The sequence below is a fragment of the Elaeis guineensis genome, chromosome 8 (genome assembly GCF_000442705.2).
Source record: "Elaeis guineensis isolate ETL-2024a chromosome 8, EG11, whole genome shotgun sequence".
Taxonomy (NCBI): domain Eukaryota; kingdom Viridiplantae; phylum Streptophyta; class Magnoliopsida; order Arecales; family Arecaceae; genus Elaeis; species Elaeis guineensis.
The window spans coordinates 8628472-8772650 of NC_026000.2; the positions used below are offsets into that span (position 1 = coordinate 8628472).

Below are 144179 nucleotides of genomic sequence, written 5' to 3' on the forward strand. Positions count from 1 at the left end.
ATGCATAAATAATAGAGATTTATCTAACAATCAAGACTAGAGCCATCCATATGTGGTATTACATGTATTTTATATGCTAAAAATTTGTTTGGACATAGGATTGCAAACAATTTACCATCTTTATTAAAATCTTACATTTAGAGTTGATAAAAAGTTAAAACTTATGGAGAAAATATGACAAATTTTTTTCATAATATTCATTGTAATAACAAATTCTCACTAGGTATTTGTCAAACATCCACAGATCACACCAAGATAATTTCTTTTTTTTTTGTAAGATGGAGAGTTCATACAATACGAGTATGATACAACCTAAAAAATTAGAAAAAATGATATCTCGAATGGACACTGGCAAAATTGACATATCCATCCAAGTATCACATTTAGAATGGTCAGCGACATAACTCGCAACCCAGTCAACAATACTGTTCGTCTCATAATAGATGTGTCTGACATCTACAGAGCGCTAACAAGAAGTCAGTTTCGAATAAGTGGGTTGGAGACTATAGCTCTTCCTGCCTTTGAATCCACTAACCACCATGATCGAATCCCCCTCTACCACTAGCCCCTCAACCCCAAGGTGGAGCCTTACAAAGGAAATATCCTCCCAGGCAGCTTTCAACTATACAACGAGTATGGTAATCCTAAAGAGGTGGACTCTATCAATTGTAATGTGACAAAATTAGTACTATCACAACCACTAGTCTTATTGTCATTGAAGTTGACCTGAAGAAATGTTAAGGGTGGAACTCCCAGATGATAAAAATCCTGTGGGGTGCTACAGAAGTGTAAGGGGAGTCTTAGATGCCTATCCTCATCAAAGCCGGCTTGGACAGCGAAGCCTTCAAATAAATTATAATTTTTTTTTAAAAAAAATCTCCTAACTCTTGTAATTATCCTTGATCCTTAATAAATATACCTTTTCTTCTTACTCTTAATTTTTTTTTTAAAAAAAGCACAATTTCAAAAGTTTAAATGTATCTATAATTATAGAAAATAATGAATATTGGTTTTTGATTAAAAAGGGGAACCCTGGCCCTCCATAATTCCTCTCACTTAAAAAAAATTAGTATTGATGGATCTAAAGTTAAACATGTAATTGGATTGGAGCAAGGGTTTACAAATAAATTCACCTTTTGTACTTTATATGGTGATCCTAGAATTATTCCGTGGCACTATAATCTACAGGGTATAGCGAAGAAAAAAAAAAAAAAACTCATCTTTTTAGTAGGTTATTAGTGTTGTATTCCAGTTTTATAAATCGGGGAAAATAGTTGATGGACGATATATAAATCGTCGGCGGCCAAAAAATAGTAACGCTATGTAACAAAAATAAACGGTACGCAAAGTCCTGGTATCTGATTTGAAACAGGGACATGCAAAGAGCCCACATAGCGGATCCGCTCACTCAACGCTCAAGATTAAAAGCTTGCGTACATTTAACGCTCCAGATCAAATTAGATATGGCGTAACACGAAAGCTCCGGGGTTTTATATTTTGTGACAGCTACGTCGCACCCTTTTAAAGGGCCGCAGCTCACCGTTCCCAAGGGAAGCCAAAGACGGTCATGGTCGTGGAGGTCGGTCGGTAAAGAAGGGCCTCGAGCTCTCCTGTCCTTTCCTCCTTCTCCTTTGTCTTCTCCTATTCCTATTCCATGTTTTCTTTCCCTCGATTCAAGAAGTCTCCAAACCCTAGGCCTCCGGTTGGTAATCTTTGTCAAGATAATGATACCCTTCTTCTCTTCTTCGTCTTCTCGTCATGATTCTAGGTTATGTTATGCTTTTCTCTCCCCTCGATGCAAGAAGTCTACGTTATGTTATGCTTCTCTCTCTCCCGTCCCCCTTCCTTCTTTTCTAGGGTGTTTCGTGCTTCTTTTCTTTTCTTTTTGCCGTGAGGTGTGAGGTGTCCAAAGAGAGGTTGTGATGATTCCTGGACGAGGGTTTGGTGCGTTCTGAAGCAGAAGACTTGCTGCCGTCTTGATTTCTCGAGACTAAGAACACAGTGCTGGAATAAATGGTGAATTTGCGCTTCCTTTTCCTTTTCCCTCTAAGTTGTGTTCTTTTTCGAGGTTTTGTTTTTTAGGTTTCTTTAATTTCGTTTGCTGTTATTTCTTTTATCTGTTGAGTTGCTTCAGTGGTTCCTCAAGAATTCGTAAGATACGGTATGGAGGTCAGTGGAAGATCAGGGGTAGGGATTTCGTCAACAGCATCCGGGGTTTTGAGAACCCAGCTTTTCAATTTTTCTTATTTTGCTCACGGAAAATTAGGGATTGTTTCCTTGGGATCAGGGTTTATAAGATTTTCAAAGGTTTTGAATATGCTCCCGTCCAACAACAAGTTCTCAATGTTCTCGACTCATCTTTTTTACTTTAACTTCTTTCTTTGTTTTTAGTCCTCTTGATCACGTAATGAAGGTGTTGGTCTTGCATGGATTCCCTTTTCCTTTATCACTCTTGATTCTTTTCCTTCTTTTTTCTTTGAGCAATAATATGACAAAAGAGAACTTGGAAAAGCTCCCACAATATCCTCCGGACCAAATTCTATGTTGTTGAACCATACTGACGCTGTTTTTCTGATGTGGCTGACTGGTGTTCTATTCCTGTTATCATTGAATTTTAGGACTCCTTACTGCAGGAGTCTGCATAGAAATTTCTCTTGAGCTGTTATTAAAGAAGGCCATCCACTTCAACTTTCCCTAGATGATGTTCTTAATCTGACCAGTTGTTAATGCGACCCTTCAATTATTTATACAGCTACTTTATCTGCTTTTATTTTTCTCGATCTTCGTACTCATTTCTGCAGAGATAGTACTAATTTGCTTTGCTTATATGCTTTTTTTTTTTTTATACTCCAGACTCCTGGATCGTATTCTCTGTTGCTATCAAGTGGTGTACCAAGGGATACTGCATTACTATCTATATTGTTAAATCTGGTACATATTCTGCCCACTACGGCCATCCGTGAAATACTTCTTTTATTTAAACATGTTAGTATTGCTTGTCTGTAGGAGTTGTTCACTTGACTGATTCTTTGCCACATATTCTTCATGCTGTTTCAAACAAAATGAACTTTCTTTTACTCTTGAATTTGAGAATTCATAGTTATCCTATATTTCATAGCACCACTTACTGCTTAATAGCATGTGAAAAATTGTACCCTTTGCAATTTGGAAGGTCTGTTGTTCTGCAGGCTATTGCTGCAGCCTATTGGAAACTGCACAAGATTTCCAGCAAATGGGACCAAATTTGCCTTTTCTCCTAGTGAACTCCACATGCCATTCTCTCTCAATGCCTCTATTGCTTTCTTTATTTGTTAAATATCAATTTTTTTCTATCAACAACTTATGAAGTTGTAAATGTCGACCATTTCCTCCAGCAACTTATATAAATATATATTCTGTGATGGTCATGATGCTAGTCCTGTGAAATCTGCACCATTTCCTAAAATAGTGATTCTGTTAGTAATTACAAATGACTGCTTCTTCGTGTTGCAGGCAGAGGGTGGTATATACATCCTTTTCCCCCCTATTTTTTCTTTCTTTCATATGAAAAACTGCTGATGATTTGCTCAGGAGTTGTGAGGCTTGCTGGTTTTCTCATGATTAATGATCATTGACCAACTTCCGTTATCTTTCCCTCAGACTGCTGGGGTGATAATGAAACCTTGTAAGGGTGATTTGACCATAGAAGCATAATTTGTTTGTAATACTCCTCACCAAACCAAAATTCAAGCAATAACTTTTACGAGTTGTACTTTAAGGAACCTAGATCCGTTTATCTATTATAACTTATGGCTAACGGAAGTCATAGATGGCAACATCCATGATGTAGTACTAATTCTACCATGTCATGGTAACTTAGATTACCTATACTTATACTTCCAAAAGATGTCATCTCTTATTGAGGCAATGCAACGTCATGCATGATAAAGCTGAAGAGAACACTTATCTTTTAGGGAGTGTTTGATTGGGGGGAGTAGAGGTCTGGAATCGGAATCGGAATGGATGACTCTCATTCCAACCATTTGGTTGGGAGGAGTCCCATTCCGATTCCGGAATGGAATGGAAATGGCTCAATTTATATAGAACTCAATCCCTACTCTCCTCTATGGATTCAAATTTCTATTCCAATTTCGATTCCAATTCCGATTTCGGTCACGAACCAAATGCTTCGAAGGATTTGGTCATTCCGATTCCGATTCCAAGCCATCCCGATTTTCATTCCTATTTCGATTTCGGTTACGAACCAAACACCCCGTTAGGTTAGGTTATGATCCTTAACGATTAAGACTATATTTACTATTTAGATATGCTATTAAAAAAGCTGTCAAATTCTTATACTATTTAGATATGCTACCCAACTTCTTTACAAGGCACAAAGGTTTTGGCCTTGTTTGGGTTCCTTTTTGCCCACCTCATTTTATTCCATGGCAAAAGACAACTTTAGAAAATCTAAAATGCTACCCTCAAAGCTTCCAATGAAAATTCTGTGCATGGGGCATATAGCAGCGATCCAATTAGCTGCTTTTCTTGGCAGTGCCTTTATAATATATAGATGACATAGTGGCTGGTGGGGTATTGGAGGTCTTCAAGGGTTATTTTATCTTATTATATTTTATTTTTCGGCTATCTTTTTAAGCCATCTTTATGTACGTATTTTGGGAGTTCATACAGAATTTTCTGTGACATCACTGAAAAGGTTCCCACTTCGATTCTCCATTAATGATTTTCGTCCCCTCTCTGATACCAACTCTTCATTTAGTTTCTAGGGATGCTTTAACTCTAGGTAGTAAGGATTTTCTTTTGTGGCTGCTGCGCAGATTTCTATACAACCTGTCTGGAGTTGGTACGTACTTTGTCCACTGCAGCAATCCTTGTAATATTCCTTTTTCTTGAATATATCGGCATTGCTCATCTACCGGTATTATCTATTCAAATAATTATTTGTCACATATTTTTCATGGTTATTGTGCACAAAACATGGGCGTTCTTATTCTTTTAAATTTAAATTCTATTTACTGGAAAAGAAAAGTAGAGTGTTCATTGCAATTTTATAGTTGGCCTTTCTGAAACCAAGCATTGCAGTCCAGTAGAGACCCCACAGGATGTCCCGTAAGTGGGCAAATGAGTCTTCCTTCCTACTCTCCCAGCTCAACGGACAGACCTTTGTTTTTTTTTTTTTTCATTTTTTCTCAACATTACACTTTATTTTATCTTAACCAATTAGGAATTTGTATATGCTAAGGTCATTTCCTCCAGCAACTTTTAGAATCATCTTTTTGCTGTAGGCACAGTAGTGGAGTACAGGGTTGCCCCCTATGCTGGACTGATGGTTCCCTTATAATTACGTGAGAAGCTTTTCTCATCCTTAGTTTGGTACGAAGGATGCGTTGAAGGAAGAAGGATGCGTTGAAGGAAGGATAGATAGAAGAAAAGATGTCCATCCATTCTCTCATATAATTGATAAAATATGAAAGGATGGATGGAAATGATTCTCTCTTATGTTTGGTACAAGAGGATTAAGAGAAATAATGGATGATATTTGTATAACATTTTTACTAAACTATCTTTTAATAAAAATATTATTATTATCAATTTATAACACTTATTTATACTAAAAAAAATAAGTAACGTATAAACTTATAGTCTTTATAATCTATTAATTATATAAAATTATATAAATATTTAATTGAATACATAATTTTATAAATTAATTATTAATAAATTAATTATATAAATAATTAATTAATTTATAATTTAGTTTAAATAATTAATTAATATTATACAAATAATTAATTAGAAAATAGTAAATATAAATAGAGAAATGGAAGATAATCTAATTATTTAATTGTAATTATGAAAATTATATACTAAAATTAAAATAATGACTAATAAAATTTACTAGTGTATGATTAATAGTGTGTGTATATAAATATATATATATATATAATATGAATGAAAACATGAAGAAGTATTATAGTTTTTTCAAAAAAATTAATGAAGGATAATTTTGTTAATACAAAGGTCCATCCTTCAATGCTCCATCCATCCTTTCTATAATTTTTTAAATCAAATGGTAGATGGAAGCCATCCATCCTTCCAATCCTATTCATTCACCCACTCTCCCATGACCCCAACCAAACACAGGGTTAGTGGTGGAGGTGGTATGTATTGCATTGCTTTCTTTTATTCCTTTTTTACTAGAAAGATGAATGATTTTTTACTTGGGGATAAGGTTTGTTGTTTATTTATGTTTTCTGATGCTTGATCAAGTGCTATTATTTTTTCCCTTGATGAGGTAATTTTATGGTTTGCAAGGGTGACCTCCATAGTTGTGCCATTTCCATGTTCGGCAGATACTCTACACACTTATCAACTATATCTGTTGTGGAAGGTTTGACTCTTTGGCCACACGCCTTAAGCGATGATGGGTGTTCTTTCATTGTTTATCCAGTTGACCAGTTAATATACCACTTTTTTCTTTTGAATATATTGTAAAAAGATAGAAATACTTGGGAAAATGTTGGATGGTTATGGTCATGGCCATGGTTAAAAAGGTTGAGGTTTTTCTCATGAAAATGATCAATTTAATACATATCTGTATGCATGTTTTGTACCCCTTACATATGTATGCATGCATACACACGAACGAAAAGGATGCATGTATATATGTGCACATATTTTCTTAGCAGTATACAAGCACTATACCTGGACAAGCATAGAATTGATGGTTGAAATCTCACCAATCACAAATTCTTGGATTTTTTTAAATACGTACTCTCCATTTTAGTCTATATTACTGGTATTTGAGTGCCTCGTTCTCTGAAATTCATTTGAGAGTGAATGTGGAGGGTTGCATCTACTAAAAGAAAATCATCATTATACTAAAGGTGAGATGCGTGTTTTATGGACGCGCTTCCAACTATGCTGCGCTATTGGTTATAGATGGACATGGATACATGCAAATTTTTTCTTATATATTACCACCTATACAGACACATACATGCATATCTGAAGCTTTTTAATCCCAAATGTTTTTATTCAAAATCATATTATAACTAACTGATTTGAGTCTTAATTTTAATTTTCAGTCTTTTCTTTTAATGGTTGTATTTTTTTATTTCTTAATCCTGGTTTCATTTATATTTAAAATTATTAAGTAGTCCATTTTTGCTGTATACAAAATGACTAAATGTGGATCTGCCCATTTATGTGCTGCAAGGAGCAAATCCCATGGGGTGGAATGGGACGCGCTGGAACCCGTCCCACGGGACATACTGTACTTTTTTTGGGACACTCTTTTTTAAAGTTTTATTATTATTATTATTATTATTATTAGAAGTAGTTTTGTGTTGTTTATTTTTGAATGTATTTGAACTTCAAAATAAAGATTTTGAAGCAGCAGCTGCAAGCTCCGAATGGGTCGGGGCATGCATATTCATCGGCACCACCAATTTTTTTTTACCTTATCGGCTATAGTTTCTTTTACCTCTATCAATCTGATGGCCCCACCAACCCCAGCAGCTATACAGTACAGTAGTCGCCCTACGAATGTGCCAGGTTTGTCATCTCAGAACCAAGTTTGTCCGCTCTGAGTTCTAATTTCTATCCTCATAATCATGTTAATTGTATGTCTTCAGAGATTGTACGTGATGATTAACTACTCTAAGTCCTAGGATCAATATGCCATCTGTCACACCTTCGATTCGAGATTGTGAATCGAGGATCATGGCAACCGCCGCATACTCATAGAAAACTCTTCCCATAAGTATGCAAGGCATCTTATCATGTTATCTTAAAACAACAGCGGAATAATTAGTCAATAATTTAAATCCAAAACATAATGATCTAAATTTTTTTTTTTTATGTCTCAATAAATTCAACAATGATTCATAGGTCTTACATCAAATTCAATAAGATTTTCAATCTAAAATAAAAGTATAGGGATTCTACTTCTGATCATTCTTCCATTCATATCTTGTATCATCTTAATTTCTCAACATCTGTAAAAATAATAAAAATAGGAGGTAAATAAAAATAGGAGGTAATGAGCTAGACAGCCCAGTAAGCAATGATTACTTCTCAACAGATTTCATCAGGTATTTAAGTAAATAATTATTTATAGAAAAATAAACATATAGAGTTCATCAATTCGAAATCAATTTCAATTATGCAACATAATTCATGCCAAATTCATTTCTTTTTCGAAAATTCAAATTTTTTTTCAAATTTTAATTTCTTTTGTTCTTCAATTTTTTTTCGTCAACCATGAGTTATGACCACATTTTTTCTATGGCAGGATCATAATACCGCGTATCTGCTTGCGGTAGGCTGCGAATCATCTGGCAGCCATGTCCTTTGGAACCGCTGGTCTCTCTGGCGGTTTGTCGCGGGTCTCTCTGGCGACATGTCGCTGGTCTCGCTGGCGACATAAACCCTCAGGACAATCAATTGCCAACGTATATGCCCCCATTGGCAGGGTCTTTTACATAGTCAGGTTGTCAATTTTTATTGTTTCTTATATCATAATTCTTCATAAATCATGTTTCATATTCTAATTTCGATAATAAAACATATAATCATGTAGTATCGAAATCAATCAATATAATGCATCATGAAATCAATATGTTCAATCATGCTTCATCATAACACTTCAAATAAGATATTTTCATAACAAAATACCATTCATCCAATTCATGCATCGTTTCACAAATCATGTCAGAATAATACATTATAATTTGTCGATAAATCTAGAAAAAGTGAAACATTACTTACCTTGAACGCATTCCAATAAATCCACATAATTCTATAAATTTTCTTCCAAAAATTCTATTCGTAGATCATATCGCGATATCCCATGATCAAATATCCACAATCCTATACAAAATCAATTTCAATAATTAGAAAGAATACGAATACCATATTTCAACGGTTTAGATTGGGTCCGATCATCTAATTTCATCTAATCAAAATCTAATTAGGATCTAAACGATCCAAAGTTTGACTATCAGATTAAATCGGATTCGAAGTGATAGGACCGAGGTTTCTTCATCGATTTCATAAAATCAAGTAGAGAGAGAAAATCAGAGGAGAGAGAATTCATGAGGTACAATTCGAATTGATCAGGTGACACAATTCAACATTACGATTGATCCAATATCTCGATTGGTGAAATCAACATGATCAAATCAAGTCATGGCTAGATCGGAATCATGGATGATCAAATCTAAAGATTCATGGTCTGATCAAGATGGGTGCTAGTACGCTGTCTGACAACCATGGATCAGGGTTCTTCATTAGAAACAGATCAAGACTATTAAAAGAAATTTCTTCATTCACTAACCCTTTTTTTAGAGAGAGAATCAATCAAGAGAGAGAATATTTTAGAGAGAGAAAATTTTAGAGAGAGAAAATTCATCTTGAATTCTTCAGACAATATGATTCAACAAATTCTGATCGATCAGATCAAATCATGCTAAAATTATCATGTGAATAATTCAATAAGATCATGAGAAATAAAATCTAAAAATACCTGATCTGATCAAAGTGGATGTCGGTGTATCGTCCGACGATCACAGATCAAAAATTCATTACGATAATCATTTAAATTCATCATCATTCTTCTCAAAATTTTAAAAATCTTAGGAGAGAGAAATAATCTAGAGAGAGGATTCTAGAGAGAGAAAGTAGAGAGAGAAAGTTCAATTCTAGAGAGAGAATACTAGTTTAGGCTGAAGAGAGAGAAGGAAGAGAGAGAAACTCTCTTTCTCATATTTTATTATTTATATTATTATTTATTAATTAATTTTATTTTTCTTTCTTCTTTTCTTTCTTCTTTTTTCTTTTTTTTTTCTTTTTCTTCACGAAAGAGAGAGGAGAGAAAATCTTATTTATTATTATTATATTATTATTATTTTATTTTTCTTTTTTTTCTTTTCCTTTTTCTTTTTCTTTTCTTTTTCTTCTTTTTCTTTTCTTTTTCTTTTCTTTTCCTTCTTCTTTTCTTTTTCTTTTCCTTCTTCTTCTTTTCTTTTTCTTTTTCTTTTCCTCCTCCTTCTTCTTCTTCTTCTTCTTTTTTTTTCTCCCGCTGGGTTCCTTTTGGGCTGAAACAGGGGATCTTAAGGTCCCCTCGTTGGGTGGCCGGCCGGCGGCGCAGCCAGCGTGGGGCAGCCGTCGGCAGGAGGGGGTGACTCACCGATAAGAAGAGGGCCAAACCGGTGGTCGGCGGTGACCACCGGCGACGGCAAAACGACAAAAAAAGAAAATTCTTCCGCAACAAAATCCGGTGACTTCGGTCGCCGGCGAGCATGCACATCGGTACGGGAAGGAAGGGGAGAAGAGAGGAAGAGGAGGAGGCTTACCTCCGTCGCCGGCGAAGCTTTTCCGGTGAGAAATTGGACGGCACAGCGACGGGTCTCCGTGAGAAATTTTCGACGATTGCCGCCGTTTTGCCCCGGGATTTCTTGATGAGAGGAGAGAGGAGGGTTCTCCTCCTTAAATAGAGCCGGAGGAAACTTGTTTCCGACTCCGATTAGGAGCCGGTGAACGGAGGAAGAAGACTCCCTTCGGGAGTTCTTCTCCTCTGTTTTCCTTCCCTTTTTTTTTTTGTTTTGGGCTTTGGATTCCTTGCTTGGGCTGGGCCTCACATTCTTCCCCTCTAAAAGAAATTTCGTCCTCGAAATTTTTCTTGCTTGAGTCTTCATAGTTTCTTACTTGAATCTCATTCACAAATATTCTAATTCTTGATATAATTTCATTCTTAAATCATTTCATAAAAAAAAATCGGTACATCAAATATCTATCTGAAATGGAACCATTCATTTTCTTATTTATCAAGATCCACGTCTCAAAGATTTTCAATATTTTAAAATTTCAAAATTATGATCTTATTTCCTGTAAAAATTAATATTCAATATCTCATGACTCAAATTAAAATCAAATCTATCTCTTGTGAATAGAAAAAGATCAATGTCTCTATTCTTGCATAAGAGCTTCATTCATCATCATTCATTTATTTATTTATTTCAAAATATTAACCACCCTTAATTTCAACCCATCATAAGATAGGAAAACATACTTCAATGAATCATTTGACGATATCCCAATCAATCAAAATTTAAAAATATTTTCTCTTATTCGTACTTTCAAAGGTTAAAGATTTATCATTTCAATCTCATTCTCGAACTTTTGATATTTTATTTCTCGATGCAACTTCATCATTAAGTTATTTCATAAAGATCAATATCACCATTGTTGATTGAATCAATATCACTATTTCTCGTCATCGAAATTTTCTTACTCAAACCCTCAAACTCTTAAATATTTTAATTCTTGAAGTAAATTTTATCATTAAGTCATTCCATAATAAAAATCAATAACTCAAAAATTGATCTAAATCAAAACTATATTTTTCTTATAATCAAAATCAATGTCTCTATTCTAAGTAAGTATATTAATTTTCTTTATCTAAATATTAACAACATCTTAATTAATCAATTTATTATCAAATTAAATTATAAATAACTTCAATCCATCTTTTGTAGAACAATAGTCAATATCAATAGATAACCTCAATCTTTTTCATTCAATCTGAGAAATAATAATGATCAAAAGAGTTCTAACTTCAAATTTCATTATACTTTGGAGATAAATATTTGAGTATAATAATCTAAGATCGAAATCATCATTCGATTAACAATCTCAAATTCTTTCTAATAAATAGAGAATTATAAAATTTAATTCTAGGATAGAAAAATATTTACCTCTAAATATTCTAAATCTAAAATCAAAAATCAAAGGTCCACTCATCCTAGAATTAGGATGCTAATTATTTTTGTAGCATAGTAGGTGGAAGCTCTACTTTTAAAAATTACATTAGGATATCTAAAATAATTCAAAATTTTAAAATATTATTCTTTCTAATATCCATGAATTTTTTTTTTATCTTATCAATAGAAAAGATCTAAAATTTTAAATTTCAATTGAAGTCAAAGATTAACTTTCGATTCTCATTCATACTTTTACTGGTGTACAATAATCTTGATTAACCCTTGAGTCCAATATCATATTTAAACCATCATATAGATTTACTATAATCAATATGAATCAAATCTTAATTCTCATATTAATTCAATTTGATAATTTTCAAATCAAAATCTTTATAAGTCAAGTCAATGAAAAAAAAATTCTTCGATGCTCCACCAAATTTGGACATAATCAGAATATATATAGATTTCAAATTATTATTTTTTTTTTAAATTTCTATCATCAGGATCTTCAATATCTATTAAATATCCTTTCATAACAATCATACAAGCTTCAAAAAAATCAAATCTTCATTTAATAATAGATTCAATTAGGGACCTCGTTAACAAAAGCAAAGGAACTCCATATCAATTTCTAAATCCCAACTTTCTAAATTGTAAATTCACATGGATCCCTTAATCTGAAATAAATATAAATCAGATCTTTTATCTTAATCTGAAGATATCAATTTTTCATTAACAACCTCAACAATAATATTAGAAAATCTCTTGATCAACTTAGATACGAAATCTTTAAATTGAAATTTCATGCACATTATGTAATCTCTAAGAGACATAATAAGATCTATTATCTAGATCTAAGGATGATGATTAAAGATTCCGGTACGATGAATATTCTACAACCTCATAATCGATTTCATCAATAAGAAATAGGCTTCTTTGCAATATCTCCAAATATACATTCATCATAATATGCCACTTTATATATATGATCCACATACCAAAAGTTCAATTTCGATAAATATTCCAATCAAGCATCATAAAAAAAAATTTTCTTAACCCATTCTGGAATAATATTTTATTATCAAATCTTTATCTTGCCAATAATAGTCAATCTCTCAACTAGAAGTAATATCATAATATTATTCTCACATCGAATTTGAACTTACGATTTACTTGAATAATCAATGATCAAATTAATAACCATAATGTACAATACAATTTTATATCAATCCTTTTGTGATTACTTTCGATCAAGATCTAACTAATCATATCATGATCAATAGATCATCCATCATATTTCAAATTCTATATGTTATAATCTATTGTGATCCTTTCATACATAATCTCAATGTTTAATCAAAATTTATAAATATTTCTCCCACTACAATCATCAAAGATCTACACTATAATGTCCCTGGTGTCTATCCACTTACACCCATTCTGTATCTGATTCTATGTTTCATAATTCATCCAACCTGGCTCTGATACCACTATAATTGTCACGTCCCCGACCCGAGATTGTGAATCGAGGGTCATGGCAACCGCCGCATACTCATAGAAAACTCTTCCCATAAGCATGCAAGGCATCTTATCATGTTATCTTAAAACAACAGCGGAATAATTAGTCAATAATTTAAATCCAAAACATAATGACTTAAATTTTTTTTTTTATGTCTCAATAAATTCAACAATGATTCATAGGCCTTACATCAAATTTAATAAGACTTTCAATCTAAAATAAAAGTATAGGGATTCTACTTCTGATCACTCTTCCATTCATATCTTGTATCATCTTAATTTCTCAACATCTGTAAAAACAATAAAAATAGGAGGTAATGAGCTAGACAGCCCAGTAAGCAATGATCATTTCTCAACAGATTTCATCAGGCATTTAAGTAAATAATTATTTATAAAAAAATAAACATATAGAGTTCATCAATTCGAAATCAATTTCAATTATGCAGCATAATTCATGCCAAATTCATTTCTTTTTCGAAAATTCAAGTTTCTTTCCAAATTTCAATTTATTTTGTTCTTCAATTTCTTTTCGTCAACCATGAGCTATGACCACATTTTCTCTGTGGCAGGGTCATAATACCGCATATCTGCTTGCGGTAGGCTGCGAATCATCTGGCAGCCATGTCCTTTGGAACCGCTGGTCTCTCTGACGATTTGTCGCTGGTCTCTCTGGCGACATGTCGCTGGTCTCGCTGGCGACATAAACTCTCAGGACAATCAATTGCCAACGTATATGCCCCCATTGGCAGGGTCTTTTACATAGTCAGGTTGTCAATTTTTATTGTTTCTTATATCATAATTCTTCATAAATCATGTTTCATATTCTAATTTCGATAATAAAACATATAATCATGTAGTATCGAAATCAATCAATATAATACATCATGAAATCAATATGTTCAATCATGCTTCATCATAACACTTCAAATAAGATATTTTCATAATAAAATACCATTCATCCAATTCATGCATCGTTTCACAAATCATGTCAGAAGAATACATTATAATTTGCCGATAAATCTAGAAAAAGTGAAACATTACTTACCTTGAACGCATTCCAATAAATCCACATAATTCTATAAATTTTCTTTTAAAAATTTTATTCGTAGATCATATCGCGATATCCCATGATCAAATATCCACAATCCTATACAGAATCAATTTCAATAATTAGAAAGAATACGAATACCATATTTCAACGGTTTAGATTGGGTCCGATCATCTAATTTCATCTAATCAAAATCTAATTAGGATCTAAACGATCCAAAGTTTGACTATCAGATCAAATCTGATTCGAAGTGATAGGACCGAGGTTTCTTCATCGATTTCATAAAATCAAGTAGAGAGAGAAAATCAGAGGAGAGAGAATTCATGAGGTACAATTCGAATTGATCAGGTGACACAATCCAACATTACGATTGATCCAATATCTCGATTGGTGAAATCAACATGATCAAATCAAGTCATGGCTAGATCGGAATCATGGATGATCAAATCTAAAGATTCATGGTCTGATCAAGATGGATGCTAGTACGCTGTCTGACAACAATGGATCAGGGTTCTTCATTAGAATCAGATCAAGACTATTAAAAGAAATTTCTTCATTCACTAATTTTTTTTTTTTTACAGAGAGAATCAATCAAGAGAGAGAACATTTTAGAGAGAGAAAATTCTAGAGAGAGAAAACTCATCTTGAATTCTTCAGACAATATGATTCAACAAATTCTGATCGATCAGATCAAATCATGCTAAAATTATCATGTGAATAATTCAATAAGATCATGAGAAATAAAATTTAAAAATACCTGATCTGATCAAAGTGGATGTCGGTGTATCGTCTGACGATCACAGATCAAAAATCCATTACGAGAATCATTTAAATTCATCATCATTCTTCTCAAAATTCTAAAAATCTTAGGAGAGAAAAATAATCTAGAGAGAGGATTCTAGAGAGAGAAAGTTCAATTCTAGAGAGAGAGAATACTAGTTCAGGCTGAAGAGAGAGAGAAGAGAGAGAAACTATCTTTCTCATATTTTATTATTTATATCATTATTTATTAATTAATTTTATTTTTCTTTCTTCTTTTCTTTCTTCTTTTTTCTTTTTTTTTTTTTCACGAAAGAGAGAGGAGAGAAAATCTCATTTATTATTATTATATTATTATTTTTTTTTCTTTTCTTTTTTCTTTTTCTTTTTTTTTTCTTTTTCTTTTCTTTTCCTTCTTCTTTTCTTTTTCTTTTTCTTTTCCTTCTTCTTCTTTTCTTTTTCTTTTTCTTTTCCTCCTTCTTCTTCTTCTTCTTCTTTTTTTTTCTCCCACTGGGTTCCTTTTGGGCTGAAACAGGAGACCTTGAGGTCCCCTCGTTGGGTGGCCGGCCGGCGGCGCAGCCGGCGTGGGACGGCCGTCGGCAGGAGGGGGTGACTCGCCGATAAGAAGAGGACCAAACCGGTGGTCGGCGGTGACCACCGGCGACGGCAAAACGGTAAAAAAAGAAAATTCTTCCGCAACAAAATCCGGCGACTCCGGTCGCCGGCGAGCGTGCACATCGGCACGGGAAGGAAGGGGGAGAAGAGAGGAAGAGGAGGAGGCTTACCTCCGTCGCCGGCGAAGCTTTTTCGGCGAGAAATTGGACGGCACAGCGACGGGTCTCCGTGAGAAATTTCCGACGATTGCCGCCGTTTTGCTCCGGGATTTCTCGATGAGAGGAGAGAGGAGGGTTCTCCTCCTTAAATAGAGCCGGAGGAAACTTGTTTCCGACTCCGATTAGGAGCCGGTGAACGGAGGAAGAAGACTCCCTTCGGGAGTTCTTCTCCTCTGTTTTCCTTCCCTTTTTTTTTTTTTTTTTTTGGGCTTTGGATTCCTTGCTTGGGCTGGGCCTCACACCATCATTTTCACCAAACAAGATGTAATGACATTTTTGCCAAGTCCAATCACGTTTTAATATATGTTGGATGCGGTCTAGCTCCATTAATCATGATCTAGATCTGTAGTCTCCATATAGCGGCGGAAACCTGGTCACGAACATGGTAGACGAAATATCTGTAGACGGTTCCAAGGTGGAACTACACTTGCTTCAGCTTGTCTCTTTCTCAGGGGTCGAGAACCATTGTCTAGCTGATGATGATACATGAGCTTTGTTTAATTATGAATAGCCTTGGCCACCTACTGCTTGGTCCAGGATGAAGTTTTTTATCTTGTGGCAGTGCTAATATGTGCATTGTGGTCAGAGTTGTGGACGTCAGGAACAATGGTGATATGATCTTTTATTGATGATAGCATGAACAACTAGACTGGTGTCAGCCACAGCGTGAGCATCCCTGGGAACACTGGGTTATGTAGGATGTGGCACATGCAATTTGGAGAGTCGTGCAAACGTCTCGGAAACACTGGGAACAGTTCACGTATGCAGTCCCTCTGTATAGTGATATTTTATGCAATATTTTATAATAGTATCGAAGAAAAAGGGAAAAACTTTTATTGTTAAAGCTTATTGGCGCGTAATTATGGCTTGGGGTGAAGACCATGTGTCTTGTGGGTGCGGCTAGGGTCTGGCTCATTCTGGAAGCGATCATCCAAACCTGCTCATCATTCAGCAGAATTTGGTCATGGCTTTTTTACTACGGTTTGGGCTTAAGTTCAAAAATCTCAACCTGCCGTTGAGTAGGTTTATGTTAGTGTTGAGTTTAAATCCAACATGAATACCACCCTAATCTAATCGCTAAATATGTATTTTAATAAATAAGTAACTTAACATTTATGAATCCAATTCATATTTATGTTTTGTATGTGCCATCTGTGGCACATGTTTGTGGTCTTGTTGTGCATCTATAGTGATAAATGGTCGAGGTCTCAAACCAATAAATATTAATCTAATACAAAAATGTTTTCAATATCTAAATATTCCTATTTAACATGATCTAATCCAACAACGTGGTCCAACCAAACTTGATTTAACATAATTTAATCCAAATTTTATTCGTGTTTGGGTTGGATTTGGTTAAAGAAATCCTATTCCGAGGCCTGAGCTGGGTTAGGATTTGTCCTCGATCCAACTCAAAGAACCTGGTTGCTGCCTGCTTTAATGTGCTTAGGTCTTTGTGGTTGTTCTGGTGGAGGGGCTGTGCGGGACCGTATTTCCCACCATTCGTTTTAGAAGCTAAAAGAATTTCTTCTCACCTTTTCTTTTGAACATGACTTTCCGGCGAAAGAATTTCTTCTCACCTTTTCTTATATATATATATATATATATATATATATATATATATATATATATATATATAGAGGACATAAAATAAAAAATAAAAAAAAATAAAAAAATTAACCGTATTGGATATATTCAATATTGAAAGGATACGATCATCAGAGTTTAAAGTGGCCTAATATTGTACCTTCAAGGTCATATGTTACACAGCCATCAACATTTCTTTCTTTTTTCTTTTTTTTTTTTGGGTAAATATCAACATTTCTTTCTACTACTACAATTTTGTACTGAATCTGCCCTCATAATTTTAAGTTGTGTACACAAAACAATGCACTTTGGGCCTTCATAGCTTGGCCCATGGGCCTTGTTATACATCAAACAGTTAGTTTCCTATTTTCAGATCCAACAGTTCTCATGATTTCATAAAGAGCAATTCTTTGTACCACGTGGTGCGGTGATTGGATCATGCGTGGAGTGGTGGGGTGAAAAAAAAAAAAAAAAAGAAAAAAAAAAAAAAAAAGAAGAGGGGGGAGGGGGTGTGTGTGGTGGGGCGGAATTAAAAAAAAAAAGAAAAAGAAAAAAAAGTAAGTGGGGAGGGGGGTACCGTGCAATAAGAATTTCGCTTTCAGTAAATCCAGTTGCTTTATTTTTTCTTCCTTTTTGGAAGTGGACAATGGCTTCTGATTTTCACATTGCCATAAACTTCCATTTCTATAATCGCAAGTTCTCAATCAATAACCTTCTAAGCACACCTTTTATGTCCATTGTCCAATCAAAACATCCAACAAAAGGTTACATCTACTGATCCCGGAACAAGAAGATTTTATGTGGTTGGAATGATGGCAGACTTTCAATTTGGTTGCCTTAGGGCTTCAGTTGGGTAGGAAAGCCAGAAGGGAAATATGGGAGAAGAGGTTAGGCAATGGAGGAAGAAATGGTAAACCTTGATGAAGTCTGCTGATAATGATGGTAGCGTGTTGGTAGATGTTGAAAAAAGTTGTTCATGAGAAGATAGACATCGGTGGATTGGGGTATTTTCTCAGCGTTATCCATAGGATCAGGTTAGTGGGTCCAAAGCACAACCGAGTCCAAAAGTATACCCTCATGCTGCTATGCTAGGGGCAATTGTTCTACCACAGGTGGACCCCAATTGATGAAAGATCACTTATTGTATGTCGTGGTCGCCCACAACTTGGACTTTCTATGGTAAAGAAGAATAAAGATCCATTGGATTTGGTTGATTGGGTGCTAAGGAAAGAGTGAAGCAAGTATCGCTTTGAAGTTGAACCTGCTTTGGGCCTCCCTTTACGCTATTCCGTTTAACTGTATAGAGAAAAAAAGTACTAACCACCATCCAAGCTTCCAAACAGATCCTGTCATTTAGGGAACGCCCAATTCTTTAGAGAACGAACCTAGGCCACGCCTGATGCTAATGGCACTTCATCCTCGTGAACTGGAGGACAAGGCTGAGCGGGACAAGTTTCACTTCTCTGTAAACGCTAAGACCGCGTATAGCTATTGCGGATTATACAACTCCGCCACAAGTGAACGGTTTTGAGTGATCCAGGGTTCGGTATCTAGGTATATTTTGTGAATTTTATATTTATGCATTTAAGGTGACGTCAAGATGCCTTGTAGCATCGTCACGCTTCTACCCCCATGAACTGCAACCGTTCTCATTTTGAGAATAATGCATGTCTGTAAGTTATAGGGCACCTTCTATCAATTTTAGTTTTTAAAATTTTATTTAATTGATGTCAAAAGTAACACATGCCTAGTTAGTAGCATTGTACACAAATAATATCATTTGATTTACTTAAATAAAATGTTTAAACAGCTTCTACTAGGTTGGTTAAAATTAAAATCCCTGATAGCAATGAAGTGGAGCCCTTAATGCCTGTCGTTAAGACATGCCGTGATAAAGGCATTGATTAAAATGTTTTGTTTTATTTAAGTTGGCTTGAAAGATCATTTACTCTAGGCAGAAGCTTAACAATGATTCTAGTTATTTCTCATTCTGCTTGTCACTGAGTAAATTGGATGCATGCGGAGACAGTCCATAAACTCATATCATCCTGCCAGCTTACAAATGAAGAATGTAAAACTGGCACGGTAGAATGAGTCAATTATTTTGGTAATTGAATCATATGTTCAAAGTGTTGTAAGTGGAGAAGTGCATTTGGTAGTTGGGCATACTCATGGCTTTGCAAAGTTTCAGATCCATATGCTAGAACAATATGTTGATATTGGTAAATTCACGTGATTATGAACTATGATTAGACCATGTCGAGGATGGAAGGTTTGATGAGCTTTTTGGTGTCAAATTAAATTGATTCAATTACTTCAAGTCTTCAACTCTATAATTGAGAGGCCTCCGATATATTGGTTAAATTAGCATTATCACAGAAGATTATAAGGCATCAGCGCTCCAGTTTTGAGTCTCACCTTCACTATATCTTCTTTATATATATGCGTAATGAAAAACCTTCACTATACTTCGTGAACTCCATGAATAATAAGCCTTGTCCATGTTTCTCCCCGTAGAAGGAAAAGACGTGCTTTCCCTTCTTTTGCTCTTTTTTTAAAAAAAGAAGATAGTAATGGGGTCATCTTTCCAGCTTGAACTTGGAACCTTTCTTGAGTATAAGAGTGAAGGAGATAGATGCTGACTGGTGGACCAAAGTCCAGCGTGCTACATATTACCATCAGCTATAACATTTCCACCTAATTGCCTCCGTCTCCTCCATCTCTTTAGTGGTTATATTTGGACGTTCCACCACCGTCAACCCTTATAGTGGTATTTTATTGTATATATGTATCTTTACAAGTTCTACCTGTTTTGGCTTATAGTTTTCTTTTCCTTGTTTTTTAGAGTAGAAGCAGCAAGATGGGCATTTCACCTGGAATCAAGAGTGAATTTGTTATCTAGCATGAAGATATGTGCAAGGACATTGATCTTGAGAGCAAAACCATCCATATTGCTTTCTTTCTGCATTCATCATGCTTAGTGTTAGTATGTTATTATGAAAAGTTTTAACGGGTTACCGGACATCCTAACTGTTAGTCACTGTCCTAGGAGACATCTTGTAGTTTTACTCGATGACCTTTTTACGATCTTTCATCAAATAATCCTACCGTTAATTATATTAACTTTATACGTGTGCTGAATTTTTATCTATTTATCACACAAACCTTCATCATAGTTAGACATTTGGTCATGCGCTGAACATTTCACCTCACTTGTAATTGTAGTAGATAAACCCTTTATACAATTCTGTAAAAAAAAAAAAAAAAAAAAAAAAAGGTCTTTATACAATAGATGACTAAGAAACAAAGTGAAATACATAACGGATGGAGAGTATCTTAAGCTTCACTTGAAACAGATGTATCCATCAAATAGTCGTTTCTCTTGAATAAATCATGTGCATATGCTTGTATAATAGTATCTGGAAGAGGTTAACCAACAAATTGTATTTATGTTTGTGCTTAATTTTAGGTTGCAAGGAGAGGTTGGTCTAGTAAAACTTATATACCATTCCAACATCTCCCACACTTCACCCTGCAAACCCATCTATCACGCTACGTGATTTCTCCGACTCCTCAAGCTGTCATAAATTACCATAGAAGCAAGATGCATCATGGCGAGGATGGCGACAATTCCTCTCCTTTTTCTCCTCCTCAGACGACTTCTGGAGTATTTTTAAAGGACTTCTAGCATTAGCGTAGGGAGAGGGGAATAAGGACCGATGCTATGTGCCTTCCTTGGGTCGCAAGGGACTAAACGTTACCATCAACTGAAGGTTAATGGTGGTGGGATGATATCTAGGTCTTTTGATGAATTTCGTAGAAGTTTCTTCACTCTTTCGGAGGAGTATCAGATGGAATGAGATTGGTGGCCCAGCCTTTTGGCAATATCTATCTAGCTAGCATCTACTATGTCATAAATATAATACAAATTCTGTTTATCTTGAGAATCTCAACAAAGTTAGATTATACTTTTTACAATATTAAAATCCTAACTGCGTTCCAAATGGGGTTCTCGTTGTATGGTTAGTATGAGTACGTTGATGTGAAGGACACGGATGTTGAATTGCAATGGGAAATGCATACTGATAAGCTCTGAGAGGAGTTCATGCTACGATAGGATTCTAGTTGTTCAAATTGGGACAACATTCTGTATATAAAGAGATAAAGCTGGAAAAAGTAAGAACGGTTGAGTGCTTGGAGAACATAGAGATGCTGATAATGTGAAGGCGCCAATAACGTGATGCACCTCATGCAAATGAACTTCAGACTATATATGAGAATAAATGATGTCATTTGGAATAAAAAAAAAAAATAATCTATGTGCTTGTTATGTGTATACCAAAAAAGAAAGTTTCTAAAAAATAACGTGTGAGAATCGGTGTTGTGCATGTAACGGGAGCCTGCAGCGTTACTCGGGAACGCATGCATGGAGCCGAAACACATGTTTACCCTGACCATCGTGACGAAAACACGCGGCATCCAAGTCGGTCGTGAAGACCACGTCGTGTTTCATGGGCCGTATACGCGGCCGGTACACGAGAACCACGCTTCCATCGGCGACAATTGCCTTGTTATACAAAGCTTCCGTACTACTCTGGGCGCCAACAGTTAATAAGCTCCCAATCAGAAGTAAATTTTTGTTGCAACGGTGAAACCATATTCTCATCATAACAAATCAATCAACGGTCAAAAATAAATAAAATATAAAAAAATAATATGGAGTATTATCTATAAAAATTGATGAAATACATATGAATCGATGAAATATAAAAATTTTCATTGATTTGTTATAGATTTGATGTGGTATCACCATTGCAACGAATATTTGAATCACAAGGCAGTTAGGGCACCCCTTTCTCGTTCTCTCTCGAAGTCTCGGTCCATGCATGTAGAGTAACCAGCCTTACCATTATAGGCTAGCTCTAACCTTCCTTGCCGTCTGTCATGGGGTTATACCATCTCGATCTTAATTTTCAGATGTATTCTTCGGTTAGCAGCCAAGATATCGAGATAGATCTCGATGACGAGCATCATCTTGATGTCCTTCTCGTTTTGCGAGAGAGCTCTCATTGCCGTAGCTCCAACTCGGATGGCTTAGGAGATCGAGAGGTTAGGATTTCAGATTGAGGAGTCGAGAGAAAGTGTACGATCTTATCGGACTTTATCTCCGAACATTGTCCTCAACCAGCTATCGACGACCTCATCGGACTACTGTTAATCTCTTGGTCAGATCTAAACCAACGACTTTTGAAGTCTCAAGGATACTAAGTCGTTACAAAAAGAACGTGGATCAGCAGCACGTCTCTTAAATATTGGATGGTTACGATAGAGCTCTCGCAATTACAACAAGATGTGGTACGTAAGTTAATGCCACTAATTGATCACTATCTACGATGATATTGTGGATCATGATTCTCCATGATGATTACTAATAATCAAGGTAACGTACTCTTCTCTCTTTATAAAAAAAAAAAATATAGGATCTTTTGATAGATTTTTTTTGAAGAACAAAAAAATATCTACTCGCTGGTTCTCTTTTTTATAATTCCAAAAGCTCCGACTGTCTTAAATATCGAAAACTCTTCCATAGAAAATTTTTGATAAGCAGATTTTTCTTATAGAGCCTAGGAGCATTTAGCCATCTTCAGATCCTAGCCGACTATCGAGCTCCATCTTCATCGGCTGTCGATTTCAGCTACTCCTCTTCGGCACGGAGGCCTGTGCAACACAATCAAATTAAAGAAAATTTAGTAGTGGGATCTCATGGTCGAGTAACTTAAACCATACGAGCTTCACTTCCTTGTAGCGTTGCCATACTCCTAGGTAACATGCACATGACTGGGATTGCTCAAAATCCAGACAACACTCACATAACAAGGAGAATATATACAAGCGTTGCTACGTGTCCTAAGCGATCAACGGAGCAGTTTCCACTTCGATTTGGCGCCAGGGGATTGCTGCGATCTGGGAGGGCCACTGTAATTTTTTTTTTCTTTTATTATTATTTTAGCTAAATTACTAGCTATTGAGAGGCGCACAGGATAGTCACTGGCAGCTTTAATATCCGTGCAAATTACCCTGAGAATGCATAAGCATCTCAGAAACCACTTGAGTATGAGTCGCGTATGCCAACAGCAGCTTGGGTTCCGGATCAACCACTCAACGTCTCAGCCCCCGTGCCACCGCGTTATTTCCTATGTGTGCCGACAAAGAAAAAAGGGTGGCGCGTGGTCTTTCCTTCTCTCCTTTTCGCATTAAAACCCTTGTTCTTTTATTTATGCTCTCATAGCTAAAGCGGTGACCCAACCTTTAATATTTTGACCAAGCGAGAGAACATGTTCTCGCAATGGGGTAGCTGTGGCTCTCCAACCTCTGCCTCTCCGTTATAAAGAGCGACCAGACACATGGAAGCGAAGCAGATCCCCCCGAGCACGCGAAGCTGGTCCCCGGGTCACCGCCCTCGCCGCATCGATCCCATCTTCCAGCTTTCTCCACGGCCAAGGTACGGTCTACTACCTTGTTCTGCTTCTGGTACGAGAATCCGGCTTCGATCACCGGCAGGTGAAAAAAAAATGCTCCGGGACCACTGTAGCCATTATTCCCTTCGCCCAAGGGAATGGTCTAGATCTAGCTCGTGGGATCGTATCCGATCCAAGGAGTGGAGGAGAGTAGGTCGGATGCAAGTATATCCTGATCTTGCAATGCTTTCGGACATGATTTTGAGGAAATGCTGCATGATCAAATGGTTTGATATCTTACGCTCTAATACTGCAAGAAAGCTGTTTTATTGGACGGATTAGTCGCAACGACCTGCATTCTTATTATGAAAAACGTCCAATCCCTGACGGTAATTAACTATTGTCATAAATTTCAAGTTTTGGATGATCTTGTGTGACAATTAAAAAAAAAAAAATCTCATCACAAAACAATTTTCACTTTAGGTAACGACATCTTAACAGCCATCACAAATAAAATTATGGAAGGAAGATAAAATCCACTGACACAATATATTCATTAATCACGAAGAAACTGCAAAGCAATAGGAATTTAGATGTTGTCACTTAAAGTGTTTTTGTGACAAAAATTATCTGTCACAGGAGCCTCTAAGATTTTTATGCTGTAATTTGATCATCACCTGTAAGTGAGTTATGCGGCAATTTTTTTGTTGCCACAAAAACCTCAAAAATTTTTGTGATGATTATCTTGCCATCACCCATAAATAATTTCTATGATATTTGGTTTTTGTTGTCAGGAGATCATTTTATTAATGCCCATCAAATAAGATATTAGAGTCAATGTTTTAGTAATAAAATATTATTTATTGTCATTAAAGATTTTTTTATTTTTTGTGATGAGAAAAGTCACTTCAAAAGCTATATTTTCGTGTGGCAAGTAATCTTCTCGTCAACATAAATAATATCTAGTGATTGTTTTTCTAATTATATATATATATATATACATATAAAAGAATCAGAATTTAGACTCAAATTAATTTATTAAGTCGATGCAACTTGCTATTTGAAGAAGCTCTCCTCCTCAAATACGAACAAATGAAAGGGTTGTAAAGCTCTATATTTACATATACTTTTAGAATGTCTTGAGTTCTATTATATTATTAGGGTTATTTATCATATCATGGTAGATATTCAATTTTTTATGGAATAAATATTAATCATTTTAAAATAGAACAGCAATAGTTATGGAACTAGATTGACCTGGCCAAAGGATCGGGTCAATGGGTTGGACTGGGTTTATATCAACCTATATTTAAAAAAATAAAACAATATAAGTAAAATTGATGCTTTCCTTGGTAAAAATAAATAGGTTGAAGTGAATCATCTATAGAAAATGATGCTTTTATATAAGTTATGTATCATGTAGTGACCATGCAATCACATATTGTGCAAGATATAGATTGGTATAATTGCAAAAATAGACTTCTACAACTCAACCTTGAATTTAGGAGGATTTGAACTTGCTCATTTTTCTATTACTTATATTTTGCAAATTTTAACTATCAAAATTACACAATTTATGCCTATCTAAAATTTGCTAATACAAAAAGATGTCATCTGTGCATTTCACACTAAGTAAAGCTGCACGAAACTTGAGTTGTAATTTATGCCAATTCACTTAGTTGGATACCCATGACTTAAGATGCAATATAGGTTAAGCACTTGCTTATCTGCAGCTTAAGCATGATTTATGATAGCACAATCTATGGCTAAATGAGCTATCAGATGAGCTATAAATTTGAGTTGTCGAGCCTTAATGCTCCTAACTCCACCCATCCTTTCTTGTTGCTTCATATAACCCATCTCCTTCATGCACCCTCTTCATGATGTGGTCTCTTACTCCTTCCCTGCCCACCAGCATTAGAGGCCAAGCCTCCACTATTTTCTTCTTCTCTCATCTACTTTCTTGCCCCCATCTCTTCTCCTTCCCCTCCCCTCTTCCACCTTCCCATCCAAACTCTTATAACGTGTTTTAATTCATGATTGGAATTCAAACGGATTGAAATGAAATTTGGAATACCTATTTTTCCTAATACATTTGATTTGTAATTAGAACTAGAGTGTAATTTGCTGCTACGAGAGTAATGATTAGATTATAGTGAATTGAGACATTTATATTCTCCTTTGGAATTGAAATGACAGTAGGATTCACTTCAACCAAATGGTTGGAATAGTAATCACTTAATATTTTCATTTCTATTCTAGAGTCCCAACTCCTTTCAATCAAATATGCCCCTATATTGGTGCTCTTTCTTTTGCCAATGTCAAGGCCACTTGTTTGATCGGCTGGGTCTCCCCCCTCATGAGCGATGCCCTTCATGGGGGGTGATCATGATGCTTTGGCAGTTGGACTATCTGAATAGAGCAGAGGATAAAGAGGCTTGTCTCCATCTCCTCTTCGTTCCGCTGTCATTCTGACCTTTACATGACTTCCTCTCGTTCTCCTTTTCCTCCTCTCTCCATACTCTATCTCTCATCTTTCCTCCAAAGAGGAGAAATCGAATAACTCAAGGTGGATTGCAGCTTGAGTTGCAAAGCAGCTGCAGCTACAAAGCTCCTAACAGTTCTTTAATTTCCATGACGTCTCATGCTTAGCATAGGTGATTGATTCGTGCAGGGCAATTTTGGCACATTGCAGAAATGGCGGTCATTCTGAATGTCTCCATCGTATGGAGTTACCTTGAATCTTCCCTAGATATGCTAACATTAGGTCAAGCCTAATTTTTTTTATGATGTGCTTTCCACGTACCCTCACTGATTTCACCAAATGAAACATCTGGTTCCCAATGACCATGACACGTACTCAAACCTACTTGGTTCCTGCAAGATAGCTGCCATCCTCTAAAACGTATCAAGCTTTTTGCTGCAACGAGAATATATAATGTGCTCGGCAAGACCTTCCACATTCTATATTATCTAAAAGCCTCGACCGCTAAAGAATGTGGGAGAATCTGGTTCTATCCGTCGGTCCTGTCCACTGAAATCGATGGAGATTGTTACATCCATAGAAATTTGACTAGTGGAACCGCTTTCACTTTTTTGATGCTGATATTGTTTGAAAAAATTTATATTGGACAATAAATTATAGTTTTTATTGGTAAACGACAATAAATTGTAGTTGTAATCCACTATTCATCTCGACGTATTGCTGTGTTGATAATAATTAATGATAGAGAAACAACTTGAGATGATTCAATATCATTCCTTTAGTGCTATCTCCGTATAAAATGTTGAACATAGAAGGGGTGACAGACCAACGAAAGATATTTATTTGTAATTACAATCAAATTTACCTAAGTTGATTTACAAATAGAGATGAGAAAAAGTATGAAACAAAACTCTAGATGCGATACAAGGATAAGGATAAGATTTTTATAAATAATATTTTTAAAAATAATATATTAATTTATATTTTTAATTTGCAAAAAATTAATTTCAATAAATAATTAGATAAAATAAATTTATAATTTAATAAAATGAAATTAAAAATTTATTTCGATAGAATTCTCGGGAAGGTACTTCTCATTTAACCATGTCAAGACTGAGGGTCATTGTTCATTTCATGAAAAACGTCATATGTTTCCTTATTTTTGATTTTCCTCTCTCCCTCCCTATTTGATCATTATATATATTATTATTATATTAATATTTGCCACGAAGTGAGTGAGCGACCTGTACACATCTGTACTTGTTGGTCGATGGTAACGGCCACATAAACAAGTCCAAGCTTTTCATAGCGAGACTTGCTCGGTGGGCTTAGATGGACGCTTGTTAGACAGCCATGTTCCCCATATATATATATATGTATAGAGACGACGGACGCACTTTATGTTCTTTCGAGGAAGCTTCCTCCCCATCCTCACGGTCTTCCTTGTAGCATGGGCAGAAGGAGCCGGATGCAGACAGGAGCGACGCGGGAAGAGGAAAGAAAGGAAGGAGGAAGGTAACAACGACCAAGGAGAAGGCCCCCTGGCTTCCGATTCCCACCGACTCTCAGGTCTCCTCCAACTCGCCACATAGAGGTAAGCCGCCCCATACAAAAAAGAATAATAACAAAGAGGGTAGTGTACCTCCTCCTGGTCTTTTCGAACCCTCCTTTCTCTTGCCCTCGATTGATTCTTTGGAGATCGAGAGGGCATTGTGCGGACCGCAGTTTGATGCTCAATGGTGCCAGATTCACCGGCACGGTGTCATCTCTCCTGCGACAGCGATGGAGTTGGCGTCTCCCAACAGGTACGTGCGGCAGCGCGACGAGGAGTGCGGCAGCACCAGCGAGATATGCTCCCTCAGCACCTTCGAGATCCCTCCCAAGAACGCGCCCATAGAGCGGCTCCGAAGATGGAGAGTATGTTCTGGATTTTTTTTTTTTTTTAAAATTTGTGGCGTTGATTTCTTTTTACTGTTTCATATGTGCTCTGGTACCAATGCAATAGTCCTAGTTGTAATTCTTGATCGGTTTTTCTTGCACGCAATCTGATGCGCCCTGAGTTATGCGATGATTTAATTGGAATATGATTTTTTTCTTTTATTCTTTTGAAGTTATTATAAGTATCTTGGTGAGTATTTATTTGATTCTTGGGCTGGAAACACCGGAGGGGAAATGCAGTTCAAGTTTGTTGGAAGAAGAGTCATGGTAATTGTAAAATGATAATGGGATTAGGGGATGGATGCATCTCAAATTGTTAGTTGATTTTTCAATAGTCTTTTTGTTAAAAAGCATATATGTATTTTGACGGGGACAGCTACATTTATTTATCTTGGATGTTTTAGTTGATGGAGGAGATCAGCAGTCCCTGACGGTGTTCTACTAGTGTGGGTTGGTAGTTCCAGGACCCTTAAGAAGGTTATGAAGGTAATAGCAGCAGAGTTATTGCAATGAAACAGTACGATGGATGAATTGGTGATGGAGGATGGACTAGTTTTAAGACATTGAATGTGTTGATAGACCACAGAATTGGCATGAGAGATATATTGCAGTGATCTGATTGATGCCTGAATGTTTTATGTCTGATCAAGAGAAATCATCTGAAATTAGATCGATGCTTTCTAGGAATTCCGTAAGATAGAACCTTGATAATATGTAATAATCTTATTCGAACTTCAAGCCATGGCTTCTTTTAAAGTGTTCTTCATGGACGTGCGTATGAACTGTAGGATTGATTCATTTTGAGCCTAGGGGTACCAATGAATTGTTACATGCTTGGTTTAATGTCAAGATAGAGATACTTGACCATAATGATCACGCTGAACATGACCATTTTAATGAATTAGTATCTCAAGACTAATTCGAAATGTTCATCCAATAGTGATTTGCATGAGCCTGATATGGAAATCAAACTCCATATATAGAACCCTAAAAGAGAGTGAAGAAAAACCAGGCAACCTCTCTTTCCACCACCATGATCACTTTGATCACCATCGTTGCCATGATTTCTGCAACATGTAACAGCACTGCCATTGTACTTCCTACCAAAACGTAACTTGAAATCTTCAATCCCAATCAATATCTCATGTTAGACGAGGAAAGTAACATGGTGGTTTGTAGTGGTTGCATGCATATTGGAAGAATAAAAAAGCATCAATGGTCTATTTCTTGCTTCTGATGGTGGAGAGGACTGGGGAATGGTGGTACCAATGCTAGAGATGGGGGCAGCAACTTGGAAGAGATGCTGTTGAAGAGGGAGCAGTGGCAAAGTGTGCTAGGATGGTGGCAATCAGAGGTGCTGAGGAGTGGAAAAGTAAAGGCTTGGGACTAGGCCATTTCTAGAGTGTGGAAGTGGATAATGGGTTATGATCTTTAGCCTCTTAGGTGGTAATTTTAACCTGTTGATGTTACTCCATTTACAAGAATGGCCCTTGTTTTTCTAAATATATCAACAATTTAATTGGTTATATTTTCACTGGGGTTATGCTCATGTCAACTGGACCAGATTAGTGAATGGATGGTTTCAAGTCACTTAGGCCAACTGCCCAAGTTTACCAGTTGGGAGCTGATCTACTTAATTAGCAGCCGACCTTGTTTTGACTTGGACTGAATTCTGCCTACTTTAAACCCTCTAATTTCACATTATGTTGCAGTTTGGTTGAAAATTTGTGTCAAAGATTAGCAAAAACTTTTCAAGATAACTAAGAAAATCATGAATTTATCTTGTGTTTTTTTAGACAAGTTAGGGTTCAATTAGGCTGAACTTAAAACCAGATATATATATATATATTTTTCTGAAGTAGGGTCTCATGTAAATCTACACATAATAGCTATTGAATATTTCATCATGGTTCTCCAATTTCAACTTTTATTCAACTGATTTGGATTGTGATGGAAGCTAATTCACTGCTCTATAATGCATTGGAACCTGAAATTCATGGACTGACCGCACCATTTAAAATTTTGACTATTGGCCTAGGTGCCTAATTTTTATTTATTTCCATTAGTTGAGGTAATGCTTATCTTTTTAAGATTTTAGAATTTGGTTGTTGGTTGGAAATGTGAAATCATGGTGGCCTAGGACTGCTAATGTTTTGGGACTATTGATGCTTCTTAGCATTCTTGGAGTGGTTCTTTTTTGTAGGATTGTCAGATGTATTATACCTCAAAGCCTTTAGTTTTTGTATCGAGCAGCCTGACATGTTGGACTAAACAATGTGAGAGAATTTAACTTATGTCATATACCTTAGAGTCATCAGTATTGTCATATACTTTAGTCAAAGAAGGAATCTGTTGGTGGTATCATACTCATATTCAACCTCACCTAATTCAAGGAATCAATTACTAGATTGACATATTTCTTTTTTTCCATAACTACATTAGAGAAGTAAGATGTGAAGAGAGGGAGCATGTGAGAAGTTGGCAACAGAGTTGTTATCCAGTGGGAAGAAAAGATCTTGCAGGAAGGTATTAGTTTCAGTGTGAAATATGTACAAAGAATTGACTTTCAAATCATGCGAGGAAAGAAAATGAGAAGCATTGGAAGTTAAAGTTATTTAATTTGTTATATGGGAGGACAAAATTAGAAATAAATGTGACTAATAAAATTCATGGATATACTAATCATTAATCTAGTGCTAAAGAACTGATTGACATAGTTTGCTCATTCAAGTCTCCTTGTTGATTTTTTGTTGCTTGTCTTACCTGAATTTGTAACAGGAGTGTTGCTATATCTTGCTTTGTCGAGTACTTGCATTTTTTGAAATTGAAACATGTACATCCCTACAAAAGATATACTTCCTTTACAATCAGTGAGTGCTAGCTTTTGGATGTTAAAGTGAAAAGTTCATTGCATTCAAACAACTCATGCTTGTTGGATCATTTCAGACACCATTACTGATGTTGTCGTCCCATGTTACAAGTATGAAAACATGTCATTGTTGATAACATTACTGGTATGTTTATGCGCGCCCCCTCCTAACACACACAAAAAAAAAAAATAACATTTTAGTGTAGTGCATAATTTAGCTCCTTCTTTGGATCCATCATCTCATCTCCATACCCAGCAACTCATCTGAAGTAGTTAGTGGAATGATGTTGTTACAGATTTGAAATGCATAACAATCCTTTGGTCCTCAACATAAATTATGTTGTTCATACTTTGTTCTTGCTCATTTCCCTAAAATGGCTTCATGCTCTTTTGTGTTATTTTGCTTGGAGTTGTGGTTGTCATGCTCATGATGATGGATATTAGATGTACTTTTCATTCATTTTTCGGTAGGTGGAATATTATCAATTGCATCTCTATGCATCGTGGTTGTGAGAAGGCATGTGTGATGACCTTCCAAATTTTCCCTTGTGCCTGCTGGGCATGGAAATCAAGCTTTCATGTGAAGGAGACTGCAAAATATTTAATCATCATAAGTTTGCACATAATAAATTGAAAGATTTTTTTTAAAAAAAATCGACTAATTTGATCAAATGAATGTGGACTGACAAAGAATGCAAGGTGAATATTTGTAGACCAATCTGATGATGATTGGTTTAAGTTCTATCGATCCATTTATGGCCTGTTTGGCTAAGCTTTTGGAGAGGAAGAAGCTGCTTATTTTTCAAAAAATTACTTATTTTGAAAAAACAGGGTGTTTGGTCTAGCTTATTTTAAAAAATAATCTGCTTCTGAGTGGTAGCAGAAGTAGTTCTTCTGCTACGGAGAGGAAGCAAAAAATTGGAGCTTCTCCTTGGAAGCAGAAGCAGAAAATTAATTTTTTCAAGACAAAAATATTCTTACTCAAAATCATTATTTACCAATAACTACCCTTATTTATTTTCACGTAACCCTGCCATTAGTCTCACGCTACCTTGCTGCCTCATCGCCCTTTCTTCTCTCTCTGCCTCTTTACCATTTGATTAAAATTTTTAATGTATTTTTTGTTATTTTATTTTTTATATTTTAATTAAATAAAAATAAAAAAACTTAATTAAAATCAACCATAATGAATATTTAAAATCATTTATCTATTTAAATAATATTAATTGTAAAGTAAATCTATACATGTCCTTTTTCGTAATTTGACAATTAAAAGTATTTTTTTTGAAAGATTTGCCAAACACAAACTGCTTCTCAAATACTGATGAAAGTGCTTATCAAATGATTTTGCCAAATACAAACTGCTTCTCTCTCACAGTACTTCTTTTGAAACTCCATTTGAAAAAAAGTCATTTCAAAATAAGCTGATTTTTATAGCTTGGCCAAACAGGCACTAAAGCTCCAGCTGCACAATACTTTCGTTGCTAGCTCACCACATCTTCATTCTGAAAATAAATCATAGGATCTTTACTGATTGCATATATGGTGTTGGGCGAAAAGATATAGAAATATGATGAGTATTTTTTAAATCTATTTATATGGTTTGAAATATGAGGGGTCGAGAGACATTGGTGGCTGCTGTTTTTAAAGGATATATCAAGCTTCAATTGTGCATCTGTTGATTTAACACTAGAGTTAATGATGAACTAGGATTTTTGTTATAAAAGGTGGAATAATGGGCTTCATTGAGAAAAGGGGTTTTAAGATGTTGCATTTTATTATGTATTGCATTTGTCTTTCCATCTGTCTAGCTGTATGCATGTGTGCATGCAACTAGGATAGAATTATATTGCTCTGCGCAAAGTTTTCAAGTTGATTCCATGTCTCTTCTACCCTTGGTGAATTGCACTTAGCAACTTTAGTTACCTAGGGTTCTTTCTATCATTTGGTCCATGCCACTATAATAAGATTTCTGCATGATGATAGCTTCGACTTCTGCTGTGATGGTTGCATGGGTTTGAAATGCATGGAATTCTTCCATGTAAATAAAGTTGGGCTGTGTAATTCCTTAGGGTCTATTTGACAATTTCCTATGAGGTTGTTGAAAGCAATGGCAACATGCTTTGCCAAAAGCAATATAACTTGACTCGTGTAAGTATTTGTATATGTTTATGTATTTATATATGCACATCTTTGATAATGGTGGCACTATAACGACATCTGCCTTCGTTGAAGTTTATTTTGATGATGATCTTAAATCTTTTGAGCTCAAAGCAAATCATGGTAATATAATACATCTTGCTGATGCAAATGAAAATAGTGGACCATTAAAACTTTGTTTAGTACGAAAGATGGATTGGAGGAAGGATGGGTAGAGGAGGAACGATCTAGGGATAGAAACAAAATCCAAACCCACGGGTACCTGGCCCGACTTGACTTGATTGGGTCGGGTAGTCAATGCGTTGACTGGATTTGGGTCGGGTTTGGGTAAAATCCGAATGCTTAACTTTGGGTTCAAGCTGAGACTGGATAGTTATGCATCCGACTCGATATCCGATCCGAATCCAGCCCGAACTATTTTAGTATTTTAATATATATATATTACATTAAATATATTTTATCAATTACCACCTAGTTATTAAACCCTAACTTATTCATTGCCCCCCCTTTCTCCCTTCCCTTATTCTCTTATTCCCTTTAGAGTTGACAGAAATGGGAAAAAAAGCTTAATTTGACTCAATTGGGTTTGGGCTAAGTAAATCCGAATTACCCGATACTCAATTGAGACATGTTTGGGCAAAAAAATTCCAATCCCAATACTATTTGGGCTAAGTTTGGATAATTTATTGGGTATTTGGATTTGGATTTGGGTAGTTAGAAATCCATCCCAAATCCGGTCTGATGCCATCCCTAGAACGATCGATAGGAATGATTCTCTCTTCTGTTTGGTATAGGAGGCACAAAAGGAAAGATGAATGAGATTTATATAATATTTTTATTAAATTACTCTTTGATAAAAAATATTATTATTATCAATTTATGACACTTATATGTACTAAAGAAGTAAATAGTGTATAAACTTATAATCTTTATAATTTATAATTATATAAAAATGATAAAATTTTTAATTTTAATTTTAATTTAATTTAATAAATGATTTTTATAAATTGATTATATATATTAATTATGTAAAGAAATAATTAATTTATAATTTAATTTAAATAGTTCATTAATATTATACAAATAGTTAATTAAAAAAATAGTAAATATAAATAAAAAAATAGAAGATAATTTTAATTGTTTAATTATAGTTCTGAAAATTATGTACTAAAATTAAAATAATTAGTAATAAAATTTAATAATATAGGATTAATAGTGTATATATATATATAATATGAATGAAAAAGTGAAGAATTGCTATATTTCGATCAAAAAAATTAATTTTGTCAATGCAGAAATCCATTCCTTAATGCTCTATCCATCCTTCCTTGCATGCTCTTGATTTGGGAGGATCCAAATTGGTGGGTCGGGATGGATAGACAATCCCTCCTTTTCATCCATCCTCTTTATAACTTTCTGAACCCAATGGTGGATAGAGACTATCCATCTTTCCAACTTTATCGATCCACCCTCTCATGGCCCCAACTAAATATGGGATAAAATTGATAACCTGCACCACTATAATGATTGACAACCTCTAAAAATGCTTAGAAACAAATAATCATTGTTTTTGAGGTTACTGACCTTATATCGAAAAAAAGGGTGTCCTAGTGCATAAGGCTCCCGCCACTGCAATTTTTGGGGAGGGTGAGGCAGTGCTAACCTATGCATCGAATGGTTGAAAAATGTTCCTGATAGGGTGATGAGGCAGTGGTTCTGCAAGTTGATAGGGGGAGTGGGGCATAGGGATGCATTCTAACCCATGGAATGATAATACAAAAGAAAAAGTAAGTATTTCCTCCCAGATGTTTTTCTAACTAATTGCAACCTGGAATCTATACATAGCCTATTACATAGGCATGAGATGGGCAAGATATGAGCTGCTTCCTATCCATGATAAAACTCTTTCATAGATGCTGGATTACTATTTGTTCATGAAGGTCGTGCACTTTCTGGACTTAGTTTTATACTTGTTATCTCGATATCTGTAGTAGGGCTGAGTATGGGTCAGATTCGGTCGGGTTGAGAGAAAAAATTCACTGGACCAAATCCAATCGGGTTGAAGAAAATTCAATCCGCTGCCGACCATTTATTATATATAAACCGTTTGAAACCGAAGTGAACGATTTTTAGCGGATTCGGATGGATGTATCGGTTTGGACTTCAATGTTGATCCAATGTTGATTTTAAGTCCAATGTTGGCTCACTTAAGCTTATTTACTTTTTTTTTGTCAATTTAATTGAAAAAAGATTTAAACCTTATAAGTTACAAATTTTGGATTTATTTTTGAACCTGTACAAAACAAAACAGAAAAAAGAAAGATTTACTCATCTAAAAGCAACTACATCTGAAAGCTTTCACTTTAGAATTGGCCCAAATTGATGTGTTTCCATCAACAATTCAACGTTAATATTTCTATGAATTCAAATGGGTGACACGGTGTTTTTTAGAATAAAATATTGAAGCCTAAATGACACTGTCTCAAAATGAAAGTGAGTTTGTGAAATACTACATCACATCGGTTGGGTTCGGTTTGATATGATATAAAAGTGTACGAACCGAATCCGATCGTAAATAACCAATTTTTTACAAATCCCAACCTGATTACACCCGATTTATGTCTTTCAATTGACCAAAACCGATGTTTATTGGGTCAGATTGGGTGAGTTTCTTCGGGTTTCAATTATTTACTCAGCCTTAATCTGTAGCTTCTATGTTTCTTCGTAATGTGTTAGACAAGGGTGCTGTTATTGAGCATTATTGTCTAGTCATTTAATAAAATGTATATTCCTATTTTTCTATTTCCCTTTATTCACCAACATCATTAAGTCTGTTTGTGTGTTAAATATTTCCTTTGCTTGTCCGTTAAACAGAAATATCTTATTGCTGAATCTTTTTTATTTTGATATGTTTAAACTGGTTAATGTTTTGATTATCTCCATTTAAATAAATGATTTTTGGCTTCTTACAGCACAAAATCAATAGTATGGGTGCTGATTGATTAATATCACAATTATACAAATGTTTTTGTACAGCAAGCGGCACTTGTGTTGAATGCTTCTCGTAGGTTTAGATATACTCTGGATTTGAAGAAAGATGAAGAAAAGGAACAAATAAGGAGTAAGATTCGTGCACATGCTCAAGTCATAAGGGTACCAATTTCAGCTGAATCTGGACATAGCCTTTTTATAGTCGAAACATTTCTATTTGCTCATCCTATTTATGACTTCCTCAGGCAGCACTTCTTTTCAAAGAGGCTGGGGAAAGGGATCACCCAGGTACTAAATATTCTCAATGTTGATTTAATGTATATTTGACTGATGCTTATGTATGTTATGTTTCTTTTTTTCACTTTTGTTATTTTTTGATCTTTTCTTCATGATGTGTAGAATAATAATATAGTTTATAACTTTGTGTTGTCTAATCTGACCATGAGTATTTGTCACATGCTTTGGTTTTTCTCTTTTTGTTTTTTTTTCCCCTGGTTGAATTTAATTAAAATCTTTTCTTGCATTTGTTTTCTAATGCTCCTTGCTATGCGATACAAGATGCAATTTGCAACTTAGGTAGGTTAGTTCATATTATGAGCTCATGGAAAAAGCCAACTTAACTAGTGCATTACCCAACGGGGCCAACTTTAATCCATTGTAGCTTGTTTTAAAGACTGATTCATCTAATAAAGACCTGATGCAACCCCTTATCTTCCAAGCCCATCATAGTTCTGGTTGAGTTGGGATAAGCTGGTTAATACTTTATAGTGTCTTTTATTTGAGTAAATATAGAAAATGTAATTATGGAGTGTTATTCTGCATAGTTAAATACGTAGAAGTACTACTGATACTTTTGCAGATTATTGTTGAACGTCAAGTTGGTTTGGAAGTAGTTAAGGGTTCTAGGGGGATCAAGATTGGGTGAGCCACCTTGTTGTTCTCCTATTTCTAACAAAACTGAATTAATGTTGGTGCTTTTGCTAGACCATCTGACTTTTGAAATTTAAATTGAACCCAGTGTTACCTAGTGGCTGGATTCGGTTTTGTTTAACCTAGTGCAAGCCATACCCCTACATAAATATCTGCTGAACTTTGATTACTAAATGTGATTCTTTTTTCCAGATTTACATTTCGTAATAAAATGCATTTTATTGATTTAATGAATTTCTTCATGGCTATCTATTTTTACTTTGAGTTTGTGACTATCCTAGGCTTGCCTCCAAGAATACCAATACTTCAAAATGGTAGTTTTGGAATTTTTGAGGAGCAGCTTACTTCAATGACCAGGGATCATAATATTTCTACTCTAGAAGAATATGGCGGGGCAAGTATCCTTTAAAATCCTGTGCTAATGCTAAAAAATTGTTATCCTCTTACCAATTACTGTAAGTACATTATCCTGTCATTGCTTAGGTTAAAGGGCTGGCAAATTTGTTAAAAACCAATTTAGAGAGGGGAATTAGTGGAGATGATGCTGAACTAGCACGTAGGAGGACTGTGTTTGGGGCCAACACATACCCTCAAAAGAAAGGAAGAAGTTTTTGGGTATGTTTCAAGCATTACTTATGGTCTTCTACCATTTTCCCTCATTTCTACTTGTAAGCAAAATTGTCTGTGATGTTCTATGTTCTGATTTGCTATCACTTTTAGGTTTTCCTATGGGAAGCTTGCCAAGACTTAACCCTTGTCATCCTTATGGTAGCTGCAGTTTTATCATTGGTATTGGGCATAAAGACAGAGGTTAGATTTACCTTGCATTGTCATTTATTTTCTTGTCCAGATAGTCTATTTTCATGTATTCTACAATAACTTAACAGATATGCTTTTTTTGTACAAATCTGTACATAATAATGTTATGTGAAATTATCTATGTTGCTCCTGCTGCTGTTATTATTTTTATTTTTATTTTTCTGGGTTTCTCAGTTTTCCTCACATCTAAATGCCATGTTCAGTCAAGAAAATCTAGTTGGTGTACAATACTACAAACTTTGAGGGACTTGTACCCTTTAAACAATCGTGTATATGTATTGAAGTATGGGGAATTTGTAACTTATATAGACTCTTGCATTGTGATTTAATCATCACACACTTAAAAATTCATTCAGGAAACCTTTCTAAGTGCAAAATCAACATTGCTACTTGCATAAGATCTTGCTGTTTGGGCGAGCAACTGCTGCATGTCCCTTTAAGAAAAACATGGTTGTACAACTATGATATTGACATAAAATATTTGCATACATAAAGGGGCTGTTTGTAGATCCTAGTTGCAGGAATTGTAAACAAAACATATCTAGGTGTTTAGTTGCCTGCAACTAGGCCAAATGCAGCAACTGACTTGCATCCTAAGGTTCTTTTGCAGCCAAAAATGGCCGATCTCAACATGCAGGCTGTAGTTTTATAATTTTATTATATATTACCTTCTCCTATATTATGTTATATTAGTATATAATATATTACATTATATTATTTTAAATTATATTATGCTACTTACATTATGTTATATTATATTATATTATATTGTGTTGTATTATCGTATCTTACATTATGTATTATATTGTATCACAGGATAATATTATATTATTATAATTATAAAATTTATATTATATATTATTTATAGTTTTCATAGAACATTTATATTATAGTATTATATATTACTTAATATTGCATTGTTGTGTTATGTTATTTATATTATATATTATTCAATAATATATCACGCTATATTTAATATTGTGTAATATAATTTTTATCTTATAATTAATATAAGATTTAATAGTATCATGATTGTATTGCAAAATAATATCATAATAAATATAATATGATGATAATATTAGTGGACATAATCTTACATTAAACAATCAAACATGAACTACAGTTGTAATTTTCAATGCAAGCAAACCCAGTAGACCCTTGTGAATGCAAATGCAGCATTTCTAGATGCAGCTATCTTGCATCTAGAAATGCAGGGAACCAAATATCCTCAAAGTCTTACTAGAGCAATGCATTATTATATGTTTTTAGTTGTACTTAAAATATAGATGACCGAGACATTTTGTTTATATAGGGTATATTGTAGGGAGTTGTGAAAGTAAGGCCAAGGAGCTTCTTGTTTAGTATATTATCTAGCAATAGGCATGCTCTTGTTTGTGAGAAGTGGGCATGAAATTGCTTTGATTGTGTCAAGGTGAAGTTATTTAGCTTTAGAAGGGAAAGAGGAAGTTGTGATGCCAGCGATATGACTAATAACTAATAAGTTTGACTTCACTGTAAATTTAAGGGATGTTGGCAAAAGTTAGTGTGTTCGAAAGTGAACTTAAGGTGTGTAGACAAAAAAAAAAAAAAAGTAAAAACCGAGTGTCTATGGAACCTTTTGTGCTATTTTTTTTATATGGATGGGTAATATGCCGGTTGGTTGAAGGGCCAACCATGCAAACCCTCTTCCTGGCTTTGTTTTAGCTCATGAAATGTTGACTGTAAAGGGGATCTTGGAGGGGCAACTCAGTGGGGTGGTTTGTTTCAGGACTAATCCAAACCCAACCCAGCCTTTTATCTATTCCAACCTTTAACAAACCCAACCCACCCTTATATTGGGATTTCTTGAGCCAATTCAACATCCTTAGGCTAAATTCTTGTGGTATCGGGTTAGACTGCATTGGTTTAATCAAGTAAGCTTAGTTGTATTTGGATAGGTAATATAAGGCTAGAGAAAGGTTTTAGACAGTTTTTTGAGCTTACTATGTAGCTTCTTGGGATCTCATTCAAGTTTTTTTTTTTTTTGTGATTATGTAACTTAATAGGGATAAAGATATAATTGTACTAAACATATATGTATATTCTGAGAAAAAAATATATTAAGTTATTTATTAATCGGGTTTGGTTGGTGGGCTGGTGGGGTGGTAGGGTTAGGTTTGACTGAGGATCAGGTTTAGGTCAACCCTAACCGAACATAACTTGGGTCAGATTAGCATTTTTGAGTTTAACCCAACCTAGCGAACAGGTTGGGCTACTCATGTTTGGATTGAGCTCATTCCAAGTTACCGTACAACCTAAGTTCCACTCTAGCTTATGTGACTTTTCCTTGTTTTTTTAGTGACTGGATGCTAGCAGACGAAGTTCAAGATTAGGAACTATGGTATAGTCAATAGTGACACAGACCACTTTTGAGTGAAACTACATTGAAGAATGCAATATGGGATAGTTAGATATCCTACACTGGCAACAGGATGAGTGCAGTCCTTTTAATTATTTATGTATATACGAATTTACTATGATTTACAAATATACTTTCGATAAAACTTGGATCTGCCAAGGAGGTACTCTCTACATATATAATGGGAAAGCCCTGGATTTCCAGCACACGTGTTGGACTCCAGGGGCTCTCATGCCATGCCAATAATGCAGGTTGGTAGTCCGTATGCTGGGTTCTGGAATCTCCAATGCTCTGCGGTGCTCTAGAAGATTTTTTCCTGTTTGTTGTCATGTTAGAAACTAGAAGAGCTTATCCTTCTATGTGTGATCCAACTCTTTCCTGAAAGAGAATCCTTGCATGTGCTGGACTCCAGTGACCAATAGCATGAAAGCATTTGGGAAACAAAAGGCAAAAGACTAGAAGATCAAGAATGTTCACGAACTAATATAAATAAAAAAACCTTCATATAGAATTTCTAATTTGCTCATCTTTTCATATCAGAGTGGACCACACAATGAGCTGGATTTATTATACTACTTTGCAATTTATGTATGATTTAAACATAAATTTAACTATTATTGTCATCCTTGTGAATTAGAATCTGCAACCAACCTTGGTGTTTTGTCTCAGCTACTCTATTTCTTTGTGGCTGTTGTATAAGTACGATCAATCCTTGCATATTTGTTAAGGCAAGTTTGTTGTAGTCATGGATTCCTATTTTACATTATATGTTTTGCTTCCATAATCGGACCATTATGGAGAGCATGATTGGAATCCTGCTTTACTATGAATGCAATGCCACTACATCTCCTTAAATTGTATGATTTTGTGATTTGAGGATTGCTGAAATTGTGCAGAGTTGAGCTCCTAGTGATTGCGTTGTCCTTTTGGGTGGTTGGTATGGAGGAGCCGAGCACCTAAGGGTATCTAGAAAATGTGCTTTAACATAGTAAAAGATTTTGTGGTCATAATCAGCCATTTTTACATAGGTTAACTGAAGGCAATTGTGAGCAGAAATGCTGAAAAAGGCTTAAACATAATCACCCCATCCCACATGACTCTTTGACTAATGCCACTTTCTAAGTGTGGATATGAATTTTGAGTTATGCAAGTTACTTGACTTGCTTAGGCTTGATTGCCTTGGTAGGTCCTTAATGAAGTTTGGAGCAGTGCATGCTAAACCAAAACAAAATCTGGTGGACCTCTGATGAATAATGTAAATTGTCTTGGGTTTGTGGTATTTACATTGGAATTCTTTTTGGCAAAAATTTCAGGAACATTTTTCAGATATCTGAGTTGTTCTATATTTTTTGTTTCATCATGTGCTAGTCACCTGTTATGTTGCTTAAAACATTGCGCCATCATTCTTGCTTATAGAAGGGGGCATTTATATAAAGATACTTTGTAGTCTATGTTGTCTTTTGGCTTTTATGCTAATTATTTTGCCTGTTCTGTCTAATTCATTTTAGGGCATCAAAGAAGGCTGGTATGATGGTGCAAGCATTGCCTTTGCTGTTATTCTTGTTATAGTTGTTACAGGTATCTGATTTTTCATTCCTCAACATATTGTAAAACTACTGTTTTCTTTGGTTGTGTATAAACTATCTTGCCAATTTGTAGCTAGGTTATCACCATGCTTGACATATGTAATCCTAGTAGGATGAGGTAGAGCTTTTAGTTGGAAATTATAATGTGAAATTAAATGCAGATTGAAAAGTAATGGCAACCATGGCTGTGATTATAGATTTTTAATCGAGGCTCCCAAAATGCCTACAAAGGCAATTTGCTTTTAGATCTTATCTTCAGTTAACATAGTTAAACCTCTTTTCTTTGAAATTTCTTTTTTATTTTTTAACCATTTGTGGTTCTTTGGTGCTACATGGGAATCTTAACTATACTAGCGAATTCATTCATTGTTTTTAATTCTCGGAATCATGGGACTTTCTTGTTAAGGAAATTATATGTAATCTATCAATGACACAGAGCAAGACTTTTATCAATCAGGATCACCTTTATTTAACAAAAGATTTTTGTGTGTATTCATATATATTCTCCAAACAAAAGAATTTTAATGTCCTTCTTGAAGGACTTAGTTCTTTCCAGTAGGAGGTCTGCTGTGTTGTGGTTTTGTGGACCATTGCCATTGATCTTTACCACTTAATGTTTGTACCTGCTCTTTCTCTTTGCCAACTAAATGGTCGACCTCTATTGTCAAACTCTTTCAGCCTTCAACATCTCACTGCTCTTTACTTTGATAACCGTCTTCTGCAGCTTGATGTTATTCTTTAATCTTCTTCCTTGCGAAGCACCAGTATCTAATTTGTTCGTGGTTCTATGCATGAGAATTCTAAATACCAGTATGCATCTGGAAAGCTTACATTTTTAAGGCACAGGTGCTGAAATAATCAAAGAACATTTTGGAAATGTTGACAATGAGAAATGATATTTGATTTTTTTTTTTTTTGAGTTTTTTGGGAGAAAAACAGATAATTGCATTTTTTTTCAATGAAACCACCTTATGATTAGTGGAGGCTGATGCTGATTAGGCAACAGGTCACTGCATTTATATGAGGCCTTTTGCATGTTTTTATTTATTGTATACAAAGTATGATTGGGAAAAGCAGGGGCTTGGCTACTTTATGGACTTGGGTCAGTCAACATCTATTTGTGCAGCATATCCACTTTTAGCATCAAATCATGTATATTTGACATCTTTGGTCAGTGAGGAAAAAAACAATTTGATGTGTGTTCACAAGGATCTTATTGCTTTTTTTTTTTTTTTTTTCAAGTTCCAGTCATTCAATTTGATCCATCCTTGTGGAGATCATGCATACAAATTTGATGCTGTTGTTGGAAGTACTAAATCAAACATTAAGAGAAACAGTACTTGCTGACTAGTGAATATCATCGTCAACTTCTTGATAGGATGCATGCTTTCTAGGGATTTGCTTTGGATGTAGTGTTGCTGTCATTGCATAGTAATAGTATCACGTGGTCTTCGCTTTTTTGCTTTTTCTCAAAGTTGGTAATTCTGAATTTTCAGTGGTTTTATATTATTACTCTTAGCAAGATTTTCGGAGCTGGAACCGGAACCCATGTTGGCCAGCCGACAGTATGAGTTGGTATGGATCCATACCGTACCGGACTGGACCGGTGCGAACCAAGACGGCAAAGAAGGGGAGAGGGAGAAGAAAGAGAGGAAGAGAGAGGGGGGGGACGAAGTAGTCGGAGGCCATCAGAGCTCTTTCTGAGCTTCGTGAGGTCGGAGGGAGGGAAGAAGAGAGAGGCAGAGAACTCACAGGATCATTGGAAGCCCTCAGAGGCCTTCGGATGGGCGGCGATGCCGCCGTGAGCTCTCTAATGGCCGGCGAGCTAGCTTCGAGGGAGCGGAGGCCGGTCCAGGCTAGATTCGAAACAGAGGTTTGACCCTGTTTCGATTTTTTTTGTGTGGTTATGATGGATGAAGTCGGCATTGCCGACTTCACCTTATTTTTTTTAAAAAAATTGGCTTTGATTTTTTTTAAAAAATAAGGTGAAGTCGGCAACCAAGTTGCCGACTTCGCCTGTTAAAAATCAAAAAAAAAACATGGAACAGGGGCGAACCCCTGTTCCGCACGGGAGGAGGGCGGAGGCCGTCAGGCCATCCTCGGCTCATCCGGCCTCGGCCGCCCTTGATGCTTGCTCACTGGCCATTGGAGAAGTCGCATCGGCATCGGTGTCCCTCTAGTGATCCGATAACCCCGATCTCCCTCTCTCTCTCCTTCCCTCCCTTCGCCATTACTGAGCTCGGTAGAGCTCGAATAGCTTCCGACGGTCTTCAGCGGCCCTCTCTTGCTCTCCCTCTCCTTCTCCCCCTTCTCTCTTTTATTTCTTCTCCCTTCCTCCGAGACTCTGCCGTGCTATTTTGTATGTCAGAACTGGACCAATTTTCCATCAGTATGGTTCGGCACGGCCCGAACTGTTCGGTTCGGGACGGTTCAGAAAATCCTGATTCTTAGCTTGTTATCTCTTGATTTTTAAACAATTTTCTTGTAAGATAATTTCTTTAAAATTCTGCAACACCCCCTCTTAGTTGTTGTGTGTCTTTCTTTTAAAGTGTAAACGGAGGTCTCTGTGCAAAATGTTGAAATTCTTCTTGTTAGGCAAGCAACATTTATTTGCATTTGCTTGAATTGTTTCTTTTTTCCTCCTAGCAATCAGCGATTATAAGCAATCACTCCAATTCCAAAGTCTGAATGAAGAGAAGCGAAACATACGTCTAGAGGTGTGTTTACCACTACAGGAAAATATTTTCACCTTTATTTAATCTTCTATTTATTTTCCATCTTATTGTATCTGTACTTTATGATATTCAGGTAATTAGAGGTGGTAGGAGAATTGAGATCTCAATATATGATATTGTAGTTGGTGATGTCGTTCCTCTCAAAATTGGTGATCAGGTAGGCGTGCAATGAGTGATTCTTGTTTAAATGGCCTTTTGGTGTGTGTTTATTGTGAGTTGGTTATTTGCAAACTGTTGTTTAGGTCCCTGCAGATGGCATTTTAATCATTGGTCATTCTCTTGCAATTGATGAATCTAGCATGACTGGGGAGAGCAAAATTGTGAGTTTCCATCATTTTATTTTCTATCATAGTTATGTTAGCTTTCTTTAATAATGATACAAGTAATTTTCAATAAAACCAAAACCCCTTTCTTCATATGTTGCATTTTAGGTGTTGTTTCAACTTTTTTTTTTTTCCACATTGAATCCATAAGTTAATATTTTATGATATAATCTTGTGCATTTTTTTTAAAAAGCATGTGAAGGGATTTTCACTTGCACCTGCAAACTTAAAATTGTAAAAACCCAAAGTCCCCTGGATTTTGACATTCTATGGAGAGTTGCATTAAAATCATTAGTATGTAATAGATTGTTGATGAAACCCCCACCATTTTAGTTTTTCAGATTAACAGATATAAAATATTTACATATATAACCTCTTAACTTCATTATTTATTTAAAATCTTTAATTTAATATCTGTGAACAGCTACTGGGAGTTTTGCACACAATACCTCAATGAAATTTAAATTTATAAAGAAACCTTTCTATTTTTATGATTATGCTAGGGCCCCAAGAACCTTTTTGTTGCTTCTAAGTTGCACTGAACTCCTGTGATGCTTTGTATTGCAGGTCCATAAGGATCAGAAGGCACCATTTTTGATGTCTGGATGCAAAGTTGCTGATGGTTATGGTAACATGTTGGTGAGTGCTTTATATTGATTGATGACCTAAACAAGTTTCCACAAGCTGTGTATGAACTAAAGTTTCACATGTGTTGAAAACTTGACACTTCAGTGTTGCTATCAACATGTTGATTTATTAATTATGCCCATTAGATTATTAACAAATTTTTGCATTAATTGTTTAATTAATTTTAAGATGAAGGAGATTTATAGACAACAGGCGATGCATGAATTGTCAAATTGCATGTTAAAATTATGGGAGATTCTTAAATAGACCACAATATTTTGGGGTTTCTTGCGAACACACTATATTATGCTTTTTATGAATTAATCCAACAGCAAGGTGAGCAATTATTGCTTACTATCCTAATCTCTCCCATCACCATGATTTAACCAGGCTCACATTTGCTATTTTATCCATCCTATGACTAATAGAGAGGACCCACTACTCATGTTTCAAGTTTGTAGAGATTTTTGTAGGAACTAAAAGAAGTCAAATGGGCAAAGTTCATAAAAGATGTACTCTCTGATGTCTGATTTCAAAACAGTAAGGAACACATCTTATAAATGATCAAAACCTAAGATTAGGAAAGGAGTGCTACCATCGAATCAAAAATATTTCCATTGTCAGTGAAAGGAGAAGGCATAAAGAGAGAGCTTGTCTGATGTATATTGCATGGGTGAGTGAGGAGGAAAAGAATAATAGAGTAATAGTGGGTTCCTGCTCATGTGACTCCGCAAACATTCTTCCCACTTCTCTGATGTCTCATCACCTAAGCATAATTCATGTTGGTGTTCGATCAATACAAGTCGCCCTGAGGCATTGTCACTAGGTTGCACTCTCTCTAATTGAATCTCCAGGTTGGATGGATGCGGCTTAACTGGACGGACCCTAGGTTCATGGGCAAAATGCTTGACCATGAACCCTCCTTTAGCTTCTCTATTTGACCACCCTTGCATAGCACCAAGGGAAGTGGTCAACTGATTTGCCACATCCAGCAATTGTGGTCCACAAATGAGAGCAATGGCAGTGGAGGGCATGGTGGCAGACCTTGATGCAATGGCCGGGCTCAAGTGCGAGGGGGAGCTCTATGGAGGCTGCAGAGTGAGTGAGCAAGGTGATTGTTGAAGTAGAGAAACGAGAAAGAAAGATATATGGGAATGAGAAAAGGAAGAGGTAAAATTGGTAGGAATTAAGTGGGGATATTTGTCAATTTGGTTAAAGTAGCCGTTAACTGGCTTTTGATTATCTCATTTGGCATAGTGACGGGAAAAGGGAGAAAATAATTGAACAATAACATTAGGCTGATTTGTAAGAATGTAAAGATAGGGCATTTCTTTAAGGAAAAATCATTAGAACAGTGGGTTTGGGGTTCAATTTGGTACTTTAAAAAAAAAAAAATCTTTCTCCATACTTGTTTTGAATGAATATGCATATTAATATAATATCATTGCTACCCCCATTTGTTTCCAACTATATGTGTATATGTGCTATGGCCTATGAGTTTAACATTAATGAAAGAAAAAGAAGAAAAAAATGAGAAAAAGAGAAGGGAAAAAGTGCTTTGAGAACTGGATGGGAACCACAAAAATAGATATTGATCTATATGTTGAAGGGGAGAGAAGGTTGAATCCAGAGGGACAGTGAAAAATGACTGTCGCTGGTTTTTGAATGAGCAGGAATGTATATAAGCAAATTGCTCATTAAATTCAACAAAGTCTAGAGAGAGTCTTGATGAAGAAATATCTAGTTTGAAGGGTAAAACATGACTAGAAAAGAGTTACAAGAAAGGATCTAAGTACTAATTTTCGGAGGACTTGGCTATGATAAGGAACCATCATAGTTCTTTGTGACAATCAACAAATAAGATTTCTATATTCGTAGGTTATTGTTGGTACTTGAAAAATTATATAGGAAGCTTTTAAGGAGTTTGTTTTGTATTAGGTTGGTAGTTGCTAGCTAGTGTGGCTTATTTAAATTATATTCAGGTAACTGCTGTTGGAATCCATACTGAATGGGGTTTATTGATGGCGAGTATTTCAGAGGATACTGGTGAAGAAACTCCTTTGCAGGTCAGTTTCTTATTTTGGATGATATATCCTCTGAATCGTATTGCATTGAGCAACATACTTTGTTTGACTTTTCATGGGTGGTTTGTTCTGCGAAAGGTACGCTTGAATGGTGTTGCTACTTCCATTGGCTTTGTAGGGCTTGGTGTAGCTGTTGTTGTTCTTGCTGTCCTTTTGGTTAGGTAAACGACAACTTACTCATGTAAAATATTGCAGCATTTTATATTTTCCAAGAGTTACAATATTGTCTTTTATTACATATTTTCAGATATTTTACTGGAAATACCAAGAATCCTGATGGCTCTGTGCAATTCATAAAGGGACAGACGAGTGTAAAGGCTGCAGTGGATGGAGCCATTAAGATGTTGACAATTGCAGTATGTTTTCATGCTTCAGATATTGCTAATTTTGTTTTTTTAAATAGGGTCTTACACCTCAAAACAAAATATAACTAGGTGACTATTGTGGTTGTTGCGGTACCTGAAGGGCTTCCATTGGCTGTTACCTTGACGTAAGTATGCATAGTTTCTTTCATCTTTTTATTCATCTAAAATGGATTATTAAGTTTCCTGTTATCTTCTGTTCTCACATTTATTTTGTTTCAGCCTGGCATACTCGATGAGAAAGATGATGGCCGACAAGGCTTTGGTACATGTCTTTGTTAAATACCCATACAAATGTTTTCTGACATGTATGATCTGATGGTGTTAAAATGATTGTTCTACAGGTGCGTAGGCTTTCAGCATGTGAGACCATGGGATCAGCTACAACTATTTGCAGTGATAAGACTGGAACTTTGACCCTGAATCAGGTGCTATTTTGCAGTTTGATGGTTACGGTTTGCTATTTTTTTTATTTTTATTTTTTATTGTTTCCAAGTTCAGTTGCAAGTAGATGTGAAAATTGGTAGACGTTATAATTTGGCTTTTAATAGGGGTAACTGACACCCAGACCTTTGTCTGACTGCCATTTTATAACTAGTTGTTGACCAATAATTTCATTCCCCTTGATTTCATTTTCATTTAATATACACATTTCTGTGTCACTGTGTGCAGAGCAGATAACTGTGTAATAAACAGGCGTATATGCATGCAAAACAGGTTTAAATGTGAAAAAAATACCTGCCTTACTATGTGCAAGGCTCAACATAAAACAAAGTGCTATGGGCTAAACATAAAATGTTGGTCGACCAATGGACCAGGTGTTCGGTTTTCCTTTTGATATGCTGGGCTCATTTTGCAGAAGCAGAAATTTCCCATTTTCTTTCCAAAGTATTTGAAATTTTTATTTTTCAATCTTTAAATGTTCTCCATTCATGTTTTAGATGACTATTGTGGAGGCATATGTTGGTGGAGAGAAGATAGATCCTCCGGAAGATGTTAGTTTGATGTCTTCTACTGCAAGCTCTCTCTTAATTGAAGGAATTGCACAAAATACGACAGGCAGTGTGTTTGAGCCAGAGGTAAACGAGTCTTTTTATTTGAACTTCTCTAACCACAACTTAGTTTATTATATTTGGGACCAAGGTGAAGACGAAGTGTTGTTGGATCAGTATGCTTTCTTTGTTTTTTCTCTCTTTTGATTTTTTGTGTAACCTAAAATTGTTTGTCATGATGAGCATGTTTGGATGCTAAACCAGTTTCTTTGTGTGATGGTAAGTAGAGGAGGTGAGTAAAGAGTCAGTGAGATCTAGGAAAGCTATTGATGCCCCATACTTGAGTTTCTCGGTGCAGTGGAATCCATCATGTAAAAATCTTAGAATGTTGTTTCAATGGCCTTCATTGATTCTTTGAATTTACTCAGCTTTCTTTTTTCTTTCTTCAGCCCTTTAAAATCGAATCCATATAGCATTGGTCCTCAAAAAATGCCTTGAACGTGCAGTAGAAGGTAACCTTGAATTTAGTTATACATGTTAAGCTATGATAATTCAAAAATTTCTAAATAACAATAAATTCTAAACAACCCTAACCTCCTTACCACATGCGGGGAACTACCACATTTACTTAGTAACTTTTTGGAAGCGGCTACTTGTTTATAGCCTAACCAAAGGGACAAACGATTGCTTTTTCCCATTTTGCAAATTTATGGGCTTAAATTGCTGATAATTTGATGCTTTTCACTTCTTTAGAAGAGATCATTATCTCAATTATTATTGAGGTGTTTGAGGAATTTTAAATTATTTCTGGTGGAGTGCTGTGATGCAATGTTTGCAATGTGGAGTGGAGCTATTTTAGTTAGCTAGTGGATAAGAATTGTAGGGCCTCCCTTCTTGAAGTTTTTTAAACTTGACTATACATGTGTGTGTGTATGTATAATGCGTTGAATGTGTAGAAGGTTACCCTGAACTTAGCTATACTTGTTAGGCTAAGCTAATACAAAGATTTCTAAATAAATCTTAAATTCCAAACAAGGGTTTTGCATGCCCTAACCCCCTACCTCTGCAAAAGCCCTCTCCCCCCTCCCTGCTGGGGGCACAAAACTTCTGATTTTCTGGAAGCAGTTACTTGTTTATTAGCCTAACCAAAGGGGCAAATGATTGTTTTTCCCTCTTTGCAGATCTATGGGCTGAAGTTGTTGATAACTTGCTACATTCACTTGTCTAGAAGCGTGATGTGGTGTTCAAGGAATTTTAAATTATCTGTGTGCTATGATGCAATGCTTGCTGCAGCAAAAATCATGTGATTTGGAGATCCATAGCCTATGCTTATCGGGTTTCCAAATTGGAGTATATGGGCCTAATCTTCATGAAACACATGATGGTTCTAGTCTTTTAGCACAAAAACAAGTGATCTCAGGTGCAATTAGAAATTTTTTTGCCTAGGAACACTTCAAGCATATTTTACCCAATTCGTTGTTTGCAGCCTTGATTGTTGGCTGTGACATGCACCTGGCTGAAAGTCAACAAATCCTACCCTCCCTTGGATGTGCATACCGCTCTTTGTTCTCTCTAAATTTGCTACCACACCAACTTCCATAGTTCATTCTATTTCCACAGTTATAACCATCAAGTTTTGTGCCAGCTTCTTGGGGTTGGCTTAGTGGATCCTCATTGCAAAGCTTTCCTATTAATGGCAGTTTTAATGTTATTTCTAGTCCTCTTCTGTTTCAAATCATTAAATGAAACCACTTAGTCTTGTTCTGTATGTCCTGTAGAACTTATTTACAGTTCAGCGCCATTCACATGAGCACAACCTAATCACAGGCACTATGTTAGTGCACCAAAATAATCAACCATCTTCAGTATTTGACGATTGTCTTATTCACCTATATTACATTTGTGTGTGTGAAGCCAGTGGCCGAACATCACAACTGAACCACCCCATATATCAAGCATGTGCCTGTGGCATGGCATTGATCATCAGGTGCCAAACAACTGACTGACTGATCATTTCAAGGCATCCCAAGCATCGAATTATTCGGTATTGAAGATGGGAATCCAATAGTCATACCAATTCATTTGACTTAAATAGATTGTTGATATTGTAGTTATGGTGTATAGCACATCGACACCTATGATAACAATTGGTTCATTGCTCAAAGGTGTTGATGGCGTCCTCAACTTCCTAAATGTAGTGAGTCCTAGCTTGTTCATGCATCAGTCTGAAACTTGATCAGGTGTGCTTTAAAGGTCACCTCTTAATTGCTGGTTAAGAAGAAACTGAGGATCCTACAGTGTTGTGAAACTGAGAACTAGTTTGGGCAGGGGCAGATTTAGAATTTTTGCATGGGAGCTTAACATAAGACTTTTGCTAAAACTAGTTATATGAAAAATATCTCCTTGAAAGCAAGAAAAGCTACATGCAACAATACTGTATGTATGATCTATGCATATTTTTACGGTTGAACGGAAATTTATACTTTGCATTTTAAATGGCTACTTCAATGCCACAAGTTGAAAGACAAATAAATCCACTACTTAACTGATAAGAAGGATAAAATTATTAGAAGCATCATTCAATACTTCAAACTTGTATTCATCATAATACAAAAAAGAAAAAGAAGAATATAACCATAGTCAAACAACTAAAGAATTATATAGTTGTGTATTTTCTATGAGAGATAGGGTTATAAATCTATATATACACGGATGTAAATTTTTGTATAAGGCGAAGAATGGTAACTTAGAGACAAAGTTGTTAACTTTCCTTGAATGTCTTTTTGGACAATCATGGTTGTACCAGCGCATCATGGATGAGGTTGAGAGAGCTTATAGATCAAAAGTAAATAGAAATAACCGAGTTGATTTTGGAAATGATGAAGGTTCATGGATTTTTAAAAAATGAGAGTGAGAGGAGTTGTATGTATTTGTAGCGGTTGTAATTTTTTGGAGACATGATGGTCTAGGCCTTTTATTATTACTTTATTATTATTGAAAGTAATGTTTTACGTCCCAGCGGGATGGGGGGTGTGCCGACCGTCCCGTCTCATTTCTATGAGAAAACAGGACTGGGATGGGCTCGGGACTCCGAAACCCATCCTTTGCAATGAGAGAGGAAGAAAAAGGAAAGAAGGAAATAAGGAAAGATGAAGAAAAGGCAAAAATGAAAGGAAAGAAGAAGAAAAATGAAAAAAGAAAGGAAGGGAGAAGAGAAAGAAAGAAAAAGAAAAGGAAAGAAGGGAAAGTAGAGAAAAAGAAAGAAAAGAAGGAAGAAAGAAAAAGAAAAGAAAGAAGGAAAGGAAAGAAAAAAAGGAGAAAGATGGAGGATATCCACTGGAATGCATGATTGGAATTGCTGTTGAGACAGAATGGGATAGTAAGGCGTCCTGTTCCATGGAAAAATTGGGACACCTTTGTCCTGCGGGACTTAAAAACTTTGATTGGAAGCAATCATATATGGCCAAATCCATGCATACCTTGAATATTAGAATCGCCAATTAAAACATAGAGAAGACCATTAGCTGGTTTGGTTCCCTTTAGAATCTAGTTTGGTATGTTCTGCTATAAACGATTCCAAATATGTTTTAAAACGTCTGCGATGCAGAAATTTAGGAAAATGAAGGGAGCTCCAGTTTTTATTTTGGGGAAGAAAGAGTATGACGAAGCTGGTTCTCTTTTAAAGAATGAGGAGGGGGAAGGGTCTGGATATATAGGCATTTTTCCAGAATATACACATGTTGGAATTACTAAGGGATTTTTCTGCTTTTGGTTCTTGGCAACCATGTAGCAAGTTACTAATAAGGAGATCTTCAACACATGTTGTCTGTGGGTTAACATGGTGGAAGGATGCTCTCAAGATCTCAGTTGGGGTTCAACCAATAAACTTATGAATATAATGATGACTGTGGAGAGAATACTCATTCAAAAATGTAAGAGAGATGCTTGTTTTCTTAGCAAGGGGAAAAATCATTCTGGAATTATTTTTCATTTGAAAGTAACAGATGTTGGTTTACTCAAGTGCAGAAGGTGAGACATAGATACAACACATGCGGGGGATTATGGTTGTTTGCAGGAGTTCACACGTAAAACAATTCTCCTAATTAAGGCATATTAGAATCTAGACCAAGCAATGCTTGCCTCCTGTGCATGGAGTTAAAAGGAAAGAAAAACGCGAACAAAACAGAAATTTTAGGAAAAAGAGGGAAAAGAAAAAAGGATGACGATCTGATCTTGAAGTGGACTTATTTAATTTTTTTTTTTTAACAGGGGGATCGGTAGTTGTTTCTGGCTGGGCCCTCTCATATGTGGTACTTTTGTCAATATATCATAAGTTAGTCAAATAGGAGTAAAGTCCTATCCTAAGAGTTGCCGTTATAATAGCAGAGATGATTTTCGGATACATTTAGGGCTGGTTTGGATGATTGGGCTGAAAATTCTATGGGATTCGTGGGTTGATCCAACACAACCGGCAATATCATGGGATTACAATCTGTGTTAGGCCTTATATTCATAGATACCTGGAGGACCTTTGGAGTGGGCCAGGCCGAATCCCATAGGGAGGAAAAAAAAAAGGACCTGAGCCCAGCCCAAAAGTATTCCTAGGTAGTTATGAATATAAATCTAGCCAAGTCTGTAATTCCAGGATCTTGCTGGTTGTGCTGGCACAACCCATGAATCTCATAGCAAGGTTTGCCATGCCGTGCCGAACCGGCCGGTACACCCCATCTCGTACCGGACCGACGGAGAACCGGCACGATTCGGCCGGTAAAATCGGTACACCGGCGGTATCGAAGAATAAAGAATGGAAAGTGAGAAATAGAGAGAGAGGGGAGGGAAGGGAGGGAGGTGGGAGCCGTCGGAGGCCGGCTGCGGCCGTCGGAGGGCTTCTGAGCCCTGTATTGCCCGATAGGACTTTCAAAAGAGCAAAAAAGAGAGAGAGCACTCGGAGGGAGGGCGGGGAACCTATCGGACAGATGGTGCCTCCGTTGCGAGGCTCCCGGTGGCCGACGAGCCGACGCTGACGGTCCGAGGGTGGTCGAGCGGGCGGAGCCCCTCCGCGGCTCCGCCCCCTTTTTCTTTTTCGAAACAGATGACGTCTGTTTCGATTTTTTCTTCTTTTTTTTTAAACTTATGAAGTCGGCAACTGGGTTGCCGACTTAAGAATTTTTTTCAAAAAAAAACAAAAATCGTGAAGTCGGCAAACGAGTTGCCGACTTAAGATTTTTTTTTTAAAAAAACCAAAATCGTGAAGCCGGCAAATCGTTTGCCGACTTCACTTAAAACCATGTTTTTAAAAAAATTTGCGAAACAGGGGCGATGCCCCTGTTTCACGCCTGCGGCGCCGCGTGCATGGACGGCGTCCTTCGACGGCCACGGCGGCTAGTCGGAGGCCGTCCGGCGGCCCCGCCGGTTTCTTCCCCCCCCTCTTTTTTTTTTCTTCCTCTTTCTCTCTCTCTATTTCTCTCAATTTCTCTCTTTTTTCTTCTGGTTCGGATCGTCGGTTCGGTACGGTATGAAACCATACCGAACCGTACTGCCGGCGGTACTGGTTCAGCAAACCTTGTCTCATAGGATTTTCAGCCCAATCATTTAAACAGACCCTTAGAGTTTTTTTTTTCTCTCTTAATAGTCAAAAGTTCTGCCATTCATTTTGCATATTATGTCTAAATGTACCTCCAAAGTTCTGTTTGTCTTCTTCTTCTTCTTCCCCCATTTTATTTTTAATGTTTTGCTGGTTTTTGTGCATGAAGATTGTCATACTAGTTATGATGTATGTTTTGGGAACATTTCCAAGTAATGTTTTGTCTACATATAAGGACTTCAATATTTGTCTAAATTCTAGTTATTATCTCATGTTTTGTGTTTACTCAGTTTTTTTCGCAATTTTTTTTATTAAATATCATGAACTGTGGCAAATTAAGGTTTTCTTTTCTTATATAATAACTGAAGCTTTTAATTAATAGAGGGGTGGAACTATTGAGATTACTGGGTCACCTACTGAAAAGGCTATTCTTTCCTGGGCAGTCAAGGTACTTGGTCGTGCTGTCTATGCTGTTTTGTTTGACCTATTTCTTTTTTAATCAGTTGCTAATCATACTGATGATCTTCTGTAGCTTGGGATGAAGTTTGATGATGCAAGATCTGAATCTTCAATTCTTCACGTCTTCCCCTTCAATTCTGAGAAGAAGCGTGGTGGTGTTGCAGTGCATGTGGTAATCACATGCTATAATTGTTTGAGAAATCACGATAGTTCTATACTGATGATCTTCATGATAGTGTTGTCTAATTTTCTTCTTTTCTTTGGTAAATTTTATACAATTTCTCTATTTTATTATACAAATGCAACTATTGTATGTGGTTTTGAAGTATGGGTTTGTTCATGGTTGATTTGATAATAATTTTGCATTATTTGCTATTCAAATTATCAGACCATGCGCTTTGTCTTATGTACCTCTAGCAGCAGCTTCTTTAGACCATGTATCATTTGTGAGTTATAAACTAGCAAAACCTATTCAGCAAACAATCTTTGTCAACCATGTGCCCCTTTAAAACATTGTATAACTTAAAAACTCATTCCTGGCTACTGCTGTTTGTTTTGCATGTACTTTTGATCACATACAGTGACCTTGACAAATATGCATCTCTGTAACACAACTTGGAAAGATAAAAAATGCTGGCTTCAAATACAAATTCCTAGTAACATACTAGGTAGACTTCATGGAGCACTTAAATTTATGCAGTGTCAATTATCTGATATCTTGTTTTTTCATGTTTATTTTTGGAATATTTTTCTTCACATTGGTGCATGATTGTCATGTTCTTGATTGTGCATTTTGATTCGTCTTCTTGTAATTGCAGGGAGATTCTGAAGTTCATGTTCATTGGAAAGGCGCTGCTGAAATTGTTCTTGCCCAATGCACAAGCTGGCTCGGTGCAGATGGTTTCGTGCAGCCAATGACCCCGGACAAGGTAAAGCTCTTTTAAGTCTTTGTCCATCCTTACTATTTAAGAAGTTTCTGATCCATCATGTTGTTGCAGCTTGATGCGTTTAAGAAATTGATTGAAGATATGGCAGCGGTTAGTCTTCGCTGCATCTCGTTTGCTTACAGACCATATGATTTGAAAAATGTTCCTAGTGAGGAACAGAGAGACAACTGGCAGTTGCCTGAGGATGACCTGATTCTACTTGCTATCGTGGGGATGAAGGTATGTGGTGAGAAATGTATCTGATGGTAATCTAGTTGCCTCTGCTCAACATTCATATGTCGTTAGATGACTCTTGGTGACGCTCTTTACTTTTCCATTCACTCGTTGGAGACTAGAAACTCATTATTGCTTCCCATGGAAAAGAGAGGTAACGAGTAATTTTACGGTATGGGAAAAAGTTTATCATAGGAGTTTTTTAGTCCAAATATGCTTCTTGATAATTTCATTATATATGTATGTTACAAACTCTTGTCAATAAGCTTGGTGAATTTTGCAGCTGTTCCCTGGTTTGGCATGCAAATTATTCAAGTCACTTCCTTTCTTTGGAGCATCAGTACTATTTTTTTTCCTAAATCATATAATGATAGGCCCTTGTTGTATCAGCCTGATCCAAAAAGCTATTTAGATTGAAGACTAATAGCATTTGATTAGTAAATTCATGTGGGTTTTTTGGTGTTTTCTGGTAAGTTAACAGACCAATTGAGTCGAAATAAACATCCATCAAGATAATTTCTCATGTTAATAACTTTCCATCATATCATTATTGGGATCCTAACTGGTGTTGTCTTAGGGTGATAATATAGCTTTGTTTGTTATTGCGCTGCACCTCATTTCTTTTTAGTATGTTTTTTGATATTGATGGTGTCTTTTTTGAGTAATGAATTTGTTGACTTTCAGGATCCTTGTCGGCCTGGGGTCAAAGATGCTGTGGAATTATGCACTCATGCAGGTGTCAAGGTACTCTTCCAAAGTTGATATGGCATAACATACAAGCATTTTACAGTCACTATGATTTGTCACGAATCCTTGACCGCAATAAATTTTGATGTTAAAACAAACTATGGAAGTAGCTTATGATTGAGAATTGATTGTTTAATTAACTTACCCATCAATCAGTCATTGAGTCTTGTTTTATTTATTATTATTTTTTTAATAAACTGGCAAGGCCCATTTTGAAATGAGCCTCTCATTTAGAGGCCCCATCTAATAAGATATGCTACTATTAGCCATTCTGAAAAATTTTAGGAAAAATTATCTATAGGTCCCTGGATAGATCCGAAATTATTTTTAAGTCTTTGAATTTTTCAAGTTGAATAAAAAGTTCCTGAAATGCTAAGAAGTTATTTCTAGATCCCTGCTGTCCACGCAGATTGGTTATACAGGTCTATGTTCGGGTTACACGGATTTATATTCAAGTTACACAGGTTTATGTTCAGGTTACGCAGGTTATCTAGTTTTAATATGTGGTTATGCTGCATGCTCATGTTCAGGTTATACAGGTATATATCTTGGTTACACAGAAATAACTCCTTGGCATTTCAGGGACTTTTTATTCAACTTGAAAAGTCCAGGGACTTAAAAATAATTTCGGATCCATCTAGGGACCTATAGATAATTTTCTCAAAATTTTAACCATCAAGAGGGATGTGTTTCTCTGACATGTTTTAATGTATCATTTAACTTTGATCAATCATTTTGAACAAGTAGGTACGCATGGTCACTGGGGATAGTCTGCAGACTGCCAAAGCCATAGCTCTTGAGTGTGGGATACTTACAGATGCCGACATTTCAGAGCCAACTCTCATAGAGGGAAGAGTATTTCGTGCCAAGTGTATTTCAGAAAGGGAACAAATTGCTGAGAAAATAATTGTAAGACAACAGTTGACATTCTTTTATATATTTAAGCAACACGAATTGTTTAGTTCAGATTTTTGTCAAATATCATGAAAGTAAGGGCATTAATTCTTTAAGCACTTCTAAAGGAATTCATATCAAAAGGATGATTGTTTTGATATACAAAGAAATCTAGAATCAGTTTTCTGAAACTGTGAATTGGAACTTTTGAGTTGGAGTATCACAGCGCAGATAAAAATACAAATATAGATTATGCATATTTCAATTTCAAAAATTACTTTTGTTGGAACAGGTGCACAGATATCCCCCTTTCTATGATGTAGATGCATTAACATATTTTTTAAAGATGATTTCTTGCCTTTTTTTTTTTTCCTGGTTGATTAATGGAGAACTGAAGTTGTATTGTTCTGTCCATTTCTCTTCCTGCTTTAGATAGCTTTATATTTTAATATGTCCTATGAAGCATCTTAGGCTTTTTGATTTCGCTTCCTCAAAGTTGAGTCTTCTCTTATTTTGCTTGTTTTAGTTGTTCCCAAAAGTTTCTTTGTTACTCTAGGCCTCCTGAATCCTGGTTCAGATACTTAAAGGCCCATGTGATATGAGTTATACATAATTAAGAATATGGAAACTATGCATTATCATTGTCTAAGCCATCTCTCTCTCTCTCTCTCTCACACACACGCGTGCGGGCGCATGTAATAACTTGGTTGCTATGTCCAATAGATGAACTATAAAATCTAATTAATGATAAATAATAAACCAATACATTAGAAATATATATGTGAAAGTAATATTCATACAATTAGTCAATACACCATGCTAGTAAACCCTGAAGCTTTCTGCATATGTACTTCACTATGTCAGGTGCTTATTCTTCCCAGCTTTGTTCTTAAGTGCTGTCACTTGCACTTTCTTCCCATTTCATGCATCAAATTGCAGGCTACACTGGGTGCTTCTGTACATCTTCCTGTTAAAAGAAGGAAAAAGATCTTTCTCCTTATTCTTGCATGTGTACCATTGAAATTATAGAAAACCAACCAGGATAGCAGCAATTGATTTGAATTTGAAAATTCTCGTACAGGTGATGGCGAGGTCTTCCCCCAATGACAAGCTGCAACTTGTCCAGGCACTGAAGAGAAAAGGTCATGTGGTTGCTGTCACAGGAGATGGCACTAATGATGCTCCTGCATTGCATGAGGTTTGCTGTTATCTTCTCTCATGTGCTGAAGCAATAATACAATGTATGATCGCTTATTTAACCATGTTTTTGGTTTTCAGGCAGATATTGGTCTTGCCATGGGCATTCAGGGAACTGAAGTAGCGAAAGAAAGTTCCGACATCATTATACTGGATGACAATTTTGCATCAGTCGTGAGGGTATGTATGTTAAAATTATCACATGATATCTTTGCATTAGCTGTTAGATAGAAGAGGAAATGTGTTATATCTCTTTCTTGTTTTTTTTTTTTTAATAGGTTGTCCGTTGGGGCCGTTCTGTATATGCAAATATTCAGAAATTTATCCAGTTCCAGCTCACTGTCAATGTGGCAGCACTTGTAATTAATGTTGTTGCTGCTTTTTCATCTGGTGAAGTTCCTTTGAATGCTGTCCAGGTTAGATTAAAAAAAAATTTGCATGCTCTATTGGTTTGGGATTGGAGGGATTCAAGTCAAAACCAAAATGTGACTTATCTAGCTAGATTAGACCAGCATGACATGCATAGTGGGACAACATAGCAACTGCTTATTTGCAAAAAAAATGCGTGAGAGGTTGCTAGTTTATTTATCTGATAAAAAGAGAGTGACGATTTTGGCTTACATTTACAATGATGTTACTGTCAAATAGAATGCTCTACGAAAAAACTTGTGCTGGCCTTTATAGTCTTCATAAGCTGATTTGACCATTTTGTGTGGCTTCATTCTTGTCTGAACAGCTTCTTTGGGTGAATCTCATCATGGACACACTTGGAGCACTTGCATTGGCGACGGAACCACCAACCGACCAGCTAATGGACAGGCCTCCTGTAGGTCGAAGGTTAGAAATATTTTTCATTTAATTAATATCTACAAGAATAATTGAGAAAGTTGTGCCTATGATGTACTGAAGTGGGGTGCCACTTGGGTCAATAAATCCTCTTTCAAGTTTTCTTTTGCTTGTTTGTTATAAATATGTAATTCTTGTGATAATTTTATTAGCAGAAAATTTTTTGGTGCGGACACCAGAGCCATCAGAAGTCGGCGACATGATTTAGATTCGATTTGGATCGAAGAAGCCCCATTAGATTGACTCTACTTTAGTTATTTATTTTCAGCCAATAAATTTTTGATGCATTTAGTTTTGGGTCTATAGGGCCGTACTTGGGCTTGTATTGGATTTGTCCACACACCTTTGGAGCCACCACTCTCCACATGCCCAGAGAAGAAATATGCTTGCTAGCATGTGCCGTGCCCAAGGATTCTCATGCCAAGTTGTGCTAAGCATCAAGCGCCCACATGGAGTTTTATTTCTTTCCTAGGATTCCTTAAGAGTTCTTGGCTACTTATTTTGTTGTAGGTTGATTTCTTTCCCATGGTAGATTACTTTGTTTGGAAACCAGACATAATGCTTTACTTTTTTGTGTGAGGGCTGATTTCTTCCTTGTAAAAGATAAGGAATTCCTAAAGAAATAGGACCCTTAGGGTCCTATATAAATCTTTGTATCTTTCATGAAGAGAGCAATGAATGATTTTACAAACCTCCCAAATACTTGTGTCAATCGCTCTAAGAGGGAGAGGGTGTGAGACCCAAAATCGCCCCACAAGGAGAGGGTGTGAGGTCCACTTTTTATCATATCCTTTTAACCTTTATTTACTTGAGATCTAGTATTCCTACGACTTCGATTTGACTCCACCATATACCCACGCAAGACTATCCCACCAAGAGAAGATCTGTCTCTTCCAGAATTTTCATCTATCATGCTGAGAGAAAAGAGTGATCTCTTATTATACAGATCATATGCTGTCAAGGACCTTCGTTCCTTCTCAGTTGATTTTTTATTTTTATTTTTTTGTTAGATCCGATGTTGGTAAAGACCTAGTTCCTTATCGACGGATCTGTTTAGTTAAAGATTAAGAGCCCTAATCAGGGTAGTTTCTTAACTACCACGATCCGGATTCTTATCTTCTCGAATTTTTTCATGGATTTAATGTTTTATTCTCTCTCATTCCATTCATATTTCTTTTTGCATTTACTCGTGAGCATGTTTAATTTCTGCTATCTGTTTATGGACTTTCCTATTACTAGTTGTTTATTGATCTCTGAAATGGCATTCATTTGCATCATTTAGATTGATCTTGCTTTGGACTCGTATCAATCAATCACGCCTTCTGAGCAGAGTACAGACAACTATACTGTCTGTCCTGAGAATAATGATGCCTTTAGCTGGACGTGATTTGTTGTTGATGAACAGAAGGAAGCTTGATCATTAGGATTGGTTTCTTTCTCTTTTTTTTAGGATTATCTTGCATCACTTTTTGAATAAGATAGTGATGATTAAACTAGAGGCTGTCTTCATTCAATTATTAATATATGTTCTCTAACACAGGCATAACTTATTGTAGACAATTTAGAACATTTGAACTATATTTGTTTGCTAATTTAGCTAATAAAGAGATATGTCAATGTCTCATATATATACCACCACACCAGTGTTTGTAGCCTGAAAAATTTTGTAGGCATTTCCACATCAATCTAGTACAAGAATAGCCGACTCAGAACCGGACCTTGTGCTGACTGGCTGATAGTTCGAGTTGGTACGCCTCCCTATTGGGCTCGAACTGACGTGGAAGCGAGGGATGAACCGGTGAGAAAAAGAGAGGGGGGGAAAGGAAAGGGAAGCCGAGGGAGACACTGGCGGTGGCCGTTGGAGGGCTACTGAGGCCTCTCGGACTTCGCGATCCTCCATGAGAGAAAATGCGAGAAGAGAGAGAGATAGAAAGAGGGGAAGGGAGAGAAGAGGGGGGAGCGGAAAATGGTGGGGAGGTCATCGGATGGCCTAAAATTATCCCGCGGCTATCATGGAGCTATGTTGGGACGTCCAGCGGCCTCCTAGCCATCTTCCGCTTCCTCCTCCCTTCCTTCCCCTCTCTCTCTCTATTTATTTCTCTTCTTACATCTCGTGGATGATCGGGAGCCTCGTAGGCCTCGACGACCCTTTGGCGGCCTCGGCGGGCCACCACCAGCCTTTTTCTTTTCTTTTCTTTCCTCTCTCTCTCTTCCTCTCTTTCCTTTTCCCTCACTCCGTGTTCACCAGCGTTCCGAGTTGAACATCCGAACTGCACCGGTTAACTGCCGGTATGGTTTGGGGTGGTTCAGGGCAGTTAGGCAGTTCGGCAAACCCTGATCTGGTACCTTTCCACTTAAGATGAACAAGGAACTGCATGTGTAGGAAGATGGCCATTTAAATTTCGTTTAATTTACGGCCTCGGATGCTTGGTCACCTACCTTTTTGATATTTTTCACATGGCCGGAAGTGGATCTGTAGAGGGGAAGGAGAAGACCAGTGTGAGGAATTGGTGGAGGCATTTGTCTCATGATCCCTAGATTTTTGATATAACATCCCCATCTAAAATGTTATATGCAGGACCACAAAAATCTTGATATTGTGAAATCTATGAACTCCCCTAATAACTTGAACTTATATGTCCTGTTACCTAGTTTCTCGTACTTTCCTGCTTACAGAGGAGACACAAGATGTCAATTTTAGCATCTAACAGGTCCTAAGTTTTGACCTGAGATCCTTTTTTCCACCACACCATCATTGTGATGGACTGAGTTGATATTGGAAACTGAGGGTCCATTTTCTTAAACAGAATCTATATTCAAAATAATTATCATAATATAATTTTGACATCAGTATTGGTTCACTAAATAGTTAGAATAATAGTTCTTCATAAAATAGCTTTTTTCTTCGCCATCTAGAATCGACAACAAGAAGGATTCTTGTCTGATATAATCATTTTGTAACTGAGATATTCATATATATAGAGAAAATGATGTTATTTATGCGGAATATGGAAATTAACCTTAGGAATAGAGATGGGAGGAGATGTCAGAACTTGCAAAAATAGCTGTCTTTCGTTGGTCAGCTTATCCCACTTGATGTTCTGTTCTTGTTCTTATTCTCTTGTTCTTCTTTGACCTAACTTGACACAGTGGGAATGCTAATCATGTCTAATCTGAGGAAGATGATGTTTGATTTTCCTGTAAGTAATTGCCTTGGCCTAAAATTGAGGTTGCTTGGATGTTTCTCATGCTTAGTCCAGCTACCCTAGCCAATATAGATATAAAAGTCAAATAGATATTAATCATATTTTCAGTCAATTTTGACATATTTATAAAAGAGGCACTCATTCCTTTCAAGTGTTGTTTGATGGCCATGTGAGGTTCTGGAATGTTTTATTCCCATCCGTCGTGCTGTCGAACATAGGATTTTGCCTTACCTCAGAAGAACTGCCTCTTATATTTCTCAAGATTAGTTTTGCCAAGGCTTTTATGACATCTAGAGGCACTTGTTTGTTTCAACTGAGAGAAATCTATGCTTTTGTAAAGAGGAAGAGTATGGTACATACAATGGCTTGATTTAGGAAATATTTGATATCATGTACATAACTGTCTTGAAGTAGTTGGGATGGCTTGTTGGTTTGATGATGTATATATGTACCATCTGCTTGTAACTTCTGTCAAGTAGTCTCAATGCGAGACCTGTTGTTTGCTGATCTGTGACTCGCAATTTTGTTTTACCTAGTTTCTATATTTGTCAGAACCATTTAATGTGTGATTTTGAATTTTTTAGAAAGTAGACCTGCTCGAAGTTTCTCATGCTCAAGCTATTATTAGGGAGTTAAGCTTTCTGGTTTATTTATATCCATTTTGGCCAAGATCAAGAGTTTGCATCAAGGTTCACCATCTCGATACCGGACCCCACATAGGTGAAATCCCACTATAGTGTCAGTACGCGATATGGTATGGTATGGTATGCCCCATACTGGGTGGTACGGCGAATCATGGTTTGTACTGTTTAATCTGCTAACTTTACATGAGAGTGCCGGATCATTTGTAGTAGCCATTATGGTTGTTTCATTTTCCTTTCAACAATTCAAAAATCTCTCAAACTGCTCTTGGTTATTATTTCGTTTATTCTAGTTTGAAATGGATTTTACTTGAATGATGCTGATGAATTACAGTCTATCTTTCTTAGGGAACCTCTTATTACAAATGTCATGTGGAGAAATTTGATAGTACAGGTCTGTTTTATCTTTTATGCTCTTGTGCAATCTTCAGTACCCTTTTAGGCTTTGCTTAATTTTCTGAAATAATTGCAGCTAATGGTTGGGGATGTTATTGCAGGCTTTATATCAAGTTACAATTCTGCTGGTACTCAACTTTGATGGGAGGAGTATTTTGCATTTGAAGCATACCAGCCGAGAGCATGCAGACAAAGTGAAAAATACATTCATCTTTAATACATTTGTCCTATGTCAAGTAAGTAAGAAAACATTTCTGCAGACTCTTCAGTACCCTTAGAAACAAATTCAGTATAACATTATATCCAGTTTTAACTTTCTATCATCCAGAAAGGTTCTGGTACATCATATCGTGAAAACATAATTGCTCCGTACATTTTATCTATCTGGTTCTCACATTCTTGTTGATATGTCCACGTTAGATGTGTGGTGAAATTACTACAGCTTGCATGGCAAAATTGTTCCCAAGTTCTGTATTCAAGACTAACATCTTACATCTTAGTATGTTTCTATGTAATTTGTAAAGTGATTTTTTGTTAATTTGCCCAAATCCGTGCTGAAATTACACCGTTTGTATGGAATATATGTACCACGTTTTTCATTTAAGGACAAAAAGGTCTTCTGTATTGGTAACTTTTGTATAAACTTACGGTTGACATACATAAGCTTCTCAGCAAATGTTTCAATGATTTCCCTTGCTCTATCAGATATTCAATGAGTTCAATGCTCGGAAACCAGATGAAATTAATGTGTTCGGTGGAGTAACCAAAAACCACCTCTTTATGGGGATAATAGGCATTACAGTTTTATTTCAGGTAAAGAAAACAAAAAAATTAATATTTCTGCTACTGCATGCAGCCTTTTTCCCTTGCCTTTTGTATGATCTTAACTGTTTGCAATGATTACCCCTGCTATAGGTCTTGATTATCGAGTTTTTAGGGAAGTTTACATCGACCGTGAGGCTCAATTGGAAGCTGTGGCTTGTTTCAGTTGCTATAGGCTTCATAAGGTATATTTTGCTATTCTCTCAGTCATTAGTTAAAATGTGATAAACTAATCCTTTAAAGTTTAAAGCCCTGATGTTCACTTCTTAGATTGCAATATGTTTTTAACATTGCCTGATGCACCCACATGTGATCCCTAAATAGTTGTAGTCCCTTGGCTCTTTCAGGTTCTTTTTTTTTTTAATAGAAAAAAAGAGAAAAATCGAAAAACATTATTGGAACATGAATCTGATATGGTGGTGTTGGTAGCTGTTAAATGATCATTTGTATTTCACCAAATTGTGGCCTAGTTTTTCTTCCCCCCTTAGCATGGTATTTGCATTCTCACTAATTGTGATGGAGTTTCGTTGCTCTTTATTCAGTTGGCCTCTGGCTGCGCTAGGGAAATTCGTCCCTGTTAGCTGGGGGAGAGAGCAAGGTGCAATCTCTATCGCAAGACTCAAGAGCAGTCCTTAATCTATGGCTAGTTTAAAAATGTTTATTTAATACATATTTCTGTATTGCAGATGATGAAGCCATACGGCAGGGGAACTCCACTGATAGGGCGTAGGAGTGGTTTTTCAATTGATGCTGGGAATTGGTATAGAGTGGGTTATACATGATGAAATTGTACATGTTGTGTTCACTTCATTCTATACAGATGATACGAGTTTGTTTTTCAACATCAATAGAGGGAGCATGCAGTGGTTTTAATATCCACATCAAATTTGTTCTGGGCGGCTGATGGAGCGTCTGATCATGCTCCTGACGGTTGTTTATAGACTCTGGTCCTTTTCATTGACCTTTTGCAATCTCCGATTCTCCTGACCTTTGAGAATCTTAAATGGCTAGCCCGTGCCCCATGCATTTGGGGATGCAGGATGAAGTCTTTTATTTTCGGTTGCTTTATCATGTTCCTAAAGCATTTTGATGTGTAAGGTTGATGTTTCTATACAGTACTTTGCGCATTATGAGGATAAATACATTTGACCATTCAATGGATGTTAGAAAGACCGACAAACTTTATACAATCAGAGCTAGGGTATGCATAAACAAATGTTTATCAATTCCTGCAGAAGCTTGGGGATAGGATCAAGAGGGCCATGGAGCCACTGTTCCTAAAATTTTTAAACTGAAATATCATCACGTTTATCAGGATGCAGATCATCTGCAGTTACCCTTTGTCCCTTTAATTCCTCACTCATGGGACCAATTTTGCAACCCTGAAAAGGTCGATCATGTTGTCGTCCGGATGGCTATGACAGAGCAGCCATACGGACTTCATTTTTCGTGCATAGGATGTGGTACGGCGTCGAGATATTTAGCGGAGGTGCGTGAGCAGATGTTGTTATGGTCATTCACTTGTCAGCTACTTGTGTCGCACCTATTCAAATTGTCACGAAGAAAATTTGATCGCATTCACTGAAAAAAGAAAAGAAAATTAGATCATATGAAAAGGCACCTTAGAGAGTCGATCCGCTTAGATGTTTCCGCGGTACATCTGTCATTATCAATAAGCCTTCTGTTTTAATCATTAAAAATATGTGCATAAGAGAAACAAGGCTCATTTGGTTGCCCTGCTACTTGTTCTTTACAGTTTTTAAAACTTAACCAGCAAAGAGAGCGACATCCGGCGGTAGATTTTTTTTTTAAAAAAAAGAAAATAGTCTATTGATGCGAAAATAAGAGGAGAAAAGAATAAAATATTTATTAGCTTCTTTCAAAGGCAAAATATCTATGACTTTTAAATATATTTCCAATTTTCAAAATAAAAAGAAATAATTTATGGAATAAAGAAACAAAAAGTGAAAAACTAACGACAGAACCAACAGAGTCTGCAAAAATAAATATTTGAAGTGCTATGGCCATACGGTGAACATACAAAAGCAGCATCGGCACGCAAGTGATGTGGCCATGCAGAAATGTAGGCCACGACACGCAGCTTTGACGAACGTGCTATCACAGTATGCGGGCTTTTCAACGCCCATTTTTTTCTGAGGGCAACGAGGCTGTACGAGTTTCTACTAGCTAGGTTTAAGATGAGTAAGTTCAATCGGCACCTGATGTTGGCGATACTTCCTCTTAGTTAGAATCAAAAGATGAATAACCCTGGCTGAGAGAAAAAATGTGGCACGACCAACTTGCACATTAGACTGCCAAAAAAGCAATCAAGAAAATGGACCCAATGAACTCAATATATTTGCCTCAATTATGAAAGCATCAAACTGCAAATGCAAGCATTTGAAACTTGTTAGAGCCTTACTCCCAAACTGACTGACAACAAGATACAAAGAAATTGTCTCCTCCTACAACCATTTTCAAGTGCATTGAACATTTTTACAGTATGACTACCGCTTGCTAAATGCTAAGAAGGTAGCCAACTGGTTAGAGCTTACTTCCATATTGACTTCTAACGAGATACAAAGAAATTCTCCTACTGCAGCCATTTTCAGGTTCATTGTTGAACATTTTTGCAGCATGACTCCCTTCTGTTAAATGCTAAAAAGCAGCTTACTATCCTAGAAATGCCCAAAAAATTCCATACAAGTAAAATCTATTGTCGGCATGCCATAAAGTTAGTATTGCCATTCAACGTATAGACGCATCTAGTCTATAATTGAGAGAAAAAGACATGGAATTTTCTTTTGGCAATTTGACTGAAACATAAACCAACCAATTTAGTTACCTCAAACAGATTGCAGCATGAAGCATGGGTTCACAACACATTCATTTCTGTAACTACATTTACAACATATTACTTATGGTTTTATCTTACCACGGCAAAAGGGTACATCCACATATGTGGGCTTTTTGCACCACATTCTAAACACTGCTTGCAATAGAAGCCATTGAAATATTAACTATAATTGTGTTTCTGCATAATTGGAGTATATTGTTGCACTTCACTCAATGCAGATTGTCAATTAAAATCCTTAAAATCCAATACACAAAGTGAAATCGAATTCTTATGCATTTGCAAAATAACACTGCTCGAAGGACAAATAACTTTACTATGCAAATATCTTAATTTCGATTGTCTCCATACCAACAACCTTACCGATCCAATCAGGGAGAAGAAATTTTCTTCAACATATTTAAGTCAAATATCTAAAAATAAAATAATTAAAATTTTAAAAATTTTAAAAAGTAGGATTCTAAGATCGTTACTTTTATTAAATATGAATAAAACTATTGCATATGTCCTCTATTCATACGAACAAGAAATGCCCTTACAAAATTCTGCTCGAATTCTTCTTCTGGTTAAAAGAGACCATAATTTTTCTAAATAGTAAGTAATTAGTGAAAATAATCATAAAAAACTAAAATCTTCATATAGCTAGGTTTTGACTTCTACACCAACTTGGTCTTTTATCTTTTTGCCAATTTCTTTTTTGGGTTGGACAACGCCGTTCAATCAAAAGTTTTCAAAATTAATAAAATTGATTTTAACTAAATATTTCAAAAATCTAAACAACATCTAAATATGATCATCCAAAGTCTAGCAAGCCTATCTATTGGCCACCATATTGTAGATCTCAAAAAGTATTCCATATTTAAAAAATATGCTTCAACAGGTATTGTATGTGAAAGTCATGCCCTCAAAATTTTGAGTGATGAACTAGTCTTGAATATGATAGATCTTACTCCCAAACTCTATTTAGATTTACAAGCATCCAAAGCAAGGTTTGTCATGTTGATTAATACCAATGCATATTCAACCGTATCAGTACCGAATCGGTACACCATATGGAGGGCATACCGACTCTCGGTACACTGAATCGGATATCATACTAGGCATAACCGACAATATAATAGGATGGTGCCGGTATAGGTTCCGATACTGAGATGGTGAATATTGGTCCAAAGTGATGGATTAGAGCTCCCCCTCTTTAGAAAATTCAGCTCCTATTAAATTAAAATTGAAACCGGTAAAGCTCCTACGCCCCATCTCTTGACTAAATCACTTGGGCCTTACTAGAAAGTTGACTCTTTTGGTTGATTCGAGAAGACTTGATTTTTTATGTGCTTTCTCTTGACAATTCAATCCTCAATTAGCTGCCTATATAGCTCTACCCATAGGTTGTCATCAACTAGTAATATGAGTTCTTGCCCTTGGAAGGCTCGAATAGCTTCAGGTTCTCAACATTGATAACTGAGTATATTTCCCTATAAGGTGGTAGATCAAGCTGGAAGACAATCTTCCCAATTTCATACGAATTTCTTTCAGTTATTTTCTTCGCCCTCCCATCCTTCTTTCCTTCGATGAAGCTAGTCAAGCTCTCTTGAAGGTGTACTTAACTCGATGCTTGTCATGGTAATCCTTATATCACTGTTTTGAGTTATACAGCTATACTTCAACCTCCTGATGTACCTTTTTGATATTCTCCACAAATCCTTGAGCCCATGCCTGGTCACCCTCATGTTCGCTGAATGTTATCATTTGTGATCTCTAGATCGAAGGAGCTTTATGGGTAGATATCCCAAGTAGACCTCAAAAGGTGACTTCTTGATAGCACAATGGATAACTCCATTACAGAAAAAATAGAGATAAGACAAACTTTCATCCTTGGTTTTTGCATTCTTGGAATTATAAACTTGAAGAAGATGCATCAATGTTCGATTTATAACCTCTATCTATATATCTGTCTATAAGTGAAAGGCAATGTTCTACTTCGATCTAGCATCCACCATCATCCACAAAAATCACCAAGTATTCCTCAGAAAATGATTGCCTTAATAAGAAATAATAGAAGAGGGCAGCCAATTTTTTTTCCAAAATGCCAAAAGAACAAACCAGCTGCTACTCTAATAATCGTCTTTTCCCAAGGAATTAGGCACAACATCTTGCTGAACTCATCAACTAACATATAAATAATTGTGGCTGCATCTCATCTTTAATTATCCTCCCAAAAGTCTATCAAAACACTCTTCCAAGATCTTACTAGGAACTGGCAAAGGTATATACATCCCAACTACTTACTAGAGGGCTATGATATATACGTAGCACACAACCGCTAAAAAATTGAGCCATGTCATACTACATCTTGAACCAATAAACATAACTCAGGTTAAAAATCTTCTACATATTGAAGTGACTTGCAACTTTCATAGTGTGAGCCTTCCTAATTCAATGTATTGATTAGCAGCCTCAAGGACATATTAGCATGCTCCTCTCTACAGTAAACAGTTGACTAATCTTTCTTCAATTTCTCCAACTCAGAAAAATGTAGAAGATCCATCTACTTTTAATGGTAGGGTCACCAAATCTGCACAGCAACGAACAGACTAGCAATAGTTGGCAATGGAGACCTAAAGAATGACTTAGCCAATGCCTCTTCTTGTACTGCATCACTATGTTGAATCACTATAATAAGATGTCAACTTCATTTGTCAAGCTTGCAGCATCATGGACTATATGAAGAAATTGAAGCAGCTTATAATTTGTGTGCACGATGATCTCTTTGCCCAGTAAGTATAGAACACAACCTAATAGAGTACAATACAATTCCTTATCACAGGCCGCATAACTCAGCCATGCCCCTTGAACAAGATGATTCTTGGTGAATAACTCAATGCATCGACTTCAATCTCAAACAATCTCTATAGATTTGGCAATGTAAGGACTAGTGCATGATAGGTCTCTCTTCAAAAGCAAAAGAGTATCTTCATGCTTCATGGACCATTCAAATTTTTGATTAGCCTTTGTCAAACTACATCAAGAAGTTGGCATTATCGAGAATTGCTTGATAAATTTGCAAACATATAAAGCTTACATCTCAACCAATCACAAAGTCTGAATACTCCAAAGACTGTTTCCCAATCTCGCACTTCTTGAAGTTTAACTTTAACTAGTTTTTCTAAAAATCCAAGACCTTCACTATGTACTTGATGCATTCTTCTCAACAACTGCTACAGATCAGGATGTCATAAAGATACCCAATCATGAAGTCTTCAACGAAAGATGATCACACATTATTTGTCAGTTGTATGCAGGTATCAAAAGGGCATTTTAATTGCTGTAGATCAGGATGGGATCAAGACACCCAACCATGAAGTCTTCAATGAAAGGTTGTAGCACATTATTTGTTGGCTGCATGAACATGTCTGGAGCATTATATAAGCTGAATAATATCACTAGCCACTCAAACAAGCCTTGCTTCATCTTGAAAGCTTTCTATAAGTGTCAACATGAACCCTAACCTAACAGTAACAAGATTTCATATCTAGCTTGGTAATAGTAGACATGCGTCGGATGGTTCAATAAGTCACCAACCCAAGGTAGAGAATATTGATTCTTGATGGTAATTTCATTCCTGGTATGGTGATCATTACACATCGGCCATCCACCATCTTTCTTTTGCACGAGTGCTACAGGTAACCCACATGAACCGTTGCTAGGCTTGATCAAGACTTGATCCAAGAGCTTGATGATCCACCTGTTGATCTCTGTACTCTCCACAGCTGTGTTGTGGCAGAGACAAGTTGGGTAAAGATGCATCCCTAACTAGCTGAATCATTTGCTCAATTGCTTTTCCAAAAGGCTAATCCTTCACTTACCGAAACAGATTCGTGAAATTTCCAACAGTCGATTAATCTCAGCCTTCCAATTAAACTCAGTGCCTCCAAAAAGAGATCGTCTCTCCTAGACGACAAGCCTCTTAACATCAGCACACATGACTTTTTGTAGTTATTGAATAGTCTCTTTGCTTGTGTAACAGTCACAATATCAATGCCTCATTTCCAAGCAGGTTTGATCATAAATTCCTTTCTGCCCTTTACAAATCAGTACTTCTGCTGCCACCTATAGCAGATTGCAATCCCAATCCTATAGATAAGGACTCTCAAGGATGACCCGACATACATCTAGGGGAACTACTTCACATGTTAACTTGTTAATGTATCTCTCAGTTGTTGTGAATTCGAAGGTACATTACTCAGTGGTTTTTAACTCAACACCCCTTTGGAACAAGTGGAGAGGGTAGGAACATGGATGTGGGTGGTAGTCCTCAGCCCCAGCTTCTGAACCAGAGTCCTAAAGATGTTGTTCCAGCTTCCAAGGTCAATGATGCTCTATTACACCTAGATCTTCAAGTGAACAGGCTCCTCTCATTCCTCTACATATGTCACCATCACCGCCTCAAACTTTCCTACCATCAAGCTCAGTGTCGAGTTTGCTTGCTCAGGTTCAACCAACTCATAAACCTCCATCATGTCAATGAGTGCTTTCTCTTTCTTCTTGGGATTCTCCTTTGTCTTCTTTTCCTTAAGCTACAACTCTGTAAAGCTTCGAGTACTTATCTTTCATATATCCATCAATTTCACATTTCTAAATTGAGTTGGCTTATTTCCTGCTCTACTTACCTTTTTGGCTCAATTTGCTGCCACTTTTGCCTCAAGTCTTTGACTCATCGCCCTCTTGCCATCCCTTGGTTTGTTCTTCTCTTTGATCCCTATAACCTTAATGCTGACATCACTGTTGTCTAGAACTTTGAAAGTTTTAACTCCTTCCAAATAGTCTCGTGGAAACCTCCCATACATTTTATATAGACCGCATGATCATCAACAAGAACTGTGGAGAGATAGTCCGCTTACAAAAAATTTGGTAGTGTAAGACTGATCAAACTGATCATATTTTTGCTAGAGATACAGTCCATTGATCTCCATGGCCAGTAGTATAAGATTACTTTTTGATCAAATTTTGAAACTTCTTCTTCATATCGTATCATACACATCATTGTTTCTTAAAAATGAGTTCCACTAGATAGGAGCATGGCTATAAAGCTTAAGATAGGCACAAGCAACTTTCTGGATACTAGTATTAGTCGTATATGATAAAATAGCTATTTAAATGGTCCAAACAATTGTCCGATTTATTCACATCAATAGCTCCATCAAACATAAGGATCTCGATTTGAGCTTCAATTTTGAAAGATTAAAGGGAAGAATTTTGAGTAACCATGAATTGATCCTTCTTTTTATTGCTAGTTATTGGAGATAGTTTCATGATAGGAACTGGAGATGCTAAAGCTCGTGAAAACATTAACTGATACACAAGCTCAGTGAGTTGTGCTATCTACTTCTCTAATTGAGTGAGGTACCTCTTCACATCATCATCTATTAATATGGAAGAGGCAGCAATCCTTACCTTTGTCTTTTAATGTACTTGAAGTATTGAAACTTTGAAAGCTATTTTTCCATCTGTTTGTACTAGTCAAATATCAGGACCATACACTAGTTAGTCTCTGCAAAGATAGGAGCAATGCTCTAATACTGACTTGATTCGATTGGGGAGAAGATAAAATTTTCTTCAACCCACTCAAGTCGAATCTTTATTTTTTAACCTTGTCCAGATTATCCAAGGCGGCCAAAGTGGTCCAAACTAGATACATTGATCTTGGTGGATCATATACAAGCTAAATCATCACCTAACAAAACAATTCCTTCCTCAAAGGGAATAAATTACTCTCTATTGGAGCAAGCATAAACAAGAAAGCCAAAATTGAAGATCTATCAAAGAGACTCAGAAAATCTCCAACATTACTTTTATTATTAAGCTAAAACCATGCTACATCTAAAGTTTTAGTTGATATATATTTGCCTCATGCAGCTTGTGGTAGCACAATTACATTTTCCTACCCATGGACCTAGGTCACAATTCTCTTACCTTTACCAAGTTCCCATGATACCTCTTACATATATAATTCAATTGTAAATAACCACTTGCTCTCTTCCTTGAGCTGGTTTCTTCCTTATATGATATAATAGAAGAGTCTTGATAGCATCTTCTGCACCTCTCAACAGAAAATAGTGATTAGGGGGCATCTATTAGATATATGTCCTAGAAGTCAATTGTTGGCTGACACATTTTTGTTCTATGACACATATTTGTACTTAAACAGTTGATTTAATTAATAAAGGATAAATTTTTTTTTTCATTCAAGTGCAATGTATTCTTGAATCGTCCTTGAAATTGATGTTACGATACATATTCTCAAATGTTGAAAATTAGAGGCATGTATGATCAATTCCTAAATTGCTTCCGATTATAGGATAGTCATGGGAATGATGATTTATCCAGATAAACCGACACGGTTTGCTTTCTTCGAGATAGATGAGTGTCTAATCTATGATGTAGAAACACTAAGCGAAAAGTGCAGATAGTTGTTAGAGAACAACTAGTACTGAGCGTGACCATATGGGAGATCATATGAAATTCTATTTGATTGTCAGTGATCATCTCGATGCTGTAGTTGTATGACTGGTCCTTTAACATGCGGTGTCACAGTTACTCATAGTAAGATTGCTGTAGTTTAACTACACATAAATATTAACTCGATTATGAATTTTAGTGGATATTGGCTTCAGTTGGTTGAGTTGTGCGAGCAGCATGTGCATCTATATGGGATCTATCGATCTTGATAGAGAGGAGTAATTCTATGAGATTTGAGAAGCTGAGTCCACAAGTCTATGACCATAACAGTGTGATTGATAGAAAAGAGTTTTCATTTGGAATCACTATTGAACTTAAACTGATCGAATTTATCATATGACTGATGATGAAGTTTGATGATTTATCCATGACCTGCCATCTAGTCGAGACTCACGATAGAGGGACTGTATTATATATTAACTACACCTAGAGGTTCTATTTCGATTCTGCTGGATTGCCACTACATATTGCTAGATGTCACTAATAGATTGTGAGAGCTCAATAAGATCGTTTTGGATCAATGATCTTTGTCGAGTTAGAGTGGAACTGTTTTGACCTATTGAAAAGGGTTTCAGTGATATCTATGATAGAGATCATAATATGTCTCACTACCAGACAGAATTGAATCTATGGAATCACATATAAAGGGAGAAGATCTGGATTGATTATAATTGGACTTATAAAGCACCAATTAATATGAATTTAGAGAAATCCTATTGGATTTATGTTAACCTACTAGCACCTGGGTGAACTCAATTTTTCTTGTGGTTGGTTTACTTATATGATAAGTTTTTATCAATTTCTACTTTTAATTTGAACCTAATTGAATTTAATGCAATAAGATCCAATAGTTGGATATTTAATTTATGACTTGGATTAAATCAAAAAAAAAATTGATTTTATTTATTAATAAGAACCCTTGATGAGAATTTATGGAACCATATGGACTGATTTGTGCATCTAATTGGATCTCATATGATGGGACGCCTAGAGTAGGGTGTGGTTTTGAGTGAGTAATGGGTGCGTCCCATTTATTTGGTCCAGTTATATTATGGTTAAGAATTCTAATATGATTAAAATGAGGAATTTTAATTTGATTAGGACATCCTTAAGTTATCTATATAAAGGATCCTAGTCCTTTAGTTGTGACATAAGCTCTCTCTCCCATTGTTGCCGCCACCCTTCACTGAGCCCACGCCTCCCCTCCTCTTTCTCTCTCTAGCCCATGCCTCTTCTCTCTCTTGGCATCCTCCCTTGGAGCCAAAAGAGGGTGGGCGGCACATAGGGAGTGGTGTCAATTAGTTGGCACCACTTGTTTGGTTCTTGTTTCCTTTGCTTTCAAATTTGTTGGGAGTTAGTTACAACCACTTCTTAATTATTGTTCTTCTTGATTAGTTAAGGAATCAAGAAAAGTTTTTGATTTCTTTAAGAATCAAGAAAGAAAAATCAAAAGGGTTCAAAATTAAAAATCTCTCCAGGCTTGGTTCAAGCCTATTCAGACTTTTGGTTCAAGCAAGTAGGAGTCAAGAGGATCTATTCAGGTCAAACCTGTGGATATCCGTAGAGGCAGGACGCTTGTGCTGCTGATTTAGAATCTGTTTAGGCTTAGATCCAGGAATTGAATCGAATTCAACCCCAATTATAAGTTTGAAGCAAAGAAAAAGCGATTCAGATATGTAAATTGATTACAAGCTTTCATTTGTTATTCTTAAATCAGTTTATGTTAATTTCAGTATATGAACTAGATCCATAGATGCTTTCATATGATGAATGTATGCTTAGATTAAAAATATTTTAATCTGATTTTTTTATTGTATTTTGGATTTAGAAAAATTTTGAAATCCACATGCACCAGCATCAGTAGAAAATCCAACAGTGATATCAGAGCTACATATTCATATACATGAAAGTAATATAAAAATTTTAAAAATTATTTTTAAAATTTTGATTTTAGATTATACATAAGATGTATAAGTTTATGTTCAGATCTGAAAAGTATTTTAGATCTGATTTTTATTCATATATGTGATATATGAAAGCATGCATCGATTAGAAATTAAATTTTTACGATCTAAATTTTTTGTATATGCGATATATGATAGTATATTTAGATCTGAAATTAATTTCTAAAAAATTTAAAATTTTTCATATATATGATACATGATTGCATGCGTGTTCTGAAAGTATTTCGAAAATCAAAAACTTACTTTTTATGTAATTAATTTAGATCTGAAATCTATTTCAATGATCTGAAATTAATGTGTACATGAATCATTGGACATGGATAGTTTTGCATTAGGTCTATGAATTGCATCTTAGATTATAATTAGATCATATTGGGTTAAAATCGATCTAGCTATTGATCAAATCGAGTTAAGTGTTGATTTGAATTAGATCAATTGAGCTTATGATTCTACAAGTATTGTAGATTGATTTGATTAAACCCCATATATAGAATCGTGTCAATCTAAGGACTTAATCCGACTTTATGGCTTGAATCTGATTTACCTAAGCTGATTAATTGAAATCAATAAGCCATTTAATGTTTAAGACAAGTCTCAATCGGTAATTTTTTAATTGGGAGGCTATTCACCTAGATAATGGTCTACGGTGAGTTGATGGCGTGCCCTTCCATCGGTCTCATTATCTGGCCAATTGGATGATTGGATTCATTAGTTGCTAAGGCATTTTGATTTAACCCATGCCAATTAGATCGATCATATGATGACTGATTAGATGAGACCTAACCTAAATCTCTCTAATTAATATTAAACCTTATGGTCTTTCACCGTTGTAGAAGTGCGGGCGTGCTACTGACGTTGACTGTTCTCGGCTGGTTATAGTAGTTCAATTGCATCGAAAACATGCAACCATTCTACTAGCAAAAAATTGCTCCAGGGTGAAGATGGGGTTGGACCCAATGTGTTATCTGAGGGACTCAATGATAGCTTCACATTTGCTTGTGAACGGTGGGTCAGGCTTAACTAAGAAGTGAAGCAATATGCGTTATCTGAGCTCTCATGACTTAGAGACCAAGTCGCTACAATATGCTTAGAAAAATATCTGGATAAAAAGTTGCCTACGCATCGGTATGCATGTCACCAATAACTGTTAGATGAGGTGTACGGCATTGGACAACACCCACTAGAAATCTTGCATTTGTCGCATCAGATTTTTATTTTTTTATCCAGAGAGTATCGAAATTTGAAAAAATAGTGAGTCTATTTGCATTTAAAAGCCCCTAGAACAAATATAATTTTAAGTACAAATGTCTAACTAGAATCTCTATTTTCGTAGATAAATAATGTCGGCCTCTAACCCACTAGTCTGCATCCTTGAAACCAACCGACTGACCGATATAAATTATAAGGACTGGCTTAGAAATCTCAGAATAGTCCTGACATCAGAAATGATTGGGTATGTGCTTGACCAGGATGCCCCAGCCTTACCAGCTCATCCTATGGCAGAGCAAAGAGCTGCACTGGATAAGTGGACAGATGATGACCTAAGGATAAAGTGCTATGTGCTGGCTTCGATGTCGAATGAGTTACAGAGTCAGCATGAGCACACGTCCACTGCCCGTGCCATGATCACTCACCTGTAAGAGTTGTATAGTGAGTAGAACCGGACTGCGTGCTTTGAATTATCAAAGCAGTTGTTCAATATGAAGATGCACGACAGACAGTCAGTCCACGATCACTGTATGACTATGATCAAAGACCTAAAAAAATTTGAGAAGCTCGAGCTAAATATGTAGAGTTAAAGGTGGATTTGATCCTCCAATCTCTGATTAATTCGTTTGAACAGTTTATCGTGAACTACCATATGAATAAATTGGATTGCAACTTACCTGAATTGATCAATATGCTGGTCACTGCTAAGGGTATCTTGAAAAATTCAAGGGGCTCTGTTCTTGCTGCTGAGTAGGCACTTTTCAAGAGAAAGTCTCAAGGAAAGAAAAAGAATAAACTTCCAAAGAAGCAGAAGAAGGAGAGCAAATCCAAGAAGGACACTGAAGAAAGCTGTGGAGAAAGAAAAGTGTTTCCACTGTAACTCCGATGGCCACTAGAAGAGAAACTGTTCGTCTTACCTAGAGAGCCTAAAGATGAAAAAGAGTAATCAACCTTCTGAAGGTATGCTCATTATAGAATCTAACCTAATGATTTCTTCTACTTCTAGTTGGATATTAGATTCTGATTTTAGTACTCATATATGTACTTCAATGTAGGATCTAATAGGAAGTAGGAGGTTGAGAAAAGGTAACATGACCCTTCAGATCGGTAATGGAGCAAAAGTTGCTGTAGAAGCCATTGAAACTTATCCTCTTCAATTACTGTCAAGCTTTAGATTAGATTTAAAAGACTGTTATTTTGTTTCTGTAGCTAGCTGAAATTTAATTTTGATCTTTGTACTAGCATAGGATGGATTTATTTTTCAATTTAATAAAGATTTTTATTTCATTTATTTATAAAATAAATTGGTTGCATCTGATCTTTTGATTGACAGTCTTTATCACTTTCATGTTGATGCTAATATAAACTTAAATGAGCTAGTGAGTGCCGTAGGCCAAAAGAGACCCAAAGATGAATTTAACCATAAGTACTTGTGGCACCATGGCTTGGCTATATTGGAGAGAACAGGATAAACAGACTGAAAAAGGATGGGATCCCTGACTTAGTTCAATTTAAGTTGATTCCGGCCTGTAAATCATATCTTCGAGGAAAAATGATCAGATTACCCTTTGTGGGATAAAGAAAAAAGACTACTGAGTTACTTGTCCTGATACACACTAATGTATGTGGCCTATTTGATGTGCAGGCCAGGAGTAGTTATAGCTACTTCATTATTTTTACTGATGATCTGTCATGATATAGATATGTATTTCTCATGAAACACAAGTCTGAAGCTTTTGAAAAGTTCAGAGAATTCAGACAAAAGGTAGAGAAGCAAACAGATAAATCCATCAAAGTCCTACGATCTGATCGAGGGGTATACTTGAGTGCTGAATTTTTAAGATATCTTAAGGAGAACGGCATAGTCTCTCAATGGACTCCTCCCGATACACCTCAACTCAATGAGATATCCAAAAGGAGAAATATGATCCCATTGGATATGATCCGATCCATGATGAGCTTCACTGAATTATCTTTATTTTTTTTGGAGACATGCCTTACCGCGATGCATATTTTAAATACGGTTCCTTCTCAGTCTGTTCCTACCACACCATATGAGACATGGTATAGTAAGAAGCCGAGTCTGAGTTATCTTAAGACTTGGAGATGTCCAGCCTATGTCAAGAGATAGAAAGCTGACAAGTTAGAGGATAGATCAGTTGTAGCTCGATTTATGGGGTATCTCAAGAAATTTATTAAATACTACTTTTACTTTCCACATGACCATAATGTGATTGTGAGTCGTAATGCCACATTTCTAGAAAAATAGTTTATCCAAGATGGTGGCAGTGGAAGGCTAATTGAGCTCGATGAGAAAGTCTCTGAAGAGCAACGAGCTATAGATTCTCAGGAATCTATTCATGATGAGCCAATAGTTAATGTTCCATCTCCATCTCGTAGATCAGGTAGAATCTCCGATCCTCCTGAAAGATACATGGGTATACTGAAAGAGAATATAGAAAAAGCATTCTTTATGGAAGATGGGGGTCATGATGATGATCTTAGTACTTTTGACGAGACGATGTCTGACATCGATTCCAAAAAATGATTAGATGCAATGAAGTCAGAAAGTAACTCAATGCATCTGAACCAAGTATGGACCTTAGTGGATCCACCGGAGAAAATTATTTCGATTGGTTGTAAATGGATCTATAAAAAAAAATGTGCCGATGGTAAGATAGAGACCTAGAAAGCAATATTAGTGGCGAAGGGTTATAGTCAGCACGAAGGTATTGACTATCATGACACCTTTTCTTCTGTTGTCATACTGAAATTCATCCGCATATTGCTTGCTGTTGCAGCTTACTATGATTATGAAATCTGACAGAAGGATGTGAAAACTGCTTTCCTAAATGGATATCTTGAGGAAGATATGTATATGAAGCAGCCTCTGGATTTCATATCTGGTGATGGTGATCACCGAGTCTGCAAGCTGCAAAAATCCATCTATAGACTAAAGCAGGCTTTTCGAAGGTGGAATCTTCATTTCAATAATGCAATCAAATCATTTAGTTTTATAAAAAATGAAGAGAAATCTTGTGTTTATAAAAGGGTCAGCGGGAGTGCACTTGTCTTCCTGGTATTGTATGTCGATGACATCTTCCTTATTGGGAATGATATTCCCATGCTGACTTCAATCAAGACTTGGTTGTCTAAGAAATTCTCCATAAAGATCTAAGAGAAGCATCGTATATCCTTAAGATAAAGATCTATAGAGATAGATCTAGAAGGATGCTTTGCCTGTCACAAAAGCTGTACATAGAAAAGGTGCTAAAGTGATTCAGCATGAAAAACTCCAAAAAAAGTTTGCTACCCCTTAGGTATGGTATTCGACTCTCCAAGATGATGTGTCCTAGCACTTTTGAGGAGATCGAGCATATGAGTAGGATCCCTTATGCTTCGACGATTGGGAGCCTCATGTACGTCATGCTATGTACTCAATCTGATGTTGTCCTTATTGTGAGTGTCACGAGCAGATATCAGTCAAATCTAGACGAGGAGCACTGGATAGCTGTGAAGAATATCCTTAAGTACTTACGAAGGACTAAAGATCTGTTCTTGATCTTTGAAAAAGCACCTGAATTGCGGATTGAGGGATATACAGATTCGGACTTTATGTCGAATCCTGATAGAAAGTCTACATCAGGATATGTATTCGTATGCAATGGTGGTGCAGTCAACTGAAAGTATTTCAAGCAGAACATCATCGCAGATTCGACCACAGAGACTTATGTCGCCGCTTCGGATGCTACAAAAGAAGGCTTCTGATTCAAAAAATTTATCACGGAACTTGGTGTAATGACATCGGATGCTATACCACTATACTGCGACAACAATTAAGCCATAGCACTTGCTAAGGAGCCTCGATCTCATCAAAAATCAAAGTATATTGAACGTCGGTTCCATATCATACGCGACTACTTTGAGAAGAAATATATCGAAGTGCGAAGAGTAGACTCCGCGAATAACGTGACAGATCCGCTGACTAAGTAGTTGAGCCAGCCCAAAATGAAGCTCATTTTGAGAAGATGAGGTTTAGATTAATGGCCAATAGACTTTAGTCCAAGTGAGAGATTGTTAAATGTATGTCTTAAAAGTCAATTATTGGCTGACATATTTTTGTTCTATAACACATATTTGTACTTAAACAGTTAATTCAATCAATAAAAGATAAGTTTTTTTTTTTCATTCAAGCATTGTGTTCTTGAATCATCTTTGAAATTGATGTTAATGATACATATTCTCAAATATTGAGAATTAGAGGCATGTATGATCGATTCCTAAATTGCTTTCGATTATAGGATAGTCATGGGGACGGTGATTTATCCAGATAAACAGACACACGGTTCACTTCCTTCGAGATAGATAAGTCTCTAATCTATAGTGTAGAGATACTAAGTGAAAAGTGTAGATAGTTGTTAGAGAACAACTAGTACTGAGTATGACCATACGAGAGATCACATGAATTTCTATTTAATCGTCAGTGATCATCTCGATGCTGTAGTTGTGTGACTGATCTTTTGACCTACGATGTCACAGTTGCTCATAGTAAGACTGTTGTAGTTTGACTACATATAAACATTAACTCAATTATGAGTTTTTGTAGTGGATGTTGGCTTCAGTTGGTTGAGTTGTGAACAACGTGTGCATCTATATGTGATTTATCGATCTTGATAGAGAAGAGTAGTCCTATGAGATTTGAAAAACTGAGTCCACAAGTCTATGGTCATAGCAGTGTGATTAATGAAAAAGAATTTTCATTTGTAATCACTATTGGACTTAAGCTTATTAGATTTATCATATGACTGATGATGAGGTTTGACAATTTATCTATGACCTGCCATCTAGTCAGGACTTACAATAGAGAGACTGTATCAAACATTAACTATACCTAGAGGTTCTATTTCGGTTCTGCTGGATTGCCACTACATATTGCTAGATGTCACTGGTAGATTGTGAGAGCTCAATAGGATCGTTTTGAATCAATGATCCTTGTCGAGTTAGAGTGAAACTGTTTCGACTTACTAAAAGAAATTTCAGGGATATCTATGATAGAGATCATAGTATGTCTCACTACCAGACAGAATTGAACTTATGGGGTCACACATAAAAAGAGAAGACCTGAATTGATTATAATTGAGCTTATGAAGCATCAATTAATACGGATTTAGAGAAATCCTATTGGGTTCATATTAACCTTGCTAGCACCTGGGTGAATCCAATTTCTGTTGTGGTTGGTTTACTTATATGATTAGTTTTTATCAATTTCTACTTTTAATTTGAACCTAATTGAATTTAATTCAATAAGATCCAATGATTGGATATTTAATTTATGACTTGAATTAAATCAAAAAAGAGTTTCTTAATTTTATTTATTAAGAATCCTTGAAGAGAATTTATGGAACCATGTGGGCTGATTTGTGCATCTAATTGGGTCCCATATGATGGGACACCTAGAGTAGGGTGTGATTTTGGGTGAGTAATGGGTGGCGCCTCATTTATTTGATTCAATTATATTATAGCTAGAAATTCTAATATGATTAAAATGAGGGATCTTAATTTGATTAGGACATCCTTAAGTTGTCTATATAAAGGACTCTAATCCTTTAGTTGTCGTATAAGCTCTCTCTCCCATTGTTGCCGCCACCCTTCACTAAGCCCATGCCTCCCCTCCTCTTTCTCTTTCTAGCCTATGCCTCTTCTCTCTCTTGGCATCCTCTCTTGGAGCCAAAAGATGGTTGGCCGCACATAGAGAGTGGTGTCAATTAGTTGGCGCCACTTGTTTGGTTCTTATTCTCTTTGCTCTCAAGTTTATTGGGAGTTAGTTACAACTACTTCTTGATTGTTGTTCTTCTTGATTAGTTGAGGAATCAAGAAAAATTCTTGATTTCTTTAAGAATCAAAAAAGAAAGATCAAAATGATTCAAAATTAAAAGCCTCTCCAAGCTTGGTTCAAGCCTATTCAGACCTTTAGTTCAAGCAAGCAGGAATCAAGAGAATCTATTCAAATCGGCACTATGGATATCCGTAGAGACAGGACGCTTGTGGTGCTGATTCAGAACCTGTTTAGGCCCAGATCCAGGGATTGAATCAGATTCAACCCCAGTTATATGTTTGAAATAAAGAAAAAACGATTGAGATATGTGAATTGATTACAGACTTTCCTTTGTTATTCCTAAAATTAATTTATGTTAATTTCAGCATATGAACTAGATCCATAGGTGCTTTCATGAATGCATACTTAGATTAAAAATATTTTAATTTAATTTTTTCATTGCGTTTTGGATTTAGAAAAATTTTGAAATCCACATACACTAGCACCTGTAGAAAATCCAACAGCATTTATATATGCAACTTTATGCACCACATTTTTGCTATAATAAACATTGAAATATTAGCTACAATTATGTTTCTGTATAACCCAAATAAATTGTTGCACTTTTCAATCAGTGCATATTGTCAATTAGGATCCACAAATCTAACATGCCAAGTGAAATCAGATTCATACACATCTCTCAGGTGTTATATTAGCACTTGAAATACACAAACCATCATTAGAAGCATCTTAATTTTGGTTGCCTCTATACAAACACTTATACATACAAGCTAAATCATCACCTAACAAAACATTGCCTTCCTTAAAGGAAATAAATCAATCTTTGTTGGAGCAAGCACAAACATGAAAGCCAAAACTGAAGAAACATTAAATTAAAAAAGGTGTCGGTATCTGTAGAGACCATGAAAACTTTTCCAACATCACTTCCATTATCAAGCTAATCCACCACCACTACATCTACAATTTGTTGGCATATTTTCATCATGTAGCTTGTGATGGTAAAATAACATTTCCTACCCATGGACCTAGGCTACAATTTCTCTTACCTTTACTACATTCCCTCCATACCCTTTATATATACAATTCACTTGTAAAGAGCCATATGCTCTCTACTTTTTTTTTTTTTTTATTTGAACTGGACATCTTCCTTGTATGCAGGGATTCAGGTCCCAACGGGATGTCCACTAGGATGGTGTACCATCCTATGTGTTGGGACATACCGTCCCGCTAACATCCCAACATCCCGATCGGGACACCTTGGGATATTCTCTGTCCCCAGTGTCGGGACAGGGTGGGACGGCGACGCATCTTATTCAATAGAAAAATCGTGACAGCCCCGTCCCACGGAATTTAAAACCTTGCTTGTATGATATAAGTCTTCACAACATCCTCTACTCCTCCAAAATGAAAAACAATTGTGATTGGGTGTCCATAGGATAGTATCAGATGGATGTGAAGATTTGGTGGTTTATCCTCCTCCAACCTCGCACCAATTTTGAAGAGATTGCAATGGTTTTGTTGAAAGCATCTTTATAGGAAGTATGAATAACTGGTAACTTTAGTAGAATTTATTCGTAAGAATACTCATTATGTACAACTTCTCAAGCCTAGAGGCCTGAACTATAGCCCCATTATTGTTTCCTTCTCTATGATGATGTATACCACAGCATCGCCTAGTCCGATAGGCACCATAAGCTATGCTCAATTGTGTTAAGATTTAAGACTTCATATTTTTGCTCCAAATGTTGGCCATTTGGACTTTCTTTGCAATGATTTATGGAAGGCCAATTGAATCAAAAAGGCTTCTATTTTTAGTTACCAAAAGCCAAAAGCCCTTGATCCCACCACTAATCTTACTTAAGCCTAAGCCTTGATGCCACCCATTGGAATTGTAAATTTCCAAACCCTAATCCCTACCCAACAAATCTCTCCAGCTGCAGACTGAGTGACAAGCATCTATATGAAAGTCAAGTCAATAATGAAAAGTTAAATAAACAAATCATAGAAAGACAAGGAGAGCAAGCTATTCATTATACTATGAAATAATAAGCATCTACATGATTCCAGATTCTTAGATCCACCATGGGAGCAAGCTATCCATTATACTAAGAAATAATACAACATTTTTAGAAGGTTAACGAAGAGGAAATCATCAAGTGGTGTCGCTAGGTAGCTTTTGTCATGCCACCTAAGAACCAAACAAGAACACACAATCCTTTTCTTCTCCACTAAGATAGATGCACCCCATCCCCTACCCTGATCCTTTACCTTTTATTTTACAAATAATACAAGGAATTGACTCAAAATCTAACCCTTTTCACCTAAATTTTTCTTTTTTCACAATCGATACACAAATTTTCAATCTTAGTTGCATCACTTCAGCATTCTATCTTTATAATCGTGTCTTTATGATTAAAGATCCTTATCACTGCATAACATTCTAACATGGAATAAGGCCCTTACACCATCTTTCCTTTTTCCTCTCCAAACTTAGAATAGTCACCGACCAAGTCTCAAAAGATGCCTCCCTGCTTCTTGGTCCTCTTCACAACAAATACTAAGCATAAAAGCATTTTCACATTGAATGGATCAAAATCTATGGTTCTTAGAATCATTAGGAAGTCTAGGGCTTTCACTAATTCATTATCTCCCAACCGAACGAATGTACCTTCTCACCTAGTATATCATTGTATGCCAGTTTTAAATCACAAACTGGTTTGAGCCAATGTTTTCTATCTATAATAAGTTCACTGTATAGACTAAATGATTGATAGGATCCTATCAATAGATACTAGTTTTGCTTGAAATTATAAAGGAAAAAGCAACCCATCATCTTACAACTTTTAGGTATGTTTTATCTCAGAAGAATGAGAACTTTACGCTGCAAGTTTCACAGACATTGCATTACATTCATCAAAGCTGACTTGCCTCAAAAATTTTTGCATCTACATGCTCTTTTTTACTCTTCTCTCTTACCTACTCTTCTCTTTTACTACATTGATTCATGGGTCAACCCGGAAGGATTGTCATCTAACCATGGCCTGGCGTTTGCATTTCATTTAAAACAATAAATGAAAAAGAAACCCATCATCTTACAACTTTTAGATATGTTTTGTCTCGGAAGAATGAGAACTTCATGGTGCAAAGTTTCACAGACATAGCATTATTATACTCATCAAAGCTGACTTGCCTCAAAAATTTTTGCACCTGCATGCTTTTTTCACTCTTCTCTCTTTGTTACTCTTCTCTTCTAGTGCTATGATGCACAAGTTAACCAAGAAAAATTGGTCATGTAACTATGGCCTGGATGCTTTAAACCATCTAGACAAGACTGCCAAGTCATTGTTCTATTTCTTCCCATCACCATCAATTTTTAAAGAAACAAAACTTGCAATGCTCAAGTTCCTAACACTTTGCTGGGAACTGCTACTTTCTTGTTATAACTTCAACAGGAATCTTCCCCAACATTCTACTCACACCATTCATTCTAATTTTTTTCCCAACATCATACTTATCTTGCAGGCACCTTCAAAGTCCTTCGGCAATCTAATCCTTAAAACCTTCATGAAGGTATTAGACTTATTCAAAATGAATGCACATTGCCTGAATTATTTCATTCTTGGGGAGTGCAAAAGCACCCAGATGTCACAAGATAGCGTCACTTGATACAAACATGCTCATACAATTAGGCACAAAATTCACAACTAGTTTGTCGAAAGATATCCATCAGACATTTGGAACTACAGAAAGACATAACGCAAGAAAGAATCAACCAGAGTACCAAAGCAATTTACATATTATTATCCAACTGTGCAACAACACAAGAGACATCCTTTTCTTCATTCGATGATAAAAGTTCAGACAGAAAATATGCAAATAATTTGAGCAAGTTCCAACGGCACGAAAAATCTACTCATTAAAATGAATCTACATAACATGACAAGGAATATTTTTATGGTAGTTGGTTTATATCCATGAGATCAAGTGGCTAAAGATTTGAGAGTAAACGAAGGATCAAACAGAGCTAGAATCTTGAAGTCGAAATTGCTATAAATTGAAAGTAAGGAATTTGTCATTTACCATAGATATGATGGATTCCACAATCTTTTCCCGAAAAGAAAGCAAAATAATTTCCAACAAACAATAAAAATCGACAATAAAACAAGTGAAAGAAAAGAAGAAATAAGGAATCACCAGGAAACCACCATCACTGGGAGGGAGAAGATTGTTTCGAATTCTACATGGAAGGAAGGACGAATCGATGCGCCACGAAGTGGAAGAGATGATTAGGACTTTTTTCTCGTGGAGAAATCGTTTGATTCACGGATCCACGCGCTGCGGCGGAGATCCCGATCTGCGACGATGAAGGCTTGCTGGCGAGAGGAGAAGGGAGACGAAGGGATCTTGGGGCCTAGGGTTTCGATTGGGCGAAGGACGTCCCGGGTTTCTCTCCTATCGCGCCATGGCAACCGCGGAGTGAGGGTTCAAGACAGAGGGAAATAATTTCTACCAAAAAAAAAAAAAGGGAAACGTGAATTCTCAAGACAACGGGAGAAGCGGGACCAAGTTTTTGAGGGGAACCAAGATCGCATGACGTGTCGGATTCTGCTTGGTTGTTATAGTGGCTCGCTGCAGTGACACAAGACGAGGAAGCTGTCAGCGTCACCGCTAACGTCATCTTTTTCACGTTGCGGTGACGCACGTACGAGCGGGTCGGATGGCCTAACAAGCACTGTTATTAAATCCGGTCCGGCCCGGCCGATCGGACCGCAAATCCGATGACCCGATCAGAAGATCGGGCCGATTATCAAATTAAACCGTTTATGTTTAAAATTCGATTAAAACCGTATGAACCGGCCGGTTGAACCGTGAACCATCTGACCCGGTCGAATCCGATTGAGCCGTGAAATTAAAAATCAAAATTATGATTCGAGATCGTTCGACTTCCTGGCTTCCTCCCGTCGTCCCCGTCCCTTCGTCTCTTTGTTCCCGAGCTCAAACCCCAGCGGCCCAAGGGCCCCAACCTCAGCCAGTCCGCCATCTTCCCTCGGCGTCGTCGGCGACGAAATCAACAGCGGCAGCCGGCAGCGGAGGAGAGGAGAACCGAGTCTTCTCCGTCTCCGATCAGCCGGTGAGTAATCTCAGTCTAACTCTTTTTTTTTTTTCCAAATCTCCGGAGTCCGGCAGCTCTGCTCCGTCCGCTTCCTCCAAGGCTCCAACCCCGAGTCCGCGACGGCCCTCCTCTGCTCGCCCTCCTCTGCCTCTTTCTTCTCCGCTCGGCCACCTTCGCCCTCCGCCTCCTCCTCCTCCGCCGTTCGCCTCCTCTTCCTCCGCTCGATCCCCTCCCCCCTCTGCCTCCTCCTCCGTCGGCTCCTTCCCCCCTCCGCCATCTCCTCCTCCTCCGTATGCTCGACTCCCTCCCCCCTCTGCCTCCTCCTCCCTCGGCTCCCTCCCCCCTCCGCCGCCTCCTTCTCCTCCTCCATACGCTCAACCCCCTCCCCCCTCGGCCTCCTCCTCCGCTCCGTTCCCTCCCCCCTCCGCCTCCTCCTCCTCCGTACGCTCCCCCCTCTGCCTCCTCCACTCGGCTCCCTCCCCCCTTCGCATCCTCCTCCTCCTCCTCCTCCTCCTCCATATGGCCGTCGGTCGTCCGCCTTCCTCCCCCTTCCGCCGCCTCCTCCTCCTCCTCCGTATACAGCCGCAGACACGGCGAATTTTTTTTTTTTTTTTTAAATGCTGTGACCTGTGAGCAGGAGCCTGTGACTGTCTGCGGATAGTATTACTGTAAACACTAAACAGTTTTACTGCAGCTGTATTACTGTAAACATCACAGTACAGTAAACACATTCCGTTCCGTGAACATGAAAAAAATTTTTTTTTTAATGATGCTATGTTGATTGACCCGATAAATATTAAATATTATTTTTTAATTTCTATAATCTGTGATCACCATGAGTTTGACTCTATAGGATCATGGGAAAAAAAAATTTGGATAGAAATGAAAGAAGATGTTGATGACTTCATCTTGTTATTTATTTATTTTATCTTCTACTTATAAATTATAGCTTAATTTAATTTTCTTTGTAGATTATCAAAATGGCCTCTGTTGAGGGAAGTATGCCATCCATGGATGATTCAAGTAATACTTCATCCACTCAAATAACTGGGGTTAGAGGTAAAAGTGATCCTGCATGGAATCATTATAGAGAAGCTCCTGAACTTAGTGGTAATACCAAAAGGATGAAGTTGGCATGCTTGTATTGTGGAAAGTCATTTGCTGGTGGTGGAATCAATCGCTTCAAACAACATCTTGCGGGAGTAAAAGGAGAAGTAGAACCATGTCGCAAGGTGCCGGCGGATATTCGCCATCAAATGATACAAAATATTCAAGCTATTAGTGAGAAGAAGAAAAGAACAAAGGAAATGGGTGAAGATTACAATCCCTTTAGTGCAAGGCATAAGGAACATGAGGAACAAGTATATTATAGGCAATTAGGTGAAGATGATGACATACAAGAAATTCCTCCCTCATCAAACAAGTCTACGGGTAATGTATTACCTACAAGAGGTAAAAATATAGAAGGTGGAAAAGGAAAACAACTAGGAACAATTGGAAATTATTTCATGCCCAGAACAACTCCTGGTGCTCAACCAACTATAAAAAGCTTGTTGCAAAACAAAGAAGCAGTTGAAAGGTGTGATCTTGCAGTGGCAAAATGGATGATAGATGCATGTGTGCCATTTAATGCTGTCAACTCTAAGTATTATCAGTGCATGATAGATGCAATAGCTAGTATGGGGCCGGGTTACAAAGCTCCAAATTTTCATTCTGTTCGTGGTTATTTGTTAACCAAGAATGTTGATGAGGTGAAAAAGTATGTTGAAAGCTTTCGTGCCACATGGAAGAAAACAGGATGCACAATCATGGCTGATGGATGGACAGATCAGTGTAGGAGAACTTTGATTAATTTTTTAGTTTATTGTCCTAGAGGGACCGTATTTTTGAAAAGTGTGGATGCTTCAGATACCTCAAAGACAGCTGATATGTTGTATAAGTTGTTCAAAGAAATTGTCATGTCCGTTGGTTTTGAAAATGTGGTTCATGTAGTGACTGATAATGCTGCAAACTATGTTGCTGCAGGTAAAAAGTTGGAGCAAGACTTTCCTACACTTTTTTGGTCACCTTGTGCTGCTCATTGTCTTAATCTCATCATGCAAGACATTGGCAAGTTAGTTTCAGTGAAGAACACCGTAGCCCATGCTGCAGATATCACAAAATATATTTATAATCATTGTTATCCTTTATATTTGATGAAAAAATTTACTGGTGGAAAGGAGATAATTCGTCCGGCACCTACACGTTTTGCTACCAATTTTATTGCTTTACAAAGCATATTGGGCCACAAAGATGCATTAAGAGCAATGGTGACTTCTAGAGAGTGGACAACTTCAGCTTATGCTAAAGATAGTAAAGGAAAAAAGCTCACCGATGACGTGCTTAATTCTCTTTTTTGGAATGAATGTGCTACCATTGTTAAACTAACAGAGCCTTTAATTCGAGTTTTGAGGATTGTTGACAGTGATGATAGACCTTCAATGGGTTACTTGTATCATGCTATGCATCAAGCTAGAGATGAAATGATCAAGAGATTTAGAAGGAGAAAGATTGTAGTTGAACCTTATTTGAGAATAGTTGATTCTCGGTGGGATTTGCAATTACACCAAAATCTTCATGCAGCTGGGTTTTGGTTGAATCCCTGTTTTCAATATGACTCAGAACTTATGGATAAACATCCTCGTAGTGTTTCTGGACTCTTAGATGTCATAGAGAGATATTTATTTGGTAATCCAACCTTGCAGGGGAACTTAACTAATGAGATGAGATTATTTAGAAATGCAGAAAATGACTTTGGACGCTCATCGGCTATAAATGATCGAAGTCGCTTGGCTCCAGATAAGCTTGTTCCTTAGTTATGTTCTTATGCTTTCATTAGTTTTATTGATATAAAATTTTTTCAATTACATTCTATTTTAACAAATATAATATTTTGTATCTAGATGAATGGTGGGTCACCTATGGAAGTTGTGCACCTAATTTGCAAAAGTTAGCTATTCGTGTTTTAAGCCAAACTTGTAGTGCATCCGGGTGCGAGAGAAATTGGAGCATCTTCGAACATATTCATTCTAAAAAGAGAAATAGGTTAGAGCATCAAAGGCTTAATGATCTAGTATTTGTGCACTACAATTTGAGACTACAACAAAGGTAATTTTATTGTGAATGATATCCAATTGCTTGTATTTATTTTTTGTTATTTAATTTTCAAACTAACAAATATTAAATACAGATTTTATTTCAAGGGTCGCAACTATGATCCTATTGACTTTGAATTGTTTGGTGATAATGATGCGTGGATATTAGTCGATAAGCCATCGGAGTTAACTAGTGAGGAATTAGAAACTTTTCACCGTGAATTGGCATCATGTTCTATTCAAGAAAATAATAATAATGATGAGCGAATTATTTTATTATATAGTTTATGAATAAAATATTATTATAATTTTATTACATATGATTTTTCTTTTTAACTTTTTGTTAAAATTATGGTTTTGTAGATATATTGAACTTGGAAGATTTGGATGGTGATGATGGTGAAAATGATGGAAATGATGCGAATAGGAGAGAAGATGGAGGAGATGAGAACATTGCAACTCAAGAAGATGTTTTTGCAAATATTGACATAAATTTCAGTCCATTAGCTTGAATTTTTATGTTGTGTACTTGTTTATCACTTTTAACTTTTTTTTTTTAAAGATATTAAAGTGAAATGTCGTACATTATTATGTACTTGTTTGTTAAAACTTTTCATTTTGCTAGCAGATGTGGATGGTTATGTTTTAAAGTTTAAACTACTAGTTATTATGCATTTATAACTTTATGCCATTAAATCTTTATATTCATCAATATTTTAGTCTAATTATTTGTATTTATAGGATTACAGTTTTGTTTCATTTGTATTTTGATACTTGTAGCATTGGAATATATATTATCAGGATTATTATTGTATTTCTGGATATAAACAGGTTATTAAATTTTAGATTTTATGATTTGTGCATTGACCCGCCGGTTCAACCGTTGACCCGACGGTTGGACCGCTGACCCATTAACCCGGTGCCTTATCCGGGTTAAGGTCCGGGCCGGGTTTAATAACTTTGCTAACAAGTAGGGGAAGCGTGTGAACCACTGTTATTAAACTTGGCCTGGACCTTAACCCGAATAAAGCATCGGGTTAGTGGATCAGCGGTCCAACCATCGGGTCAATGGTTAAACCGACGGGTCAATGAAGGAGGAGGAGGAAGATGCGAAGGGGGGAGAGAGCTGAGCAGAGAAGGCAGAGGGGGGAAGCGTACGGAGGAGGAGGAGGAGGCGGAGGGAGGAGGGAACGGAGCGGAGGAGGAGGCCGAAGGGGGAGGGGATCGAGCGTACGGAGGAGGAGAAGGAAGCGACGGAAGGGGGAGGGAGCCGAGGGAGGAGGAGGCAGAGGGGGAAGGGGGGAGGGAGTCGAGCGTATGGAGGAGGAGGAGATGGCGGAGGGGGGAAGGAGCCGACGGAGGAGGAGGCAGAGGGGGGAGGGGGTCGAGCGGAGGAAGAGGAGGCGGACGGCGGAGGAGGAGGAGGCGGAGGGCGAAGGCGGTCGAGCGGAGAAGAAAGAGGCAGAGGGAGGTCCGGACTCTGGAGGGGAGGGGGCGAGCAGAGGAGGGCGGTCGCGGACTCGCGGTTGGAGCCTTGGAGGAAGCGGACGGAGGAAGTGGTTGGAGCCTTGGAGGAAGCGGACAGAGCAGAGCTGCCGGACTCCGGAGATTTGGAAAAAAAAAAAAGAGTTAGATTACTCACCGGAGACGAAGAAGACTCGGTTCTCCTCCTTCGCTGCCGGCTGCCGTTGCTGATTTCGTCGCCGAGGGAAGATGGGCTGACTGGTTGAGGCTGGGCCGCTGGGGTTTGAGCTCGGGAACAAAGAGACGAAAGGACGACGGAAAGGGAAGTCGAACTGTCGATCGTGAAAATCAAAAAATTTTAATTTTTAATTTTACGGCTCAATCGGGTTAGACCGGGTCAGACGGTTCACGATTCAACCGACCGATTCATACGGTTTTAACCGGATTTTAAGCATAAATGGTTTAATTAGATAACCGGTCCGGTCTTCTGATCGGGTCATCGAATTTTTGGTCCAATCGGCCGAGCCGGGCCGGGTTTAATAACAGTGGTGTGAACGGTGGATCGGGATGCCGCTTCCCCGTAGGACCGGAGCTCAGTTCAATGATTGACGCCAGCTTCTCATAGAAACGGCTGAGGGTGCCGATTTCGCTTTATATGAATCATGAAGTACCGTAGTCCCTGGTGGCAAATCATGGATAATTCTCTCGAGCGAATTCTGTGTTCTCACGGAACATGACCTAGAAACACAACTTCCTCGAATCCTAGCCATACATCTCCATGATCCTCTCCTTTCTTCCTCTAGCTAATAAGAGCTTGTCATCTCAAATTGATTTTAGCCACTTTCAAAGAGCTTTCATCATGACTCTTAAATCTTCTTCTCTCTCTCCTATGACTTCCTTGCATTCTAACCCTTGAATCTAACACGTTAACGTAAATGATTTTTAATCTAGTGACAATCCTTGCATCAAAGACTATCCTATCTCTCATTGAATTTCAAAGAAATTAGGATGTATGAGGGAGATTCTACCAAAACTCCTACTTGAAATCCTAACCTTCACCCCCTACATACACCATGCTTTCTTCTACTTCTACCCAAGCTCCAGAAGTTCTAACATTTATTCCTGCTTAATCTCTTGCAACTAAGAAAGAAGGAGCATCAACAGGGGTACGTTGGGCACTACATGTCTCTCTTCTCCTCTTATGCTCTTTTTTTTTTTTTCATTGCATCTCAGCATGAAACTCTAGTCTAGATATAGGACGTCTATTTGTCTCCAAGGCGTTCTTCATGAAGGGGATGTGGGTTGTACCTGGAGTCCTTTCCACCACTAGTGCAGATCCAATTTAAAGATGGATCCCTCTTAGATTTCTAGCTCACCTCAAACTAAAAGATGACTTCTACGCTTATGGCATAGTCTACAGTGGCAACTCCAATAGAGACAAGATTTTGCTTCTAAGCATAAATTAAAATATAATCAATTTCTTGCATCTCTTCTTGCTACTAGATTAGAGTTTTCATTTCTTATAGCAATAGCTATTAGTAGTATCTTGGTTTCCTATTTCATTTCCTTTCTAATATCTTGATAAGAAGATGTTGTCCTCCCATATCCACCATCTGACCCTTGTTCTCCATTAAAGACCATTTAATTGTATCTTGATTTGACCATATAATAGTAGTAGTAGTTATTGTTATTATTATTGTTGTTATTGTTATTCTCGTTCTTTTTCTTATTATATATTATTATGAATATGAGCATCCTAAACTCCATAAGATAAAGATGTGAAAATATGGTGCTTATTTTTTTTTATTTTTTTAAAAAATATATCCTAGCAAAGTGATCAGGATTGGTTGTAGAAATACCCTACCTCTTACATTTAAGGCATTGATTATTAAGTCTATATCATCCCCAATTCAAGGTTGAATTAGAAAGGTCCAATATCCAATCATCCATCTATTGCAATGGCCATTATTGAATTGCTCTAGATGAATCCAAACTCTTGATATATTTTTTAATTATACTATAATTGAAGGGCTAACGATGCTAAAGAGTTTGCAAGGGCTGTGTTCTGCCCAATAAACCATGCCCTCATCATTTATGACCTTTTTCATCGAAAAGCATGCAGGTGGAAATATTCCGTGGGAGGCCAATTTCATTAAAAAAAGTAGCCCGAGTTGTTTTGTGTCTATGGTTGATACTCCATCTGGTGCATTCAACTAGAGAGAGTCGGACTAGGTCTCCTTTTAAAACGTGATGGGCCCTTACTTTTGGTTTCATATTTCTTGATCTAACACAAATGGGTACAACAAGATCTTACTAGGTTTGTATATTAATCTCATTTCATGACATATAGGTCTCCTTTTAAAACGTGATAGGCCCTTACTTTTGGTTTCATATTTCTTGATCTAACACAAATGGTTACAACAAGATCTTACTAGGTTTGTATATTAATCTCATTTCATGACATATACCAAACTCTGCATCTCAAATTTGGCTGCAACCCAGGAAAGAATAAAACTGAGTGCAAGTTGAGTTAGACTATATCATTTGTTATCAAAAGATGAGGCCAAAACACAGTTCAGGTCATTGATGGTCACCTGAAAGCAATGTAGATGGCAACATGTGATGGATGGTAATATTTACATGAGTTCATATCTTACATTGCATATTGCTGTCGGACGATTACCATAAAGCAGATCATGACTGGCACGTCATGTGCTATGTATTGCAAGTTGTGCATGTTTGAGAAACCATCCATAAACTAAAATGGTGTCCATGACGGATGTAAAATTGGAACAACGAAGTCAAACATTTGGTTCAACCCATTTGCAACCTTACAATGCATTAAATTGCAGCCTCCAAAGTTCCAAATTGGGGGAGGATGTCAAGGGGGCAGGTGGCGACCACGTTTTAAGAGGATTTGATTCGTTGGAGAGCATGTGATGATCCACAGGCGTGCGGCGAGGACGGTCAGCTCTGTACTTCTGTCCTAACAGCAAACACACAGCTCGACATCCTCTAATCCACTGTCCTCGCGGCCGTTAAATAACTGGACGACGCTTTGCTGGTCTGGCATGCGGTCTCTCATGGGCCCCACTAGTCAATCCCTTCCGTCAAACAGCTTGGGTCCCACCATTTGGACGGGGCGATCGATGTTCCATGGTAAGCCTCCAAACTCCTCAATAGGAATAGAAATCTGAAATCACAACGGGTAGCATATTCATAAAATTTATTAAAAATTTCAAACTCACCGCAATAAAAATAATAAAGCCATACGATATCCAAAACTATCTGACTAATCTTTATTCAAATCAGATTATTTAAACCGAAGAAGATGCATGATTTGAAATTTAAAAACAAAAAGATAAAAAGATGAAAGGTGTATAATGACCTGAATATAAGTAATAGCAAGTAAAATCAATAATACATCAAATTTTTAATTAAATTTGAATAAATGATCATATCCACAATATTAATACTAAATTTATAATTTTTTCACCTTCTATTATATATTTTTTGTTATAAAATTTTATATAAAATATATATCATATCAAATTATATTTGGATAGCCGGTACTCAAAAGTCAAATCTCAAATCCATTTTAATTCCTAACGAGTTTATTTTAAATTTCAAATCCTTTTCAAGTTACGTAGGTTTTATTAAATCTATCATATTAGAATTCATGATGAGTCAGGTATAGAAAAATCATCTAGCTACCATCTCTAAATAGAATATATTTATGATTTGCTCAGGTGGAAAGAGTTGTATTTTGGAATAAAAATAGAAATGAATGATTATTGCTCCAATTATTTGATTGAAGGAAGCCGATTCTCATTACTATTATAAAAGAAATATAGAATGTCTTAATTTTTCAAAATCCAACCACAACACCCTTTTTAATATTCAAATCTCATCCTATCAAGTATATTTAAAAGATTAATCTTTCAAAAACATTACTATGTTTAATTAATTTTTTAAAAATATTTTTTTTATTTAATTAATTTGTTGAATCTGATCTCGATTGCATGAACCAAACAAGTCGGAAATACGATTGGATCGCCAAGTGCATCTTCAGTTTTTTTTTTTTTTGGCAGTTAATAATATATATATAATACATAATAATTATTTTGGTTCAGAGAGATAAATGCAGTCCCGTTATCCGCGGGCGACCGTTCCACCGGCCCCTCGAGGGGGTGAGAGAGTGGTGGCCCGGCCGTCGGGGCTGACTTTTCTTCGGCAAAACGTGCCCCTAGACAGTCTCGCGTCAGGCACACGTGTCAACACCCACGGTACATCCGTACGTACGCGGAAGCCCCTCCTCAATCTCCTGGTATTTAACGCCTCTCACCCCACCCGTGCCTCCCAACCGACACCCATTAATTCCTATTCCAAGCCCCCTCCCGGTATCTTGTTCCCACTTGTTGTTTCTTTTATTTTTTATTTTTATTTTTTTTGCGCGTTTAAATTTTCTTCACTTGGAAGAGGTGAGGCCTGGAATGAATAAGTTGGTCTGTTTTGATTATTTTCGTTGTTTTTAATGGAGTTCTCATGTGTTTTTGTGCTTATTTGTGTTGGTTTGTGGGTGGCTGGTTTCTGACTTTCTTGTTTTGTAATGGCTTTTTGGCGGGTGTGATGAAGAGAAGAGATGAGGATGGAGGGGAGGAAGATGGTGGCAGCAGGGGAGGAACTGGAGAAGGCCCAGAAGGTGGACCTCAGTGGATTGTCCTTGGACGCCCTCCCCAACCTCTCTGTCAACCTGACTTCTATCACCAAGCTTGACCTCTCCAACAACAATCTCGGGGTTAGCTTTCTCAGCATCATAAATCTTTCTTAATCTTTCCCCTTTCTCCTTGAGGAGTCGGCACCAAAAGCCATATTTGCTAAAAATGGGATCTTTAGTTAATATTTTGGAAAAGGACTTAATAGATAATGACCCATCAGGCTTTTCTTTTTTATAATTAGTCACTATTGTATGTTAGCTTTTTTTTTGAATTGGTATTTTTTTTTTATCTTTAGTAGAGAAGAAACATGAGCATTTTGATGTATTTCGGACTTCTTCCCAAAACTATGGATCTCCTGAGATGTATGATATCTTTTATATTTTCATTTTTCTGTCTGGATTCTTGTTGTGGTTAATATATCCCCCCCCCCTTTTTTTTTTGGCCTCCACTTCCATCAAAAAATAAAAATAAAATTGTTTAACGCTTCCCCTGTTGTCTGGTGCTTGTTGATTAATTGATGGGAAGCAGAGTATCCCCGAGTCGCTGACGGCGAGGCTACTGAACCTGGTGGTGTTTGATGTGCACTCTAACCAGCTGAAGGTGCTACCTAACTCCCTCGGGTGTCTCTCCAAGCTCAAGGTCCTCAATGTCTCTGGCAACCTTATCGAGTCCCTTCCCAAGACCATCGAGGACTGCCGGTAAACATAAAAACCCACAACCTTAGCCTCGATCCTCAAGTTCTTTATTTTGCGCCATTTCTTAAAATATATCGAGTACCATGCAAGAAAGAGTACGTGGTTCCAATGGATACAGCGTCATCCGTCTTCAGAAAATATTTGTTATGTTTCTGTAAGAAGAGAGAGCAACATAAGGTGTAAAGAAAGAAGAGTGGTTCAAATAGAAATAGCATCACTTATTTTTACAAAAAAAATATCTTGTTTTTATAAGAAAAATAAAGAGGGCGACATGAGGTGTAAGAAGTTATTAGGAATTAATTATTATTCATTTCGGTAATTGAAAGAAGATTGTCTGTAAGCAACATTATCGTTGTTTTCTTCTTTTCCCAGTAGACGAAAGCGATAGCAGAAGGCATTTCAGGTACTATAATTTCTTAAGTCTCATTCTATATGATCTATTAACAATTATTTATAGTGAACTATGAATGATACTTTATGTATTGATTACTATAACTGAATTATAAATATAACCAACATATATATCATGTCCAATTGGGGGAAAAAAAAAGCTAGTATTTATCAAAAATAGCATCCAATTGGTATCAAGCAATGCCTGATCTCTGAAATTCTAAACAGGAAAATGGGTAAGGTCTAAACGGCCAGTGTGCATTTGAGATTAGGTCTGGATGATTGAGAGGAAAAAAAAATATTATTGTACAAAGTAGGCTTTCCAAATTTCCTATCGTTAGGGGGTGCAGAAACAAATTATGGAATATAAACTAGCATTTTCAGCTTTTAGATGATGGTGATGATTATTATTATTATTATTATTATTATTTTGAGAAGTTGGAGGACGTAAGGCGCTTCCCCCTGGACATATTGACAAAATATTAAATATTAGCTTTTAGATGATTATTGTTCAAGGGTAATGGCGTTGAGGGTTGCAGAAATTGTTTATACGTTTGAAGGCCGCTTTATAATGGATTCGGTATTCTTGGAAGTATATTTTGATAGTGAGGTTTACGGAGGCAAATAGGAGAGCCAGTATCATTTCCTACGTACGTAACTATGATATGAAATCGCTCCCTTATTCTTCTACCACTACTCTCTTCGAACTAGGACTGATTTAGTTCTTCACTTGTTTTGCAACTCTAAGCACCTTAAAATTAGTTTCTTCTTATAATTAATTGGCAATTATTTTGGAAGTAGTGCATCTATCCATGAAGGAGTACAAAAATTAAGCATAAATCCTAACCCATGATCACTTTAATTTCAACTGAAGGAAAACACCATGCAAACCTACTGCTCCCTTTCATTCTTCTTATCAATCAATTTTGGTCTGTTAGTTTTAGTAAGAATGTAGTAACACTCCTTATAACCATTCCCTCACTTTTAACAGGGCCTTGGAGGAGCTGATAGCCAACTTCAACAAGCTATCCAAGCTTCCGGATACCATCGGCTTCGAGCTGACCAACCTCAGGAAGCTCGCCGTAAACTCCAACAAGCTGGCGTTCCTTCCCAACTCGACCTCCCACCTGACCTCCCTCCGAGTCCTCGATGCCCGCCTTAACTGCCTTCGCTCCCTGCCTGATGACCTCGAGAACCTCACCCGCCTCGAGGTCCTAAACGTGAGTCAGAACTTCCAGTACCTCCAGTCCCTACCTTTCTCCATTGGCCTCCTCGTCTCCCTGGTCGAGCTCGACATCAGCTACAACAAGATCACCATCCTGCCCCACTCCATGGGATGCCTCACCAAGCTTCGTAAATTCCATGCGGAGGGCAACCCGCTCGTGTGTCCCCCCATGGAGGTCGTGGAGCAGAGCGTGGAGGCCGTTCGAGAATACCTCGGTGCAATGATGATGAAGGGGAGTGCAGTCGGCTCCAATTCGATGAGGAGGACGAAGTGGATCGGAAAGCTGGTGAGATGTGGGACATTCAGTGGTGGGATGATACGGAGCAATGTGGGGATCGGAGATGAGAAAGATGGGTTCTTGCTGTCGGATTACCGTTCGATTGATGGCATCTCATCCCCGAGGTACGTGGGAATGTTCTCGCCTCGTCGACTCTTCTCCCCATTCAGAGCTTCGCCACGAAGGTAAAAGCACTTCGCATAGAGCCTGCAGCCTGTTTCTGGTTATGAGACATGAAACATGAAATCAGAGTTCTATGGTGAAATAACGGGATTGAGGAATAGTCATGAATTAGGCTGCCCACAGGACTGCTCTGGAGTAAGAATGTGAAGAGTTTCTTCGGTGCAGGCAACTTCTTATATATACTAGGATTGTAAGATACCTGTGACGTGAAGGTGCTGCCCCTTGTCGTTGGACAATTTTTTTTGAAATAGAACTGGAATGCTAGGCCATCATTCTGTAAACACAAGCGGGAACATCAGTGAAGTGTGTAAATTTGTGAAGATCTATATATGTTTTTGTCCTCATGGAATGGCTTTTTATGGTGATGATCGGATGATAGAAGCTCTAAATAAAAAATTTATTCTTTATCGTGTACTGGCTTCGTTCAGTGTCTTATTCCCTTCTATTGTTCGAGAAAGAGTAGCTGCTTCATTGAAAAGGTGGAGAGAGAGAGCCTGCAGCATGTGAGAAGCTTTGGTGAAAAGCGCCTCTGAATATAATAAAATTGAAACGCGGTAGAACTGTAGAACCGAGAAGGCGACATGAGTGATCAACTATAAGTAAATTTACAGGCATGACATCTGTAGGAGCTTGAGAAACGAAGCATGCTTGTTAATCTCTCTCCAGAAGTTCACGAAAGAGGAAGATTAAAGAACCCAGCGTTCAGCTTTCTGGGTCAAATCTAAGTTGGGATCCTTCTTTGCACCCCAGAGACCACTGCATATTTGGATGGTGGACACACATTGCCTGTGTCGAAAATGGATGGCTTGCTGATATCTCAACCCATCATCTTTAGTAAACTAGGCATGTTAGCAGCCAACAAGATAAGCGACAACCATCGATCCATCTTCAAGATGCATGGGTGATATGTCGCGTATCCAAACATGCACCAACAGAACACTCCATCATTCTATCCCGTATACTTTCTGGTGTGTAGGTAGGGTTTGATTCCATAATTCTGAGGCGCGCAAATACACTTTTCAACTTATATATATATGCATTTATGTATGTTATGCATACGTATATATATATTGACTGTATGGAGAGATGCCCAAAACTTATATAATTAAATCGAGTTCTTGGCTAGATGAAAATCTTACGTGGAATAGAAAGAAATATTGTCTTATAAAGGAGAATTTTATATAAGTTCAAATTGCTGTTTAATTATTTAACTCTTCCCTGATTTATAAGTTTGATAATCTAATAAAGTTCGATGCAACAATAAAAGATTGCCAGTATAGAAGTCTATCATATCGTAAAAATATATGAGGGAAAATAGTTGATTTTAGTGAAGAATATAAAATGGTATGTACTGTTATCATCTAAGAACACCAAGAATTAATACATCAATCACTGAGATACTCGATTAAAAATAATAATACATGTGCTTTTATTTTGAGAAACTCTATAAATAAAAAATTGGTTTCTTATCAAAGTATATCGTCTCCAAAACAGCAGTAAATCCAACATTTGATATCTAGTTTTAACTATCTATCGCTTGACATGATTAATCGTGGCCACCTACTCATCAAGCTTCAGGTCTCTCTTGATCAGTCAGAGAGATCTTTAATATACTATGAAACCCATGTACACACTAAAATAAACTTTGTTATTCTCGTCATATAAAACCATCATGACAGAATATGAGTTAATTAATAGTTATTGTAAGGTTCCTGCTATATATATATATATCTTATATATATATATCTATAAGAAACCAGGAGAGCTCCGAAAAGAAATTATATCAGATAGATATAGAGAGAGAGATGTTTGCGTTATGCAATTTTTGTAGACGTGCGCGGGCCTCGGCCCGTGGGTGAGACTTGAGAGAGAAAACGATAGGTTGGCCATTGCATGCTTTCCGCTGGGCCACTGGCTCGTTAATTGGTTCTCCATGCAATGGCATAGGATTGATAATTTTCGACACGATCCATTGACACAGATACGACATGACATAAATAGATTTGGATTTGTAATAAATAAATTCAGATCATAAATAGATTGATCCATTTATGACACGATAAATTCATGTCTTAAGCAGATTAACCCGCATAACCCGTTTTGATCTGTTTAAATAAATAGGTTAACGGGTTACACAACATGTTTAAATATATTTAATATTTTTTTTAAAGATTATTTAAGAGCAAATGAGAAAAATCAAAAAATTATAATCCTAATCTAAAACAAACAATGGTGAAATTCAGAGCTGTGAATTAGTATAGTAGGTTACTAAATTATTTTTATATAATTTTAATTTTTTGACTCAATTTTTATTATTTTAGTTAAATTTTGTGAATAAGTCAAATAGTTAAACGGATCATAGGACGGATCGTGTACCTGTTTGATCCATCAACATGATTATTAATCGTATCAGATGGATCATGTTGTGTCAATCCGTGTATATTCATATCATGTTTATATTTCACAGGTCGACCCGTTTAATTAAATGGATCATGTTCGGATGGAGCTAATCTGTGTTATACCTCTAGATCGGCATGATCCTCTAGATCGACACGATCCGTTTATGATCCATAAATACGAATTACCAGCCCTATAATGGCACCTCAAAGTTAGTAAGTTGTTGCTATCAAATTGTTCAAGTCCTTTCGTCTCCAAGTGAGAATCAGGAGAAAGGTGGACCTCGGAGAGACAGGGACCATAAACATTAGAGGAGATTAAAGTCATGAAATAAAGTACTCCAACCTCCAACAACCCAAGGGATAGGGCGCCATTACTGGTCTCTATAAACGTTCCTTCGTGGCAGTGGGGCCGACCCAGAGACTAAACCAAGAACTATCTTGACCGTACTCTCACATCCACAGTACTCTTAGGCCAGCAAATGAAATTGCCCCAGAACTAGAGGACATCTAATTGGGTTGTGCTGCTGTAGAGTCTCCTATTTTCTCAGCATTCTGAGCTGATAGCTCAATTTGGGTCCGGCTTCAGAATTTGACTCCAGAACCAACCTCGCCTACTTCTTGCAATCAAGTGTTTCTTCCCACTTTTCTCTAGAGGATTGGGGATCTTTTACATCTCCTATTTGGTTTAAGTTCGGATAACTACAGAAAAACGACGGAGGATATAAAATTTAGAACAGAAAGGAAAAGACAAGGACAAAGCTGAACAATGGAGCTTTTCATATACAGTTATTTTAATTTGCTAGTGGTTCAAGTCAAATGCAGCACAGTAGAACCATTGAAAACATCTTGGTTTGGTCTGAATGCAATGCATAAAGGCAATATAAATAATGGGTCCCCTTGACCCTTCACCAAGCACTAACTACAATAATTGATCAAGTGGTCATTATATATTACCTACATGGTAGGTGGAGGACTTCTACTGCAAGCTGCCTCTAAGAATAATATTCTATGTGCGGGTCCATTATGGATTCATCATCCAGAAATCCGACTATATTATACTAGATTGCTCCTATGTTCTTCCAAAAGCCCATTCTTATTTCCTTCCACTTGGAATAATGTTAGTCTGGACGAAACCACGAATCCAAACTTAATTCAATCTCTTGCTCTGCATTGGAAGGTTCACAATATCTGGTTTAAAGTCGGAGAAAGCCCATTGGAAGGTCCAATGAGCAGCTGATCAACAGAAGCTTCTTGAGTAAACGATAATAAAATCGATAATTTTACAGCATGATTGTTTTAGCTAGTGCCCTGTAATTGACCACTAATACCATATTACCATACTTAGCTGACGACTCACCTATAAATCTAATACCACCATCACTTAGACTTTCCTAAGCAAAGTTTTTTTTTTTGATGATTAACTTTCCTAAGCAAAGTTGACCTACACTCACATGTTGGTTGGTTATTATATTATCACATTTTAAAACTAGTGCTGTAATGCAATTCCCTCCAACTCTCTTTTTTTTATCGTGTCCCATAAAGAGTATAGCATTAGAAGTGTACAAATTCTGGGTTGATAAACTAAACTACTATGCTTGGTGACTATCCACTTACAAGTCTACTAGCAACGTAGTTCAGACTTTTCTTAAAGCACGGTTGACCTACCCTCACATGCTGGTTCATAATCATGCTGCCATATTTCAAAGTTAGTGCTGTAATAAAATGAGCATTGGTTTACGTATCTACCTATTTTACGGTGTCTTGAAATATTGGTTAATTCAGTAATTACGATCTTGAAGGATGGATATAGTAATATATTAGCATACCGGACATAACTGCCTAAAATCCGATTGCACGAATTCTAATTCCAATAATTTCATGAGTCCACGGCTTGCACGAGACAGATGTACACGTGGCATCTTGAACACCCCTTCTGGTGCGCACCTGGCATAAGTCAAAATTATACTTCTCACCAGAAATGAATTTTTTTTTTTTTTTTTGGTGATGAAAGCAGCAATAATTTGTATATGAAAACAAGTTGACACTGTAGAAACTCCTGGTTTTGAGAACAAATAATAACTTGGGGGTTTTAAAAGAGTGAAGAAATTTTTTGAGAGTAGTCGAGTCTAACAAATAATTTTGCTTCAAGCTAGCATAATTGACAACGGAGCCGTGTCATTGCAAATGTTCACCTAATTAGATTCCATTTTTCCAAACAAATGCGGATTGGATATACTAATTTTGGCCGAAAGGACTCCACCCCTAACGCGTCCATCAATTGCCGGTCTAAATTTAACATCCAACTATGACTTCGCCCCACCAACGCTCCGATGCGGCATAAAAGTCAAGACAGAGGAAGATAAGCGAGACATTGGTCAACAGAAGGCAGGCAGGATTAGCTGGACAGGGGGCCCCACCGCCACCCATCTTTTGACTGCTACGCAACGTTACGGTCGGTCCCGTAGACCACGTCTTTTTTTTGGAACCCACGACACCGGACTCCAAATTGCTAGGCTTTAAATCCGCTTCAATCGCAGCACGGAAAAGTCTCAAAAAAGCATATGGACTTCAATCCCACGGCCCCGTTCCCAACCGACCTCTGGCGCAAATACTCGAATTTCCAATCCTAAAAATTTCTTTATCTCCTCAAAATTTTTTACAAAATCATAAAAACAGAGACATTTAAAGGAAAACAAAAAAAAGACACACAGGGCGACATCACATTGACGGGAAAACGAGATGGACGGTCTTGATCACGCATCTCGGCATTCCTCCCATCTCAAGAAGACTCCACCATGAGCTTACGATCGGACAGCGGAACAGGGTTCTGGGTGTGCCGATGCTCTCCCTCATACGTTACGATCAGCATCGAAGGGTCGTCCGACGCCCTCTCCACATGCTTCCTCGCCGGACACCCCCTCACGCTGCTGCACTTGTAATATCCCCTGGATTTAGATGAAGAAAAAAAAATTAACGGACTTGATGAAGACCACGTCAGCAAACGAAAATCATCGGACGACTGAGAAGGGGGGAGCATAGTTACCTGGGATAAGGAGAACCCTTGATCGGCTTCTGTCCGTACTTCCGCCACGAGTATTCGTCCTGTGGGATATCCGCCATCCTCGAGCTTATCGCTGGCACTCGTATCGTCCTCTTTACCCGAGATTTCCTGATTCAGTTAAGAAGCATGCGTAGGTTAGACAAGAGGGCAGGAATTTGATAACATGCGCCGGTCAAAGGAGGTTTTCGCGTCACCTTCTCTTGGAGCAGTGGCAGCGAACGCCGGAGGCAGCGTACTTTCCGGTAGCCACCTCAGAATGCGCGTGGCCGTGGCACTTCTTGTAGGAGGACGAGAGCGGCGGCTTGCCGGCGGAGGCCGCGGGGGCGACCGGAGGGAGGACGGACGAAACCTGCTTGCCGTTGGAGACGCTTCCGTCGCCGGTGATCGACGAGAGAAAGGAGGAGCTCGCCGACGAGAGCTGGCCCGAGATGCTGAAGTTCTCCTTTGAGTACTGGACGGCGGCTATCCCGGTGCACGGGGTCGGGTTGGGCTTGGTGAAGTCCAGGGTTAGGGCCTGGGGGGCCGGCGGAGGCGGAGGGGGCGGCTGTGGCTGCTTCGCCTGCGGCGGCGCCGCCGGGGAGAAAGTCAGGGGCTGCGCCGTCGGAGGCGGCCCTCTGCGGAAGCGGGCGTGGCCGGTCCGGTTGAGAATCGAGATGAACTTCTTGAACTTGGAGACCGTCTGATCGGCGATCTCCCTGCAGTCGGACGGCGATTTCTGGTGGGAGAGCTGGAAGACCAGGTGCTCCAAGCTCCCGAGCCCAGCGGAAGCCGCCTCCTGGATCGCGATCTTGTCGTCCATCTTCGCGTAGCCCATCAGGTCAACAGCCATCGGCGATCGACGAGATACGGGAAAGCCCTATGACTATGAGATCGAAATGAAACTAAGAACACTAGACGACCGTCAGAGAGACAAGAGGAAAGTGGGGAGACAGTGGGTTGGAGAAGGGGAGGATGGGAAGGGGAGACGGAGGGGACTGACTATAAGGGGAGAGGGGTGACCGGAGAAACCGGCTAGGAAATCTGACACAGGATTCTTAGTCAAAGGTGTCTTTAGATCGGACGGTTCTGATGAAATCGAAGTCCCATAGTTTGAAATTGTGCTGGGAATAACTCCGCATTGATTTGGTCCACGGAGACGCTGGCGGGAAGCGTCGCTCTCAAGGTGGACTCCTCTTCGTAAAGACGGGGTTCAGGTGCTCGTATCGCGAGGTATCCCAAATTCCCGTGACCCGACCCTCCAGTGATTTTCGTGAGATTTTTTACGAAAATCAGATCCAGCCACAGTATGTCCAATAACATAACATAAAATACAATTCAATCCACTAGACTGTTCATCTTTTAAAATATATATTTATTATAATATAAAAAAATATTTTTAATTTAATATTGATTATAAATCAAAAAAATATAATTTATACAAATCAAGGGCATTTCTCTCTTCATGAGAATCTATTATAGTTCTTCCTCGAGGAAGGTTGATGCAATGGGATAGCTCAGATCAACCACGATCGATAGGTTACTCTCTCTTAATTAAGAGATTATATTTTTACCTAGAGCAAACCGTGAGGCCCAAAGCAACCCCTCCAATCATCGAAACTATGGGATCGTAGGAGGATCATATAGTCAAAGCAGATAATATCTTCGACTGAGTTGGATGGCGCCTTTTAACGGCTCATTCTTTTGCAGATAAAAAATTTATCTGAGAATCTATATTTTTTTGAATAAATATTTTTTAAAAAAATATTTAGATAAGAAAATAATTTATCTATGTTCTTTTACCCATAGAAAATTGACTTCGAAATTTGTTGCCCATGTTCTTTTATATTACTACTTTCCTAGATAAGTTGATAAAATTTATCCATATTTTTCATAATATTCCTTATACTTTTTAGATTTGACTAAGTTATTAAGTATGGAATGATGGAGACATTGAAAATAAGGATGGATATTTTAGGTACAGTATTAAATACCTACTTTACTGGCTGATGGAAAAATAATTTAGCCTTCCTCTGGATGGATAAAACTTTTCTCCATTTTATGGGTAAATATTGCCCATGGTAAAGTAACTTATTCATCTTGAAAAGTGTAAAAATATGGGTAAGTTGGTCAATAAAAAAATTGATCAATTTTTTTATGATATTTATTCATAAAAGAATGACTCCTAAAGGACAAAATTATGAGACTCCAAATGACCGAGGCCCATTGAAGCCTAACACCTATCGAAATTCAAAGATGTTCGTGAACCAAAACAGATAATATCTCAAATATGTGAGAAAGGAGTTAACCTAACCATCCAAGCCATCCGACTCATTGACCGCAGCATTAGCTATCAGACCCCTTGACCGCAATATCGGCGTCATCTATGAGAATGCCTCCTGTCTACACATACTTCTTCTTGATCGGAGAATTATGTTGTAGTATAGAAAGGACATCTTTAGTCCTACATTGGTTGTGAGATATTGGTTTATAAGTCAAGAGAAAATATGGCTTATATGAATTGTAATCTTTTTTCCTCCATGAAATACCTTTTAAATGATAAAATCGTGAGGCTTCAAATGACCAAGACCCACTGAAGTCCAAAGATGGTTATGAGCTAAAGTAGACGATACCTCACGTATACAAGAGTGGATTAACCCAACCATCTGAACCATTCGATCTTTTGACCGCAATAATACTGAATAAATATTAAGGTGAAATTACGAAAAAAAATCTAAATATCATAGAGAAGTAGATGAGTCTCTAGTTGCATTTAGGGATAGCAACGGATAGGGTTTGGGTCAAGTATTATACTATCCATCTCCAAATCCAAACTTAATATCCTATACTTAAATCCTATCCGATATCCGATCGGATAAGAAAAAAGATATCTATCCCCATACCCAATGGGTTCGGGTATATCCATAGGTAACCCATTTTCCCATACCCAATCCATATCCGCCCCATACCCATCCCATATCCAAAAAAATAAATAAATAAAATAATTTTATGTATATTATCAATCAAAAATAAAATTATCAATTCAATATAGAACATAATTTATAAGTCCAGATTTATAAAAATCAAACATAGAAATAGAATTACATTTCAATATAGAGCAGATAAACAATCAAAATAATTTTTTACATATTATCAATCAAAACAGAATTACCAATTCAATATAGAACATAATTTATAAGTCCAGATTTATAAAAATCAAACATAGAAATAGAACTATCATTCAACATAGAACATAACCATTAAGTCCATTATTTCATCTATGAAAATTTAATATAGTGCTGAAAAAATAGTGAACTTGAATACCAAACTTTCATATAATTTTATGAGATGACAATCGCAACTCCACAAATCATTCAAGGCAAATAGTAGGCTCTGCAACAAGTGATCAAAAGAAATGAATATGTAATTAAGTAAATATATATTCGGGTATGGGTTCAGATATGGTTTCGGGTATTATCCATACCAATAGGTTCAGATCGATTTTGGATAAAAAATAGCACTATCCATATCCTATCCATACCCATACTATAATTTTTGGATTTTATCCAAATCTGATCAAACCCTATTTTTCAGATTTAATCGGGTTTGGGTAGGATGCATACCCATCGAGTCAGATCAATTTTGCATCCCTAATTGCATCATGTCGTTTTAGATCCAGCCAATACAGATACCAAACAAATCCTATGATGTTTATTGTTTAGTAAGCCCTACTAATTTTATATATATATATATATATATAATATTTAAAATAAAAAATTAGTGATAAATCTCTAGCACTATTTTCAACTTAAAAGCAGCTCCCCAAATAATTTTTATGTAACAATATCTACCCATTCCAAACATAAGTTAAGAGCAACTATTCATTTTGATTGAAATTATCCTTATATCCTTTAAAATACTACAGTATTATATTATCAAAGTATAATATTTTTTTACAATAAGATAGTATTATATTATATTAGTGTAGTATTCTTTTATAATAATACAGTATTATTTTATTACATTATATTAGTATAGTATTTTTTTATAATAATATAGTGTTGCTTTATTATTTATATTAGTATAATATTCTTCTACAATAAGATAGTATTACATTATCATAGTGTAGTATTCTTTTATTGTAGTATTACTTTACAACAATACAGTGTTGCTTTATAATGGTGTAGTATAACTTTATAATAGTATAGTGTTACTTTTATTATTATTGTGGGGTCTTACTGCCTCAGCCAATATCCTCGGGACTCATGCTTAGAAACTCTCAAGTTGACAAAAATACTGATGTGAGCCTTGACTCCTGACCTCATCAAGAGATCGAGCTCATTAAGAAATTGATCTCATCAAGAGGTCGAACTAATTAGAAAGCTAATCTCATCAGGAAGTCGAGATTATCAGCAAACCGATCTCATTAGGAGATCGAGCTCATCAGAAGGCCAACCTCATCAGGAGACCGACCTCATCAAGAGGTCGAGATCATCAGAAGAGCGACCTCATTAGGAAGTTGACATCATCAGAAGGCCAACGTCATCAAACGATCGACTTCATCAGAAAACTAACCTCATCAGGAAGTTGAGCTCATCAGAAGGTCAATCGCATCAGGAGGCCGAGCTCATCAGAAGGCCGACCTTATCAGAAAGTCAATTTCATCAGAAAGTCAAGTTTACCAAGAGACCGATCTCATCAGAAAGCCGACCTCATCGAGAGGCCAAAATCATCAGTTGGCTGATCTTATCAGAATGTCGACCTCTGACACGTGGTAATATCAAAAGGCATCAGCCTCATACCAATCTCTGAGCTGCTCAGTTTGTATTAGCGAGATATTGGTTTTAGTCGACCTACAGGAGAAATATTATCATATCACATCAGCTGATCTAAAGATTCATCATCACTGCTTTAAGCCACATTAGGTTATTACTGACCTGCCGATATATTACTCGATTCCCAACAAGGGGACATCAAATTTGACCAATCTCATCAGACTTAGCTGATCTCACTCTTAGAGCCAATAAGGTTTCAAGTCAGTTATCTTCCAACAATGCTACAGCTGTTTTTCAGCTATGTTACAGCTATTTCGGTAAAATAATCCACGATCTCCATGCAGCTGGCTATTCTGTTATAACAAACTAACAGCCTAATAAATTTCAAACAATCTAACAAATTCTAGGTAGTTATTTGTAACCATCTAACAAACTCATAACAGCCTAACAGTCTAAGCAAGCTCCCTCTATATAAAGGAGGGCAGGATATTCTCTAGAAGGTAAGTCAAGTCTGAACACACAGAGATAAAATTCTACTAAAATTTTTACTGAAGGAAACCAGTGTTCTCTTCATTTCTTTCTACTTTCACTCTCCTACTTCTTGCTTAATTTCTACTTCTCCATTTTCATCATCTCTTTTCAAGGCTCCGACTGACTTAAGCATTGGAGGGTCCTAAACTAGAGGGTACCTCATGGTTTCAGAACTTCTTTTGCAGGTTTGATCACGGTCTACATCGGCTCAATTCAGCTCTCAGCTCCTTAGTTTGATTCAAGACCAACTTCATACACTTACCTCTAGAGTCCTGCGGTAACAGATTGGCGCTAGAGGAAGAATTTTACCCAAAAGATTTCTGTGAAAATGGTGAACAAGAAGGCACAGAATCATTCCTTATCCACACCATCTTCTTCAGGAAGTGCATCAGAAGCTACTCAACCTCTAGTTGTGGTAGATCTATAATAATTTAATCTTATAGTTTAGCAAGTGCAAGCTCTTATGCTGCAGTACAATAGTTTCAACTTACCACAGAGCAGCAACGAGAGATCATGATGGAAATCGGGGGGCAGCTGAGAGTCCTCCGAAAAGGCAAAGACGGCTCTTTAGTCTCACATTGGTTGCGAGTCAAGAGAAAGTATGACTTATATGGATTGGAACCTACTCTCCCCATGCTGAAAGATAAAATCGTAAGGCTTCAAATGATCAAGACTTACTGAAGCCTAAGGCCCACTAAAGCCTAAAGATGGTCATGACCAAAAACAGACAATATCTCATGTATATAGAAGCAGAGTTAATCCAACCATCCAAGCTATCTGACCCTTTAATTGTAACAATATCCACCCAAATGAGATCATATATAAAAAATTATCCAAACGAAGTCATGAAGTCCAACCAAATTAGGATAACTTAGCATGAGACACCCGATCTTCAGATTGGACCTCACGATATGGGATATCCGATCTCCCGATTGGACCTCATAATATGGGATATCCGATCTCCGGATTGAACCTCATGATATAGGATATCCAATCTCCAGATTGGACCTTACAAATAAATAATATGAGACATTCGACTCCGAATTGGATCTCACGAATCTTTAATGTGAAATGCCTGATTTACAGATTAAATCTCACAAAATATCAACTTGATAAGTTTTGGCTTAAATTCTCAGACGACATGCCTTTGAAAAGAAAGGAGATGAAACATCTCAAGATGGAACTTTTGATGTATGGGAGGCTCGATCTATCCATGACGACATCGGATAGGTATTTCTTAAACCTCTATTACATTCAATTTATCAAGATCAGTTTGTTCTCAATTAATTGATTTAATTCTTAAAGTCATATCATTTTTAATGTTTTGAAGTTTACTTATTACATTAAGTTACATCGGCTTCATGATTGATCCAACCAAGGTCAGATAATGTTTATTATAAATATAATTATCTATGTCCTATATAGGACAGTTAAATCTGGATCAGGCTCTATAAAATTCGATCTTGACAAGATCCGAGGTCGTTTAAAAAATCTTTGACAAGATCCGAGATCGCCTCGATGAGATTCGAGGTGAAGAAATCTGATCTTGACAAGATTCGAGATCGTCCAAAAGATCCTTGATGAGATTTGAGGTTGCCTCGACAAGATCCGAGGTGAAAAAATTTGACCTTGACAAGATTCGAGGTTGTCCAAAAAATCTCCGACAAGATTTGAGATCGTCTTGACAAGATTTGAGGTGAAGAAATCTGATCATGACAAGATCAAATTCTCAACAAGATCTGAGGTCATCTCGACAAGATTCGAGATGAAAAAAATCTGATCTGGACAAGATCCGAGGTCGTCCAAAAAATTCTAGACAAGATCTGAAGTCACCTCGATGACATCTGATGTGAAGAAATCCTACCTTGACAAGATCTGAGGTCATCCAAAAAGTCCTCGACAAGATCCGAAGTCGCCTCGATGAGATTTGGGGTGAAGAAATCCGATCTTAATAAGATCCGAGGTCATCTAAAAAACTCTTGACAAGATCTGAGGTTGTCTCAACAAGATCCGAGATAAAGAAATCCGATCTAGACAAGATCTGAGGTCATCCAAAAATCTTCTACAAGATCCTAAGTCACCTCGGCAAGATCCAACGTAAAGAAGGCCAACCTTGACAGGATCCGAGATAGAAGAAGCCATCGACAAATACACATCAGCAATCTATACAAAAAACTTATTCGAAGGGATGCAGTGGTTCACTTAAAGAACCCAACAGCATAGATTTGTCACCTTGGATAAGCTGAGGATTTTTTTCATGAACTATTTCTTTCGTCCAAAGCGATCTCTTCGGACTCAGAAATGGAGGACAAGTGTTGTGGGGTCTTACCACCTCAGCCAATATCCTCGGGACTATTTTCAGGAGCTCTCAAGTCGACAAGAATACCGATGTGAGCCTTGACTCCCAACTTCATCAGGAGGCCGAGCACATCAAGAAGCCATTCTCATCAGGAGGCCGACCTCATCAGAAGGTAGAGATCATCAGAAAGCTAATCTTATCCGGAAGCCAACCTCATTAGGAAGCTGACCTCATCAGAAGGCCGACATCATTAGATGACCGGTCTCATTAGAAAGCCGACCTCATCAGGAAGTCAAGCTCATTAGAAGATCGATCTTATCATGAGGTCAAGTTTATCAGAAGATCGATCTCATCAGATGGCCGACCTCATCAGAAAGTCGATCTCATTAAGAAGTCGAGTTCACAAGGAGGCCGATCTCATCAGAAAGCTGATGTCATCAAGAGGTCGAGATCATCAGTTGGCCAACCTTATCAGAATACCGACCTCTGACATATGGCAATATTAAAAGACATCAACCTCATACCAATCTTCGATCTACTCAGTTTGTATTAGCGAGACATCGATTTTAGCCGACCTGTAGGAGAAATATCACTATATCACATCAGCTGATCTAAAGATTCACCATCATTACTTTAAACCATATCAGGTTATTACCGACCTATCGATATATTACTCGATTCCCAGCAAGGGGACATCGGATTTGACCAATCTCACCAGACTTAGCTAATCTCACTTTTAGAGTCAATAAGGCTTCAAGTCAGTTATCTTCCAGCATTGCTATAGCTGTTTTCCAACTATGTTATAGCTATTCTTCATGTGGGATAAAATAATCCACAATCTCTATGCAGCTAGCTATTCTGTTATAGTAAACTAACAGCCTAACAAATTTCAAATAGCCTAACATACTCTAGATGGTTATCCGTAACCATCTAACAAATTCATAACAGTCTAACGATCTAAGTAAGCTCTGTCTATATAAAAAGGGACAGGATACTCTCTGAAAGGTAAGTCAAGTTTGAACACACAGAGATAAAACTCTGTTAAAATTTTTATTGAAAAAAATCAAAGTTCTCTCCATTTCTTTCTACTTTCACTCTCCTACTTCTTGCTTAATTTCTACTTCTTCATTTTCACCGTCTGTTCTCAAGGCCCTGGTTGACTTAAGCATCGGAAGGTCCAAAATCGGAAGGTATCCCACAGTTTCAAAACTTCTTTTACAGGTTTGATCGCGGTCTACATCGACTCAATTCAGCTCTCAACTCTCCAGCTCGGTTCAAAACTAATCTCGTATACTTTCCTTTGGAGCCTTGCAGCAACAATTATAGTGCAATATTATTTTATAATAATATAATATTATTTTATAATAGTATAATATTTTTTATAACTATAAGGGTAATTAAGTCGTTTCATCTCATTTGGATAGTTGTTTTTAAGTTATGTTTTAAATGGGGAGGATTTTTTACTTGAAATTTAAGTGGATAGTTTAAAATAGTTTAATTAAATATTTTTTATTAGTTTTCTCTGTTTAAAATAGTTTCACTGGATGTAAAGTGAATTGAATTTTTTAAATTATTTATTTACTTATTTAATATTTTTTTAATATTTTAAAAATATAATTAAATTTTTATAAAATTATTGTTTAAAAAAAATTATTTTTTCTTTCGGACGAAGTTTCATACAACCAACCACGTTCTAAGTCAACTTTGAAATTATTTAAGTGGAAAAGAAAGACAAATTTTAAGTTTCCAGTTTTTCTCATATGCGAAAATTTATATTATACTGACCCCAACTTGCGTGGAGAGACAAACCGGCTGCGGTGACGATGGCCAATGAATGACGAGAAATTCTATCAAACAAAAAAATGAATGACGAGAAAAACTAAGGTGATATATTGCGAGATGATGGTGGAGAAAAAGCGGATGCTGACCACTGGTGGGGAGTGGGGACGCGCGAGCCGTTGGCTTTTGAAACAGAGATGTTGACCAAAGATACGGATCTCGGAGACCGGGATTTGCCGGTAAGCGAGTCCAGCCGTCGGATCGTTGCTAGATCGATCAGACGGTCCTTGTTAAAGGAATAATTTGACTGGGAGGAGGCCTCTATAATTATAGTTGTTTTGATGGCGGGTCCTCGATGTCACCGCTCCAGCGGTTGAACGCCACGTGGCAGAGACCAAGTCACGAGCCCTCGTAGCTATTAGTTGCCGATGAATTGCTTCTCTGGCGACTTTTCCTTTTCCTCTTGCTCTTCCATTGATTGAAGAGGGAAGAGATGTGACAAAAGTCAACGAAAGAACAGTTGTGGAGAAGAGCGTCGCGTCTAACGCAAAAGGACGAGTGGTGGGGCGAAGGTCATCGAGAGGGGATGCGTACAAAGCGGATCATCTTTCTGTGCCGTAGGATTGATGGGCCTCATGAAATAAGGCCGTATCAGGAGAAATTCTTTATACACCGTTCCTGAGCCGGGACACGTGGCATAATTAATAAAAAAATAATTATTTGATATAATTTATTTTTTTTCAAATTTTTCATCAAAATACCATTTCCTTTTACCCTATTTTACTCCAAATATATATTATTGCATCTAATAATATTTTATTACATTCTATAAATAATTATCTAAATATTATAAAAATTAATTAAACATCAAAAAATATTATAATATTATATTATATCACATAATACATGTTGCATTCTGTAAATAATTATCAAAATATCATAAAAATTAACAAAATATCATAATAATATTATGACATCCTGTTGTATCCTATAACATCCTATTGCATCTTATAAATAATACTCAGGATATCATGAACTAACAGAATGTTATAATAATATTATGATATTTTGTTACATCCTATAACATTCTATAAATAATTATCAAAATATCATAAAAATTAATCGAATGTCATAATAATATTATAATATCTTATTGCATTTTTATAACATCCCGTTACAACCTATGAAAAAATAACAGGACATCATAATATTATTTGAGATATTGCATTCAATAAAAAAAATATTTTAGTCAAAAAAATTAAAAAAAATAAATTATATTAAATAACTATCTTTTTATTCATCATGCTCATGATGCAATATGATAAATTAATATATTTTTTTTCCATCAAATATGGCGCACAAAAAATTACTCTTTTTATTAAATATACCCTGTCCTGAGGTTTGAGCGAGACGTGTCTTAGATCATGGTGGGCTTCTTGGACAGTCCCATCGACGTGAGAAAGATGTGACATCTTTTCTCAAAGCCACTGGACAATCAAAAGGCAAATTCTTTGCACACCGCTCGCGGTGTAGAAAATAGGATGCGAAGTGCATGCATCATTTTATTTTATTAAATTATATAATTATTATTTTTTAATATATATTTAATATTTATAATTTTATTTTTTATTTTAAAATTTTAGACGATGAAAATATATATTTTTTAATTTATGACGTTCTGTGCTGATATTATGATATCCTGCATTGAAATTATGATTTTCTATGCAGGATGTCATAATTTTTTCATAGGATGTCATAAGGAGAGAAGAATATTTTTGTCATTAAAAATTTTTTCAATGACAAAAATATCATTATCTCTTTATGACATCCTATGAAAAAATTATGATATTTTTTCAATGACGAAAATATCTTTCTTTCTTTACGATATCCTGTGAAAAAATTATGACATCCTGTGCAGAAAATAATTTTTTCAATGATGAAATATCCCTCTTTTTATAATATCCTGTGAAAAAATTATGACATCCTGTGTAGAAAAATCATAATTTCAACACAGAATGCCATAATATCGATACAGAATGTCATAATTTTTTCGAAAAAAAAATATTTTCATCATTTAAAATTTTAAATAAAAAATAAAATTATAGATATTAAATAAATATTAAATATATATTGAGAAGTAATGCTTATGTGATTCAATCGAATGAGACAGTATGCTCCACGTCAGTTTTTGCACACAACAGGGGTGTACATAGAATTTCTCCATCCCGGCAAAAGCTAGAAGCAAACTAAGGCCTTCTGAGCAAGAAATTATTTCTCACACTGCATGCACGTCAATCTCAACCTCTCGTTCCTGTAAACCTCATTTATCGAGCATGATTACAGTCCATCACTGCAAAAACAAACGGCTGTGATTAGTGACGTGCGCAGCCACATGGTGCACATAGTGTGGGAAATAATTTCTCTTTCGGAGCGTGACTTTGCCAGGAGGATTAACTTAGCATCTTATCTCATGGAATGAGGGCAATGCTTGTGGTTGGGACTTCGGTGTCTTTGACAAGTGGGTGTATAGAGAATTGCTCAAATAGTGAAAGGCGCATGGTGCCTCATTCACATGGTCCTGGACAATATGTATGTCCATCTCAGCTAACTTTGGGGAAGTCTGAATTTTCTCAAATCAATGGAGAGATCTGACCGAGTCACCAGGTATTCATGCATTACTTAATAATAACTAGCTTAACATAGATGCACGTAAGAAGTTCATTTAAGTTAAATCCCCATCTTTTCTCAGATGCTATGTGAGGCCATTGAACCGACTTCCGGATGCTTGGAAATTTCTGCTAAATATAATAGGAGAAAAATAGTAAGGGACAAAATTTTCATATGAAAAAACTATTATTGTTCATGGTTCACAGCACGACAACATAGGCTTCTAATCTTGGGTACAGAAGAATACATTACGAGGTAGTTTATCATATTCCCTCGATGAATATATCTGACACATAAACAAGTTATGATAGGTCATCATATCATATGCCAGCTTAAAACCCTCACATAAGACAATCCAAGCGTGCTCCTAACGATCATAGCAGTAGCATTTAGATTAGGAGTTGACCGTTCACATTATTCGATGCCATTTGGCTATGTTTAAAGTATCAACCAGAAGACAAAGTTCTCAAAAGCCATGTTAACGGTCCTGCCACGCCCAATGTTTGGACTTTGGTGAATAGTCTCCTCCGTCTGTGCTCGCTCTGATAAAAATGATTGGTTTTTATTCTAGTTGAGATGTGGTTTTAAAATAGACATCTTGAGCATGATAGAATTTGTAAAATATATAGGTTCATTCTCGATATGTCCGCAACTGAGACCCTTAATGTCCGTCATGCCGATGGACATAACGTAACCATAATTATTTGATCATTTTCTAACTATTTGGAATCGACTTAGCTACAAATAGATGCCAACAGACATCCAGATGCAAAAGGATCCCGAATTCCATTTATGCTCACATTTTCACTGGTTCTCACTAATTTGTAGATCTCATCATTTACCTGGTGACGACAATGCCTCACCATTCTCCCCCTCTCAAAAAAGGGAGGAATGAGAACAAAGGTAAAATTTGAATTTGTACATTCCTTAGTTTTAGTGTTTTGCCATTTTGAAAAAACTAATATTTGCTACCAAAAGTCCTAAAGATTTTACAAACAACTTAAAAGCTAGAGGGTTTCTACATTCATGTTCTATCTCATTTCTCTTCTTGTTTTTTTTTTTTTTTTTTTTAACAAAAACAACAAAAAGGGCAATATTCAGTGTGTGGTAGGTATCCTGACCGGTTGGGCCTTAGTCAGTCAGATCTTGTTGCTGTGCATCCTCCATCGTATTAGGGCCCAACTGATGGCGTTGAGAAGTGCTATAAATGGTGTGGATTAGCTCCAAGCGAACATCAAAAATTTTCATCTTGGTTGATATATTGATATATCTTAAGATATGTCGATTTATTTAGAGCGAGATATTAAAGGCCAGAACTCCATACGCATCCAAGTGTCACTTCACCATGCCCAACCCAAAGGGAACCTCGTGTTACGGAGGTTTGCAATCTGGAGTCATTTTGGATCCTTTGGTTAAAAGGATCAAGTGGCCTGGTCTTCGGACACAAGCCGTACGTGGATCCAGGCCTGTCCCATATTGTTTGGGCTTAGTTAACGCAAGAAACAATCTATGGGCAAGCCCTTCTGCGTCGGATCTCCGGCCCACTACGAATGTGATCTGATCCATTGCCCATGTACCCTGTTAGACCGTTAGATTTGAAAATCCTGTAGCAAGTGGAGTAAATTTCTTCACTCCATGGCGTTCAGAATATACCTAAGCCAGAGGGTTGAGGTTGCCATTGTGATGAGCAATGGGGGTATGGTTCTTGTACGCTTGCACCCCTTTACAAGGGCAATGGAACTATCGGACCACTTGGCCAAGCTGGCATTTTTGGGTTTTTCTTCCCCCAATCCAACCAACCATGGATGGTCACGTGACAGTGAAATTGGTACATGGAGTCCTTTTCATGTTGTGAGCTTTGGCTTAGCTCAGGCCAACAATTACAGACTAAGTATAGGTGGTGGTTCCTTAGTCATTTGAGTTGAAACGAGTTCATTAAAAAAGAGGTCACCATTTGATTTGATCACCATCCAAGTAAATTTTGAAGAATATGTGGATAGCAAAAAAGAAAAACAAGTCTACAACCATAATGTTAATGCCATTAAAAATAAATGAATGCAGGATGCATCCTAATTGCATCATTTCATCAAAACTAACACTTTTTAAAATTTCTGAACACATAGACCCCACCAAAATTTAAGTCTTCGTTTGGATGGTGTAAAGTTAAGTTATCTTTGATTAATTACTTGGTGTTATACTTGTTAGCAAATTTTGAAGAATTTATTTAAATTGTGCAACAGTGGTGTATATATGTATATATATCCGTGTGTGTGTGTGTCCGCTCTTAGTTTTGCTCTTAAGAGTTTAAATAAAGACTTACTCACCTTTTAGTTTTGCTCTTAAGAGTGTATATATATATATTGCATTTTCTAAGGAGTATGTACCTTTCTCTTTTACTTTTGTTTTCTGTCAGTTTAACTAAGATAAAGAAGGCCAAATCGGACACAGAATACAAATTGACCAAACATGCTTTCCCTGGCCCCGTTGAGAGCTAAAGGCATTCCCTTAACATTGTAGTGGCCCATATATGTCCACCAGACGGTACAAATTTCAAGGACTGTTGGAACAAAAGGTTGTGGCCATTGGCCGGCTGGTACTGCATGGTCCATGCACAGTATTCAGAGCCATGGTACCCTTAGGGTGTTGGTCCGTATGTGTCGTCTTCTATAGGTTTCCGGGGGAGAAATAAAAAGGGTGTGAGTTAATAAAAGAAACTTGGAAATCAACACTCCAAGTACGATACATGAGGGATACATGGAGTACGCTACCACGGATCTAATATTTTTTAGATAACATTTGATGCATTACAAAGATAATATTATTATGATAATATGATTATAAAAAAAAATATAATTATCTAATAAAATTATAAAGAATTCTATATTACAGTATTTAGTACGTACAGTAATATTGTTGTAAAATGACAGAAAATTCTATATTGCAGTGTTTGGTATATAATTTAAAGTACATAGAATATAAGCTAATTTTTTCAAAGTACTTCTATCCTTGATTATTATCTATTTTCTCGAGGGACAACTTAATTTTGAGACCAATCATTTTTCGTGATCTCATCCATTATATTTTCTTTTCTATTTTCATCAATTGAGACTACCCATAATTTATTTTGATTTATTTTGATGGAAATATTTTGATCCTGAAGTTATTTTATTGTAAGATTTTAATGTTGTAAAATTACATATAATCATATAGCTATCTCCCTCTAGGCAATCGAATTACCTCTGTATTACATGTAATGCAGCATTACTTGTGAAAGTAATGAAACAAACAGTGTAATCTGATTACCTATTATAAAATTACATGTAATCCTGTCATAATTACATACTACCAAACGCTCCCTTACTACACTCTCTTGAGTGGAAAAGGCGACCATCCGGGGCCACTTTTGTATGGATGCTGCCCTATATCAGGTGCACCCCTATTTGATAAGGACACAACGAGGCCTTTGTTAATCTCTCTCTCTCATAGAAAGGATCTTCCTTTTTTCCTTGATATAACAGAACCTTATGATCCAGCCTCCATATTGCATGCACCAGGTGCAATTGGACCGTATCAAATCTCACAGTGGATAGCATGCTATGCTACTTCTCGTATTTCATCAATTCCTAAATATGCACCATCCATCGTGCATATGCTTGGGGATTTGCCTCGGTTCACTTGCATCTGGTGCATGCAATAATTTCTCTATGATCAGAGAGGGTAAGTGGATTGGCTGAGAGTAATTCAGATTAGAAGAGGGCAAATTGTTCATGAATAAATATAATGATTTTCACTAAATTCATATATATTTGAACAGACTAATATATATTTTGATGAGAAAACCAGATCTATATTTCAAATCGTGACACTAAAAACTGGCATAGGTTACAAGATCATATATATTAGAAAATTAAAAAATAAAATATTATAAAATTCAATATATAGAAACATCTAAGAAAGGCCAAGCATAATTAGCCATGCAAGTCGACATCCAATCGGCAGTATGGTTCAAAAATTACCTTAGAGAACGTCGTCCATAGACCACATGCTCTCTCTTTCTCTCTCGCACATGCACTCTACTTGCTTTTTTAAAAGGATATCCAGTGACCATCTCACCCCTGGATTTTTGTGTTTTACTAGAGTATTGAAAATATATATTTGAGCATAACGTTCCCCCAAGCTATGAGTAGATCCTATGCCGAAGTTGATATATCTCTACCGTTACCTTTTTCTCTCGTCTCTTTCCCTGCCCTTCGTACGTAGTTCAATTATAAGGAGCAACAAGTCACCTCACTTCCTTGAAAGGCGTGACCTTTTGTAAGTGGGAGTAGGAACGCCTGGATGGAGGATTAGACCTGATAATTAGGTAGAGATTTGGGTAAACAAATCTCTCCATTATCCTGTATAATACTAAGAAAATAAATAAAGGTCCTGGGATCTCGCACAATTGCATGTGTTTCCTCGCATCAAGACATGCTTAACCGAAAGAATGGTTTCGCAAGTTGACAACCCACTCAACCTCATGGCAGGGTGCATGAAAGGGATCCACAAGGCCATCAGTACAGCACGCATTTGATAATCCCAACGCTTCCAATATATTTATTTATTTATTTGGGCAAAAAGGTATATAACATTCATGCAAATTTTAGTGATGCTTTTTCTTCTTATTTTTGAGCTATTACCCAACACTTGCAACAACTTTTTTTAGCTATTAAGGTATTTATAGACACTGCTATGAGCATAGCCCTTTTGTTGTATTGCTCACTCCGGTAATAAGTACTTCCAGCAAGACTTTTGTTTATATGTGGCACAAGTTCACTGCCAATTATGCATTGGATACGTTCCAACCAAACAAAGCTATATAATGACTTCACCTTCACAGCAAGAACAATGTACATGTAGGTGAAAGTTCTTTTTTTTTGGATGAATGTGGAAGACCTAACGATGAGCTCCTTCTACAAAGTATGCATTGTTTTGTCAAAATAAAATAGAAAGAATTACCTTTATACTACTTATGTTTATATGTGTCATAATGTGGTAGCCCTGTGGGCGCATTCTTATGATTTGTAAACATTAACTGCTTACTATATAGTACTACTGGACTTGCAATATTTGGCAGAAAATTGTACAGAGCTCCAGAAGTAAATTAAATTGAAGATATGATCGATAGCCTATCATACTGGCCACCACGAGAGTCGAAATTGCCTTGCTCGGCAGCCATAAAAGGCATCCGATGTTGGTATTCTATTTAGAAGTGCACATCTAGCTATCCTACTAATGACTTATATCTCCTAGTAAATTGTTGGTCACATAAGGAAAACTACCATAGAATGTTCACCTGAACGATTGGAAACTTAGAGAAAGCAGAGAGAGAAAAATCTAAACACCTTTCAATCATCTGTAAGGAGCTAAATTCAAAACAGTTTCCTTGGATATCCACCAGTGGGGATCTCTTTTCAGAGGCCTATCTTTTAGTAGGTCTTTTGATTATATATAAAAAAAAAAGAAGGGGAAAGATCTACCCTTTATGCTACACCCTGTATAAATTATATATATATATGTCAACGCATATACATAATTTATACTTTGCAGTAGGTTTTGATGGCATATTATTCAGAAAATTATTGGATAAGCTAGGAATAGTTATTAGTAAAACGAAAGGGTCTATCTTAGTGGTAGAGTTGCAGACGGCGCAACTACAACAATAGACAAGAGCATGCAGGGCATCCAATGACGACATCCTTCTTAGATGCAGGCACCTGGCTTGTTTTATACTCCTTTATAATTTGGTCGCGGTGTGAGGAAGCTAGGGACAAAGTAGTGTACGAAAATTTTTTGATGGGGTTTGGGACCATAAAGTTCAAAAGGGCAGGCTATGGCCTGACAAAAAAGCCTAGTAGATACCTAGCTCGCTTCCGGGGGTCTTTTATTTTTGCTTCCTCCCAAGCGTGATAAAATTATGCCAGCCTATTAATTTCCCCAAGTATTAAAAATTAAACAGGATATAATTTTTAGTTTGTTGAGAGTAAAATGGGAACTTCGTACTCAGAGAAGCACCTAGGCATTGCCCTGGTGACCCAAATCTCATCTTGATTCATAACTTGTGGGGGAAAGGGATGCATGGGGCCAACTCATCAAGGCGATGGGATAAACAAAGAGGGGACCGATCATTCAGTCATCAAATGATCAATAATGCAACTCCAATTTACTGCAAATGCTGGAGATTGCTGAGCAGTAAATTTTGTTAGTAAATGTAGAACAGAGCACAAACAAAGATCGACATGATGCAAAACCATGAGACATATGAAGGATGCATGTGACAACAATAATATTCTCGAGAGAGAACAGCAAAGATTGGATGATGTTCATGAACTTAAGGCCTAATTAGCTTGTACGCAGGTTCCTTGATTAGCTGCCATGTCAAATAAGTGAATGTGTTACGTAGGATCCATGAAGAGGTGTATATGACAATCTTTCCGTTTGATTTTAATTAACATCATAATCTTGATTGGCAATGCATGGTGGTCACACAATATCTGCAAATAAAGATCTGACAAAGCAGCTTATAAAGATTTAGCCTATATGAAATAAGATTTTGAGTCCCTTTTTTTATGCCACATTTTGGCCCCCCGGTATTCTAAATTTCTAATCCTTGCACCTTGTGTAAAATTTTCCAATCATTTGCAATTAGCTGGTTCTTAAATTTATCACTCTTTGGGTGGAGTGAAGATTCGAAAGGGGTCTATCGCATCCTACCCAGCTGCCTTGGGATGCGAAGAGACCAAATACATAAACTTTTTGTGCAAGTTAACGGCTAGCATCGGAAATGATTTGATGACACGCCACCAACTCCCCCTCTTTTTTTTGTATGCTTCCAACCACTGTTTTCCTACCCTCTTCACGTGGCTGAGGCCCCCCCAACTAATTTTTGTATGGATTTTTACCCTTTGCAATGAAGATTCTCAATGTGGTGCAATTTTATCTTTTGATCCGAAGGAGATGGGAATAAATGTCTTCTTATGAAGGTGGAGAAGCTTTAGAATGGAGTAAAGGGTACGTTTCTCTTTTTCCACTTCATTCCATGTGCATGATGACTCTGAGGGCATGTGAAGGAAGAGTTCGCCTTACTCTTTTAAGATTCAAGGACGTATACTCCAGTCATCTGCCATGAACTATAAAAAAAAAAACAAAGAAGGGGGAAAATAAAAAGAAAGTAAGGGAGGTGACCCTCCTCATGCTCCCTTCTCTAATTCTGTGCTCTTTATTTATTATATGTCATAGATGAAGTGGAGTAATGTACATATATGGTGGTTTTGTTATGAGAACTATAGGACAAGTAATAAAATCCGAAGGGCTGTTTTCTTGTGCTTCCCCTTCTCTAGAATGGATTCGATGCTGTCGACCCCGTTATTTTCTTTGGATCATTACTTCTGAAAGGATCTGTGTTGTTGTTTCCCTCGCTTCCATTTCTTTTTTTATGGCTTTTCCTCACTCCTTTCTCAGACTCCACATTCATCCTTTCTTGCTTACACTGGTCTTATGATTCCTCCTCTTATGATGACAGTAATTTATGTAGCACAGTTACCAAAACAACCCTTGTTCTTCGAAAACATGATCAAGGGTCGCATATCAAGTTCTAATCCATCTTTTATTATTGCACTAACCAAATGCCCAACAATCCATTATTTCCCCTGGGGGAGACATGGCTTACACCCTCTGTATGCTTCCTTTTTATGCGGCTACGTATATCGTATGAACTTTAATTATTCATTGTATATATATTTAAACCTTTGTTATTCCTTTTCTTTTAAGAACAACCTTTATTCTTCCATATTATTACTAAATTAAGGTGACCTTTTATATATGATAAAAAGATCATTCTTGATGAAGAAGTTTTATCAAGGTCTAATGGGCATAACCAACGAGTACGTAGCTAAGAAACCATGAAGTTTGTCATATGACAAGCTTCTTCGATACCCTTCTTTATCCTTTTCTCACAAATATATTAACGTATTTAGCACTTTTGTTCACTTTAGGAGCTTTTATTCTTGAATTTTCTTGAAAAGGGTTATCATCTCTCAAGAAAACAAACCATAAAGGGTAACTACATAAACCAACAAACAACTACAGATGAATCGCTGGTGGGCGCGCGAGCTTCCTTTGGACACCATACATGTGCTTCCTTGTTCCATACACCATAATAATGATTCCAACTTCTTCAAAAGAAAAGCAGGAAAAATTTATATTACTTGAAAATTTTACTTTTTTGCACCATGCACAACTGAAAAATTTGTATTCTTCCATATATAGTATTACTTCTCCCTATTGAGTTAAAAAAGATTTCGCCAGTAGAGGAAAAAAGCGTCATCAGAATAAAGTGATATGTCATGGCTCATACCAGCCACCAATTGCCCACATTTCCACATATATGGGTCTCTTTTGTTGCATCAGGATCCAATACCATACGATACAGCAGAAAAAAAAAACACAATATAAATACATAGATCGGCCTCAAATCTACTTTCACGAGGCGTGCAAGCTTCACTATGAGAGAATAAAATAAAATCAATACAAGAATAACTCACTATTCAACTCTTGTACAAGAGTCTCTCAAGACAAAATCTCAAAATTCTCACAAAAATTCTCTGAAATCTCTTTTGAAGCCTTTTTACACCTCTAAAATGTCACCAGCTCTCCAACGCAACTAACGGCTCATCAATCAGAGTTATATAGACTCTAGAAACTTCAAAATACTGTTACAGTACTAGAAAACAGAGTCCTAATCAAGTCTAGAATCATCCGTGATTGTCCGATCGTGATCGGCTCGCATCAGAGCTGTCTGATCACGCACATTAGGGCCACTGATTATCTGATCAAGCTTGAATTCATCCTCAGCCATCCGATCGCTATTGGTTGTGATCTGGACCGTTAGATAGCGCAATCCAGCCCCTAAACCGCACGTTGACCGCGACTTTGGTCCATGCGGCTCCCATGGACCGCTAACGCCCCGTGGTCCATGGTGGACCACACGAGGATGCTGGCCTGGGCGCCTGCACGCGTGCATCTCCATCGGGTTCGACCGCACCACTGCCAGTCGCCGCTGCCTCGTGCATCGTGCCGTCCGCTCCAACCTTCTTTTGTACGTATTTTCTCCGTCTGGACTCCATTGGACTGTTCTTGGGCTCATTGGACTCTGTTTTTCATCCTGGACCTCTCTGTGGGCTCAATGTGGATCGAATTTTGAGGTATATTTTTTAACAATCTCCATCTTGACTCAATATTCGGTCTCCACCTATCTCTGAGAGCCTATGATCCATCTCACCCTCACGCTCTAGGGCATGCCCGCTGTCTCATAGATGGACAAACATGGGAGTCGAGCTAGGCCACTCGATCCCACCTTTGTTATGGGCTATGTCCACTCTGACCAAAGACCTGCTCGGGGTATCATCCTACGATAATAGGAACCTCATCATGTGATGTCGCCTCTCGTCCTCTCGAGTCTTCCATCTAATGTCCGATCCACATCCATCTGGAGCTCCACCTCGCTCTAGGCTCCTTCTAGCTCCTGAAGCTCCATCTCGCACTGAGCTCCCCACCAAGTAGTAATGTCTTCTCGTCCTCTTTTTTCTCTCCAGAATAATCCTATCATCGTGCAACACCTTCAGGATTCCTCTACTAACTACCGTCTTGTAGCCTCTCAAATTCAATCTGCTTAGTGAGATAAGATTTCACTTGAAATCGAGTATATATCGGACCTCTCTCAATTTTCTCACAACACCATCATTTGTCCTCTAGCTGACTATTCCGATGCCTCTGATCGCACAATTCGATCTATCCGGCAGATAAACAGTACCCTCACTGCTCTCCAAGAAGTCAAACTGCTCCTCTCTGTAACATACATGATAGGTGTATGCAAAATCTAGAATTCACTGTTGGAAAGAAGTAGATACCTCGTCAGATATTTTTAGGACATCATCCCCTGAGTCGCTATTGAACATCGCTGCAGTAGTCCTCATCTGATCTCCGAATTGAGGACAATCTCTGGCTAAATACCCCAACTTATAACACCGATAATATCTGATCTTGCTCAAGTCCCTCGTCCAGGACTTGGACCGCCCTCACCGCGATCTCCTGTCGCTCTGTCTGCCGCATCCTGCTCTTCCAGAAACCACTGAAACTGAACTGCCGCCACCTGAGCTCAAAGCTGGGTTCTTCCTCTTGAAAATTTTGTTTTGGAGAATTGCCGCGGTAACCTCATCCATCTTGATGGTGCTCTTCCCCATTAGAAGAGCAATCACCAAGGACTCATACGAAGGGGGAAGCGACGCTAGCAAGACTAGCACCCTGGTCTTCTCAACTTTCTCACCAATGCTGAAGAGATTGGTGAGGATCTTCTGAAAGTGGCTGAGATGCTCCTGCACACTCTGTCCCTCAGTCATCCATAGCTGGTAGAACTGCCTTCAGAGAAAGAGGGTGTTGGTGAGAGACTTCGCCATATACAACTCCTCAAGCTTCGACTACAACACCATCGAGAAAGTCTCGTCAAGCATATAGATCACCACCTCATCCGCTAGGTACAAGTGGATCATACTCACCATCTATATCTAGAATCGCCTCTAATTCTGCACCTTCATGGTGGTCGGCTTTTCGTCGCACAAGAGAGCATCAATCAACCTTTGCTGGATGAGCATGTCTTTCATCCTTGTCTGTCATAAAGAGAAATTGCTCTTTCCATCAAACATGTTGATTTTCATTTTGATTGTGCTTGTCTTCTCTATCTTCTATCTCGATCACCATCGCTGCAACCTACGTTCTGGCACCACCTTGCTCTGATACCAATTGTTGTGCCGGGATCCGATACCACATAGTGCAGCAGAAAAAAAGAAGAAACAAAATAAGAAACATTATACAAATATGTGGATCGACCTCAAGCCTATCTCCACGGGGCATGCAAGCTTCACTATGATAGAATAAAATAAAATCAATACAAGAGGGACTCACCACTCAACCTTTGTACAAGAGTCTATCAAGAAAAAGTTTTAAAATCTTTATAAAAGCTCTCTGAAACTTATGTTGGAGCCTTTTTACACCTCCAGGACATCACCAGCTCTCCAACGCAACTAACAGTTCGTCAATCGGAGTTATATAGACTCCAGAAATTCCAAAATACTGTTACACTAGGAAACAGAGTCCCAATCAAACCTAAAATCATATGTGGCCGTCCGATCGTGACCGGCTCATATTAGAGCCGTCCGATCATGCACATTAGGGCCATTGATCACCTGATCAAGTTCGGATTCATTTTCAGCCATCCGATCATGACGGACTGCGATCTGGACCATCAGATCCCACAATCCATCTCCTGAACCGTGCGTGGACCGTGACTTCGGTCCATGTGGCTCCCATGGACCGCCAATGCTCTGCGGTCCATGGTGGACCACGCAGGAATGATGGCCTGAGTGCTCGCGCGCACTGGGCCAGCCCACTAGGCCCACCGACATGCACGAGCCCGCACTAGGCCCGCCCACATGCGCCTGCGCGCGTGCCTCTGCCGGGCCCTGCCGCACCACCGCTGGTTGCCGCCGCACTGCCACCTCGTGCACTGTGGCGTCTGCTCCAAGCTCTTTCATGCGTATTTTTTCCGTCTGAACTCCGTTTAGACTGTTCTTGAGTTTATTGGACTCCATTTTTTATCTTGAACCTCACTGTAGGCTCAATATAGACTGAATCTTGAGACATATTTTCTAACATTTTTCACACTTCATATCTTTCCTTCTTTCCAACTCTTATAGTCATGATTCAGCTTCTTATGGAAGCACTTTAGCATGTCTGTTTGTATTTACCTGTAAAAAAAAATCTATTGCTCTAAATTAGTTATGACCAAAGAGTTCTTCTCAATAAAACGTTTCTTTTTTTTTTTTTTTGAGAAACTCTATAAAATCTATATCCGCCATAATTATATAGCATTTAATGGAGAACTTTCTTTCTTCAGGATCTGATAGTTTTAAGGCTGATCAATTGCATACCATACAACCAAATTCGTCTCATCACATAGATTTAATTCGATGCAGTGAATAGCCCTGCAGTTTTGGACTTTATATCTCGAATTTACCCGACCATTTAATGGAGCTTTTCAGAACGGTTCTATGACCATGTATGAGTGGTAGCACGTGGCAACGTACGCTCGTCCACTACTGGAATAAATGCCTTTGATGCACTGAGAGGATAAGTATTTGATCCGCATCTTTTGCCAGCCAGTAGCGGTCCTGGGATCCCACGAAATATTTGGTGAGAGGCATGGCCCGGCCACCCAATTCGATCATGACATGGCAGCCATTTACTATTTTAATCATGTTTTTTTCTTACTTGTTTATAATTATTTTCCAGCCTTTCTCAGTTTTAAAGGAGCCTGGTTTGATTAATTAAATCTTAAAAGGAAAGTTAACCCCTTCCTAACCCAACAAATGCCATGTGCTGTGCACAGCTTTTGCCTGTTAACTCCAAGGGAGGGAGGATCCGGTTTTAAGATCACGAAGCCTAATGCGAACCATAAAAAAGAGTGGCACTCTTGTAGTTCCTTGAGAATTCAAGGAGACTGTGTAAATAACTCCATCAATTGGGGCTGCCTTCTGGAAGATCTCCCCTATCTTTTTGTGGATTTTAGTGAGATGGACCGAGGAGGAAATGTGAGCATGCAAAATAAATGCCCCAGTAAATATAACTTTTAATGCTTTCCGGGAGCTAATTCCCCACAGAAAATGACAAAAGTTACCAACCTATTTCCCGAGGGAAAATGTGGGCCGTCATTAGTAAATGCCTAATGGGCCAACGCCCACATTTTTGTCCTTCCTTGGGCAAGGATGAACACTTAATTGATGGGATCAGCAAGTGGATGGCTGGGATCAAACAGTTGTTCTTCGAAGGCAAGATCTCAACCATGGATTCAATGAACCGTTTGATGAACCACTTGCGGCTATCAACCTGTTGCCCACCTAACCACTCAGGGGCCCAACTTGGGGGCTGCGGTGGGGGGGTAATAAAGCCACAGACACAGCTAGAGCCAAGCCCCGAGTTAAGGCTGCCTTAACTCCCATTTCCTTACTCTTTCTGCTCCTTACCTTTTCCTCTCTGTACCTTCCGAAGCTTTCTTTCCTCCCTCATTCCTCACAATCATTTGCATTGCGCTCCTCTCTCTCTCTCTCTCTCTCTCTCACACTCTCACTCTGTGACTATTTAACTCTTTGCACTACCACTCCATATAATTCGGTTCTCCTTTTTTCCCATCTCCGCTTGCCAAGCCCATCATCACCACCATCTCATGTGTCTCCACGCCTGCCCTTCCCCTCCTTGAGCCCTTGTGAGCGCTGCTTCTTTATACCCCCACCATCGTTATCTACGTCTTCAATAATCCCAATGCAATTCTAGTCTCCCCACTCCTCCTGTCGTCGAGTTGAACGATGGGCTTAGAGCTTGTTTTGGATCATGAGTTGCCATCCCTTCCACCAATCCAGACCACGGGGGTCCATACCAAGCCCGTAGAGGACCTCCAGGCGCCGGGGTCGCCGGCCAAGGAGAAGCTGGAGTGCGTTACACCGAAGTCGGAAGAGCATGTATTCAAGCCAGCCTTGGTGTGTCCACCGGCCCCAAGGAAACCTCGGCCGGTGAAGAGGAAATTCGGGCCCCCACCGCAGGGTTTCCACCCAGTTCCATCTGATCTTACCTCCATCTTTCTTCCTCTCCCGAACAAGAAAATTCGAGTACTGGGTTGATGTAATTCTTCACGATCTCTTGTAATTTCTCTCTTCTCCACGACCATGGTAAATGATATTTTGTTTGATCTTTCTTCATATGAGCATGATACCAGTGAGTGCCGGGAATTATATTGTGGTTGCTTTACTATTACTACGGTGAACTTGTGTGGATGTTATGTACAGACTATGACTCCTTACTCTTTCTCCTACATGGTTTGGCGTTTGTCTTTTTTCTTCTTTGCATTACGTGCCATTGTAAATTCTCTCATGGTTTGGATCTACAGAAAGAGAAATGATCTTGTTTTTCTACTTGATCTTTTAATTAGCTATATGTATATTTTTCTTGAATTAATATTAGAAGGCTTGGTATAAAGGAGTAAGAGAAATTATTAAACTAGAAATTATGCATGACCAGAAAATTCAGCTGATAATTATCTTTACGCTGTAAACTGACTTCTTTGCCCATTAATTCCGAATATCCCAAAGAAAAACTCTAGTTAATTTCTCCAAGGGACGCAAACAGCTCGTTATTCCTGATGATTTTTTCTCCTATTGTTATGTGGCAGTTGTAACTGTTAAAATTGCCAGTGGGTTTGGTTAATAAAAGAAGTGAATGTAAACCATAAAACATATATGAGAAGAATTCATTTTAATTTTCCACACACACAGAGAGAGAGAGAGAGAGAGAGAAGGGTGTGATTCCTCGAGGCAAAGGCGCGTCATGAGCGAGTACAACATGAGAGAACGAGTTGTGTCTTAGAAGCATGATTGAATGTTTTCGCAAAATAACGAGACTGCTTATTTTCATACAGGATCTTAGGTTTTGTTGCCGGAAAGATGACAAAGGACTACTGACTTTTATCACCCTCAGCTGTAAAAAGTTTTTAAAAAAAAAAGAAGGGGGGGGGGGTGTGGGGGGAGAAAGAAAAAGAAGCTATCAATATGAACCATTCCGTGCTGACTGAATTATTGGCATCCTTTTAGTTAATTTTGTACTGTTTTACGTGTCTTCCACACTAAGATATGATGGGTGGAAGTAGTATAAAGCCATGTTTTCTGACCATAATTGAGTAAAACCCTGAAATAACCCTCATCATGTGTTTCCAACGAGGCCAGCACCACATGCTAATCGAAATTAATAACCTGAGAGAACCTGAATTGAAATAGTATTTGTCTGTAGGAATCTGCAAGCTGGTGGATTAATTAATCTTTTGGGATCTCGGATATAATTTTACACAGGTGTTGACATGTACGGATGACATGGGATTATTCCTGCTCTTTTTAATAGAATGGATGGGCACATGGTTAGCATTGGGAGTGGTTGCAATGCATGGAAGAGGGTATAGCTGTGCATAAGTATAAATGGTAGATGAATAGATGACCCACCAATCTCTGGTCTCCACGGCTCAACTCATTACTCTAAAGCTTGGCCAACAAGCAAAGTTATCTTTTTAGCTTCTAGCCTTTTGACCCACACTTTTAAATCACATCCACAAAAGAATTTGGTTGTTGAATTTCGAAGAAAATTGGCTCCAAGAAACAAATACTTTTCGAAGCTTTTATTCCCCTCTTTGGGGAATAAAAGATCTAGGTTGGAGCTGACCTGAACAGATTAAGGATCTCGCATTTGGGCACAAGTTAACACGTTTGCTCAATGAATTTGGATCAGGAAAAGTCTAATTCTCGGTAAGATCTAGGTTGCCTTCAAGTTTATGTGTCAAAGGCTTGTAATCGAATCCTGATCAAACCTAGTGTAAATCTGCTATGCTCATGTTCTACTAATTAGTTTGGATTTAAAAGAGAGAGAGTCTAGGTTTGGAAACAAAATTTCGCCGATAGTCAAGATATCCAATATAATTTGATTAACTGTTTGTTATTTTATTTTTTTGCTATAAAAAAATAAATGGAGATTAATCGGTTCATATATTGGTGAGGTTGGGGTGATTAGACAAATATGCACCACCCCAAGAGATTGAGATTGTAAGAGGGTGAGAGAGAGGACTAGAGGAATCATTAACCATTTATCTGTCGAAATCATTATCGGTGGTTATCATATCTTAGATGACAGCTCACATTGAAAAGGACTTGATTACAAGAGAACAATGCGTGATAATAGAGATTATATTATGAAGAAAACTAAATTAAAAATCATAGTTAATGAGGGCAGACAATGAATATAATTGCAACTTATTCTCTATGGTTGCAAGAAGGGAAGGTGTGTTTTGTAATCATCCAATGGATGATATCATATGATCAAAATGTGTTTCTTGTTTTTTATTTTTTTTCTGTTTGGCGTTGTATTAGCGAGGCAAAATAGAGAGATGGGAACAAAAATAGGGGTACAAAGTCACTATCAGCTTTGGAACTTTATGAAATTAATATTTTTTGTTCTTACTTACAAGTTCGACATTTATCTTGAGAATTCAATCGCATGCTGCACATCCAAGGATGAGCTGGCCCTGGCCCCTACCCTTTATATATATATTTTTATGAAAAAAAGGGATCCAAGAGGCTTAAAAATTCAACAGACCCAACATCTCTGTTATCGGCCTAAGGCAAGAAATAAAGGTTGAGGTAGCAATGTGGCCAACTTACATCTTATAATCATTGCTGTTGATTGACATATGGAGGGTTGAGGTGGGTGTCAACCGGTGCAACTAGTAAAGTCATTGAGCAGTAGTATCAAGTCAGTATCAAATGACTTGATTTGTTCAAAAAATAACCTGAATTTAACTCAACATTTTATTTTTTTATTAAAAAATAAAAAAACTTTGTATTATCTATCTCCTCTATCCATTTATGATCGATGCACGTATTTACCGTAGCTTATTTAAAATTTTTTGAAGAATACTTAAGGTGAATCGCATGAAATGAGTTGAGTTTCAACCATAACATAGCCAAAATCTTAATTTTTGAATTCTCAATATAAATTGAATGTGCGAGCTTACCAAGTTGATAAAATCTTTGAAATATGTATCAAATAATTGGAGATCTAATTTTATCTCCCTCGGAATTTGATGGATTAGAAATATTAGAAGAACTCGTCACTATTGTTCATTAAACAAAAAAATTAAATCAAACTTTAATAGTATATAATTGTAATAACCATTATTACCCTCATCAATCAATTAATAGCGGTAGCATTACGTTGGAGTTGTAGTGCTGAGAAACCAACATCAATCCCTATTCTTATCGACTAAACAAGATGCAAAAGATGGGCCCATGGATGATAAATAGCACAGGAATCATACTATCTGCCTCAGGAACAATGATCCCATATCTGCTTAGATGTTACCAACCGCAATAAAAGCCTGCACATGTTGCTGCACCCCAAAATGCACGTACCGCCACATCGACCATCCCCACCCCGTTCCCTCTCACAGTCTCACCTTCCATTCCGTTCATTCACCTCCCATCACACCGATCTATAGATATTCCCAAAGGCTAGAAATAATAAATACCAGCTGCCCAGAGAGAGAGAGAGGCTACGGACAAAGTTCTCAAGACATGCCGGGTTCAAATCAGGTCAGATCTCGAACCTGTGTTTTTGACTCTTCCTATAATAATCAGTCATCTCTCTCTCTCTCTCTCTCTCTCTCTCTCTACCTGGATTCTTGGGACAATCAAGAAGAAGGTGAGTTGTGATTTATGGCTCATAGTAGAAGGAGATTTTGATGGATGGTTTTAACATTTCACCCTTCAAAGTATATTTATTTATGCATGCAGATTATAGTGTACTGGTTTTGACATTTTCCCCTTACCTTCTTTTTGTTTTTGTTGCTCTAATAATTAGGCCTGCATGCACTTTGGACCATGCTGCCTTAAGCTGGAAAGAGAGAAGGTGAGAGAAGGGTACTTACCAAAACTGACTTGACCTGGAAACTCAACCTAAATTGGAAACTCAACATGAGTGAAACTTTTTGATCAAAATTTTAAAATGGATAGGATAGGGATCGAATCTTTGACTAGACTCAATTCACTAGATTTTTATTTAGGTTGAAATGATTTAAATTGGGTTGTTATGATCTTGAATAGTTTTATAAGTAGTTGGCCTTTTTCTTAATATTTGTTGTTTATATCACTTTGAAATTTGGTGATAAGAATTATAAAGATTAGATTGATAGGTAAGCAAGATAGGTCAATTAAGGATTGAATATTGCAGAAAAAAAAATCCGATTAAAATAGGTTTTCTTAACCGAAATGACCTGCAAATAGATATAGATCATCAGCTCTTCACCTGATATGGGGACATGCCAAATATGAGTCAAGGTTTTGTATGTTCTTATTCTTTTGAACCCATTACCACCTCTAAGGTGAGGACACAGCCACTCTAAAGCTATGGCATAAAATAAATTATCATAGATTATGAGATCTTTGACATGATGTTAAGTCATGTCAGCTATGAGTCGAGATTTTGTGTTGCTATTTTGCCAAACCAATCACTACCTCTACTGTGGAACACCAACGAGCTCTCTATTTAACGTCTTTTCATTTTGCATTTGGGTGCACTTTTGGGCCTACCTTTGGCCCATGATCGCTCCAATGAGTACTTTGGCATTCAAAACTTAAGATTCGTTCGGTTCATGAAAAAAAAAATTTTTTTTTAAATTTTTCTTTTAAAATTATTTTTTAAAAATAAAATAATGACATATTTAATTAATTATAAAAAAATAATTTATTATAAAGTAGCTTATGTGTAGTTGAGCATCTATTTTTTCTGAACAATTGTATAAAATACCTATTATATCCTCAATAAATATACGACCACATCTTTTTTTACTTATAAACTTTATATAAATATTTTAATATAATAAATTTATTAATATACATATATAAATATAATATTAATATTAATATTATATTAATATAAATATTTATTCGAAAAAATTTTGTCTGGACCAAAGATAAGAAGAGATCAGAGACCCAACGTGTCATCGATCTAACCAACCCCCTTGCTAGTGCTAAAAGATCTTTATCAGCCATGCTATCCTATGCATTTCATTTATTTTTGATTGTACGTCATCTACCATGATTGTGCCATGAGAGTTGCCCTGAGTCATCTGAGCTTGATCAGAGGCATTAAATGCCTCTCCCCCTCTTATCCCATCCTCCCATGGGCATCATAATAAGACAAGGAAGGAAGACGTAGAGGACAGAAAAAAGATAGTGAAGAGAATGAGGAAGGAAAGAAGGCACCCACGCATCCATCCTCATCCTTGGTGTTTGATTCCATGTATCCATCCTTTCTGATCTCGACTTTCGTTCGTGGGTGCCTGCACTCCCTGTACGCATCTGATCTCCACCTCGATCTATGAGCCCGATGGTGGCTTTAGCCCCTGCATCGGCTGCCAACCCATTCTCGATCGACTAATCCATGACCACTGATCATAGCATCGGCCTCTACTCTCAATTTTGGCCATTGGCACTCCGAAAGGCCTCTTTATGGCCCCATCACTTCATCCCATTAATAAATGAGAGTAATCATGAGTAAGGTAAGCCCTCCATACTCTTAGCTCTTGGTTTTTAGCCCATATCATCAATAGATGGGACCCTTTACATGCCATGAGATAATATTATCGGCATAATTTTCGAAAGTATTTAATGGGAGATAAAAGATCTCTGACAATCCCATGCTCTCCCACGGCTCCAACCTTCCTTATAAAAAAAAGATAAATAGGAGACCCAAAGGTGTGCAACCTCTCTCTCTTGAATGCTCTCGTTTTCCGCCTATTGATCGGATTTCTGACTTGAGCATCGAAAAATCTTCATCGGAGCCACCTCTGATCGAGACTTTTCTTGCAGATCTCGCCCCTGATGGCCCGGCACTCCACCAACTCCAACTGCTTTGGTGCTCGACGAAGATCTGTACCAATAGATTGGCGCTAGAGGAAGGGGTGTGTTTTCGCTTTTGAAAAAGGGGCACGCTGTTCAATATATGCTGGCTGGTGGAAGCTCTGATTGGAAATCATGTCCAGCACTAGCTACTAAAGGCATCTCCACCACCCTCTCTATCGGCCCCAGGAAGAACCATCACCAGCACCAGTTCGGTGCTTTTGCCATCCGAATGTGACCACGGACTGTGGCAGTCCACACCGTTCGACGATCAAATTTGGCATAGAAAAAAGGTATTCACTTGCAGATGGTCCAACCATCTATGAACCGACTGACGTTGGCTAACGCCCCTCAGGATCATCCTTTCTGGCCTTAAAATTAGGGGGCTCTTAGTGAAGAAGGGGATCCCAATTAAGAAAGAAAGCACTCCGTGCATCCGCCCTCGGCCTCGGCCAACGTCACCCATGCACAGCCACCCATGCCCCATGCGGAGAAAGGTGCCATGTTATTCCTTCATTAATTCTCGATTTGCGCATGTTATGGGAATTGCCATGGGCCACTTGTGCCTGGCATCCACCCTCCTCTTATCCCATCCTATCACAAATGATAGAAAAGATGAGAGGAAAAAGAGGGAGGGAAGTGAGACAAAAAAAAGGGAGGGCCAAGCCGAGGTCATCAGGAAACTCTAACTCCAAGCTAGAAGAGGAGTTTCGAGTAGAAGTGGAGATCTTGGGGCCCATTCGGCATGCCAATATTGTAAAGCTTTTGTGCTGCACTACAAAAGATGACTCCAGATTGCTGGTGCACGAGTATGTGGAGAACAAGAGCCTGGATCAATGGCTGCACAAGGTGCAGAGGAGAGATATTGATTCTGGCCATTCTAATCTACTGGATTGGCCGACAAGTAGGGGTGGCAATCAGATCGGATCAGATGATAAATCGATCAGATCATATGCAAGTAGGATCATAAAATATCAAATCTGAACCCGACCTATTTATTAAACAAGTTAGATTTTCAAATATGAAACTGACCTATTTAATAAACAGGTCATCCGATCTGATCCATTTAACTTGTTTAACCGATCCAACCCAACTTGTTTAACATGTTTATTGTTTAACTTATTTATTAGATGAACAATCTATTTAACCGATCTGACCCAACTTATTTAACAGTTAGAACATCAAAGAAGGAAAAAAAAGAAGAGGCTCAGATTTAGTATTTTATCTATAATTAAATCAAAACAACAACAATCGACTATCTATAGAAGAAGGTCATCCAAGATTATTGTTGTTAGAAATAATTGAATCAGCAAAAAAAGATATTCTAAAATTATCATAGCCTTCCTGCACAAATCTTAAAACAAATCTCTACACATTTTAACATTCAGTATAAAAAATAGAAATCAAAACTCAAAAAAATACAAAGCAGAAAACAAAATTAATAGGAGGAAAAAAATAAGAAAATATACCTTGAAAGGATTAAGAAAGTATGAAAGGAGAAAAAAGAAGAAAAAATCTAAGATCTCGAGTGGCTAACCCCCTTCAGCGATGGCCATTGGGGAAGAAAGGGCACCAGCCATCGAAAGATGAAAAGAAAGAAAAATCTTAGACCTTGAGCGGCCAAAGCACCAAGCGGCACAATCACACAAGCTCCTTCGATGACAGCCGTTAGAGAAGGAGGCACCGGCCATCGAAAAAAGAAAAGAAGAAAAAATTTTAGATCTCGAGCAGCGAAGACACCAAGCGGCACATCGCACAAGCCCCCTTGATGACAGCCGTTGGAGAAGACGACATCGGCTACTGAAAGAGGAAAAGAGAGAAAAATCTTAGATCTCGAGCGACCAAAGCACCAAGCGACACAACCGCACAAGCCCTCTCGACGACGGCTGTTAGGGAAGAAGGCATCAGTTGCTAAAATAGAAAAAGGGAGAGAAAATGACGTAGATGGTAGATCCACCGAGTGCTAACGGTCGAGTGCCAATGAAGCATCTTCTTTTAAGGACCGAAGGAGAAAACCAAAGGAGGAAGAAAATCGAGGGAGGGTGGAAGAATCAGAGGAGGTGGAAGCATCCACCGACGGCCATCGAAGGAGTGGAGCTGTGGATGACCGAAGGAGAAAACCCTAGAGCATCAAAAGTCGAGAACAAGATGGGATGGAAAAATGGAATGGAACTGAAGTGGCGAACAGTAGAACCCTCGAATGACCAAACCCAAAAGTCAGAACTCGAAACCCCTAAAGCCTAAAGCCCATAAAGGATCCAGCCATCACGGGTTAAACGGGTTATAACCCGACCCAACCCAATCCAATCCATTTATTAGACAGGTTAAATAGGTCAGCTGTCTGAAATTTGAACCTGCTTCGATTATTAAATTGATTAAACAGATCAATCCATTTATGATCTGAATCCGTATGTAAATCCAAATCTGTTTAAAGTGAATTGAATGCATGTTGGATTGGTGGATCAGGTCGATTTTTGTCACCCCTACTGATAATGCTGGGGATTGCCATCGGAGTGGTGCAGGGCTCAGCTACATGCATCATGATTGCTCTCCATCCATTACGCATCGAGATGTAAAGTCCGAGGCTAAGCCGAGATCAAAATCAAGACCAATCTGAGGTCATCAGAAGGCCAAGCTAAGGTCATTGAAAAATCGAGCCCATCGATATTCATCCGGGTCAAAAATCAGAATCTAGGAGTAAAGGCTAACCCATAAGGACCCTCGAGGCCCATCGCCAAAGGTCTCAACGATTGACTCTCAGTCTCGAGCAGAGTTTCGAGTCCTGTGGTCACCAAGAATCTCACGAGCATCGATTGTTATCTCATGCATCAGTTTTCGATCTGTACACCAACCGTCGGGCCATCCCTCTAGTAATCACTATGCTCTGGCCAATAAATCTCTAATTCGGTCAATCCTTGTCTTGGCCGCTGAGAAGGCTGACAGCAAACTCCCATCTATTTCTTTCAAATCAAACCATCCAAATCAAGCCATTATGAAAGGCAACGGGCAACACGCCAAGCCATTATGACACTTGGAGCGTTAACTCTCAGGCATCATCTTGCATTTATGAATTGATGCAGGCCCTTAGGAAAAGCAATTTGATGCAGTGTTGGAAGATCTTATGCTGACCCCTACCCTCCTTAAAGATCCAAAGTAGATTGCCATACAACGTGCTCGGAAGATTCTGAAAAGGATATCAAAGTATGGCCAAGGATAAAAAATCAAGTCCAAGCTGAGGAGAAAATAAGGCTCCGATCAGAGCTCGGATCCAGACTGATCTGAAGCTAGATCCAGGCCGACTATTGCTCAGACCCAGATCGAGCCAAACTAAAGCAAATAAGCCCAAATAAGGCAAAGCTCCAATTCAAACTAAGGCAAATAGCAGGGAGGAGTCAAATAAAATCCAAAAACTCTCAAACAGAACTCACAACCCTTATGGTAAAAGGCTTTCAGACCCTATCTATTATTCTGTATCATTTTTTTTGCAGAACAACATGTCTTCAAGCACTTAAGCTAAAGTGACGATCAAATCAAGACCAACAGCTGAAGTAAAAGACCAAGTAGAGCTCATCGCTAAGGAGAAGCCTAAGGCCGTCGATTTGAGAAGGTCAAGTCTCGATGCGGATCGAGGATCGACCCCCAAAGGTCAACCACCTAGGAGTGAGTTTCCAAAAGCCGAACTCCTAAGGACAGCCTCTTGAGATCGTGCTCCTAGAAGCCAAAATGCCAACTAATGAAAGTCAGTTAAAAACCAACTGAAATAGAGCCCCGCCAGGGCCGATCTGACGAGTTCTCTCATCCTTTGTGTGTAGATCAGCAACTCAAGATCTCAGTGATTAATCAGCGGAGGATAACCTATTTAAACCTCCAAAGGTCGAACTTTATTTTTTAGCGAGTCAACGCCTATAAAGACCTTAGTCGCATGAGAGGGGGCCGTACATGTAGAAGACCACTATGGTTAAGAAGCGGGGGATGACCTATGGGGGCCCTCGAAGGTCGAACTCTGCTTTTCAACAAATCAATGCTCATGAAGATCTTAACCATACAAGAGAAATATTGAAGACAATAAGACGACCTTTGATCGGCCAATCGTTGAAGACAATAAGATAGCCTTTGATCGGTCAGTCATCGAAGATAATAAGATAGCCTTTGATCGATCAGTTGGTAAAGATAATAAGACGATCTTTGATTAGCCATTCATTGAAGATAATAAGATGGCCTTTGATCGATCAGTCATTAAAGATAATAAGACTGCTTTTGATCAGCCAGTTGGTGAAGATAATAAGACAGCCTTTGATCGATCAGCAATCAAAGATAATAAGACGGTCTTTGATCGGTCAGTCATCAAAGATAATAAGACGGCCTTTGATCGATCAGTTATCGAAGATAATAAGACAGTCTTTGATCGATCAGTCGTTAAAGATAATAAGATGGCCTTTGATTGGTCAGTTATCGAATACAATAAGATGATCTTTGATCTGTAGTCATTGAAGACAATAAGTCGGCCTTTGATCGGCTAGTCATCGAAGATAATAAGACGGTCTTTGAACGGCCTAGTCATTGAAAGCATAAGGACAATCTATATTCGGTCTGACTGAAGAAATCTTCGATTGGCTTCACCAACCAGAAATATAAATTTCATGTGTAAACGGAGAAATATACGATAAGGTGCAGTTATTCTTCTTGCCCCATCCCATCATAAGTGACGGCAAAAAAAAGAAATGAAGAGAGAGAAAAGGTGGCAGAATGAAGAAAGGGAAGAAGAGAAACCCCAACATGCTCAGCTTCAGACAGTGCTAAGGTCATCCCTGTGTGGTTCCATCCACGCCCATCCATGTGCAAGACTTGGGCTCAACCAAATCAAAACCCATGGTGGATGATACGTCATGCTACCCCCTGCACTCCAATTTGCGAATGCATGTTATCGCCACTTGAGCTTGGCACATGCATTGGCTTCTCCCCTCCCATCTGTCACACATGACAGATTGAAAAATGAAAATATATATCATAATAATAATAAATGAAGAGAAAAGGAACAAGAAAAAAAAAGAGAGGAAGAGGAGGCCATAGGCCCCCCTCCTGCGCCTGTCGTGCACTCGGCCGACACCAAGGCCAGCCACCACCGAGGAAGAAGGAAAGGAAGAGGCAACCATGGGCCTCCTCCATGTGCCCTTCGCACGTTCTTGCATGGTCGAAGCCGCATGCTGATCCCTGCATGCTCTCTACGCACTCCTGTGCAGCTGAGGTAGCCCACGATAGCTATCGACGCTTCTTCTGCACGTCCCTGTATGTCCGAGGCCACCCGCATCAACCTCCATGGGCACTCCCATGTGCCTACGCATGCATCCAACATTGCCAAAGCAGTCCACAATGGTCCCGCACTTCCCCACATGCATTATTTTCATGTGGGAGAGAAATGTTGGAGGGGGCCATATCCGACTCTGGACAACAAGTAGCCCTGCATCCACTGCGTTGGACATGGATACATGGGCTCAGGCTTGACTCAATAAATTACACCAGCTTGGTATAAAAAAAAAAAGAGAAAAAAAAAGAAGAAAAGATAGTGCTCGAGCCCTCATCTTGGGATGAGCAAACAAAGCCTCGGACTATATATTGAGCCTCAGGCTTCGACCAAGTTAAATCTTATGGTGGACGGGATGCCACATTGCCCCTTACATGCAGTGGCATCCCATCATTTTACAAATGATGCAACAGAGAAGAAAAGAAAAGGAAGAGAGAAGCATGGAAGGAGGAAGAGGGGTAGCCCGCCCGGCTTGTGCAGCCTTTTCAAGCATCGAGGTCAGCAACAGCAGTTCCTGCACATTCGAGGATGCCCACATCGATCCTTACGCACCTCTCGGCTAGTTCCCATGCTCTCACGCGGTCAAAGCAGCCTACAACGGCCGTTGACATCCCTCTACGACTCTTCACTTCTGCCTAAAGTTGCACGCACATATCCTCAACTGAAAAATATCAAATTTCTATATCTTCAACCTATCTTGCCTGTAGTACTCCTTTCATCCGAGCCAAGGCTCGGATTTGAAAGTAGGGGACATATGTTGGAGAAAATTTTGTCTGGACCGAAGATAAGAAGAGATCAGAGATCCAGCGCATGTCATCGATCTAACCAACCCCCTTGCCAGTGCTAAAAGGTCTTCATCAGCCATGTTGTCCTGTGCATTTCATTCACTCTCGATTGTACGCCATCCATCGTGCTTGTGCTATGAGAGTTGCCTTGGATCATCTAAGCGTGATAGAGGTATTAAATGCCTCTCTCCCTCTCACCCCATCCTCCTATGGGCATGACAATAAGAC

At 37.5% G+C, this 144179-nt stretch overlaps 4 protein-coding genes and 2 long non-coding RNA genes across 12 annotated transcripts; 4 read left to right on the top strand and 2 right to left on the bottom strand.

The window, feature by feature from the left end:
* The first annotated feature begins 1526 nt into the window (after positions 1 to 1526).
* On the top strand, positions 1527 to 6673 carry LOC105050402 (uncharacterized). The gene is made up of 3 exons (XR_833032.3): positions 1527 to 2016; positions 2854 to 2931; positions 6316 to 6673. It is a non-coding gene; the product is annotated as an uncharacterized lncRNA (long non-coding RNA).
* A 17165-nt stretch (positions 6674 to 23838) lies between these two features.
* On the top strand, positions 23839 to 66098 carry LOC105050400 (calcium-transporting ATPase 5, plasma membrane-type). 6 transcript variants are annotated; one of them, XM_073242661.1, is made up of 36 exons: positions 23839 to 24012; positions 27903 to 28047; positions 28200 to 28370; positions 36457 to 36573; positions 36657 to 36699; positions 37623 to 37735; positions 37825 to 37956; positions 38062 to 38151; positions 42067 to 42136; positions 44791 to 44861; positions 44953 to 45036; positions 45122 to 45199; positions 45770 to 45841; positions 47812 to 47895; positions 47992 to 48074; positions 48161 to 48269; positions 48348 to 48403; positions 48498 to 48540; positions 48620 to 48703; positions 49217 to 49354; positions 55234 to 55299; positions 55384 to 55482; positions 56129 to 56239; positions 56309 to 56476; positions 57155 to 57214; positions 57965 to 58126; positions 59193 to 59309; positions 59390 to 59488; positions 59587 to 59724; positions 60045 to 60145; positions 64350 to 64395; positions 64499 to 64633; positions 65103 to 65210; positions 65313 to 65404; positions 65762 to 65817; positions 65906 to 66098. In XM_073242661.1, exons 3-36 carry the CDS (start codon positions 28236 to 28238, stop codon positions 65947 to 65949), a joined length of 3204 nt encoding a protein of 1067 aa, XP_073098762.1. In that variant the 5' UTR covers positions 23839 to 24012; positions 27903 to 28047; positions 28200 to 28235; the 3' UTR covers positions 65950 to 66098. The 6 variants fall into 6 exon arrangements, with proteins under 6 accessions (XP_073098762.1, XP_073098763.1, XP_073098764.1 ...); XM_073242662.1 differs by having other exon boundaries at positions 27912 to 28047; XM_073242663.1 differs by having other exon boundaries at positions 23871 to 24012; positions 28234 to 28370.
* A 205-nt stretch (positions 66099 to 66303) lies between these two features.
* LOC105050401 (uncharacterized) lies at positions 66304 to 88151 on the bottom strand. The gene is made up of 2 exons (XR_833031.4): positions 87793 to 88151; positions 66304 to 66800 (listed from the first exon to the last, which is right to left on the bottom strand). It is a non-coding gene; the product is annotated as an uncharacterized lncRNA (long non-coding RNA).
* A 2054-nt stretch (positions 88152 to 90205) lies between these two features.
* Positions 90206 to 91786, top strand: LOC140851131 (uncharacterized). The gene has a single exon (XM_073242681.1). It carries the CDS (start codon positions 90220 to 90222, stop codon positions 91564 to 91566), a length of 1347 nt encoding a protein of 448 aa, XP_073098782.1. The 5' UTR covers positions 90206 to 90219; the 3' UTR covers positions 91567 to 91786.
* A 5881-nt stretch (positions 91787 to 97667) lies between these two features.
* On the top strand, positions 97668 to 101141 carry LOC105050399 (plant intracellular Ras-group-related LRR protein 1). 2 transcript variants are annotated; one of them, XM_019852074.3, is made up of 4 exons: positions 97668 to 97709; positions 97945 to 98107; positions 98556 to 98725; positions 100104 to 101141. In XM_019852074.3, exons 2-4 carry the CDS (start codon positions 97952 to 97954, stop codon positions 100801 to 100803), a joined length of 1026 nt encoding a protein of 341 aa, XP_019707633.1. In that variant the 5' UTR covers positions 97668 to 97709; positions 97945 to 97951; the 3' UTR covers positions 100804 to 101141. The 2 variants fall into 2 exon arrangements, with proteins under 2 accessions (XP_019707633.1, XP_019707632.1); XM_019852073.3 differs by having other exon boundaries at positions 97671 to 97790.
* Positions 101142 to 105813: 4672 nt separating this feature from the next.
* LOC105050398 (probable WRKY transcription factor 17) lies at positions 105814 to 107213 on the bottom strand. The gene is made up of 3 exons (XM_010930396.4): positions 106452 to 107213; positions 106240 to 106365; positions 105814 to 106141 (listed from the first exon to the last, which is right to left on the bottom strand). The coding sequence occupies exons 1-3, from the start codon at positions 107084 to 107086 to the stop codon at positions 105976 to 105978; spliced, it is 927 nt and encodes a 308-aa protein (XP_010928698.1). The 5' UTR covers positions 107087 to 107213; the 3' UTR covers positions 105814 to 105975.
* Between the last annotated feature and the right edge of the window lie 36966 nt (positions 107214 to 144179).

Excerpts from the sequence above, each read along its gene's own strand:
- LOC105050400 (XM_073242661.1), top strand. The coding sequence starts at position 28,236 with ATGGAGTTGGCGTCTCCCAACAGGTACGTGCGGCAGCGCGACGAGGAG. Across the intron at positions 37,736-37,824 it reads CTCTAGAAGAATATGGCGGG|GTTAAAGGGCTGGCAAATTT; the intron begins GCAAGTATCCTT and ends GTCATTGCTTAG. Across the intron at positions 45,037-45,121 it reads CTCTCAAAATTGGTGATCAG|GTCCCTGCAGATGGCATTTT; the intron begins GTAGGCGTGCAA and ends ACTGTTGTTTAG.
- LOC140851131 (XM_073242681.1), top strand. The coding sequence starts at position 90,220 with ATGCCCAGAACAACTCCTGGTGCTCAACCAACTATAAAAAGCTTGTTG.
- LOC105050399 (XM_019852074.3), top strand. The coding sequence starts at position 97,952 with ATGAGGATGGAGGGGAGGAAGATGGTGGCAGCAGGGGAGGAACTGGAG. Across the intron at positions 98,108-98,555 it reads TCTCCAACAACAATCTCGGG|AGTATCCCCGAGTCGCTGAC; the intron begins GTTAGCTTTCTC and ends GATGGGAAGCAG. Across the intron at positions 98,726-100,103 it reads AAGACCATCGAGGACTGCCG|GGCCTTGGAGGAGCTGATAG; the intron begins GTAAACATAAAA and ends CACTTTTAACAG.
- LOC105050398 (XM_010930396.4), bottom strand. The coding sequence starts at position 107,086 with ATGGCTGTTGACCTGATGGGCTACGCGAAGATGGACGACAAGATCGCG. Across the intron at positions 106,366-106,451 it reads TGCCACTGCTCCAAGAGAAG|GAAATCTCGGGTAAAGAGGA; the intron begins GTGACGCGAAAA and ends TAACTGAATCAG. Across the intron at positions 106,142-106,239 it reads AAGGGTTCTCCTTATCCCAG|GGGATATTACAAGTGCAGCA; the intron begins GTAACTATGCTC and ends ATCTAAATCCAG.